Genomic DNA, 144,179 nt, shown 5'->3' with positions numbered 1-144,179 from the left:
CCGGTGAGAACAATCCTAGAATGGCCTAAGAGAAGAGGATGAAGCCAAAGGAAGTAAAAATTGGGGGAGGTGGGGAGAAAAAGGATACTTTTCTTAAAATGACTGTTTCTGGCGATGCACTTTAAGGATCTCTATTCTAAAATGGGTCTGGCATTGTCCCAGAGGCATTTTTCTGTCTCAATCTATCCGAGTGGCAATTAGCGTTCCTTATGCCAATGATTCGCTCTGCGGAGTCCGCGGCATGGGCAGTACGGGAGGCACAGCCTTGGGCGTAAACATCTCTGCACACATAATCCTCTGGTTTTGAACCAGCGAAAACAGTGAGATAAGAAAGTACAGCAAAATGGAAGAGCCAAGAAAGGAATCCCAGAACTCTAGGCGACCAGGCATGTATGTGGTTAACTAGAAGGGGAAGGAGTGAATGGGGGAGGGGGCAATATGACAGAATGACAGAAACAAACCTGCCATCTAGTCCAAGAGCCAGTGAAGGTCCATATGAGTGTGGATTTCAAATACAGGTGGTGAAGCTGATGAGCACCCAAGACAGAGAAGGGTGCTTGTGATGAGAGTTTTCACAGAGGTTGGGAGTGGCATTATTTGCCTTAGTTTGGATTTTGTGAATGATATTTCTTGAGCCATCTACCATACATGCCAAAGCGGAAAGTAGCCCGGTTCTTAGGTCAGCCACACAAATTTGCTATCAGTGAGACTGTTGGAAGAAAGCTTTAGGGAGGAATCTTTTGCCTGGCTTGCCATAAATACCAAATTTGCTTGGCCATTGAGTTGGAGGCAAAATTCCTTCTCCAAGAGGAGAGGAAGGGAGAAGTAGTTAAGTCTGGGCCAGACTTCAGGCAGTAAAAGACAAAAGAGTAAAGGTGTGACAAGCACTAAGACCATGTTCTTGGCCTGGAGTTCTCACGAGGTATGGAAAGGTAGGGTTCATATTGGGTTGATAATCAGGGACAGGCTTATAACCTCAACCAGGAAAACTCACAGGCCCCGCCCGTCCAGGTGAGCCGGTGAGAATTGGATGGTCATAGCCAATGGCTGGGGCTGCTACTGAGTCCACAAGCTAGGCAGCTGAGGCATGGACTAGCCTGGAACAAAGGGGAGGGGGAAACAGACCAAGAAGTACACTGCGTACAGGGCCCAGGAAATTAGGGGGAAAAGCTGGGAAAACCGTTCAAATCTTGGCACAAAAATTTGGGCAACAGGTTGAGTCCATGGCATCAGAAAGATGTTTGAAACAGAGCTATCTCTGCCTGGAGTCTGTCATGTTCCCTTAAAGAAGCAAAAGTCAATGTTGGCATGGCCAGGCTGAGTAGGCGGTGTGACCATATGGCTCCTGTGGGGTGTCGGAGGTGGCAGTGAGGGAGAAGCACAAGGCAGACGCTTTAGGAGTACAAAGCCAATGAGCTAACCACCTACATTCTCTGACTGCTGGAAATGGCATCCTTCTTTTGGGATTAGAATTGGGAGATTTTCAGATTCACGGAAATCACGATCAAAAGGAGGTCCTTATTTAGAGACTGCACAGTTTACGTGAACTGTTTGTGACTCTGGTACAAAGATGCCTGGGTGCTGAGCTATTAAGGCAACAATACCAGCCCCTGGGGAGCCTTCCTAAACTGGAAGAGTCCTCCTCTGGGAGAAAATGGGAGTAATACCAGATATGCTTTCTCAGTAGACCAGCAGCTTGCTGGGTAGTAGCATGGTGCATCCCCACCCCCTCCCGCCATGTTTTTTTTTTTCTTCCTAAAGTACACCATGTTGCCAGGAAGATTGATGAGCTGTGGGTTATTTTGGCTCCTTTATGAATACAAACAGTTCAGTCCTGACGTTTTTGCCTATGATGTCACTGAGGTCATGGGATTAAATGGGCAGAGAAGTGGACTAGCAATGGTAGAGTATATTAGTTTGGTCTGGAGTCAAAAACAATGTACCCCAGACTGGGCAGCATAAGCAACAGCAATTTATTCTTTGGCAATTCTAGAGGCTTGAGGCCCAAGATCAAGGTGTTGGCAGGGTCTCTTTCTTTGGCTTGTAGAGGGCTGACTTCTCCCTGTGTTTTCACGTGATCTTTCCTCTGTGCGTATCCATGTCCTTATTTCCTATTCTTATATGGACACCGGAAATACTGGGTTAGGGCCCATCTGAAGGACCTCGTTTGCCCTTAACTACTTCTTTAAAGACCTTATCTCCAGATATGTTCTGAGGAACTGGAGTTGGGACTTCAATACATGGATTTGAGGGGGGGTGGGATGGGACACAGTTTGGCCCATAACATGTCACTGGTGGCCTCCCTGAATACTCAGGAGATAAACATAAACCTGGGCTTTATAAGATTGTGGCAAGGTAGGTTTCACATGAAAACAGATGTTTATGGACCTAGAACCAGTGGATTTCCATTTAATCAATCACAGACCCATTTATTGTCATAACCCTATTATTATCACACACCGTAAAATGATCATATCAATATTAGTAAGTATTTATTGAATAAATGAATAACTCTTCTTTCTTGAAAAGACCCGCCTCTCCTCATTGGAGGATCTGACAGTCTAGAGGTAGGCCAAGGTCTCAGGTTACGCTGCCAATTGCCTCCTATTGAGTGGGCTGTGGGCAGTCTCCAGTGGGCTATAAAGCATCATAAATAATTCAAATGAAACAACCTTTGTCAACAAAATTAATAAAGTACTCTTTATGACATAGTCACTTCAGTTTTTTCAAATCTGTCAGCTTGTTCCCTAACTTTTAAATGCCAACACCAGGTGCTATGGCTGCCTACTATGGGGATGAGCTCCTCTCCTGGAGGAGCTCATGGAGGAGAAATGCTGGGCAAAACCTCCTTCAGAATGAGTTTCTGTGGAAAATGCCAGATTGGCCCAGACATGGATAGGGATCCTTCATGTCAGGCTCGGTCCAGACTAGAGCCAAACCAGCCCTTGGTTAGTTCCTGAGCCTGCGCCCATGCAGGTCTAATGGCTGATGAGCCTCTGAGTGGCATGTGAGTCTTGCCCTAGAAGATTCTAGAATCTGTCTGTCAGCTGTAGTCCCTGAAGACAAGCCCCTACTCTGGGAGCAGACTTTTCCCTTGGCTAGCATTTTGTCACAGGCACAGCAGCTGTGAGGCAGCCCTATGTCAGGAATGTCTCTAAGTCAACACAATACACCAGCGAGGGCAAAATTGTGGATCAGATCCAGGAAAAGGGGTGAAGAATTGAATTTTGTAATATGTAAGGGCCAAGGATAGACTTATTCTTTTTACTTACTGTGATAAAATATATGTATATATATTTAAAACATAAGTGTATATGTTTTATCATTTTAACCATTTTTACCATCTTTAAGTGTACAGTTCAGTCTCACTGAGTACACACCATTGTACAATCATCACCACCATCCATCTCCAGAGCTCTGTTGATCTTGCAAAACAAGTTCTGTATCCATTAAACACTAACTCCGGTTCCCTCCTTCCTCAATCACTTGGCAAGCACCATTCTACTTTCCATTTCAATGAATTTGACTACTCTAGATACCTCGTATAAGTGGAACTGTACATCTGTCTTTTTGTCGCTGGCTTATTTCAAGTAGCATGTCTGCCAGGTTCCCTCCTGCTGTAGCCTGTGTCAGAATTTCCTGTCTTTTTTTTTTTTTTTAAAGATTCTATTCATTTACTTGACAGGGAGAGAGAGAGGGAGAGATCACAAGTAGGCAGAGAGGCAGGCAGAGAGAGGAGGAAGCAGGCTTCACCGCCGAGCAGAGAGCCCGACGTGGGGCTCGATCCCAGGACCCTGAGATCGTGACCCGAGCCGAAGGCAGAGGCTTAACCCACTGAGCCACCCAGGTGCCCCAGAATTTCCTGTCTTTTTAAGGCTGAAAAACATTCCACTGTATGTATATACCACACTTGGTTTATCCATTCATCCAACCATGGACACAAGCTTTTACCTTTTAGCTATCGTGACAAGTCCTGCTGTGAACATGGGAATACATATATCTGTCTGAATTACTGCTTTCGATATTTCTGAGCACTTACCCAACCGCAGGATCCCTGGAAGGTTTGGTTCTTAAAGCCAGGCCTCTCAAACCCAAAGGGACACACATCAAGCATCAGGATGCAGGAGGGATTGGGAAGAGACAATTTGGCAAACAGGTTCCGAGTCCAGTCAAAGAACCTGGGCAGTCGGGCTCTATCCTCAGCCTTCTGAGATACTGCTCATGAGGAAGGATTTCTGCTTTTGAATGATGCATTTCCATCACATCCAAAGCCCTGTGTCTGTACTAGTCAAATAACCGCCGCTAGGTTGTTACTTATGTGTGTACTTTAAGTTCCCTAGTAAACGGGAAACTTCCTGAAGGTGTCTATGCTTTGCTCATCTTGGGAGACTCACTAGTACCTAGCACAGTCTCTGGAACATACCTTGTGGTTAATAAATATTTACTAGCTAGATGAACCTAATATTCAACATTACAGAAACAGACCTACTTACTCATTTCCTGGAATTCTTCAAGGAAAGCACCGCACTCATGTCAGCTTAGATGTTATTAATAGCAACTGAGTAACCAGAGGAAGTAATAATACCACTGTGGGAAAATTAGGCCACTTCTGAAATACCATGTGCAGGTTCAAGCTTGCTTTAAAGAGCCTCTCTCCTAGGTATTGGGGATAATCTAGAAAGAAGCTGTCAGGTGGGGAACAGTTGAATAACTAACTATATAGCTTAGAGACAAGAAGAGACGTAATAAATATCTGTAAATGTTGGAAAGGTGTGCTTGCAGAAGAAAAAGCTAAATTTTGCTCCAGAGAAAGATCCAGAACAAATGGATTTGAGAGCAAGGAAACCAGACTCCGTATGAGACAGAACTATTGAACTTTTTTTTTTTTTTATATTTTTATTTAAAGAGATCACAAGTAGGCAGAGAGGCAGGCAGAGAGAGAGGAGGAAGCAGGCTCCCCGCGGAACAGAAAGCCCGATGTGGGGCTCGATCCCAGGACCCCGGGATCATGACCCGAGCCGAAGGCAGAGGCTTTAACCCGCTGAGCCACCCAGGTGCCCCAGAACTGTTGAACTTTTAAATTTGAGCTCTGCAACAAGGGCATGGACTGGTTGATAAGATGGTGAGTTCCCTGTTAACATTGAGATAATCCAAAATGCAGTAGAAAGGGACATACAGACTAGATCTTGTAGATTCTTCTTTTGACCATCATAGTTTTTATTTCTAAGCCTCAAATAGTTTCTTTTTTTTCTTTTTTTTAAGGCCTGTTTGGTTTCAGAAATGCAATATCCCCTCTTATCTATCTGAGAGTATTATCCCTGTGTCCTCAGGAAAAAAAAAAAAAAGCTTCCATTTACTGAGTTTGGTACAACTCATGGGATATTGGTGTTTCTCAAATGATTGACCATTCTTAGCTGTGAGCTCACCGTTGAGGTGGAGTCTCCTTGCGGCGTGTCTGTGAATGTTTTCTCTGCTTCCTAGCATTCTCATGCGCAAGTGGGACATACTGGCAGCAAGGTGAGCCAGTGGTTAGTCTTCTGGGTATTGGGATTCCCCTTTATTTCTGGATGTTTCCAAAACATTCTTCCAAAGCTCATATTCATTGCCCCTGCCTGAGGGCAGAACCTCTGTTTGGCAATAAGGAGTCAGACCTTGTCCCATCTGACCGCTTCTACCAGTTATCCCTAGCTTTGCCTCTGGGATCCCCTCTTGCTGCTACTTCCAAGCATGGGGTTGGTGTCTTGGAGAATTCCAGAATGTTTCCTTCCTTCTAAAACAGGCTTTTATTTATTTATTTTTTTAAAAACACCTTCCTCTATAATCCCGATCCTCTCTGCCTTCTCTTATTTAGGACTTCTTTCTTATTTCTGGTCCACCAAGAATATTTCTGTTTTCCTGTTATATTGCGGGTTTATTATTTTAAACATGTAACCGCTTTCTGTCATTTTTAGGCATCTGTGTTCCGTTAACCATCTTAATTCAATCTCCTGTCTCTTCCAATTCTAAATGTTGTAATTTTATAAATTCAAAAGGAAAAGTAAACAGAAAACACTCAGTAATTATAAAAAGAACTCATTTTAAAATGTTTTTTTTCTAATTATAACAGTAACAGCAGAGATGAAATCCAAGATCATTCACAATACCAAATTCAACTATCATAATACATTTCTCTGTTCATATTTTGAAATATATATAGAATATACATAGATATGACTTACAATAACTATGTATAGAATATGCTACTTTCATTGCATGGATATATAAAATGAAAATAAGCTCTTCAAACTACCCTGTCTCTTGAATTCCCTCATAAACTCATATGTGATTATTTCCATAATTAAGCCGCATATAAATTTCTAGTCACCTTTTCTCATTGAACTCTTTTTGGTTTTTCCTTTTTTTTTGTGCCTTTCCTCTTGAAATTCAGTGTTTCTCTTTCACTGGCTAACCACAAAAGATTGGTTTCTTAGACATTTTTGTTTCCTTCTCTATGAATAGCAACCCCTGCAAGGTTTAACAAATACAAAAACATGGCATCTGCCATTCTAGATGTCCGGAATCATGCGTCCCTATTGCCTTTTAAGGTTAATTAATTTTAATTTTAATGACTGTAACACATGAACATAATTTTAGAAATCTAATAGTAATTCTCATTCTTCCTAATTTATACCATAATTTTTCAAGATTTATTTGTTTATTTGAGAGACAGAGGGAGAGAGAAAGAGAGCAGGGGGAGGAGCAGAGGGAGAGAAAGAATCCAAATGCAGACGCCCCTGCTGAGCCCAGAGTCCCACATGGGGCTCTACCCCAGGACCCTGACTGAGACCTTGACAGGAGCCAAAACCAAGAGTCAGTCATTTCGGACTGAGCCTTCCAGGCACCTCTATATCATAATTTCTGAGTGAATCGACATACAGAGTTTGCGTTATTATGACTGGTTTTTTGTTTGTTTGTTTTTGTCTGAGCTAAGTAGAACATCAGGATTTCATTCCTTTTCTTATGCAAATTAAAAAATGTTTCTGGAATTATAGTTATACTGAGTCCTGGCTTGGGAAGCAGGCAGGGCCGAGGGACAGACAGATGTGCCTATCCTTACCCTTTGGACCCAGTCTAGACCCCATACCGACCCCATACAAAGTACTGGCTGGTTACCCCCCCAGCTCTGGAGGCTCCAGCCTCTTTGGTGGTCTCCTGTTTCTGCCTCTGCCTTTGCTGTGGTGAAGGGAGGCTCCAGCCTAGGATATCCCTCCAGGTTCCGCCACCTGTCCATCTGAGGCCCTGGCTTTTTCAAGAGAGTCAGGTGTCTCTGTCCCCCTGGGTCTTTGCAGTTGCCCTGGACCTTGTTCCTTTTCCCCATTGTGGTGGCGGGGGATGGGGGAGTGGCGGGGGTTGGGGGGGTAGTTGGGGATGCTGGGAGGACGGAGAGAGGCCCCATGGAGACGAGCCACCCTCCAGCTTTCACCTGTCAGTTCAGTAACTGTCTAACCCTGGTGCCTTAACACGTGGGACAAGTGCTGTGGGGCTGTGGCTAACCTCTCACCGCGTGAGTCTGCGGGAGCTTGTGGTCTCCGGGTCCCTGCCCCATGGGCAACCATCCAGAGTCCAAACCCTGGAGGGGTGTGGATGTGCTGCTGCCTCTCTCCTGCCTGCCTGCCCGGTCCTGGCTGGCCCCTCCCTCCCCCAACCAGGGATGTGCTCCTGGCTCCAGGGCCTTGGGGAGAACCCAACTGCCAACACTGAAGTCGCCTCCACTTACATCTGGGTGGCAGAGTGTCCTCACGCCTCTGCCTTCTCAGTCCCGGTGGGCAGCTTCTCTGGAGTCCAGGGCCCCAGCAGACAAGGCCAGAGGCAGGGCCTTACCTGTCCCTCCCGGGCTGCAGGCTGTTGGTCTTTCTTGTGTCCTCTGGGCCTGCTGCTCTGCCATCTCTGTCCCAGGCTCTTGCCACCATCCCTGGCAGGATCCCTGGAGGAAGCAAGGATGCCGTCGGGGGCAGATTAGAGTGGGGCGGGGGCGGGGGGGGGGACCCAGTGTGCCTCCCCCACCTACAGAGCCGGCCTCTGCTTCTCTTTTTCTGACCTGGAAATAAACTTTCTTGAAGGGGAAAATACTATTATTAAAACTAAAATATTATTATTATTAATTGACTATTTTTTCTCAATTTGTATAATCATTTAATTCTAAATATTCCAGTAGCTTGATAATATGCCTCTTGATTCTATTTTCTTCTCAGTCCACTACATTAGTTTTGTTTTTTTATAATCCAGAAGATCTCCCTGGAGCTGTCCCTTCCCATAGTCCAGCCTGGACTGGTTGGTTTCTAGGCCTCCTGGACAGCGGTCATCCTGGGTTAGGTCTTCTGGTTCCTGTACTTTCTGTTTCATGGTTTCCTCCCATATTTTTCTGAAGAACATCATTCAGTATTTTTCTGACGAGGGAGCATATGAAAGGTAAAACATCTGAGGATTTAAATATCTAAAAAGATCTTTTAGTCCATCTTTATGTGTGGTTAATAATTTGGCAGGATATAGAACTCTCATGTCAGAAAAAAAAAATCCCTCTGATTTTTTGAAGGTAATGATCCTTTGACCTGTAGCTTCTGCTGTCCTGATACTTTTTCTGTGAAATGCTTTACTTTTCCTCTCTAGATATTTTTAGGGTCTCCTCTTTGTTTTTGATGTTCTAAAATTTCCCAGTGATATATATGGTTTGGGTCCTTTGTGGGAGGTGTTCATCAATGCCCTTTTAAATCAAGAAAATCAGATGGAAAATAATTTTTTGTTTCCCATGCATATGTCCATGTGTCTGTGTGTGTGTATCATGTGTACACGTGTGTTGGGGGGGAGGTGGGCAATTTGTCTGGCTGTCAGGGGAAGGGACAGACGCTGAACCATGTCTGCATCCTTTTATCTGTGTTTTCTTTGTAAGTCTCACACAACTTTCCACGCTGCTTGGTGACTCCAAGACCAGAGTCTTTTTAGGTCTCTGGGGGGGCAAACTGACTGTCTTCTCTTTGTTTTCCCTCTGGAAGCCATTTAGGGCAGCTGGGTTCTCCTTTCTGCATAAAAATCTCATCTATCAAATTTTTTGTCTCCTAAGGAGATATGAACATATCATTCATTTGGTCTCTTGGACTTTTTACTTTTTTATTCCTGACATTCTGTTATTGACATTTTATTAGGTTTATTAGGCTTGTGTTAAACCCACTGTATTTTACTAGAAGTCTAATGAGCTAAGGCAAAAATGGCCATCCTTTGCTATCAAAGGAGTTACTGGGGAAATGTTTCTCGGCAAGGCAGAGAACAGGGATGTAGCGTTTCTCTTTTCTTCAGTAAACTCAACCTCTTGCCTCCTGGCAGGAAATGATATAAATGACAGATGTCCATCAATTCTAGCCTTCCCTTCTTGCCTGAAGTCTTGCCCACAGCTGACTTCCCCAACACTTCTTTGGTTGCTAACAACTGAAGGATCTGTTGTTTTACACTTGGACTGGCCAATGAGTATGGGCAAGGAGTCATTTGGAGGGCTCTTCTGCAAACCTGACCTAAATACAGAGGTTGTTGGAGTAGTTAGTCCTAGCGACTAGATATTACTATACCTTAAGGGCACTCGACTCTGAATCCCCGCCCCCCAATTTTTTTTTTTTTTTCAAAAGCAAAGCAAGAAGAAAGTAAGATGCTGATGCTGTGATGTCCATCACAGCTGTGTTGGTATCTGATTTATTTCTGATGATACATTTTATATACCTTCTATAATATCCTTCTAATTCAGCATAGTATCTCTGTCCTAGAGTTGCCACAAGCCTGCACTGGAGCCAAATTGCAGAGGTTTGAATCCTGGCACCATCATGGTTTAGTCCTTGACCTTGGGCAAGAGACAAGTCTCTCATGCCTCAGTTCCCTCATCTGTGAAATGCAGGTGGAAAAAGAGCAGCCTCGCCAGGTCACTGAGAGCATAAAAGTAAAATAATGTCTCAGGCATTTTAAGTATTATATAAATGTTTGCTATGATCATTGCTGCTGTTATTTCGAATGACAGGATGTGGAGGTCGTGACTGTGGTTTTCAAGAAACTCACGACTGACCAGTCTGGAGTAGATGCTGTTGATCAGATACAAGATATGGAGCGAATTCCTTAGCAACCAAGGCTCAGATGACATTCCAGAGACTCTTTCTGGAAGACCCATTGAGTTTCTTTTCTGTATTAGTTGTTTTCCAAGGTGAGAAAGCTCAAGTTTGCCTAAGAAAGCGAGTACTCCAGATGTGAATAGAGTGGGTCCAGGGGACGCCTCGTGTGCTCACGTGACATCCCTAGATTTCCTCTTTCCTTCTCTTCAGGAAATCCCCTCTCTTATCTGATTCTTTCTCTATAAATAGATGCAATATGTTTGGAAGGCCATAACCAGCTTGGGGTTCGGAGAAGAAGGTCTGTGAGAAGGGAGATACTTTTGTTCTGCTTCTCTGCTGGCAGGGAGCCCTTAGTGCTGAGGGAGGCGAGGGTCAGGCAGGAGCGAGGGACCTGCCCACAGGGGCCAGAGGTGAGCCATTGGGAACCAACCCAGGGAAGCTTCTCTTGCTAAGGAGGACTAAGGTGTGCCGGAAAGAGCCCCAGGCCCAGAGTCTATCATATCCAACTTCCGGTTTTATCCCTGATTCCATTGTCGATGTCCTCATCTGTAAAAGGAATACCTCTCAGGGTTGTAATGTGGAGTAAATGAGATCGCATCTGTAAAACGGCTTGGCACATCTGCAGAGGTCAGGTTTTCAAGGCTCTCCTAAATTGTCTCTGCTAATGGCTTGTTTCCGCTCAGCAAATGAATCAGGTGTATCCAATCAATTGAACCGAGTACTTATTAAGCCCTGTCCTGGGCCCTAGGTACTACTGCTGATATAAAGGAGGAGAAAGGAGCTTGCAATTTCGTGGGCTGAAGCCAAAGAACTAGAGAAGTAATAGAGAACTTACCCAAGTGATGGACTGTGGACAAAGTCCGTGACTCACTGATGTTCAGAGTGGGACACACTTGGCTTTGAGGCCCTATTCGCCCCTCCTATACTATAGAGTCAAGTGTTGGGTAGGGATGTCCTCACCTCATGCAGGGTGAGGGGGGTTTAGGGAGTTACATGCCAGTATGGGTTGAGGTCTATGGGGGGTGGGGTGGGGAGGGGAGGCTTCTGGGAACGTGCATATCTGCTGATTCATCTTCAGGTGCCAAAATGCTTTCCCAGCCCAGAGCTGTTTCTGTTCGGTATTGTTTTCTCAGCTTCTTGGGGGAAAAGAACCAAAGGGAGAGTGCTGATGGATACAGAAAATTCTTTTCAGAACATGTTGTAGCCAGACTTGGCTGCCTACCGATTTTTCATTTTTGGCGATTTGTTAGAAGCAAGGCCTCTGTTTTATAGCATGGAGTCTTTTTCTAGACAATTGTCTTCCTGCCTGCCCCCCTCCATTCTGCTCAGAGGTGATGGAGAGACTCTTGTCTTCCACATCAGGGAAATACTTGGCTCATCTATGTGACTTCTCATTCACAGAACCTCAAACTCTCTGAAAACACAACTAACATCAGCTACTCTGCACAGGTCATGGTTTTTGACGGTCGGCAGGAGCTAGAGACTGATGATCAGCACAAGACTCTTTTCTTCCCTTATCTTGTATAAGGATCGGAAGTTAGGCCTTCCCAGGGTAACTTCCCCTTTCCTTCACTCTCTGTACCCTTTGCCCTGGTTTGACTGATGCTAATACTCTTTCCCCCTAATTTGATTGGGTGGTCTCCCGTGTCAGAGAATTCCCCTTTAAGCCTTATAAAATAAATAAAGGCAGACCCACTTTGCGTTAAATTCAGATGCCATCCTGGTAAGTTCAGTCTCAGAGTCTTCTGTTTTCCAGCTGTTGCTTCTCGTCCAGCGATGGACTGACCCACTGGAAGTTTCAGGGAGATTCTGTTCCGACCTCAACTTTGCCCAGGTCTCAAAGGTCTGAGGTAAAAACGACATTGTGTTGAGTGAAAAGCAATACTTTCTCGCTTCTGGCTTCCCTTTGCTAATATAGTAACTCTGGGAATCTTGAAAGTTCATCCCAGTTTTCTTGAGGGGTGACCGGTTGGTGGTTCACATGAGTTTGCAAAGAAGTCTTTCCTGTGTTGGCCAATTGTTGGCTTTCCCATTTTGGCTTCTTCCGGGGAGATCGCCCTGGAAGTCACAGCAAAGCCCCTCATCTGAGCAAACGTACTGACACCTGGTCAAAGTCACCCTTAGCTGCTGGTGAAGTCACCCCAACCACGGAAGGCACTGGCATTCTCGGGATGCTCTCCCTGTCACGATGAGACCACCAATACCATTATCACAGGGCTGCCAATGGGGCTGCTGCCCATAGATGTTGCCCTCAGGCTGGTTCTGGAGTGGGTTTTGCCCACCAGAGTGGGTGCTGGCCTGGGGGTACGAATGCTGATTCCTTGTGCTGCTTTCTGGGGCAGCAGGCACACTGTGGCCACGCATGGTGCCCTGTGCAGAGATGGCCTTCTATACAGAAGAGGGCTAAAACTTGCCTCCCACTTTCAGGGCTAACTTTCATGCCTCTGGCCCAACTAGGGCTGCTTTGTGCTGCCAGAGTCTTATAGAGAGTTTTGCATGATAACCCACTTCCAATTTTTACATGCCTCCCTCTTCTCATCCATGAAGACTCTGCTGCGTATTTACTAGGGATGAAGCTGTGGAAACATCTAGGTCCCAAGCACAGGCTCTTTGCTCCATTCCTACTGAGCACTCTGTTGACTCAGGCTGCTGAGTACTTTCTTAGGGTCCTTCAGTCCCTCAGACCATAAATCTGTCTCCAACCCTCCTTCCGCATTCCAGCCAGAAACACAGTTTGCAAATCTACCTTGTTGCAGAGAAGCATGATGGCACAGTGAATAAAAGATTCTCAAGGATAAGTGTCTATATCATGAAGGTGCAAATAACCGGAGGAGTGGAATGGATATAGGTTCAAGGACAAAAATAAAGCCTTTATCATTTCCAAATATTAAATGAGAATCTTCCTGTGTTTGTGCGTGAGTCATTACATTGTCCACACACTTCCCATCAGGCACATTTGAGAGTCGTGTGCACTTTTAGTTTAAAATATCAACATTTACAATCTGCTGGAAATGATCTCCTCGGCCATTAATTAAACTTCCGGTGAAAAAATTCTGGATGTTATCTTTAAAACAGCGCAGAGCTCTTAAAAATGACTTTTTTTGGAGGGGGTGCTGGGAGCAAACATGTCTGAGAACCTCCCTTGTAAAACGTTTTGCGAATACGTTCTGAACGAGCGACGGATTGCTATGGATTTTATTTCACAGATTGCTTTTTCATTTGCAATATTTTACATTTGCTTAGACATGTTTTTCACCAGAAAACTTTAAGAAGAAGAATGATGTTCGAAGGTTACTTCATTTGGCGCACCCTCCATCGTTCACACGCTTCCCAGTCTCCTACTAGTCAGACACGACCCAAAGCAAGAGACCTCAGATTGCTGATCACCAGACGAGGAACACACCTTGCGGGGAACCACGTTAACACTCCTATTTTAAAGCCTTATCTGTTCTCATTCTCTGTTGCCTCCTTCTGCTTTTTAATGTTCCAAAAAAAAAGAAAGAAAAAATGTGGCAAAACTCAAGATCGCTTGGCAAGGAAGATGAGTGGGAAGGGAACACAATTAGTGAGTAATCCTTAGTTTTCCATGTGAAGTTATTTTTGTTGCCACTCCAAGCCTCAAATATCAGTGGGGAGGGAAGAGTTGAAAATAAATCAGTAACTTGATTATCAAGAGAACTCTTTCTTGATTGGAAAAAGAGTAACCGTCCCAGGAAAAATTGGCTCACAGGGAAGGACTTTCCATGAATATCTTTCTACTCCGCTTTGTTGCTTACGAGAGAGATGGCATTCAGGGGCTGAAAGTGGGGCGACACCTCTGGCACCTGGGTTCCTTGTGGACAGAGAGACAGGGATTTCCTTTAGCAAAGGAACTGGAGGGCATTGGGGTCCTGGAGACTGGCGGTCAAAGACAACTTTCTTTTGCAAGGGCAGTGAGAGTCAGCGGGAGGTCAACGGATTCTAGCAGAAAGGAGAAGAGTATAAGCATTTTAGTGCCAAAGCCTTTGCACAGAAGCTGAGCATAAGCTCCAGAAGGTTCCAGAGTAGTAAGAGTCCAGAGCGAGTTCAGTCCCTCCTTCACCCTGGTAATGAATATCAGAATCATATTTAGCAGTGGGACCTGGAAATTTGGCCAATAAGGAACTTCAAGTACACCCATATATTTTATGTATTTAAGTCATGTTCTAAATTGCATCTACTTTAAAATTCATAGGCAAACGTTGATAAATGGTGTTTGTTAGGGATTTATACTGATAAGTGTATACACAGCTTTATATTTATATGAACACAGATATACCCATACACATATATGTTTTATGGAAATGTTTAACTTATGGCTCCTCTTGCTAAATGTTCCATCAGATCAGCACTACGATCCCAGGAAAAGCCCAGATGGTTGGTTCACTTTACACAATCAAACACCAGTGTTTCTCAACCAAAATGGCAGGAATCATGCCTAAGAGGAAAGGAACAGTTTCTAGAGCTGCCCTTGCCAACCCAAGCCTCAAGGTGAGGGCAAATAGGCCATCAAATCCAAACCCACAGGGGTCACAGAGTCCGACAGGAAATGTCTGTCTGGGAGCTTCCTGCCTCAGTCTCCCTTGAAGCCCATTTCTAGCCCGGGAGCCAAGATTTCATGTTCTGATGATTTATTTTGGGGAGGGGAGAGGGGCAGAAAAGGAGAGGGAGAGAGAATCTTAAGCAGACTCCACGCCTGGCTCGGAGCCTGATACGAGGCTCGATCTCACAACCCTGAGGTCATGACCTGAGCCAAAATCAAGAACTGGGCACTTTACCGACTGAGCAACCCAGGGGTCCCTCGTGCTCTGATGATTTAAATATGTGTTCTCTGGTGGGTGGTCGGTGGGCCAGAAGAAACCCGAGAGTGTTCACAGTCACATCTCAAGTTGGTCTCATGGCTATGGTGGCATCAAGGACCAGGCTGCACATCCCTCCACTTGGTGGACCGGGGAACAGAGTGCTTGGCAGTCATTAGACTTCGTTGCCTTTGGGGATAGCCATGGTCTGCACCTGGACATCACCTTTCCTGGCTCTGGGTCAGAAAGCTGTGAATGGACAGCCCATGTGGAGACTAGAAATTCTGGTCCAACCCCCGCTCCCCCACCGCCGTGAATAGCAGAGGTAAGTATGTTACATCAAAGGGGGCCTCTCTTTGCTTGATTTTCTTGGCTTGAGTGGGAGAAGGAAGCAGAGACTCCAGGATATTCCCAGAGAGAAGGAAGGCCCTGACTAGGGATGTTGTTCGCAACGCCTTTCTGAGGGAATTCTGCCACCGCCGAACTGGCTTGGGCACAAATGTTCACAGCTGCACGAAGGACGTTGCAGGGGACATAATGGCTGCTGTGTGTGCTGGAGGACAAACAGTCCCACACAGGCCCAGCCCTGGGAAACAATGGGCAACAAACAGCCTTCAACACAATGCATTCATTTCCTGTAATGACATCGGGCACACGGAGGCCCAGAAGGCGATGCCACCTGACGGAGATGCCCTCCACTTGATGTCATCATTGTTGAGGCCTGCTGTTCATTAAGAATGAAACATAAAATGAAGGAGAGATGACAACCCTTTGCGTTTTTTTTCCCCTGCAGAGCAGGATATAATTAAAACTATTTTTTTTTTAATGCCCAGATAAAACAGTGCGGTAAAAATACCGGAGAGGTGTTAGAAGCTATTTCAATTTTAAGTCTTTTTGACATTAAACGCGTGTGACTCACTATCACCGCTAAAAATACTGGCGTGAGGCACCCGGGGCTTCTCTGTTTCCCAGCAAGCCAGCTGGCTCTGCCATGAGCTCACCTCTCTGCCTGAGTTTCCATCCTCATGTGGATGAAAGCCCTGTTGAGAGCTGGTTTATGATAGACCCTTCGTAATGGTAATGATAATCATGATGGCTGACATCTACGGAGCTCTTCCTAGGCTGCAGGCACAGTTTTAAATGCTTAAATTCTCATGAGAATCCTATGAGCTGGGTACCTTTAGTAGCCCCATTTTGCAGATGAAGACATTGGGGCATAGGGTGGGTAAGCCACTTACCCGAGGTCACAGTCTGTCTTCTTCAATACATACCCAGGGCCTCCTGTGGACCCACTTTGCTGGGCGACATTCTACTTCGCCAGGTACTTGAAATAGTGTCCACGTGTTTTGCACAAGGCAGGCATGCCTGGAGGGGATGAGGAGAGGGCTTCTGGGGTCAGAAGTGTCTTGAGGAGATACAAGGGTTAGGGTTAAGGATGGGAAAGAAGCAACCTCCACGAGGCTGCTTCCTTCCTCAACTGACAATCGGACACCAGGAGCTTCTTCATGGATCTGCTCAGAAAGCCATGACTAGGGCGCGGACAGCTCCCGACTCTCAGGCTTGCCGGGCTGTCACTGAACGTCGAATGCGCCCCCAGATGGCTTAAGATGTTGGGAAAGTCTCAGAGGGGTCAAAGGGTGGTGGTGGGAAAGGATGGGGCGAGCTGGGGGAAACATCACCAAGATAGAAATAAATACATAGAACTTTGGAACTGAAAGAGCCCATAGAGATCATTCCTGTACTTTCTCATCTTATCATTGAGGAGCCCTGAGGCCGGCAGGTGAAGAGCCCCAGCGAATGCCATTCACGTGGCTCAGGACAGAGCTAGGAGGACAACTGAGGTCTGCTCTCTCCACCTGAAGTAATGAACAAACCCAGTTACAACCACTTGTCAAGTGTGTCCTGAACACTGAAGGCCATACTAACGACTGGTCTCAGCAGGGATGTGACAGGAAAGAAGTGGGAGATAGGTTCCTCCCTTCCTGAGGCGTACAACCTCTCTGGGGATCCACAGGATCCCTGAGAGGAAACACCAATGGATGCATCTCACCACTTCCCAAGTCAAGAAGACTCAGGACTTCAAGGATCAACAAGGTGGTAGTTAGGCAGGAAGGGTTTCTAGAAGCACACCTTGTTCTATAGGGAGGTCACTAAGAGGAGGGGGAATTGGTGGAGAGGAAAGCAGGGAGTGAGAGCCACGAGCACAGACAGCCAACCGGTCTCTCTGGCTGGCCCGGAGAGTCTGTATCTACAAGGAATGAGAAATGACCGTCATGAAGAGAAACCAACTTTAACAACATTCCTGTCATACCTCCAGGCAGCAAGCTGTCCGACATTTGAGATGCTGGAGAATCTGTCCTGGTTTGACAGCTAAGGAACAAGACCCGTCCTAGGCAAAACAATGAAGGGACACGCATTGTTTCCCTCGTGTACCGCATGAGCCTCAGTGATGATGACGCCATCCGCGAGCTCCATAAACGCGTCCAGAGCAGGGATGGGGCTCCTGACTCTATTCCAGGTACGATGCTGGGCTCCAGTGATACAAGGAGCAAGATAGGCTCAGTCCTGCTCTGGGCGTTCTTTATAAATGGTTTTTGTTATAACAGTTCCAGCAGAAAATCAGCTCTTTTTATATCTCCCAAACTTAAGGGAACCCAGGAATTCTCAGAGGCACTAAATAATCAGTATGTTTCATGGATGTTTAAATGAGGAAATGAAGTCACTGGTTTTTTTCTTTCTGCCCTGCCATCTACTCAAGAAGAGAAATCAAGCATCCATTTATACACTTCTGCTCTTCTGGCCACAAGCCAGGACAGCATTACCCCTTCTCTAGGCGTGCTCTCTCCCTGGAGAGATGCAAGGCTCTTCTCTGATCACTGGGCTGTTCTCACTGTGGGGGCTGCTGGGTAGTACTTTGTAAGACCACGAGGGAGTGAACTCCCGAGGGAACTCACCGGGAGAAGACCCGGCCAAGGGCTCCTGAAACAGAAGGGACTGTGAAGAAAGCCTTTCTCATTCTCCTTCATTTGCCCACCACTATTGTTTTGATCAGTCAGGGACTAGGCATTTCCCTCAAGCTCTCCACTAGAACTGATGGGAAGGAACTGAGGTAGCTGGAAGACAGGGCGGGTTGAACAAGGAGAGGGTTTGCAGTTTCATAAGGAAGCCATCTTGTCTTTGCTGAGAGACGGAATGGACAGGATTCCCTCCTGTTGAGAGAGGGCAGGGGAGGAAGGGGTGTGTCTAGATTAAAATAGGCCAGACTGTCGAATCAGTTGATTTCAAGTAAACCAACTTAATTAAATAAACATTTCTAGGGTGCTTGGTATGTGTCTAACCATTTATAGTAAGTCTGGAACACCTTAGTATTCTTCTCTAAAAATGCATTTCGCACCACCAGACACTTGCAGTCTAGATATATTTAGAAACAGATATATAGCTTTTAATTCTTTTTTTCTTTATTATCATCCTTTAGGTTTTCATTAACCCTGTTTTTTCCCAATGGTAGCTTGGCTATACTATGGGAAGTGAAGGAGTTTAGGTGGGTGTGGGGGGACAGGTGCTGTGGCCTTCTGTGGGGCCACCAGCAAGAATACAACTCAGGGAACATTCGGGATACTGTCAAACTGAGGGTGTTGAAGGCAGTGGAGCAACTGAGTCTTCCCATCTGCCTCTTTCCTCCTCTCTGCTCCTTCTGTCACAGTTTGTAGGTTCACAGCTTGGGGTTTGTGTTCATCTGGGAGCTCACAGTTCTGAAAAACCATTGCTTTCTAGGACCTGCATGGAAAATTTGCTACAGAGAGCTCTTGGTCCTGAAGAGATTACCACAAGAGGGGAGAGAAAAGAGAAGGTAGCTTCTTCTGAGTAGTGGCTTCTCCTCTGAGTAGTGGCTTCTCCTCTGAGGGAAGAAAGTGTTGCTAGGACAACTCAGTTAGCTCCCCCTTAAAGGGGGCTGATGACAGAAAGGAGGAGATGAACCATTCAGCCTGAGCTGTCCTACCCCCAGATCTCTGTGGGATCAACTGGTCAGTTGGGCATCAGGCTAGGAGGGATCTAGTCACTACATTACGTGAGGTTTTCTAAACCGATTTCAGACTAGAATCAGGAGGTTCTGAGCCAGTGGGGAAGGAAGCAGGGGGAGTCAGAAAGAAGACAGTGTTAGTGTACGATAAATCAGTTTGGACATTGCCGCTGATTAGCTGTGTGGTGTTGGTAAATTATTTAACTTTCCTCAGTTTACTCGTCTGGAAAATACAAGGCAGTCTCTAGAAACAGACCAATTTAAAGTTTTATCACCTTTCAGCAATCTGACCCAGAGAAACTACTTTCTTTCTTTCTTTTTTTTTTTTTTAAGATTTTGTTTATTTATTCGACCGACAGAGATCACAAGTAGGCAGAGAGGCAGGCAGAGAGAGAGGGGGAAGCAGACTCCCTGCTGACCAGAGAGCCCAATGTGGGGCTCCATCCCAGGACCCTGAGATCATGACCTGGACTGAAGGCAGAGGCTTAACCCACTGAGCCACCCAGGCACCCCAGAGAAACTACTTTCAACCTCCATGAGCCTCAGACTTCCTCTTGTGTCCAATGAGGGAGAATAATTATTATCTACATTAAAAGGGTTATAAGAATTAAATATGATGCACATTAAATATTTAGGCCTGTGGCTAGTACATGATGTCCAATAAATGTTAACCCTGTAGGATACTAACATAGGATGGATCTGAGGATCCGAGAAACACATGCGAAGCACCTAACATATTACCTGACACGTAGTCGATGCCCAAAAAACATTAGGTATCATGTGACTTTGAGCAACCAATAAATATTTGTTGGAGAAATACCCCAAGGAGGAATGTGCCTTTTCATCTTTGAGTCTCTATTACCTAAGCAGTGGTACATAGTAGATGTATTAGTTTCCTATTGCTGACCTGACAAATTGTAACATATCTAGAGACTTAAAACAATACAAATTAATTACCATATAGTTCTGGAGGCCGGAAGTCCAAAACAGCTTTCCCTAGGCTAAAATCAAAACCCTGACAGGGTTGTGTTCCTTTCAGAGGATCCAGGGAAAAACCCATCTCCTTGCCTTCTCACTTTCTAGAGACCTCCTGCATTTCTTGGCTCTTGCCCTCTTTCTTCACCTTCAGAGCCAGAAGTGGAGCACCTCCTGGCTCTCTGATTCTGACCCCCTACTCTGTCTTTGGGTCTTCTTCTCCTCTCTTATAAGGACCCTTGTGATACCATGGGCCTACTGAGACAATCCAGGATCATCTCCCCATCTCAAGATCCTTAATTTAATCAATCCATGAAGTTCCTTTTGCCATGAATGGCAACATATTCATATGCTCTGGAGATCAGGGCATGAGTATCTTTGGGGTGGGGGGGCGATCATTATTCTGTTGACTTCAGTAGGAATGAATGAACAGTGTGATGCATATTAGTAATTTCTTCTAGAGCCTCTGCTCACCATGTAAACTTGCTCACCTTGTTTTATATTGAAACAACTCTGGCCTGGAATTTATATCAATTCAAGGACATTTGACTTCACAGACTTTCCAAATGCTAGAGCGTGAGCTGCCTTGCCTCAGAGAAGGGCAGTTCGTGATGAAGGCAAGCATCTCAGCCTGTCTCTTTTCCCCAAATTAATCATAAGCCTCTTGCTGTTTGCTATTGCTGATAAGTTTACTTTTCTTTTATTAACTCATTATTCCTCATAGCTCATTGGTCTCGCCTGGGCATGTAGCTGAGTAATGCAAGGCCTAGAGAGGACCCCAGTGGGGCCCAGAATGATAATAGCTCAATGTTGTAAAAGTCAGAGTTACTTGGATTCTGAGTTTTGGCTTTAAGATTCACTTCTCTGCCTTTAACTGGGAGAGTACAACCTGTTTGGTCTTAACTGCTGAAGTTAACTGAGAGTTATGGTGAGATCAAAATTCTCTTTGTTTTGCACTCTGTTGGCACTCTTCCTGTTTTTGGTGCCTGATTTGAATGTTGCTATAAAGACTGTTTATGAACTTATGGCACTAAACTAGCAGGGACCCAGCACCTCGCCAGTGCGCGACCCAATCATTCTGGCATCCCGATTGAAAGTTGGAACTTCCTGGACGCTTGGGTGACTCAGTCTGTTAAGCAACTGCCTTCAGCTCAGGTCGTGATCCCTGGGTCCTGGGATTGAGCCCCGCGTCAAGCTCTCTGCTCAGTGGGGAGTTTGCTTCTCCCTCTGCCTCTCCCTGTGCTTGTGCTCTCTCAAATAAATAAATAAAATCTTTTTTTAAAAAAAATTAGAACTTTCTTAAAAAGTTTTTAACTAAGTTCAAAGATGGTCACCAAAATAATTTGTACTTTAAAAAAAAAAAAGCCATCTGTTCAAATTAAAACAGCACCACAATTATTTTAACCATAGTTCTGTTAGGATAAGTTCAAAAACCAAGATTTTTGTACCTTTGTAACAAAGTCAAGGTTCAGGCAAACACTACTTGACCATGGAAATAGTAATTGTTTAAAATACATTAATGAAGCTGAAGGGTAAGCTCAGAGGTGAACAATAAGAAAAATATCAACTTTAGGTATTTACATAAGACCATATATTTGTATGTTGTGTATAGCTGGGTTACTACAAAGTACTTGGAATTTTAGATATATTATCCTATTTAATTCTCACGACAACTCTAGGGGGTATGTATTGTCTCCGTTGTAAAGGGGAAATCTGGACTCAAACACAGGCCTGTCTCCAATGCCTGGGACTTTACCCTCATAATCTAGTATTACACTCAGAGGTGGAGGACAGGGTTCGTTCAGCTCCGCATTTTAAGCATATGTTCTAGAAAAGTAAAATGCCGTGTTGCTAACAGAGAGGCTAAGAGGCGGGTCAAACTGTGAAGTGATTTCTAGTAAATTTTTGCTACCATTTGTTTCTAAGGATTAGGAAGGAAATTTATTTCTCTTTAGCTTTTTCACCTTAGGAAGCAAATGCACAATCTAGTGTAGCTTTGAGGTTGCTGGGGCTGGGAAGAGAATGCCTTTGTTTGAGTAAAACCAGCTCAGATGAGGTAGATGGGGTGTCATCTTGGAGCTGAAAGGATGACCTGCCCCCTATTAGTCACAACTGTCAAGCTTTGAGCTTCAGCCGCGGTGGATAACGGAGGCAGGGCACGCAGCCAGGAGCAGGCTGGGAATGCCAAAAAGTGGTGGGGTCTGTGGCCGTGGGCTGAGCACAGGGCCAGTAGTCATGTGAGAAGACTGGGTCTCTGCAGGCCAAGGAATGGTGGACAGAAAGCCGCCGAGCACTCAGGTTCCGTGTTAGCTCCGAAGGCCCCAGCACCCTGCAGTCTTGGTCTGGGGACCCTGCGCATAGCTCCTGTCTCAGAGCGCATGCGTGAATGGGGGGCCCTGGACTAGAGCTGGGTTACGGTTGTCCGTGTTCAAGGCCAGTGTAGATGCTTGTGAGCAAGACTGTGACGCCCTCCGTATGCATTTCAGAAAATATATTTGTTTTATGTTGAAACATAACTGGTTTGTTTATTTCTGGAAATGAAGCAAGAGTCTGTGTAATATTTTTATTTTTATTTTTTTCCCACTGTTTCTTTTTTTTTTTTTAAGATTTTATTTATTTATTTCACACACACACACACACACACACATCACAAGTAAGCAGAGTGGCAGGCAGAAGGAGTTTCCCTGATGAGCAGGGAGACCATCAGAGAGGGGTTCCATTCCAGGACCCTGGGATCCTGACCTGAGCCAAAGTCAAACACTTAACAAACTGAGCCACCCACACACCCCTCTGTGTAATGTTGTTAAGCATGCCTCATAGATATCTAGCATTGTGTTGGTGGTCAAGATCATTGTTTAAACATAGAGAGTCATTCTCAAGATACTCCACTGATTTTTTTTTTTTCTCCACTGATTTTTAAAGGGCCCAAATCTAGGATATGAAAAGGCCACATTAAATAGATGGTAAATATTAGAATATTAAATAAATAATCATTAAATTATTAGTTAAATTAAAAACATTTAATTAATTAAAATATTAAATAAATAAAAATATTAAATTAAATGGTAAAGAACCAATGCCTACTATATATTAAATGATGAATATTTGTCACATGAATGAATGAGTCTGCACAGACAACAAAAAGAAGTCCACTCTCTTTTGGGATGCTAGTGGGGGTCTTCATAAAGCCAGAGAAAACCAGGAACTAATGCCCAGGGGAAATACTTAGTGTGTTTGGAAAGTGGAGAAACCATCCTCCTCCCCACAAGAGTGAAGCTTAGACTTAGGAAAGAGATCTTGGACCAGGGTAGATAATGGAGTGAGAGCAGAGAATCTTCATGAAGGTTATGTTCATCCTTCCCCAGACTTCAGGGCAGAAAGGACTTTTATTCAGCCGCCTGGAGCCTGTGTGCACCCACAGCCGCTCAGGCAATGATCTGAAGGCTGCATTATTACATGCTGCACGTGGGAACATCTGAAACGGAGATTTGAGTTCCTTGGATGCTGCCTTGCATGTCCACACAACAGAAATGCACCCCAGGGCCTTGGCTGAGCACAAGAGGGAAGCAGACAGACCAGCAGATACTCTGGTATTTGTACTACATGCCCGTTCCCTGCGTTCCGGGTCCTGTTCTCCTTATCAAAAAACCAATCTCCTGTGCCATTTGACATGAAGGAAGACTTCTCAGGGAGGGGAAGGTATGAACTGATTGCAAGCTTCAAGACCTCTTAAAATGACACAGTTGCTTTTGAATTTCAGTTCTAGCAATCCTCCTGCCTGAAATCTGGGAACTTCTCAAGCCCCATCAGATTTTGTCGGGATGAATTACTTAACACCTTTGGGAAAGAAGAAACGTGCATCTGCTGAGATAACAGCAGGTTTCCTTTCTTCTCTCCCTGCAATGGGCAATTTTAAAGCAAGATAAATTTTGGGAATTAAAAACCTTTCTGAAGGAAGAGTAATTCCATATTCATTCACTCATTCACTCATTCATCACCTCCCAACTCCAGAACATTTCTCATGTTTGAAAACTGAAACTCTATACCCATTACATAATGACTCCCTATCACCCACTCTCCCCAGCCGCTGGTTTGACTACTGCAGGTAACTCCTATAAATGGAATCACACAGTACAGTTAACCCTTGAACGACACAGAGGGTAAGAGGCACCCACTCCCCACACAGTCAAAACTCTGCATCTAACTTTGGGCTCCTCCAAAATGTCACTACTACCAGCCTACCGTCGACCGGAAGATTTACAGATTACGTAAACTGTGAATTAACACATGTTGTGTATGTTGTACGTATTCTATTCTGTATACTTACAATAAAGGAAGCTAGGGAAAAGAAAGCGTTACTGAGAAAATCATAAGGAAGAGACCATCCATTTGCAGTCCTGTCTTGTTTTATAGAGAAATGTCTTCATCTAAATGTATGGGCAGAGGTCAATCCCATGATGTTCAAGGGTCAACTGTATTTCTCTTTTTGTGACTGGTTTATTTTACTTAGCACAATAACCTCAAGATTCATCTATATAGCATGTGACAGGGTTTCCTTCCTTTTGAAGGCTGAACAATATTCCACTCTTAGGACAGACCTCATTTTTATCCACTCATCCACCAATGGACAAAGTGGGTTCCTTCTACCCCTGGGTTATTGTGAACAGTGCTGCCAGGAACATGAATGCACAAGGAAATAGTAATTTCTTCACCTGCCTACTCTGGTATGTTGTTCACAGAAGAATGAGTGGATTTAAAGTCTCATTAAGGGTGGAGACAGGGTGGGGACATGCTGGCGACCTTTTGAAACATCAGCCACACTTGAAACTATGCCAAGACCTCAAAGAATTCTGCTGTAAGTATATTCAATGTGTGTATTAATTTCTCTTCCAAACACATTATTTAAAACCAAGTTGTTTTCTCCTTGGGCTTGATGACACAATTCAGTCTAATTTAGTCTCTAATGAAAATAAGAACACAGCTTAAAAAAGAAATGAGAAATATCACATTTATTAAAACCATCCAAACTACCCAATACTCAAGATACCAAATATCAAGTGAATCTAATTATTAGGAAGCTAGAAGAGTTCCATGCAAAGATAAGCATAAAATAGCTTTTGTTTATTAATATCTATAGTCAATATTAACGCCAATATTGGGTGTCAACCAATATAGGTTAATTTCTTCCTAAAATTCATTTTGATACCCTTAAGTATCTGGAGTAAATAATTACCTCTTTGCTCAATTTGATTACCGTTTATTTTTTAACTCCTGGGGCATTTTTCCCCTGGCAAAAATGGAGATACAAACAGATGGAGAATAAGTGGCTTGAGCTAACATTTTTCTTTTCCTGAAGAAACAGTAGTAGAGAATTGTATAAGGATCTTATTCAAGTGAATGTAATTCCTGTTGTAGACAACAAGCCTAGTTCTGCACTCCCATTTCAAAGATTAATAAACAGACTAGACCAACACAGGAACATTAAAAAATCCAGGGATATGTTTCAAGATCACTGAGTAGCATGGATATCACACATAGTTTATCTCTGTCTCAAGCACTGTGAGTCAAAAAGGATGTTAAAAACATCTGGATAGAAAAAAATGATGTCTAGCTGGGGATACATTTTGCAATTTCTGATCCTTATTTTCTCTTTTAGTGGTTATCAAAGAGGCTAAAAGGATTTCTTAATATAAAATCCCAGAAAAGAAATACTGTTCGGCTTGGGAAGCGCCTAAGTCTGATGTTTTTGTTTTCTTCTAATTCGTTCACAATTATTCCTAGTTTTCTTTTTTCAGGGTTGGACCTACTCAGAACAAATGAACGGAAGGGATTTAGGCACCGATCATTACAAGAATTTATTGTGCAATATTAGATCAAACTCCTGCACCTTTTTTTTTTTTCCCAAAATTTTATTTATTTATTTGAGAGAAAGAGAGAGAGTGAGCATTGGAGCTGGGAGGGGAGGGGAAGAGGAAGAGGGACAAGCAGACTCCCTGCTAAGCAGGGAGCCTGAAGGGAGGGGCACGGTGTGGCTTGATCCCAGAACCCGCGGATCACAACTTGAGCCACCCAGGAGCCCCAAACCTCTGCATGTTTTAATCTTTAGGAAAAAAATTAAGATGCCAGTGTTAGACTACATGGAGAGAGCAACTCAGAGAAAAATGGAAGTCTGCCAATTGCAGAAACACATTGTCCAGAAAAATCACTGATTGTAAAGAACATCCTCTCTCCTTATATAAGCTACCAGATGTTGTTGAATTGAATTTTAAAAAGAAAAAAGGAAAAAGCTGATGAGTCATAGGGTGCAACCACAGCTAAGCAAAGTTTAGCAGCTCTTTTAATGAAAGCATGTTGCAGTATGTGTAATAAACAATGGTACAAAATGAGAAAATGTAGGTTCTGTACTGAAAGGAGATTTAAATTTAAATACTTTTTACACTTGCCCATTTAGAAAATCTTAATAGCGTCACCTAGTTGCAAGGACTCGGAGAGATCCTAGCTACGGCTTCCACGACCTTTCACTTCCCCCTCTACAACCCCCAAAAGCACATTTCAGAGAAATTTTTAAAAATTTTTTATTTTTATTTTTTTAAAAGCGTATTTATTTATTTATTTATCAGAGAGAGTGAGCACAAGCAGAGTGGCAGGCAGAGGCAGAGGGAGAAGCAGCCTCCTTGCTGAGCAAGGAGCCCGATGTGGGACTTGATCCCAGGATGCTGGGATCATGACCTGAGCTGAAGGCAGCTGCTTAACCAGCTGAGCCACCTAGGCGTCCTGCATTTTTTTTTTTTTTATGTCAAAGTTATTACAGTGTCTGCTAGAGAGAAAATTGAGAAAAATACTCTCCTTATATCAGAATTCATTCAGGTGTCACATTGGGCTGTGTCTTTTTTGAACCCAGTGGAGATGGGAATCCCTTGCATTTGATTTTCACAAGTGGGGATTAGCCCTTCACCTCCACAACATCTGAATTAAACCCTAACAGCTCCAAACCTCCACCCTTACCCAGGGATTTTTCTCTAAACTTCTTTATTCTGTTGTTAGAAACCTAATCTCCCTTTCTTCTTTGCAATTTTTGGCTTTCTCTTTATCACCTTTATTCCCAGAACTGGTGCTGGGAACGCCAGAAAAAGTCAGATTAGTTCTACAGTCAACAGGACAGCCCCACTTCATGCAATCAACAGATACTTATCAACTGCCTATTGTGTCGGCACTGGTGACAAAGGTGAGGCAGTCATTAAGTTCCTGTTCTTCCCACCATTTTTGTGGATGTCCCACGGACGTTCATGTTCATAGCTCCAGATGGACACACATGATTCATTAGGTGGGCAGGAAATACTAAAACTTCTATTTGTTTCTTATTTTAAATCTAAAAATAAGAAGCTAAACCCTGCTGGCATTTACCATATGGATTGTCATGGAAGCCCTCACATGGCCCGTGTGTCCAATGTAACATTGCAGGTAAAGTGTTGCAAATGGCCCAAGCCTATAATCTCAAAGGGTCTGCCACACAGTGTGTGTGTCACCCATAGTGTATTTCTGATTGGATTAATTTGAGGGATTATATTACCTGTATTATTTTCTCTATCAGCTTTATTGAAGTTTAATTGATAGGCAATAAATTGCCCGTATTTAAAGTATACGATTTGTTCATTGTTAACATGTGTATATACGTGTGAAATCATCACTGCAGTCAAGGTAATTCAACACTTATTAAAGTTTCCTGCTCTGCCTTCTGTCATCTTCTCCTCTCACATCCCCAGACAGCTACTGATCTACTCTCTGTCATTATACATTGCTTGGCATTTCCTAGAATTTGATGTAAAAGAATCACACAGCATTTTCTTTTCTTTCTTTTTTCAGGGGGCAGGGTCTGGCATTTTTCACTTGGCTTAAGTTATTTTGAGATTCATCCATGCTTTAGTGTCTATCAATAGTTCATCTGCTTTTGTTGTTGAGTTTCATCCTAAATGTACGGATAGACCACAATTCTTTTATTCACATACTGTTGGATATTTGAAATATTTCCAGTCTGGGCTATTATGAATAAAGCTGCTATCAACATTCATGTGCCTTTTCTAGATATACACTTTTATTTGTCTTGGGAAATACCTAGGAGTGAAATAGATGGATCTTATGGCAAGCATATATTTAGCTTTTTAAGAAACAACTGAGCTGGTTTACAAAGTAGTTTATTATTGGAAATTCCCCCCTGCAGTGTATGAGGACAATTCTCCAAATGCATGGCAATACTCGGTATGGTCAGTCTTTTTAATTTTAGGTGTACTGATAGATCTGTAGTATTGTCTCATTGTGGCTTTAATCTGCATTTCCCTAATGACTAATGATGTTGATATCTTTTCGTGTGCTTATTTGCCATGTGTATATCTTCTTTGGTGCAGTAATTATTCAAATGCTTGGCCCATTTTAAAAATTGGGTTTTTTCCTATTATTGAGTTTTGAGAGTTTTTATGTATTTTAGATACAAGTCTTTATCTGATAAGTGATTTGTAAATATTTGCTGCCTGTTTGTGACCTGTCTTTTCATTCCCCTAACACTTTCAAATATCAGAAATTCATAATTTTGATAAAGTGCAGTTTATTAATTTGTTCTTTTGTATATCCTATTTTTGGTGTTTTATCAAATATGTCTCTGCTTAAACCAAGGTCACAAAGGTTTTATCTAGATTCCATGGTTTTGGGTTTTATAAATGAGTCCATAATCAATTTTGAGTTGATTATTTATATAGTGTCCAGTACAGATCCAAGTTCATATTTTTTTGCATATGCAATATCCAATTATTTTAGTACCAAATGCTATACTTTCCCTGGACTGACTTGGCATCTCTGCTGAAACTTGCTTGTCCATGTAGAGGTAGTTTTATTTCTAAACTCTTTACTGTGTTCTACTGATCTATTTGTCTGTATTTATACCAATACTACACTATTTTAATTATTGTACATTTATAGTAAATGTACAATATTGATTTTAGATAGTGTTAATCTACATTATTCTTTCTCAAAGTTGTTTTGACTATTCTAGGTCCTTGAATTTCATATGAATTTTAGATTCAGTTTTTTAAATTATTGCCAAAAAAATAGTCTTGCTGGGATTTCTTTTGGAACTATTAGCAATATTATATCTTCTGAGCCTAGAACACAATAAATATTTTTCTCCATTAATTTAGAACTTCTTAAATTTCTCTCAGCACTTTTTATAGTTTTTAACATACAAGACTTTCATATCTTTTTTTCAGATTTATCATTAAGTATTTCATATTTACTGATACTGTAAAGGATATATTTTAAATTTCAATTTCTGATTGTTGTCACTAGTATTTACATTTGATTTTGTATATTGCTATTATAACCTACAACCTTATTAAACTTACTAGTTCTACTAGTTTATTTTATTTCTGGGCATAAGAAGTTTTTAATACTTTCTTATTATCTTTTGGATATCTGTGGAATCTGTAGTAATATCAGCTCCCTCATTCCTGATATTGGTAATTTGTGTTTTCTTTTTTTCTGGTCAGTGTAGCTAGAGTTTATCAGTTTTATTAATCTTCCCAAACAACCATTTATTAATCCATTGATCTCTTTCTATTGTTTTTTGATTTTCTGTTATAGATTTCTACTTTGACATTTATAATTTCCTTCCTTTTATATACTTTGTAATTAATTTGATCTCGTTTTCTAGTTCCTAACAGTGAAAGATGGAATTATTGACTTAAAACTGTTCTCCATTTTTAATATGTGTTTAGTGCTCTAAGATTTCCTTAAATATTGCGCTAGCTGTATCCCACAAACTTTGATATATTGTGCTTTCATGTTCATTCTGTTCAAAATACTTTATTATTTTTCTTTTGGCCTCTTATTTGACCCAGAGTTTATTTAAACCTCTGTTAGTTTCTAAATATTTGGGGATTTTCAAGAGATAGGTCATTTTGTTATTAAAGATTTCTACTTTTATTCCCTTGTAGTCAGAGAACACATTTTATATAACTTGAATCCTTTAAACATTTTTGTGACTTATTTTATGTAATAGAATATGGTATATTTTGGTAAATGGTCTACCTGCCCTGTCTATATTCTGTGTTGGACATTGTGTTCTACAAATATCAATCAGGTCAAGTTGATCAACAGTGCTGTTCAACTCTACTATATCCTCCTTACTGAGTTTAGTCCTACTTGTTCTATCAGTTGTTTAAAAAGGGGTGTTGAAACCATTGTTTATAATTGTGGATTTGTCTATTTTTCCTCACACTTTTCAGTTTTTGATTTATGTATTTTAAAGTTCTGTTATTATGTGCATAAACATTTAGGTTTGTCATGGCCACATGATAAATTGCTTTATTATCATAAAATGTATTTCTTTATCTCTGATAATATTCTTTGTTCTAAAGTTTACTTTGTTTGATATTGATATAGACATTCCAGCTTTCTTTTGATTAGTATCAGAGTGTTATGTCTTTGTTCATACTTTTACCTAGAACCTATCTGCGTCTTTATCTTTAAAGTTTGTTTCTGATAGATAGTTAGGCCTTGGATTTTTATCCAGTTTGGCAATCTATTCCTTTTAATTGGGGTGTTTAGGCCAAAGGATGGTGAACTACAGATCCTGGACTAAAGGCTATTTTTGCAAATGAAGTTTTTTTGGGAACAGAGCCACAATCATTCATTTACATGTTGTTTATGGTTGCTTTAGCATTCAAAGGCAGAGATGACTCATTACTACCAAGTCCATATAGCCAGCAAGCATAAAATATTTACTATCTGGCCCTTGACAGAAAAAAACTTTATCTACCCTTCATTTAGGCTCTTTCCATTTAATGTAATTATTGTTGTGGTTAGGTTTAAGGTTATCATGCTGTTGCTGTTCTTTAATCTCACTTTTGCCATGGGTGTTTCTGTGATCAGACTCCTACCCAGCCCCAATCCTGGGTTTGCTCTCCTGTTCCTTATACCTCACAAGGCAATAAAAATGAAATCTCAGGTGCAGCAAGTTTGGTAAATACTCTTGTGTTGGCTTGGGTCCTCTGAGAAGCAGATGCCATGATGAGATTAAATGGATAAGAAATTTACAATGGAACAATCCTATGAGAGAAAGTGGGGAAGGATCTGGAAAAAGAGGATAGAAGCATCTTAGACTGTTGTACAGGTCTAAGGAAATTTCAGCAAGACCATCATGGAGTCTTGGAGACAAAGATGCCCAACAAAGGCCCCCCATGTTCTCTAGGAACAGAACTGGCTTAGGTCTCACTGTGCCCAGACACTGATCAGGAGCAGCATGTGGGAAAAGTGACTTCAGGGCAAACGTGGTAAGGGTTTCAAAGAAGAGCTGATGCCCCCACCCTCCTCTCTGAAGCCCAGTCACCCTGTTGCTGGAGGTCTAAGGCTCATTCTCATGGCCTTCACAGTCTTAAGATAAAAACTGGTTTTAGCAAACTTACTTGTTTGGGTTTCTGCTTTTACTCATGTTTCAACCTTTGAGCAATTTGTATTTTTTTTTTTTTTGTAACAGTTCATGAGTGCATTTAAAATGACTCAAAAAATATATTTCAGGGGTGCCTGGGTGGCTCAGTGGGTTAAAGCCTCTGCCTTCAGCTCAGGTCAAGACCCCAGGGTGCAGGGATCGAGCCCCGCATTGGGCTCTCTGCTCAGCAGGGAGCCTGCTCCCACCCCCTGCCTGCCTCTCTGCCTACTTGTGATCTGTCAAGTAAATAAATAGAATTTTAAAAAAAAAATTCATCCAGCAATTTTTTATCATTTCCTGCAAGGAGGTCAGTCAGGGTATCTAAATTTTCACAAGTCTAGACACTGAATTTTTCTCATTCATTATTTCATAATGTCTATTTTTGTATATATTTTATAACGAACATAATGTAATTATAAATTTGTAAGTAAAGTATCGTTAAGGGGATAAAAAGTGATAAACATAAACAAGCGTGGACTACTGGATCCCTCCCTTCACATAAGCCCTAGAGAAACTACAGAAGTGAAAAGGGGAGTACAGGTTCAGTTTCAATCAATTAACAATTGATTCCCCCTCAACTGGGGGAACAGGAGTCTGCTTTCCACTGAGGTATAGGGCAGTGGGTAACTGAAGCCTAGGGGTGGAGTGGGGGCTGGGGAGTGGCTGGAGGCAGCAAAGTGAGTGTGGTTGTAAGATGGTTTTGGTTTTGCCTCCTTCCCTCCACCCCATTGTCCTGAGCCTTCATCACAGAACAATACCAGTAGCCAATTCCTTGTCCAGGAGGGTAAAATGCAGGAGCACAGAGAGCCTTAGTGTTGGGGAATTGATGAAAACAAGTACAGGTTGAGCTGCCAGCCTTGTGCATTCACTCTGGGAAGTGAGGGGAAACTTTCTCTGTAAACCCCTAGGACTGGTGGGTTGTAACCAAAGGAGCTTGCTTTCTCCCAATGCTGCCTCTAAGAGTTTAAATGGAAAACTCCTGTGAAACCAAGGGCATGGCTGCCGGAATGGCGGTGAATAGTGATCAACAACAGTTTTGTGGTATCTGGGATAATCTTTTCCCCTTACCTTCGGCATGCATGGTTGAGCACAGACTAGGGTTTGACCTTCTGCACTACAAAGCAGCTGATCCCTCCAGGGAGATGTGAAGTCACAAGTCAAAATAACTAGATACACAAGGAATACAATGATCGTACAGGAAAACCTATGCTGAACATAATCTGAAGGAGAACTACTGAGCTAAACACACCTGAATTTAAAATAAACATGAAAAATTTACTCTAGGAGGTGGGGGGAAGATAATGGGTGACACGTATCAATAAGAAGAAGCCATTAGTAGAGACCAAGTAAAAATATGAGATAGGAAAAATATAATAGTCACACTAAAGAACACCATAAATGAGAAGGACAGACAGAGGGTTATGACTGACACATGCATTAGTGCGTTGCAAGACCCTATTGAGCAACTTCCCCAGAAAGCAGCAGGAAAGAACAGAGTTAAGATAGACAAGCCAAGGAGTGGTTAAGATTGAGGTGAAAGTGCTTAGGTTGGAATCATAAAACCTCCGAGAGAGAGGAAAAAAAAAAAGGAGGAAATAGTGAAAAAAATAAAGACCAGGAATTTCTCAAAACTAAAAGAAGAGATGCAAGCCCTCAGATTATAATGTTCAGTGCCCAACAGGAGAGAAAGCAACACATTTCTTAGAGTACGCAGAGAGCAAAAGCAGATTCTCTTCAAAGAAACAATGATCAGAGGGACATCCTGCTCCCAAGAGCAATATAGGATATAAGAAGATCAACAGATAATGTAAATTAGTCTTGAAATAATTTGAAACCTAGAATTTTATATCCAGCCAATTTTTCATTCAAAATGAGAACACAATAAAAAAGTATTCACACACATGTGAAGGCTCAGAAGGTTTATCATAAACAAACACACAATGAGAAGTTGCTTTAAGGTAATATTTAAATAGGAAGAGAGACAAGGCCAGGATACATGAGAGACAGAGCCAATAAAGGTAGTCAAATACCTTGGCAAAATTTATATTGTCTTAAGAAGATAAGATGGCTGGGGGAGCCTGGTTGGCTCAGTCCCTTAAACATCTGCCTTTGGCTCAGGTCATGGATCCCAGGGTCCTGGGATCAAGCCCAGTGTCAGGCTCCCTGCTCAGCGGGGAGCCTGCTTCTCTCTCTCCCTCTACCCCTGCTCCTGCTCTCTCTCTCACTCTGTCTCAAGTAAATAAATAAAATCCTTAAAAAAAAAACAACAAAACAAAGAAGAAGATGAAATAGCTGGAGCTAAAGAATAAAAGAAAGGATACACACGGTACCTTAGAACTTAACTTCTGGACAAGTAATAGCACTTATCATATTGGGGGAGAATAGATACTAGGATTTTAAAAATCATGAACATGAGAGTGGGTCTTAGTAACCCAAAGCCAATGACCATGACAACAAAAACTGATGATGTAACTTTTTTTTAAAGATTTTATTGATTGATTGATTGATTGATTGATTTGACAGACAGAGATCACAAGTAGGCAGAGAGGCAGGCAGAGAGAGAGGAGGAGGCAGGCTCCCCGCCCAGCAGAAAGCGCGATGTGGGGCTTGATCCCAGGACCCTGGGATCACGACCTGAGCAGAAGGCAGAGGCTCTAACCCACTGAGCCACCCAGGCGCCCCGATGATGTAACTTTCAAACCAGGATAAGAAATAAATCTTTCTTGAAAAATCAAGAAATCTAAGAAAAAGAGAAAAAGGGAGAAAAAATACTATAAATAAGAAATATGATCTAAAACGGCAGAAATGAAGTCCTAACACACCAGTATTTACAATAAATCTAAGAAAGTGAGAAATCTAAAGATCTTTATCAGAAAACAAAAAGTTAAAAACCCCCAAAAACTAATAATTCAGCTCAAATGTTTTTCTTACAAGAGTCATTTAAGACCAGAAATAAATGAAGTAGAACACAAAAGAATAGAGAAATATCTTAAGCCAGATTTCCTAGAACAGTGGTCTGTAAACTTTTCTGTGAAAGGCTAGCTAGTAAATATTTTTGGTTTGGGAGGTCACATAGGATGTTTATTGATATATTTGTCTTTCTTTTTCTTCCTTCCCTTCTCTTCCTTTCCCTTTCTTTCCTTTCCCTTCCCTTCCCTTCATTTCTCTTTCCTCCCTCACTCCCTTTCTTCCTCTCTCTCTCTCTCTTTTTTAACAATCCCATACAAATGAAAAAGCACTGTTAGCTTGTAGACCATGTCAAAACAGGCTGCTGGCTGAATTTGACCTGTGGATTGCACTTTGTCCTCCTAGAAGCAGAGCTGGAGAAAACTGTTCGGGCACACTCATTCTTTGGTGTTGTCTTGAGGGAGTGCTCTGAGGAGGAACAGAGTGAAGAAAGCAAGAAAGCAGACCAGGACAGAGAAGCTAAGCAAGGATGTGCAGAACTTCAGCCTGATCCCCCAGGGAGTTCAGAGCATGAAGTTCAGAGTTCAGAGCATCCCCACTTGGGATTTCGTGGTGCTCACATGTCTGCAAGTCACTGGCTGTGATTACCTTGGGGAGGGTGTAGACCTCCAGGAAGCAGGGAAGGGGTGACGGGGGACTGTAGCAGCCAATACTCAAGGGGATCTGGAAGATGGGTACACCAGTCTGGAAAAGAAAATCCACTAGAAGAACATGAACAAAGTTAAACTGGTTTCTTTAGTTGGGGCGGGAGAAGGAGAAAAGTATTAGAAGCAAGTAAAATATGGAATAAAAAGAAGAAACGTCTACATACACATTGAGAATTTTTAAGTCCTAACAATGTCAATACACAGAGAACCCCTATCTTATGCAAGTTGTTTGAGAAAAACAGAAGAAAAGTAAAAGCTGATGTCACTTTTTAAAGCTAAAGTAATCCTGATTCCAAAACCATGTAAAAATAATAGAAGAAAATCATTGGACTCTTTCATATTTGAATGTAGATGCATAAAAATAGTAGCATATGAGATCCAGTTGCATAATTACCCAGAGGTCAGTGTGCGGGGCTCCGAGTTCCAACCCCCCAGTCACTGGTTTTTCTGGAGACCGGCCCCAACCTGAGGATCTCTAGAGAGGTCTCACTTTTAGTCACCTCTTTAGCATAAACTCAGGTAGATAAAAGGGGCTGTTAAGAGTAACAAATAAACCCATCTCCACTTTGGAAATTCCAAGGATTTTAGGAGCTCTGTGCCAGGAACCAGGGACAAAGACCGAACACGATTCTTATTATTCCACACCATTCTTTCTTCTCCTCATCTGATTATCACCTGCGAATCTATGGACACACTTCCATTCATGGTCCATGAACTCAGGTCAGTGTACTGAGTGCTGACCCAGCAGTCTAATAACACTGTTTCCACATCTTGTTTTGAACACAGCTCTGTGACCCCCGGGTAAGTGACTTAATCTCTTTGGTGCTCATTTCCTTATCTCTAAAATGGAGGTGCTGGTTCCTACCTGTGGGTTTCATGCTAGATACTAAATTGAATTATTGTCAAGATTGTGTATAGTGCACGACCCACAGTAGTTGCGGCCAGAACTTTGCAATATGTCAACACACTCAATGTCTGGGTTCCAGTCTTTCACAATGTTTTGTTATGCTCATGATAGTTCTCTACTAAATACAACCATAAAGATTAGCGCAGTCACCCAGCAGCTACATACATAGTGTACATAGTGTACATAGTGCAGCATAAATCATTTTCCCAGGCTATTGATGAATATTCTTCATGCGGCACAACCAAAAGCGTTGTTCAAATAAAGATAAGACAAATTACAGCACTTCCTTTTTCCAGTCCACCAGCTCCATCATTCAATATTAGGAGATTAGACAAATCGGACACAGCAGTTTTTATCAGAAGCCCTGTTGGTTAGAACTCAGTGATTTGTTGTTTTAAAAATGTTTTTTAATTGATTTGGTGAGTACTATTTCCAGCATGATGTTATATAAATATATATAGGGAGTCCCATTCTGGATTAGGTTCTTGACCAAATTATATGGCAATTCCTTCCTATAAAAATGGAGCTACTTCTAAAGTTTCCACTTGAATTTACATTTGCAGAATACTTGGCAAGCAAAAACTATTTTACTGTGGTTTTTATTTTTCAAATTTAAGCACCTTAATAATAAGAGAAATAAAACTGCTCTTTCAACGTCTTCTTAATCTGGTCCAGACACTATCAGTGGGAAAACATGTATTTCTTTATAATCAAGGTGGGCTACTCCGCTGCTCTTTTTATCATTTCATCTTTCCCCAGGTGGCTAAGTAGTAGTCGTCTTTTTTTCTTTTTTCTTTTTTTTTTTTTTGGGGGGGGGGGGAGGGGGGGGGGAGGAAGAGAGAATCTTAAGCAGGCTCCATGCCCAGTATGGACCCGGATGTGGGGCTCCACGCTGAGCTCCATCTCAAGACCCTGAGATCATGACCTGAGCCAAAATCAAGAGTCAGATGCTTAACTGACTGAACCACCCAGGTGCCCCAGTATTCTGTCATTCTTAAAAATCTAGGCAAACAAGTGTGAATTATAACCACTGCATAATCAGCTTCTTCTCTAATCTCATGAGTGGAAAATGGGCAAGGGAATAACCTATCTGTGGCAGATTTCATCTTCAGCTTTCTGACAATGGCCAGAGCCATATACATCCTACCCCACTGGATGATGGTCTTATAATGTTCTTCCATCAAGTGGTGGCAGTCTACGTTCCCTCCCCTTAAACTCAGACAAGTCTTTGTAACTGCTTTGAATAACAGAATTTGGTGGAGAGCCTGTCATTTAAGAGACTGTATGGCTTCCACCGGCTTCTGTCTCTGTCTTTCTGCACTTGCCTTTGGAACCCAGCTGCCATGTTGTGAGGACGTTTGAACCACACGGAGACATCACACAGAAGAATTGACTGACCACAGCCTCAGCTAAGGTTCCTGCCAACAGCCAGTATCAACCACCAGGCAAACCTTCAGATCAGAGCTACCTACAGAACTTTCTGGGATGGTGGAAATTTTCTTTGTGCTAATATGGTAACTTACTCCCTTATGAGGCTATGGAGCAGTGCGTATGTAGCTAATGCGAATGAAGAAGTGGATTTTAAATTTTACTTCATTTTAGTTCATTTAAATTTATTTACTTATTTTTATTATTATTATTTTTAAAGATTTTATTTATTTATTTGACAGACAGAGATCACAAGTAGGCAGAGAGACAGGTAGAGAGAGAGAGGGGGAAGCAGGCAGAGCAGAGAACCTGATGCGGAGCTCGATCCCAGGACCCTGAGATCATGACCTGAGCTGAAGGCAGAAGCTTTAACCCACTGAGCCACTCAGGCGCCCCTCATTTTAGTTCATTTAAATTTAAACACATACATGTGGTTAATGGCTGCCATATTGGACCATTTACCGTCACTTGGTTGTAGCCCTCAGCCTTTGAATCTTCCAGCTGAAGCAAAAGACTTCACGAAGCAGAAGCAAACCATCCCCACAGTGCCTGCTCCATCTTCCTAATTCTCATAAGCCCTGAGAAATAATAATTGCTCATTTAAACTACTCAGTTTGGGGAGTGATTTGTTACAGAGCCATTGATAATGAATACACTGTTTCTACTGTTCACTTGTTTTTTGTTTTCCACAGTAAATAAAAATGTACAAGCTTTTCCCATCTTTTAAAAGCCCTCTTGCTGTGGTTATGTGTCTCTGGTCTTCACAGCCAGGTTTCTTGAAAGAGTCGTCTACACTCACTATCCTCATTTGCAGCTTATTTACTAGCCAATACCCATTAGGCTCTGGATAAAAACAAATTTACAGTAACATTAGTTCAGGCTTATTTCTCCCCCTTAGAAAATGCAGGACTTCAGTATCCCACTCTGTCTTCATGGCCTCTCCTACTAATCTCTGAGCAAAGCCCACCCTGGCAGAAAAAGTCAGAAAAGGGGGTCCTTTGGGTCAAGAAATGGCAAAAACATTTTTTTTTCCCCTTTGGGAATGGACTATGCATGACCCTCAGTGAAATGTCAATGGCCTGTCTGTCCCAGTGTGTGGCCCAAAGGCTACGGTGAAAGTGGCTCTTTCAGTTGGGGTCTTTGTCTCCTTCTCTCCACAGGGTTCAGAACCAAACATCGCAGATGACTGGGCCAAGAAACAAAGCAGTCTTCTCCATGTACATTTTCTGTCCCTCTACATACATCCCAACATCAACGCACAAACCTCCCTTCCACAATCCCTTTGCTCCCCTCCTGAAACTAGCCTGCCCACCAGCCCTCAAGTGTCATCTGGTGATCCCAAAGGAACTTTATGATGGCACAGTAACAACAAATCCCAAACGCTATTTTTGCCCAAATTAGCCAGACATCTGGGTGGAGAGTGTGATTTAGGGTTTCGATTTCCAAGAACATACTACCTCTATTACACAAGTGAGGAAATATTTCCATGACACCAGTTCTCTAGAAGTGGGATGGGTCACCTTCTCTCTCCATTGGGGAAACCCAAGTTCATCCTATGGGAGGCTGAAAAAATACTCAGAAGGCCTGGAACATGGTAAACCATTTTATACCCAAAGACATCCAAAGTTTAAACAAGGTGCATCAAGATTCAACTATTTGCAGTTCACACTGGGAGTGCATGGTTCAATATTGGATACATTCCAACCCAGTAAGAAAGAACCAATTTATAATGAAGTGTTCTAATTTGTTTGGAATATCCCAAAGTATTACTGATTAGGTAACTGTATTATTGTAGTAAAAGTATTACTAATTACTGCAACTGAATCCAAATAAAACATCATACACTTGTCTGTCCCTGCCCCACCCCCACCAATCAGCTTTGGAATACCAAATTAATAAATGCATCGGTTGCTAAGCAGGTTATGAATTTTTACATTTTTGGTCTGGATTGAAAAAACCCTGAGGTATTAAACCGATTAGAATTTTGCAAGAGAAAAGGAAATACTATTTTTCCCAAGATGACATTCTTGGATATCACTGTCAAAATATTGTGTGATAGGAAAAAAATTGCAGGAATGATTAAATTTCTTGTGTGTTTAATGGATTTTTCTTTTTCAGCATTAACTAGCACAAGTCCTTCTCAAGATTTTGTGAAGCAGATCAATTTCCTTCCTAATTCAAATAAACATACAGTCCTCAGAAATTATACTGACATTTGCTAAAATTCAACATTCTATGGAAAATACTTTTGTAAAGATTATGGGTAATTTTATATTTATAATCAAATGTATCTGGGTTTTTCTAGGTCTTCTGATATAAAGGTGGCGTAGTGGAAACTGTATTTAGAACACAAATTTGATAATTTAAGAAACTGGCCAATTAGTATTTTCAATTTCTAATTTGGTAACTGATTCTTCTACGGAACAAAGCTAAAAGGAATTCCCTTTGCTGGTTTCTCACTTGGGATATCTGGGTGTGGTTTATTTTCTTCTCTGACTGGAACAAAGATATTCAGGAAAATCTTTTACAACTAAAATTCTTTGTCTTACAAACAAGCTTAAGGAGAAAAAAAAAAGCAGTAGATCAAGTCTGGCTTAATCGTTTGCTTATACTAGTGCATATACTGGATTTTTTCCAGGTTAACAAAAATAAAGCCCCAGGAAAGAGATATGCAGTAGTATATTTAAGCTACTGGCTCACACATTTTAATGGCTGAAAGTATATAAAAAATACAAAGGCGGAAGAAAAACAGTAAGCAGTTATGAAATGTAACAAGGTTTTTTATTCTTTATTAGTTTAAAGGAAGCTAGAACCTGATAACAATATGCCATATATGGTTCAGAACCAAACAAAGGCCGCTTAGTTATTTATTTTGCATTTTCTCCTTTTAGGAAGAGAAAAAAAAAACAAAACAGTTCTATTGGCACTCGAGTTTACTTTCAATTAAAATTCCCATAAATTAGAAAACATCTCATAAAACAGTGGAAATGGAAAAAAACGTTATTCAGAAAAAAACTTTCTTAAGTGTGCTGGTTTTCTGTGATGCCTTGGGCTGTCGGATAAGCCTTCTAAGATCACTCAAAAAAATTATTCAACCTCTGTGTTCATGTTGATGATAATATATAATAGTGTCTTGTCCTTTGATGTAAATAAGAGGAAAAACCTCAGACTTGCTTCGATTTGAATTGAACCCCCCGCCCCGCGAATTCTGCCATTTGCTCATGTCCCACACAAATAAAAAGATGCAGCTTAGAAACGAGGGCCTTGCTGCCATTGTATTTTTTCTAATTAAAATTCAGAGTATTAAACACAGTTGAGTACATCCATGCAGACATGACACACCGTTATCACATACCGGAAGCCAGTATCAACAGCACTGAGCAAAGGCTCATTTCATAACATCATTAAGATTCATTATATGCTACAGTTCAAAAAGGCTTTGTCAAAGCAAATAGTTATGGCCTGCCAAAAATGCACAAACAGAAATTTATATTAAATTGTCCTTTCTCTCCTTTTTTAGTATGGGAATCTAGTTGCATTCCCAGGATTTGGGTTCAGAGCTTAACTGGAAAGCCTTCCAGTTTCTTCAGATTGCAAAATGTTACCAAAACGGAATATTAAAAAAAAAAAAAGTTAAGTGAAAAATATTTGAGTAACTAGGTGGGGGTATGGTGATCAAGCTTAAAGGCTGTGTTGGAATCAAGAATGGTGAAGTTTCAGAGAGTGTGAAGGTAGGTAGAACTCATGAGTCACAAGGCGGAGTATTTAATTTGGAACAAGTCAAATAAAGCATTGCTTTCTTTTCCTTAACAACCTTTGGTACTCTTTATGTTATAACCTCAGAAAAGAAAGCTCTCTCATTAAAACATTTTTTTTTCTTCTTTTATATCCTGCTGAGTGAAGATGCCTGGGGAGACAAACTCTACATGCTGGCTTTCCAACTGTGGTCGTAAGTTACGATGTTATCTGGAGAGTCAATGGTGAGAATTGACTCCTTTAGACCCGGTACTTTTCTTTGCCATGCTCATTGATCACGCATATGTGCTGAAACAGTAAACGATTTAAATGACTCAGTTTCTCAACAAAATAGGAGGTGCAGAGAATGTAACGCAGTGATAACAGAATGTCATATTAAAATTGGTTATTGTTCATTCAAATTACATGTGAGCATTTATGTGTGCACGTATAGAAAATCTAAAGAGACCCAATCGAATGCTTGAAAAAGTTTCATTATTGTTCTGGTTTTGAGCTCTATTATGAATCTGGCTCCCTAGGTCACAAAGTGCACACAATTGGTCCACTTTAGGTAGGATGTTTACCTCTAGATCATTCAACATTGATCAAGGTCACACAGCTGAGGGGTTTACACTAGGGGTCCATGTATATATGTTGACACCATTTCTCCAAATGGGGAATAGGAACTGCATGCAACGGTAACTGGAATTATGAATGCAAAGTGCCCAGAATAGTCCCGACACAGAAGATACTCAGTAAGTGGCAGCCATCATGACTACTATTCTAATAATTTGTTAAGTTCGTATAACTGTTAAGTTCTTGTGAAAAGGGAGTTAGGGATTTGCATGCATGACTTACATTCAGATCTCTGAAGTATTCGTTGTAATCTAAGGCATAACCCACCACAAATAAGTTTGGAATCTCAAATCCAACATCTGAGGAGAGAGAGAGAGAGAACAAAATAAATAAAAAGGAATCAAATGAGTAGAAAGCCACTATATGCTAATGTTGGCACTTAAACTGGAGGATCTTTCATTTAAAGGGAAGCAAGCATGAGAAAAATGATAAGCAAAGCATAGGATGAGCTCAACAGGTCCTGGACCAGAGTGACTAGGCAGGTAGGCAGGTAGATAGGTAGACAAGCAAACATACAAGGAAGGATGGCTATACTCTTACCACACAGAGCTGAGAAAGGGCTCAGCCAGCTTAGGGGAGAGCATGAAGTATGCATGAGTTAGTCATGGAGCCCCGTGGTTCCGAAGCGAGCATCTTCCAATGATATAATGCCAAAGGAAATACTTTGGAAGCATAAAGTGCAGTTCCCACAGAAGTATTCCAATCCTGTACTACTTGACTAGGTGCACAGGCTGTTGCCACTGGAAGCCATTCTCCCACTGTGCTCAGTGTCCTCAGCTGGACAAAGGCCTGGGAAGCCAAACCTGGGAGACCAGATGACAGGAAGTGGGATTGTTCAGTTTGAGGAAGAGAACGCTAAGGGTTATTCTAACACTAGTCTTTGAATTCAAGAGACATGATACGAATTAGCTCTCTATCTCTATTGTGGGAAGAATGGGAGTAAATGAATTTAAATGCAGTATGAGGTACTTAGGTTAAACAAAGGAAAAGTGTCTTGAAAGGAAGGTGATTTTTATGGAAAAGGATCTTTAAGGAACAGGCAGTAGTGGTCCTTCTTCACAGGTCTTGGAACAGAATAAATATGCCTATTGTCCAATGGGTTTTTAAACTCTTTCCGATTTTTTTTTAAAATCTGTTTGTTTATTACAGTATTGCAGATGAGAGAGGAACTCAGTTTTATGAAACTGGACTTCGGTATAGCCAATGGACTTAGAGCATGGAGAAAGTTGTTCCTCTGGTGACTACTCACCACCACTGTGATTCCTATGACCAAAGATGTTTCACAAGGAGTAGGCAACTAGCTCCTGCTTGTAGAAAGTGCCGGAAGAGAGGGGCTTACTTTCTAAAGGATTGTATTCTATGTCACTGATAGAAACCCCCTTTGGTCCCTCCACACTGTACATTGCCTTAAGAAAAATAAAGAGGAGAAGCTAGAGCAGAAGAACAAATGTCAGAGCATATAGAAGATGTCATTGAGCATACGGGAAAGAGTCAATTACGAGAAAGGAATCAAAAGTATCAAGCCTGAGAAATCCAGGGAGAAGAAACAGAGATTCTGAACCAGCTAAAATGGTATTAGTAAATCCCAGAGCACCCGGGTTGTCACCATAGTAACGACATCACAGGTGCACAGGCTGTTGAACAAAGCCTACAGTAGGCATGGCACCTGGGACTGGGTAAAGCCAGTTCCGAAGGTCAAACCTCCAGAGCTGTTGGGGAGGGAAAGAAGGACATTGGATCACTAGATCAGGGGGATGGTTAGGAATCAGGGTGACCTACGTCCAGCTGGAAAATGGGTGCATTTCCTACACTTCTATTTGCCCTTGGCGGATGTTACTTATAGACGTAGTGCAAGAGTAAGGCAGTGATCAGAACCAGACTGACTCCGGTCAATACTGACTCTCCACTTCCAGCAGCGTGACCTTCCAAAACCATTGAACCTTGTTGTGTTCAATTTCCTCAGCTGTGAAATAGGCAACTACTTTGGACGAATGTTGTGAGGAGGAAATGTGTTGATCTCTGTGTTGCCCTTAGAAGAGTGGAGGGCCCATCATGACCTCTTACTAGTGTTATCTGCCATTATTTTATTCATGTTGTTGCTGTCAGTGATGCAAATAATCTGTAATTAGTTGGCTAGGTCTGAAGAGAATCTTTCAACTTCAGTTAAATTCTCTCTGTGAGATCTTCCATGATTTCCTTCGAAGATTTCTGTTTACTAACTTTGCCTAACCTTACTGCATCCAGATTATATTCTCCAGGCCAGGACCTGGACGGGGACATGCTGTTGGTTCTATCTGCCTAGCACGGATGAAACTTGTTTTTAGAATAAAGAGTCGCTTGTGAAATGTCATTACCCGTCCATAGCGTGCTTCTCTTGCTCTGATGTTTTTTCAGCTTGCTGATGAGAACCGTAGCCAAATGATCCCAGAGGCTTTAGAGCAAATGTAAGTTATAAAAATCAAACTGAAGTGAGTGAAAAAAAAGTCGCCTCTAGTGTTAGAATAATAAATAATCAAGCTGCTTGTTTATTCTTCCTGGCATTGGAACAATTCGTATTATGGGAAGGAGAGTAGCCAAGTGCCCTGTATGAGCCAAATCCTCCAGGACATATGAAGTCAAGTACGAAGATGGTATATGGAGATACTTCCTCGGCCAATTCTCTGCATTATTGAACTTTCCTTTGAGGGTGACGGGAGAGGTGTCTTGAATTTCCCCCTTTTGCATGCTAAAATTCAGGCTTGCTGAAAGTTGGCATCGAGCGTTGTCTGGTGACAGTTCCTGGAGATGGTACGAGGATCCCTCTACAGTGCCTTCTCGGTCTGACTGACAGGGCCAGTGGCCAAGGCAGGGATCCTGCGTGTCATCCAGTCTGGTGGGGTCAAGTCTCCCTCTACCCCCTTGAAGCCCATTAGCTGAGTTCTTTGGCTTTAAGGTGCTATGGAAAACCTAAACGCGAAACTATCCATTGCACACAACAGAGTTTCTGTGAAAAATGTGAACTGGGAGATTAAAAACTCTCATTGTAAAGGGTTCTGTCCTGTTGTAAAGGGTTCTATCAGCAAGGCTGGGGACACCTCGGGAGATCTGTGGGACTATCAAACCTTTCTAGCTTCTGTATCACATGGAATGCCGGCAAATAGGAAACCAGACATGCTTCAACACGAAACAACACCAGCCAACCAAGCAAGCAACCGACAGAAACCAAAACCACTCACAGTCGGGTCTAAAGCCGTCACTTCTAGGTGTTCTCTTCACCAACAAACTACCATTAAAAAAAAAAAAAAAAAAAAAAAAAAAAAGGCGTTTAGTGATCCAGATAAAACTTCTGGGAATTGCAAATAGAACCGAACATCATTAAAATAGGTATCCCCCCTTCCCCACCTCCTGGAGCACATGGGGCACCATCCCAGCCCCCTAATTCATGCTCCTGCTACCGGGGCACCACATCAGTGATTCTAGATAAAAGGAAGGGAGAGGGGCGCTGGCACCAGGCTCTGCCAGCTGCTCCCGGAAGCTGCTAATGGAGGCGCAGTAACGAGAGGCTCAGACACCCAGCAAAGCATGTCCTCTTCCCCTTCCTCTGTCTCTGGCTGGCAGTCAAATGTGCTGCTGTTTGTTCAATGTGGTCAAGCCATAACACCCCAGGGCAAAGGGTCACTGGTTTGGAAAAGACTGCTCTCTTTGGGGACAACCTCTTGTGTTAGCGCCCCTCTCGGGCTTCTTTGGACACAAAGAAGCATCAATGACATGAATGTCCTACCCACCTGGCGACCTTAACCATGTTGGGCTTGTACTTCTCTATGCTACTGAGCAGGGCCCTCATGGTCTTCCCGGTTCCAACGACATCCTTTGCAAAGAGGACAGACACGTTCAGCTGCGCGCATTTGGACGGCATAACAGATTTTGCATCAAGACAGATGACTGTATGCCTTATTAATAATGCATCATAATTAGAATTGCCATCAGATGGAGTCAAAGTAGGAAGCGGGGTTGGTTCCATTTTTTAGACAGTTTCCTCTCTTGGAAGCTGGGTTTAGGGGAGTATATCAGTGAATATTTCCTCTAGGAATCCTTGAGCCGTGTTGAAATCTAAGTTCGGCCTTTGGAGAGCCTGTGGGGCTGCTCGCTGAGCACACTGGGACTCGTGCACGCGCATGCAAGGACTAAATTTGGCCCCGAGGTTATGCGACACAATACAGAACGCATGAATTTTCATGGACATGGGATGTACATCTGAATACACTGAATGGATAAACACCTCCCCCTTGCCCTCCCCACTCAATAAGGCATTCTGTGGCCGGGAAGTGAGATGTGTCTGGACGGCAGCTGGTGACAGCCTGTGAATTCTGAGGGTGCGAGGCTGCAGTGAGCCTCTCGGCTCATCTCTGCTGACGAGCTGCTGCACAATTAGAGGAGAATGGGCAGCAGAAATGTATTGTCCTTGGGACAGAAATCAGCTGTCGGGGAGCTGATTATCAAAACAACAGGTCTGAATTTAGCCGGGGTTGGGCAATTCGCTTGGCTAGAGGGTTTACTTCCTGGCTTAGGTCTGAGCCGGGAGGACCGCAGATACAAATGGCACACACAGGCAATTGTGTAACGAAAGCTTGAAAACAGCTCTCTTGAATTCCTGCCAGTTGATAAGACAGGCGTGCTCTTGAAGGAAAAGTGGCCATGTGCTGTATTAAGTCCGCTGCTTCCATAGGACCCGTTCTCTCCCATTTTTCTTTTTTTAGCAGAAAATTAAATTAAATTATAGCTTTCTCTTAGATTGCCATTTGAAAATTGATTGTATTTATGACTTGGCTGCTGAAGGTAGAATTGTTTGAAGTCCTTAGGGGTCATTAGCAAGAACACTGACTCAAGGGTGAGAAGAATTCAAATCTTGGTTTTGCTATTACATACATTTGGTTCTGTTGGGTTAGTTTCCTCTTCTGTAAAAATGCCTGATTCGCACATTGGTAGAAGAACCAATGTGGACGGGCATGAAATTAGACATAAAAATGGATAAAGTACCACGAAACTATTATTCCAAAGCTTTTATTCTAAACTGTTTCAGGCCACTGATTCTAGTTAGCTCTTAGGAAATCTGGAGAGCCATGTGCACGGTGGAAATTCAATAGATCCTTGACCAATTGGATAATAAATTCTATATTTCAATACTCACCGTTAGATTCTTTCAACTTCCCCATATGGACAAAGAAAAGTCAGCTTACCTCAACAATGAGGACGTTCTGAAATTAAACAAACAAATAAACAAAACCAACACAACAGTTACTAAGAATACGATGCAAATCTGGCTCACAAGAAAGACCCTCAGTTTTGCTTACAGTTAGAAATTTCACAATTTGTTTAGCTGGTCCTCCCCCATCCATCTAACTCAAATGCTCGGTGGTCATGTAGGTATCCTAGGTTCATGTTAACAGTCTCTCTGCAAATATTCGGTGCTACCATATTGGTATCTATATTGAGGTTAGCAGGGTCATGTCAGATCCTAGACTTGTCTGACGACCTATCCACAAGGTCAGCCCACATCCCTAATTCCGGCAAGCGCCCCACCCAAGCATTCCTTGGCACACAAAGTTTATAAGAGTTTACCAGGAAAATGAGCCACATAAACTATGTTGTTAATGGAGACAGCGCTCTGCAGAAGGATCATATATTCAGCTCTGACAGTCCTGTATTCCTGCATAGCTACCAGTCATTGGGGATTCTGTGTTTACTCTTGGATTTTCAACCTCGAGGAAGGGTTGGGCTAGGGAGAGCTCTATGAAAGTCCTGGTTGATATTTTAAGAAGCCTGGTTGGGTTCCTTTCTATGTGCTCTCAAGGTCTACCTCTCCTTCTCCCCTAAAAACGCTATGTTTCATTTCAATTCCTGTTTGATACCTGTCTTCCCACTAGAATATAAGCTCCACGAGGATGGGGATCATGTCTGTCTTGCTTACTATTCTCAGTCCCTAGGGTATATAGAGCTGCATATAGATGCTTTGCAATTATTTACTGAATGGAGGATTAAAACTGATGACACTGATTAATGAGTTAAAACCAACCAATTAAATGGATTAGTAGTTATATGTCAATACTGTCGCCCAAATTAAAACATGACTGCGTTAATATGACATTGCAATGAACTTAAGGGTGTGGGTATGACGTAAAGTTGTTTTCCTTTGGATGACTCTTATTTCTCCCTGTGATTCATACGATACTTTAAAAATTCTATCAAGCCTTACACCTTAGAAAGCTCATTTACGTCTAGTGCAAAAGAGATTTAAGTAATGAAAGTGTTAGTCAACCAACCAAAACCATATTTACTTTATGTACTACGTGCTTCTTAGGAGGAAATATCTTTCTGGAACTCTTTTCCTCTCAGGTATAGTCATTAAATAGTCATTTAGTCATTAAATACATTTTTAAAAAATTTTATCTATTTTTTGAGAGAGAGAGAGTGTGTAAGGTAGGGGAGGGCAATAGGGAGAGGGCAAAGCAGACTCCCTTTTGAGCACAGAACCCAATGTGGGGCTTGATCCCAGGACCCTGACATCATGACCTGAGCAGAAGTCAGATGCTTAACCGATGGAGCAATCCAACTCCCCCCCCCCAATTAAATACATTTTAAAAATCCTAGTTTTATCATTGAAATGTAAGCTTATCTCATCCATTTTTAAAGTAGATCATGCCCACATCCCCTACCCTAAAAGTCACAGAGACAGAGGAGTCCCCTTGGTATTCTGAACACATTTGCTATGTTCTTAACCATTATCCCACAACAGTTAGTTAGGATGTGTATTTTTAGTCTGATTGAGGCTTACCAACCATGCCTGTTAACCAACCCAAATACTTGGAGAATACTTGGTTAATTTAATTCCCTAGCTAATAATCTTTTTTGTTTGTTTGTTTCAATCTTATAATGAAAAACTCTTTAAAACTCTGTTAGTCTGCCTTCTTGCCTAATTAGATAAACTGCACAGAACATAATTAAATTTGTTGTTTAAAAGCTTGGAACCTTGCAAAGCAAGAGTCATCTTTGAATGCATTAGCTTTAACTGTAAGATATAGTGGTGACTGGGAAGTGGGACTTGAATGTGCACTAATCTAGAAATACATTATCAAAATTACTTAAACAAATTTTAAAATCAAGGAATGCATATACAGATCCAAAATCAAATAGGAAAGTCTGAAGATTTTCTAAATGTTGCTGTGTATCTAACTGTAAAGTATTTAAAAATGCTTATGTACTTTATATTAAAGTTATCATGGCATTCTATATTATGCATAGCCAAAATATCATACCTAACAAAAATGACAATAATCCTTTTATTTTATGTTTTTAATTTTTTCTAGTTTTATCGAGGCATAATTGACATACACATACACAGAAACTTCTACACCATATAAGTTTAAGGTGTACAGCATAATGGTTTGATTTATGTATATTATAAAATGATTACCTCAAGAAATTTAGTTAGCACCCATCATCTCACATAGATACAGCAAGAGAAGAAAGCAAAAAAAGAAAACAATTTTTTCCTTATAATGAGAACTCTTAGGATTTACTCTCTTAACAGCCTTTGTATATAACATACAACAGTGTTAGCTATAGTCATTGTATTGTACATTTCATCCCTAATACTTACTTATCTTATCACTGAAAGTTGGAACCTTCTGGTCACCTTCCTCTGATTTCCCTACCCCCAACCCCACCCTCTGCCTCAGGTAACCACAAATCTGATCTCTTTTTCTGTGAGTCCAGTTTTTGTGTTGTTTTGTTTTATTTTAGATTCCACCTGCAAATAAGATCACACAGTATTTGTCTTTCTCTATCTGACTGACTTCACTTAGTATAATGCTCTCAAGGTCCATCCATGTTCTCACAAATGGCAGGATTTCCTAGTTTCTTATGGTTGAATAATATTCCATCGTGTGTGTGTGTGTGTGTGTGTGTGTGTGTGTATCACAACTTCTTTATATGGCAATAATTTCTTAATATCATATATAAAACTTAGGACATATTTAGATTGCCCTAGTTGTCTTTAAAATGGCCTTTGTAGCTGGTCTGGGTAATGAAAGCCCATGTATTGGGTCTTTAATTCTCTTTTAATTTAAAATAGTCTCCTTTACTTACTTCTATTTCCCAATTTAATAATTTTAGACATTATCTACTTACTATATTATATAATGATAAGAATTTTGTTGTTTTGGGATGCCTGGGTGGCTCAGTTGGTTAAGCAGCGGCCTTCAGCTCAGGTCATGATCCCAGCGTCCTGGGATCGAGTCCCACATCGGGCTCCTTGCTCATCAGGGAACCTGCTTCTCCCTCTGCCTCTGCCTGCCATTCTGTCTGCCTGTGCTCGCTCTCTCTCCCTCTCTCTCTCTGACAAATAAATAAATAAAATCTTTAAAAAAAAAAAAAAAAAAAAAAAGAATTTTGTTGTTTTGCACTATCTCACTTCTTTTTCCACCTCCCGGAGTAGATACTTTGTTATGACTGTATCTTCCTGTACTGTTCATGTTTTTTCCCACTACAGAGTCAAGTAGTATACTATAATTACGTTCCCTTTTAGTTTGTTTCTTTCCTTGGAATTCCTAATTGTTTTCCCTGTCATCATCCAGCGTCTAAGACTTCAACAACCCTCCTTTTCTTTATTTTTCTCTTTCTCTTTCTTTCTTTCTTTCTTTCTTTTTTACTTTCTTTCTTTCTTGGAAGGATTGTTATGAAGAAAACATTAGTTAATTATGGTTTAACTATATTTCTCAAAGGATTTTGAAGGATTAAAGAGGTTAAGTGGGTTGATAAAATCTGTAACAACATAAAGAACTTTCTGAGTTGTGTATAGTATTTAAAAAGTAAAATTATTGGGGCACCTGGGTGGCTCAGTGGGTTGGGCCTCTGCCTTTGGCTCAGGTCATGGTCTCAGGGTCCTGGGATCAAGCCCGGAATCAGGCTCTCGGCTCGGCAGGGAGCCTACTTCCCCTCTCTCTCTGTCTGCCTCTCTGCCTACTTGTGATCACTCTCTCAAATAAATAAATAAAATCTAAAAAAAAAAAAAGTAAAATTATTCAGTGGGTTCATAAATGATGGTCAAGGGAATACTGATATAAAAAACCCATCTGCTACTGAAAGGGGGCTATGCAGAAATCTAGAATTCTTCAGTGAGTTAAATAGAGCAGTCAATACAGATATTTCTTTTCCTTTACAGAACATCACACTATTTTCAAATTCTTTTCTAAGTAATACGTGGGTTTATTGTCCAGATTGTTAGAAACCTACCTATTGTATGAAAAGTTCACTTCCCAAAAAAGCAATACCTTTAGTACCTTTGGAAATTGTCATACAGAACAAATAGCTCAAGGGTACAGAGAAAGTGACTGCCCCAACTTTGGAAACATTTTCAATACTGTCTAAGAGTACTATTCTCTTCACATTTTAACATAACAGAATAAGCTCCACAAAGGGACAAAGACAAATTCATCTTTATACGATCAGCATATAACACGGAGACCGGTGGAAAACGGTCTTCTGTTTCCATTTCCACAGAAATGCCTGTGGAACAAATCAACAATTTTTACCCATTTCTTTCTCTAGTCTGTTATACTTTTGACACATTCCCTCCATTATTTTTCCTTAACGATGTACAATTCCCCCTTAACTGAGCTATAATTAATGTCTACTGCTTTTAATTTTGCACCAAGAAATCTTCCAAAATCCCCTCTCCTTTTTTTTTTTTTTTTTTTTTTTTGGAGTGGGCAACCTTAGAAATTTTTTCAGGACACGCTGTGCCTCTTAAATGCTTCCAATCTGATTACTCCCATCACTGAATCTGAGATGTCTGCCAGTTACTGTCTTAGTCATCTCATCACACCTAGCTCATTTCCTCCTGGAAAGTAAGTAAAATTTGCAACCTGGGAGGGCCACAGGCAAAAATTCTATGGGGGTCTCTCGAGTGTGTCCTTTCGTTGCTATGGTGCAATCCCGATGGAAGCTAATCACCTCAAGTTTCCTGAAGAGAAAGAAAGGAAAGAAGAAAAAGAAGAAAAGAAAGAAGGAAGGAGTTATATAAATCTAAGTGATTTTCTTAAATAGGTTATTCCCACTTTCAGTCTTTTAAGATACAGACTGATTAGCACACCACAGTCTAATGGCAGTGACACAGTTTTGCAGCTATGGTCACGCCCAGCAGAGGGATGGCAGTAATGATGATGGGCTCATTGTGGGTGCGGAGCATGGGTAGGAGTGTGAATATGAACCCCACGGAGAAAGGAATGCAGTACAGTATTTCACTTTATGTGATAATTCACAAAATTGCCAGAATCATCAGTCAGTGGGCATTTCCATTATTGTTCTCAGCCTAGTCAGATGCAATAAAAAAAGGAATGATTTAAATAGTTAAGGCAGCCAAGGAGGAAATTTGGCAGGTTCTGACGCTTCATTCTGGCATTCGATTAGAAACTTATTTGGTGGAGGAAGGTGGCACATCTCCTGAAATCTTACATTTAACCTGCACATCTGTGTTTTCCTGTTGCCAGATTTGGGTCTGCCTCCATGCATTTGGTTTTATTCCACCCCTTTCAAAGATTTCCCTTGAACATGAATAAAATCTTCTTGCTTTAATGGATACACACATTTTATGAAGTGCCAGGATTAAATCAACTTTGAAAAAAAATCACCCAGAAAGCACGTTGTGCAGACAGCTTGAACACACTGAGGAAAACGCTTTTAAACACTGTGAGCCGACGAGGCCATTTAACTTAATCATTGAGGGTTCCCTTTATTCAATAGCCATGACCTATTTAGAACCATGACTCAGCCAGCTTCCCTTATGGGCTTCCTTTTCTTTGCTTTAAAAAAAAAAAAAAAAGAAAGAAAGAAAGAAAAAAAAGAAAGCAGGAAGGAAAGAAAGAGAGAAAGAAAGAAGGAAAGAAAAGTAAAAAGAGGAGCCAAGAAAGAGAGAGGTCCATGGGGTTTGTAGTCTCTTTTCTGAATATTTTAACCCATACATCTTTAGAGAATTTAAGAAGTTATGGAGTACAGTTATGGGGCTTATAATGTATGGATAATTATATAGGTGAGCTATGTCCCCATGTTTTTAAAAGTTCTTTTATAAACAAATTTGATTAAAAAAAAATCTTTCCAGCGTTCCTGGGTGGCTCAGTTGGTTAAGCATCTGACTCCTGATTTCAGCTCAGGCCATGCATGATCTCAGGGTTGTGAGATCGAGCCCTGCATCAGGGTCCATGCCAGCCAGGAGTCTGCTTGAGTTTCTTTCCCTCTGCCTCTTCCCTCTGTCCCTCACCCCACTCACACACTCTCTCTCTCTCAAATAAAGAAATAAATCTTAAAAAAAAAACAAAACTTTTCTAACTCCCCCTCCTTCATTTCATCATTTAGCTCTGCTACTGCTCCTTTTGTAAGCGCTGCGCCTTCTCCAAGGCCCCTACTTAGCTCCTGTGGGTCTAGTGCTCGTGTGTGCCCTGCCCATAGGGCCTCCTGACTGGTTTCTCTGCCTGGAGTCTCTCTCCCTCCCTCAGTTACTCTATCCTCCTATTAAGTTCACTTTCCTGAAACACAACTTCTTGATGTCATTTCTCCTCAAAAACGTTTGCGACTCCTCTTTGCTTTTCTGAGTGGGTTAAACTCTGTATTGAGACATTTAATATATTCTACAAACCAAACCCAATTTACATTCTTGGTGTTTTAAAGCATTGTTTCTCTATTTTGAGCTGATTTCCTTGGGTCACATTGGTCTGCTCTTGTCCTCTGGCTCTCTCATTTCCCTCCTTTGTCCCTCATTTCATGATTCTCTTCCTCCCTTTCCTTAAGCGTTTTCTCTCCCTTTCCCCCAGGCTTTCTGGTCCCAAGCAAAACCACTTCCACTTGTGAAGACAGTCACAGTCCCAAGGAATCATTCCTTCTCTAGATTTCTTTATGGGCAAGGAAAGAATTTCGTGTGGGAAGACTCTTGAAGTACTTCTCGGGGTGCCAAGCGTTAAAAAAAGGTGTACAAGTTGATGGCAGTGTAATAAGATAATGATAAATGCAGCTTCAGTGTAAATGTATTGATTGAGAAATTGTGTAATCACTTTGTAAGGGAGAAGTTGGCCTCCAACAACCCTTCCATCCCATGCAGGTGTTTACTACGGTTCGACTTCCCTCTACAACCACTGAAAAGAGTACCCACCTGTTGTTGGGCACCTTTTCAAGTTTGTTTTTCTTCCCCCAAGCTGGTGTACATTCTGCATGATGGAAAGATTCTGGAAGGCCTCTGAAACATTTTTTTAAAGTTCTCTCTAAGTCTTAGTGCATAGCCTTTCTCTGAAAGGCTGAAGGATGGGTAAACAGATAAGGCCACATGATTGCCTTCATCTACTTAAGGGAAAGGAAATTCCGAACGTTGAGTGACATTGTTTTCACTCGTCCATCATCAGGTGTGCAGCATTCACCAACCCAGTCCCCAGGTTGAATCTCTTAGGACGCTAAAGCCCTTTTGCTTCTCAAAGACAACGTGCTCTCATCTGACACATTTCTCATTTGGCTTAAACCCAACCTGCTGGCTGATGTGTCCTTTGGTCTGGCTAAACAGACTTCTTTTTTTTTTTCTTTTTTAAGATTTTATTTATTTATTTGACAGAGAGATAGAGAGTAGGCAGAGAGGCAGGCAGAGGGAAAGGGAGAAGCAGGCTCTCCACTGAGCAGAGAGCCCAATGCAGGGCTTGATCCCAGGACCCTGGGATCACAACCCGAGCCTAAGGCAGCCACTTAACCAACTGAGTCACCCAGGTGCCCCGCTAGATGGACTTCTATTTACTGTTCCCTCTGAACATGACCTCCCTTTCCTATACTTCATTGAAAACATCTTTCTGGTTTCTTTCTAAGAGAAAGAGGAGCCTGCCCTCACTCAGTCACCAAATATTTATCCAACCTGTCAGCTAGGCACCGTGCATGATGCAGGACATAGGATGGTGAATAATATAGGCAGGGTCCCTGCCCACCTTACACAGACTGGTGGGGAAAACAGACATAAAAAAATTAGCCTCAAAGTAAACACTGCAAACTGTGGAAAGCGCTTGACTTAAAAGAAGGTACTGATACAGAGATGAATGGGGACGGTGGGGAGTGTGCAAGGGAAAGACAGTTTGCTCATTTTAGACAGAGAGACAGGGAAGGACTCCCTTACACAGGAGGCTGAGACCTGACGGATAGGAGGAAAATGGATTCCAGGTTGGAAGCCAAGCTTGTCCGAGGTCTTGGCTGGAAGGAGCTTAACCAGTGTGGTGACAGCACTATGAGGAGGGGTGAGAGGCATACGGTGATGGTGGGAGGGAAGCAGGGCCAGATCACATAGGTCTTACAGGCTGTGAGAAGGACGTTGGATTATAATCTCAGAACACTGGGAGTAGGGTTCCCAGATAAAATACAGAACACCCAGTTACATCTGAATTTCAGATAAACAATAAATGGCTTTTGAGCTTAAGTACATTCCAATTACTGCATGTGACATGCTTATCCTAAAAATGTATTCATTGTTTATTTGAAATTCAAATTCAGCTTGTTGGCATCCTGTTCTCTGTTTTGTGTGCGTGTATGGTGGGGTGTTTTTTTTTTTTGTTTTTTTTTTTGCTAAGTCTGACAACTCTAATTCAGAGGCCGCTGAAAGGCTTTCAGTGAGGGGATCCCATGTGTATTTTAAGAAGATCTCTTTAGCTGTTGTTTTTTGGAGAATGGTTTGGAGTGTAGCAAGAGTTAAATGAAGGCCGAAGTTCGAGGAGACTAGTTAGGCTACCATAGCATCCCGGAGAAGAGATAGTAGTGGTCTGGCCCTAGACCAGTGCTTCCCAAACTTGCACTTGCGTAGGAACCATCTAGACCTCTTGTTAAAAGGAAGACTTAATTCAGAAGATCTGCGGTGGGATCTGAGATACTGCATTTCTAATTAGTTTGCAGGTGGTGCTGACCTTGCTGGTTCCTAGACCAAAGGTCATCAAACTATGGCCCATCTGGCCCATTTTTATAAATAAAGTTTTATTGAAGCACAGCCATGTCCATTTGTTTCCATTTTATCTATGGCTGTTTGCTGGTTTCATGCTGTGATAGAATAAGTAGTTGCAACAAAGACTATACAGCCCTCAAACTCTAAAGACATTTACTGCTTGGCCCTTCCCTAAAAAAGCTCACAAAGCCCTGCCATAGACCACATTTCACTACTGCAAACGTCTCAATTCGGGTGATTACCATGAAGATGGAGAGAAGTGGGCAGGTTGAAAACACGTTTGAGAACACCGAGTGTGGTCTACACCGGTTCATCAAGTACTCGGCTCTGATGTGAGTCCGTCCAGGTTCACAGAAATGCATAATGATACGTGACCTTTACACCTAAGCTGTTGTGAACGTTGAGAACCTGCCTGACCAATGTTGATTCATCTCAGATATATTTACCCCATGCGTTGTAAGCTCAAGGGGTTCGACTCACCACCTATTTAAGCATATATAGAAATCCATCGATGCACACACATACAGGTGAATGTAAAGATACCACAGAGTAGCACCTGGTAACCTGGAAGAATCATTTGTCTTGGGAATAAAACACTAAAGCTGACTCCTGCTTATACTTCCTGCTGGCTGATTTTTCTCCCTCTCCCACCTGAACTTCCCTGGTCTCTATTTTCTCATGGTGGGAGGGTATCTTTGTAGTAATTCTGGGAGGGATACTGAGGCTTAGCACTATCACCCCTCCTATCACTCTGTGCTTTGTAGGAAACTACCCTTTCCCCACCCTGCTCTCTGTCTCTTAAGGGAAGGGAATATCCAATACTCATGTAAGAGGGAGAGCACTTTAAAATGAACTAGAAGATGATGTTAAAAAAGTAGGAAAGAAAAACCAATTTTATATGCATCTTTTTTCTTGGCCTTCCTTTAGAATTCTTAGAATTGACAGTTTGACAAACTCTCCTGGTAATAGCCCATGGTGATTGTGTAATACCGCACAGGGTACGGTATTTCTCTTGTGTCATACACCTGTAAGGCAATGTCCTCCAGCAAAGTCCCAAAGTGACTTATTTAAAGGCCACTTCAGGGTTGTGAAAAGTTGTGAATTTCTGGAAATTGAGTATTTTAATTTTCTAGCATGTCATTTTTATTTTTATTATTTGTTTAAAGTAGGCTCCACACCCAGTGTGGTGCCCAGCGTGGGGCTCAAACTCACAACCATGAGATTAAGACCTGAGCGGAGATCCAAAGTCAGACGCTCAAAGGACTGAACCACCCAGGCGCCCCAAGGATGTTATTTCATGCACTGACGAAGTAATATCACATGGTGGCCTCGTGATGCATTAACATCAGCCAGTTAATTCCAATTTCTGTGGAATATAATTTATGTCTAGATAGCAACGCCCCACTTGGATGGCTATGAGGCTTTCTAAAGAGTAGAGGGAAAGAAGCTGGTTTGTATAGGTAGAGCCCTTGGGGCTCTGTCATGTTCCTAATGTTATTATACATGTTTCTGTTCAATGTCTGCTATTCCTTTACCCGATTCAGATGTTGCATCACAATAACAACCACAAATATGAGAGATTAAACTTGTGCTAGAGACTGATTCCTGTCACTCAGAAAGCTAAAGTTGTTCAAGGATAATGCGTACTAGAGATGTCGATAGAGCTGTCGCTTGGATTCACAGCAGAACTTGAATCTCAGGGTCCACAAAGGCCAGGTGCTTTAGGAAACAACGCTTCCTTCCATGGATGTACTTATGTCAGAATCCAAACAGATTTTCACTTAATTATTAAGCATTGGAAGGTCTGGAACGCCAAGTTGAAAGTGGAGGTGTTCGCCCCATGATTTAATGGATTGCATTTTTTGCATGGGAGTGAAAAAGGCATAAGGTTGGAACATATGCTCTCCAGAAGTCCTTTTTAATCTCCTCCTTAAATATTAGATATTTCAACAAACCTGTTTAAATGTCTTAGTGCAAGGCCTAGGTGCTGAGGCATGGAGGAGAGACACAAAAGCATACAAATAAAGGTTCCTTTTCTGGAGGAATAGCAAGAGGAGAATGGAAGAAAGCAGGACCGCCAAGGGATTTTGTAATACGGGGTTGTCTGAAATGAGATTGGAAGGAAGGTTGGAGACCAAAGATCTGGTCGGCCTCGGGTCCTGGAAGCCTTATAAAAGGAGTGTTTTAGAAGGAAGAAATCATTAAAAGGATTCACACATCCATTTGCATGAATTAGCCAACCCCGGAGAGTGTCTGAAATGCATTGCGAGAGCTGACCTGAAATGAAGGTCACTGATTTCCCCATGACATCAGTGCAGCCCCAGCAGAGTCATATTAACAAACCTTTCCAGCCAGTGTTGAAAGATCCTCGCCTCCAATTATCTGCATCTCGCCCATGGACTGGTCGTTCTAAAAAAAGCGAAGATAATATTTCACTGTGCAAGAAAACCTTTGCGGCACATTTTCCCTGTCTGCCGAGCTCGCGGCTAGATTGTGCCTGACAAATGCGGCACAAATAGCTGGTACAGATTCCTGGTTGCCCCTGGTTACCAAGAGCCACCCGCCTGCCACGGTGCTGGAGACAAAGCATTGGGATGGCTCCCAGAGGGGAGAGACTGTGGAGAGGGCTGATAAAAGGAGTGGAGAGAAAACCAACAGACCTAATTTGAGAACACAGAAATGATGGAAGGTGCCTGAGTCTATCCTGAGGCAGATGGAATTGGGGAAGGCTGTCAAGTTCCGGGACCTCTCTGGGTGGAGGGGGCTACAGTTTGTGGGGGGATGGGTGGTGTATGTGGGGGTGGGCAGAAATGGGCCACGCATTTGTCTGCTGGGCCACCAAGCCCCATCCTCTGCCCCAGGAGGTAGCAATCAGGTAGTGGTTCCCAAAGAAATTAGGGGCTTCCTCTTTCCTCCTACCAATAGAGGTCCAGTCCCCCATCTGAGGTCCAGGGCAATTTTTTTAAAAATTCATTCATTTAATAGAGACAGTGCAATAGAGCACAAGCAGGGGGAGGGGCAGATGGAGAGGGAGAAGCTGGCTCGCCACTGGTCAGGGAGGTCCACAAGGAGCTTGATCCCAGGACGTTGGGATTCTGACCTGAGTGTCTGAGTTAAGGCAGACGCTTAACTGACTGAGCCACCCCGTCAAGGGCAATTCTAACAGTTCACACAGATCAAGAACTATTGCACGCAGACCTTCAGGCATGAATGAAGAAGCCTCAGGAACGTTGCATAGGCCCAGGAATATGTATAAGAGATTTTCACGCCAGTTCTATTAGAGGTCATGAGTATCCACTTTCATGATGGTTATATATTGTAGATCATCCTGTTCTAATTAAACCACACACACACACACACACACACACACACAAAACCAAATATGGATTGTTACCTAGTTCCTATCACAACAAAATAACATGGAAGCAGAACAGGAAAGAGAGACGGGCAACTCGTGTTCTGGCCTCACTGGGGAGACACAGCAGAAGGGCTGACACAGACACCCTACAGACCGTGGATTCACAACCAAGCCAGACCTTCCAGCAATAACCTACGGGAGAAGGTCATGGTGCTGCCCTTCACGCAGGACTCGATGAACCAGGAAACATCTCAGGTCACTGCTGCGCCTTTTTGAGCTCTGGGCTCTCCTCTCTTGACAAAAAGGCTCTGCCTCTTTCCTGGTGGTGGGGTGGGGAGCAGGTGTGGTTCATTTCCTAAGGATCAGGTGGGGCCAGGCCTTACCTGGGTAGGTAAACCAGCTACGCCCGAAGCTACAACAGGCCTTGGACTTTGCAGGGACTGAAGCAGATTTGTCCCCTTAGGAAAGTTCTTGGGTCGGTTTGAATTGGATTCTATCACTTGGAATTGAGTCTCTATCTAGGCAAAGAGCTACTTTGTCGTATAATGGGTTATCTGGGAAGATGAAAAGCAGCCAAATAACCCACAGAACAGTTTCACCAAGGAAGCAGCCTTTATCTTTTTACCTTACCGCTCCAGAGCGGCGGGGGGGGGGGGGGGGGGGGGGGGGGGGGGGGGGGGAATGACCTTAAAATGTTTTCACTTCCCTTGGTAAAGCATTCATTCTTTACGGCAGCGGAGTGGACAGGACGCCCACCAAGTAGGTGAGACCAAAAATTTTCTTCTTATGGGAACTGATCTCAAAAGGAGAAAGTCAAAGAACATCCAGAATTCACAGATCTCTTGCTGTTTCTGAACGGGCTTTCATAACCGTCCATTCACAACCAGTCATGCAGTAGGCTAGGGACTTGCCCAAAACATCAAAGGAGAGATTTTCTTATCACTTGTGGAGGTGCAGAGACACAGGAGTTAACATAGGGGGAATGTCTGCATATTAGACTCAAATGTGTTGCTCATAGCAGCAGGAAAAATAAAATTTCAATACCTCCAGAGGAGGGAGGTATACAGAATTGGATGCAACTATTAAACCACAAAGTTCGACGTAACAAACGAGATTTACCCGCTGCCAATCAGTGTAAACTTCATATTAATTCTATTACCATCTTCATTCTACTGATTAAAAACAAAAAGCACAATATATCAGAAAGCTAAATAATGTGTTTGCTCTAAGTGTTGCCTTCAGCATGTTGCCAAGCGAGTCTTAGTTCAGAAGACCTTCCTTAGAGTCCAAGTTTATAACATGTTTTTATTATTACATTTGTCCTTAACTCATCTGGAACTTGTATCTTCCAAATGTCTATAAAGTCTATTGTCCCAATACCACTTACTGAATTGTTTTTTTTTTTCCCCTACTGATTGGAAACATCATTTTTATCCTTATCTTTCATTCTCATTTGTGAGGGTCAGTTTCTATATTCTTCTGTTTCCTTACCTAAATGTCCATTTTAGCATCCAAACCATACTGTTACATTATTATAGCTTTTTAGTATGTTTCAGTATCTGGGAGTGTAAGTCCCGTTTTTGTGTTCTTTTTAAAAAATTGTCTCGGCTATCTTTGTACAATTATTGGCCTATTTGCTGAGCTGTTATGAAGATCAAACAAATTAATATATACTGATCATTTAGAACAGAGCCTGGCACGTGGTAAGTACTCAGTAAATGCTGGATATGATTAATTTCCCTCCCTCCCCCTCTTCCTCCCTCTCTCCCTTCCCTACTTCCATCCTTCCTTTCTTCTTCCCTTCCTCCCTGCTTGCTTCCTCCCTCCCTCCCTGCCTTCTTCCCTGCTTGCTTCCTTCTTTCCTACCTTCTTAGGAAATGGTCATTCCTCAGACCTCTTTGGTACACTGAGGTCTGGAGCTCCCCTGGTTTAATGACTCCAGCAAAGGAGGCTTTCATGTCTTGCTGGGTTGGAGAAGGGAACTCAAAGGACCCTCTTCTCCATTCATATGTTCCCCAACCCCTTGCTCCTTTAGCCCATTCCCCCATCACTTCATCTTCTAAGAACCTAGTGACTAACTTCTGAGCGTTTCAGAAGTTTTGTGGCACAAATCCTATAATTCTCATCGACAATTCCCTCCATAGGCATTTAGATTTTCACTTTCTCTATTAGGTTGAGTCAGAGCCCTTCCTTAATCACTTTTGCCTCCAAAAACCATTGACATCTCTTCCCTTCTCCTTGTCCTTGCACATTTATACTCCCATTTCTTTCTCTACTGGCATTTTGGTGGGGTTTCAGGAGGGAATAGAGCTAATTGTATGCAGTCAATCCACTGTGTTTAACCATATTTTTCTAATGGCTCAAAAGCATCCTTGCAGTCCTAGGATTGATGTGTTTTTTAAAACATCCTTGGTTTTTCCTTGATAATATTTTATTTGGGATTTTTCGTCTTATCTTCGTAAGTCAGATGGGTTTATAGTTTTAAAGCAAAGTTATACTAGCCCCATACAATGCATCGAGTGGTTACTTATCTTTTTTTCCTATGCTCTAGAAGAGTTTGTTTCAGAATGGATTGATTGGTTTTGCTAAGGTTCAGTAAAGCCCAGTATAGGTCTTATTTAACTCCCAGCTTACAAACCAGAAACCTGAGCAATGAGCATTTACATAACTTGCCCAAAGAGGGGTTGCTAATAGGTGAAGGGGTCTAGTTCAATCCTAAAATGGCTGGCTCCTTGTTATTCTGGTGTAACCTACCCCTGCCCTTGGCACCCAGTATTCCTAGAAGAGAAAAGCGCATAGTGTGTCTTTGAGCAGAATCTAGAGACGGAGTGGGTCCTGCTCACACAATGAAGGGAAATACACGAGTTCAAGTGGCCAGGAGAAGCCAACATCTTGTAGAAATGGTGGCTTCGGTTATTTAGATTTAAAGAGCCAAGGAAGGGGACCTGGGTGGCTCAGCGGGTTAAAGCCTCTGCCTTCAGCTCGGGTCATGGTCCCAGAGTCCTGGGGTTGAGCCCCGCATCGGGCTCTCTGCTCAGCATGGAGCCTGCTTCCTCCTCTCTCTGCCTACTGTCAAATAAATAAGTAAAATCTTAAAAAAAAAAAAAAAAAAAAAAGCCAAGGAAATCTCTGGTATTAAGCCATGGTGTCCTTAGAAGAAATATTTTGGAAATTACTAATGTAGGTGACCTGATCTCCAGGTACCAAAGGGGGCACGCCCAAGCAGCCCCGCAGATGTGACAATTCCTCCTATGGAGACTTTAGACTGCTTAGATCATGTTTAGAAAAAAAAACAGCACTGAGCAAGAATAAATACCCTGAGTTCCTGTCCTTTTGGGGAACAGGAAGGGGAAAAGTAAGGAAAATAAATAAACAAAGGAACCACTCTCTAAGCCATTCGTTTTCAAAGACAGAAACACTTGCTTCAAAATCTGTACACACAAAAGTTTTCTCCATATTCTCAGCCACCACAGATCCCTTAACTTTGTTTTTTCTCCCTAATTATCTTTCCTCTTCACTATTCTGTGCTAAGTAAGGTCATTGATCCTATATTAAGTGGATAGAGATGCAAAACAAAACCCAGAAAGTCTTCATTATAAGGAGGTTTAATGACCAACCTGGAGAGTTTCTGATTAAAATGGTGCAAACCACTAATTATTATTATTTTTAACTCTAACATCTGATGCCAAGTCAGAGAACAAGGACAGGTGAATGGGTTCCAGTATCCCCAGTCTTTTCTTCAACCAGTGGTTGATGTAGGACAGGACTCTTAACAGGATCCCTTAGTCCTTCATACTGCCTGAAGCCAGAGCAGAGGGCACAGTGTGGTCAGAGCCTGCATGGCTTCTGAGCCCGTTGCTTCAAGCAGAACAATTCCACTTGTCTCTCTTACATTGATTGGGTTCACAGTGAGGTGGTGCAGGCAAAAAAAGTTTGAAAAACCTCGTGTTCGTGTTTTCTCCTTTGGAATTGACTGACTTTTTGGTTTCCTGTTCATTTAATTACCCATCTGCTTCTGAGAGTGTTTGTTTAGGAACTCCTTCTTACGATCTATGCAGAGGGAGTGGGGGGCAAAGGGTATGCTGTGGAAAGAAGAATGTGGAGATTAAGTGACCAGGTGGCTGGGCTCCCCGGGTCCCCTCAAGGACCAGACTGCCTGGGTTCTGCTCACAACCCCACCTTCCATGAGTTGTATGACTTTGAGGAAGTTACTTACCGTCTCAATGCCTCAGTTTCCCTATTTATAAAAAGGACATATTAATCATTCCTACCTCTTAAGATTATTGGAGGACTAAAGGAATTCATGTACATTAAGCACTTAGAAAAGTGCCTGGCATGTAACACTTACCAGTACATAAAGCAGGCCCCATATTCTCCTAAAAAACTTGCAAATCTACCTGGTGTCCTAACATTTGACCTTGTGATGTATTCTTCGTTCAGTTCACTGGGTGTCTTACTACTCCGCGGGTGCGCTCTGTGGTTAGGGTTTACCAAGGCTAACCGTTACCCATGAGGCATTTGGGTAAGGAGGACTCATGTCATTGCACTGACACTTTGTATCCCAGCTGGAGCTTTGGTTAAAAATGACCTCTTACATGTTTTCTTTTTGGGTTTCTTAATGACCTCCCAGCTTCCACACTGTGCTGTCTGATGCTTTCCAGCAGATTGTTTGGTGGGCATAATTCCTGTCATTCCACTTTGCTGTTTTCATCCTTCTCCTCAACAGGTAGAAGCCACTTGGAGATGGTGCTCTGGCCCACTTTTATACTTAACTCTCTTTAGATCCTTGTAAGAACCATTTACAGTTAGTAGAGCAAGGAGTTAACCTTGAAACTGCCTTGCAAGATGGCGGCAGAAGGTCTGTGGTAGAACATGAGAATGGAAGGCTGGGTTTCTCATCTCTTTCTAGGCCCAGCTGCATTTTTACCTTGGGGATCATGAGCTGCCCTAATTCCTTTCTACGAATCCACCATTTTAGCTGAAAGTAATCTAAAATTGATTTATGTACTACTCGTAAACAAAAGAACCTCAACTAAGATACCATGCTAACTTATAGGACAAGTCGGTATTTGCAAATTTTGATAAATATTACTAGTGACAAATTACTTGTGACACATCTCATCACTATTGATGTCCTACCCTGTCCTGCACTGAGACCCCAGGAGTTCCCGGCACAGAACCTACTGCATTACCTCCATGTCTTAACTCATGGTTGTACACATCACATGTCTCCATCTTTCTTCACATGGGTAATTCATGTTCTTTCATCAAGACTCAGTTCAGGCATCATCTCTTCTGGGAAGCTTTCCTAGAGTCCCCTGGACTTTATATGTGTCACAATAACACTCTATACAGATTTGCATGTTGATAGACCATATCCAACTGGAGTGTATTTTTGTGAATGTAGCAGTTGCCAATAGAATGGAAACTCCTTCAGCATAACAGCCTTACTGTCATCCTAATTGTTCCCTCTGTTGCTGGCACATGGTGGCATCCGGTGTTTATGGAATCATACTAAAGCATCCAAGCACATGCGTTAGCTATGTTTTTAATACTTTTTCTCCTGCCCACTTAGACAACGTGTTCTTGGACAGCACTTGGTTTCTATTCCTTTAAGTTCTTCTCCAGCTGTCCAGAAGCCTGAAGGACCTTATTCCTCTATGGGACTCAGAGAAAAATGACAACTATAAACAAACACATGAGAAAATATCTGTAAAGCTCAACTGAGAAGGACTTAAATAAAGCTGCCTTAAGTAACTTGGAAGATGGGATGACTGAAATAATGTAGACCTTCCTCTGTTACGTCTGATTTCCATCCAAATGATATTTCTTTATTCTCACATTCTTATTATCTCAGTTCCCTGTCTCCTCAATATTTTTAAAAACCTACATGCCCATATCCATGTGAATTCTGAACACAAGAAATATGAAAAGATGATTTATTAAGATATCTTAATAATAGGAATTCATTTAATGATTAGTAAAAAATATATTTTAAAGCCAAACTAGTGTTTTAGCCAGGAAAAAAACATACAGGTTAGCATGTACAGTTTCACTCATTTGAAAGTACATGTGTACTTTGCATCTCCTGAATTTGGTGTGTCTAATTTTGCAAACATGATATGACTTTATTTGAAGACAAAATGGCTTTCTGCTTAATGACAATGATTTATTACTCCATTGTGATTGGTATTCTACTCCACCCGGTCTCCAAGAGGGGTATGGGTTAGCTAAGAGGAATCTCCACCCAACAGAGAAAGGTTATTTTTCTGTATAAGAAATAAAGGGGAGCTGGGTGAGAAGAAGCCACAATGATGTGAAGAATCTATAGGCTGAAGAAAACGAAGAAGAAGAAAAAGAAAGAGTGAGAGAGTGAAAGAAAAGAAAAAGAGAACAGGAAGAAGAAAATAAGCGTTTATTTTAATTTAGTTATAGAGGACCCCAGGAAGGAGGAAACACAGTTTGAAAACAGATTGAGTGACTTCTCTTTACATGAACTCTGAAAACTTGGAAGCAGGATATCCTTCTGTTTTGAATCTTGGTATGGGCTGTTGTTTTGGCTGAAGTTGTGTTTTTAAATTATGGATCAGAAGGACAAACAAGTGGAGCCTCTGGAAACATCTGAGTGACCCCAAAAGACTTCAGTAAAATCTGTGTTTTAAAATGTGTATGGCCATATCCCAGTGGTTGACTCTTTCTTGGAAGACCATTTTCTCCATACAATTTTTCCCTCCTAAATACCCAGGGAAGATTTATAATTATAACTTGAAAAACAACAACAACTGAAAATAGTTGTTCAACAGTAATGAAATCTTAAACCAGCTCTCATGAACTGCTTTTAGGATTACCAGGGGAAGGGGTGGTGAACAGGAAGGACCAAGGGAGAGAACTGGCAACAGATAGCATACCAGAGAAACCTCTAGAACCCACACCACTTTTTAGTATTAAACTTGGATCTATCTTCTTTCCCACCCAATTGTACTCTGGGTCCAAAAACTTCTGCTATCTTGTATCACTTCTCAGCTCAAAACATTTCTGAAGATGCCCATGCTTGCAAAATAGTGTCTGATTCCCCCACCCCCCCCCCCCCCCCGCCCCAGAGCCCGGCAAGAGGCCTCTGCATATCACAAACACCAAAACACAAAGACATTTGCTTTTTTTCTTTTTGGTCTTATAAGGGAGTTTCTGGAAAGTTCTGTAACTGTTAAACTAATAAGAATTATACAACAGGAACATGTGTGCTGAACTGGGCCTTGCCCTCTACCCCCTTATAGGGTCGTTTGTGGAGGGTGGGGAGAGGATGGTGGTGGAGAAAAGCACAGCCTTATCTTGAGAAACCAGAAAAAGAGGGGCTGACATGTTCTCAGGTTGGTGACTCTAAACCACCCAAATCAGGTGTCTCCCCAGATCACCATGTTCCCTCCTGCCTCTCTACTCAGAAGGTACCATCTTGGAGGCACCTGAATCAGGAAAAAGAGGCACAAGGGAGAAAAGCCTAGCCTCCCCAAGTCCCTGAAGAGCTTAAGTGGGTCAGTCTCATGCCGGTTTTAGGCAGGCTCAGTCACCACCCAGAAGCTGGTCCTGGGCCCAGCTTATGCCCTGCCCTGCCCAGCAGATACACCACTCTGCTCAGGCTTGCAGGCTGCAGGGATGAGTACAGCTCCTTTAGTCTCTAGCTCAGGGTATCTGAGTAGATACATGAGCCTGGGCATGGACAAAGCTATAAAGCTTCAAAACCTTAAACATTTAGAAATAATGGCATGTGCCTCTGCATTCATATTAGAGGCAAGGCCGACTTTGAGAACATTTACTGAACATTTACTAAGCACCAGGCACTACTCAAAACATATCACGTACATGAATCCTAGCAAAATCCCATGAGGTACCATCCAGCAGCCATTCTCCTTGGTATTTACCCAAGGAGTTGAATATTTATGTCCACACAAAAACTTGCACTTGAATGTTTATAGCAGTTTTATTCATAATTCCCAAGACCTGGAAGCAGCAGAGATGTCCTTCAGTAAGCTGACAGGATAAATAAACTGTGGTACATTCAGACAATGGAATATCATTCTGTACTAAAAAGAATGAGCTATCAAGCCATGAAAAGACATGGAAGATGGTTAAATGCATCTGGCTAAGTGAAGATGCCAATCTGATGAGGGTATATACTCTAGGATTCCAACCATAAGACATTGTGGGAAAGGCAAAACTATAGAGATAGTAAAAGAGGCTGGTAAGGGTGGAGGGAATGAGTAAGTGGACCACAGGTGATTTTTAGAATAGTATAAATACTCTAGGATACCATAATGATAGATGTATGTCATTACACATTTTTCCAAACACAGAGTTATGGGGTGTCATTGTAGGTTCATCAGTTGTAACCTATGTAACTCTCTGGTGTAGGATGTTGATGGGGGGAGGTTGTAGGTGTGTGGGGCCAGGAGGTGCATGGGAACGCTCTGTACTTTCCCCTCAACCTTGATGTGAACCTAAAACTGCTCTTAAAAATAAAGTCCATTTACTATGGTGAGTGCTGTGAAGTGTGTAAACCTGGCAATTCACAGACCTGTAGCCCTGGGGCTAATAATACATTATATGTTTATAAAAAAATAAAATAATAAAATAATAAAATAAAAATAAAGTCCATTTAAAAAAAAAATCCTATGGGGTAACAGGCACTGTTATCATCCCAATGCAAGTAACTTTGCTAAGTTACAGTGCCCAAGCCCACACAGCTGGAAAGTAAGGGGGCTGAAAAAAGGATAACCCCCTGTCTTGCTCCAAAACCTCCACCTAACCAATACGTTCTACAGCTTTTCTCTTGGGTCTGATCAGAATCTACCTTTCTGTCTGACTATGCACTAGACTTCCTCTCCCCGCCAAGGTGCTTGTAATGTGCACAGGAGTCCCCTGCACAGACTGTGATCCTGCCTGGGGTGGGACCTGAGAGTCTGCCTTTCTCGTGAGCTCCCAGGTGACAGGGAGGGGGCAGGTCCATAGGCCATGCTCTGAGTGGTTGGGGTCTATGTTCCATCTGCTGGCTAACTCCAGCACACACCCTCATTTTATCATCGTATGTCTTATGGATGCACCCTCCACCCAGAAGGTCTTCCTGCCACATCCCTGCTTGTCAAAATCATAACTTCCCTAGACGTACAAACTAAAAATCGACTCTCACTGTAAGTCATCACCTGATCCTCATCCCACAACCACCATCAGCCAGAATTGATTTCTCCTGCCAAGGTGTTTCCTTTGCATTAAGCATGTATTCTTACCACCCTTGTTACACTATTCTTCTTCACTCATTTTCTATGCATCTGTTCACATCTGCTCTTCTAAAAGCAACTTGAAAATAGAGACTTTAGATCTTTCATCTTTGTAGGTTCCTTAGCCCTGAGCAGGTGCCTTGCATGCAGAAAGGAACCACGATGTGTTCCCCTTTTCTGTAAAGTGGGGACAATAACACCTACTTGTTTGGATTGTTGTGAGCTTTAAGTTCAATGTCATATGTAGAGTACTTTGCTCAGAGTAGGCCCCTGATAAATATTTACTGAATTGGATTTTCCTTTTCTGTTACCCATAAAACGGAAAGGGGAGGGTGTGGGAGTGAATTAATGACAAAGCCAGGCTTACCCCCAAGATATCTTAACATTTACTTATGTGGTTTTTCCACTCTATCAAGCTCTACTTCACTTTATTTTGCTTATGTAACCCCCAGTCACTCATGTAACTAAAATTTATCAGTATTTACAGAAGAAACCTGGAGTAGTATTTCCTGGTTCACATTTTCTATGCAAATCATTGACTCATGTTCAGTTAGGGCTTACTGGATGAAAGGAATACATGTGTCCTTACAGTGTGGTAAAGTATAAGTTAATGTACATAATATATTTAATGTGCATGTAATTTACATATGTAACAGTTACATAGACATACCAGTATGTCTATGTGATTCAAGATAACCAAATTTAAAATTAGGTAATGGTTTCCAGGTAACATGACTGTACAAGAAGAAATGATTATGACCAGACAATGATTGCCTTAAGCAATTACTCACTGGGACACCTTGGCAAACTCACTCAATTTCTCATTTACTTCATCTGAAAAATGGGAATAATACTGCCTGCCTTACATGTCGAGAGCAAGCAGATTGCCTATACATGCAAATGTTATGAAAAAATGGAGCAAACTTTTTACATACAAAATTGCATTAACGATATCCTCAGCCATAATACAAAGCTAGAGGGAAAAGGCAATTTATATGGAATACAAAGAAAGTAGAATACCAAATGTCAAGCATTTCATCTACTATTACTACATTTTAGGTTTACAGTTTTGCTCCAACTTCTCCAGGTATCTGATGAGATATAAGTATCATGTGAGAAGGTCCGAGAGCAGAATGCTTGTAGAGCCACCTTTTATTTTTCAGAACAAGAGAAGATGGTTTATGTGATGTAGGCATGTTGATTGGCAGTGCAGGCTTGCAAATTCCTTCAGTATTAAGTCATGTCTTCAAAACTGGGTGGGGCGCTGAGTTATTAAATTTTTTCTTTGCCTCTGGAGGCCAGGCTTGGAAGTGGCTGGAGACTACATGTGAACTGAGCTGGGTGGTCTCAGGAAAATTCTGTGTAAACAGCGTTGCTCATCTAAAAGTAGCACAATACACTGCACATCTGTCTGTCCATGTTATACAAACAGAATCTGGACTCCATTAATGTGCCTGAGGAATAAATTATTCTCTAATAAATGTTTTTATAATCACAGTGGAAAGGAAGGTCCAAGACAGCAAAGGAAATGAGACTCCTGTACCAATTTGTTGGCGGAAGCCTGGGAGGGGAGTGGGAGAAGGAAGTAGACCACAGCTGTGTCTGACTTAGAGCGGGTGTGTCTTCTTTAACATGGGAAAGGTGGGGTTCCATACAGACTAAGGTACGGGAGAGTACCTTATTCTGTACTTGCCAATGAAGACTGCCAGATTGCCCAGGGAAGGTGGATTTGCTCTCAGTTCCTGTTGGATGATCAAAGAATAACTTCTTAATGACACATCCAGCTAAGGATGTAGACCCAACAACCTCAGTGGCCCAAAAGTCAGAATGTCTACATGAGGTGGCCTGACAGGGCCAGCAGCTATAGAACAGGGCACGTGGGCTGTCTGACTGTTCACACATGAATAGCTACTCTTCTCTCTTTACCCCCATCGAGTATTTGTTGTCATTGGCTGATGACACAAAGGTCTTTGTTTTGTAAGGGGGCAGGAGAACTTGTATGAGTCAGAGGGGACAGGGAAGAGAGAAGAGAAGGCTGGAGGCTGATATGATGACCACTGTTCTCCATCTGGTTCCTTTGACTGCATTTGAGCCCTGATATTGGAGGACTGAACTGCTTTCATTAGAGACGAAGATTCTGGAAGGAGTCAAAGGTCGAAAGTGGAGCCCATTCACAACTGTTTGGGGGCCCTGCCTCTGTGGGAAACCTGGCCCTGTCCTGGTGCCCTCAAGGCCTGCAGTTTGCGGGGCTCCCCTGGCATGGACATAGGCACTCACAATAGGCATGGTTAGCCGTGGCCTTGATAATGATTCCAGAAGGCACTTCTTGGGCAGAAACACCAAAAGCAGGAACTAGAGCAGGGGCTGGCCAAGGAGGTAGCAGATGCTGTGGAGTAAGTGCAGCTGAGGGATTGACTCAGACACACATGGGAGGACCCCCTTGGGAAGTCTCAGAAATAACCGAAGAGTAAATTCTTGATCTGGCCAATGGGAAAAGTATAGCCCCAATGCAGTGTACTTTGGCATGCTCACACCTGCATCTACTTTTGTAGTTACCAACGGGTAATGCCAAAGATGAAAGCTGCATAGGAAACGACATTTGGGATGCAGAAATGTCGAATATTTATTTGGTGTTTATATAACCTTGCCCTGATTACAACAAATTCATTTGTTGTGAAGTTCACTATGACCTTAACATCATGGAGTTCATGACACTATCCCTGTTGTAGCACCTCAGTTTTTAATTTAAAAATTTTAAGGGGATAATTTTTACTGTTGTTGTAGTTTTAAAATTTCATTATATTTTGATAGGTCCCCGTGACTTCTGCTTCTTGCCAAGATGGAGTAACAAAGACCAGATTTAAAAAAAAAAAAAAAAAAAGCAAAAAGTAGGAAACAACAGTTTCAAGATATTGGATGTCAGGCAACAAAGAAGAGCAATCCCCAAGATGGGAATCAACAAAGTGGACCCTATGACAGACTGGCTGACTGTCTTGGGAGAGTTTTCAGACCACAGCATAGGGAAGGAGAATCCTGGTGGAGTATGGGAGGTGGAGTGTAGGAGATGGAGAGGAGTGACCCGGGAGAACCTGACAGTTGGTTCTCAGGATATGATATTGGAGAGAAGGGCTGCAGAAGGAGAAGCAGCAGAGCATGCAGCAGATCTGCAGACGCAGATGAAGAAACTGCCTGTGCCAAAGAAAGAACCATCTAAACGGATTGGAGGGAGCAGTGCCCAACATAAGCAGAGCCAAGAATAGTGCCTGTCCCTACTAGAAGGTGAAATCCCACCATCGATGGGGAGTTGCGTAGAGTACTTTGGAGAGTCTTGCCTCCGTGGTGAAGACTCTCTAGCCCTACCACGTCGTTTGTTCTGGACCCACCTAACAAATCATAAAAGCAGGATCTGAAAGGATCTAACTACTTCCAAGTCACAACTGCATCTCAAAACAAGGCTCAAGAATATATAAGGGAATAAAAAAAAAGTACCCATCCACAAGCAAATGAAAAGTTGCTCACCATCACTAATCGTCAGAGAAATGCAAATCCCAACTACAATGAGCTATCACCTCACACCCATTAGGATGGCTATTATCAAAAAGCCAGAAAACAACAAGCATTGATGAGGATGTAGAGGAACTGGAACACTTGTACGCTGTTAGTGCAAATCTAAAATGGCGCACCCTCCTTAGAAAACAGTGTGGTGGTTCCTCAAAAAGTAAAAAATAGAATTATCATGTGATCCAGCAATTCTACTTCTGGGTATATATATCCACAGGAACTAAAAGCAGAATGTTGAAGAGGTATTTGCACATCAAGGTTCATAGCAGCATTATTCACAACAGCCAAGAGGTAAAAGTAACGTAAAAGTTCAATAGGTGGAGAGATTAACAGAATGTGGTATATGCATATGATGGAATACTATTCAACCTTAAAAAGAAGGAAACTTTGTCACGTGCTACAACATGGATGAACCTCGAGGACATTATGCTAAGTGAAATACAGTAGTCACAAGAAGACAAATACCAGTATGCTTCCACTCATTTGAGGTGTCAAAAGTAGTTTCAGTCATAGAAATAGGAAGGAAGTAGAATGACAGTTGCCAAGGGACTGGGGAGAGGGAGAAATGGAGGAATTGTTCAGTTTCATAGAGTTTCAGTTCCGCAGAATAAAAAGTTCTAGAGGGGACACCTGGGTGGCTCAGTTGTTTAAGCGACTGCCTTCGGCTTGGGTCATGACCCTGGAGTCCTGGGACCATGTCCCGTATTGGGCTCCCAGCTCTGTGGGGAGTCTGCTTCTCCCTCTGACCTTCTCCCCTCTCATGTCGTCTCTCACTCTCTCTCTCTCAAATAAATAAATAAAATCTTAAAAAAAAAAGTTTCAGTGTTCTCTTGCACAACAATGTGGAATACTTAACCTACTGAACCACACAGTTAAAAATGATTAATATGGCAAATCTCTTGCATTTTTATTTATTTAAATAATTTTATTTATGTAGTCCATCACACAGTAAGGTACAATTCACAATGTTTGACATCTAAGTAAAGATTCTCAGGCACAGAAAGAGGCAGAAAATTGAAGAAAATAAAAATCAGTAGAAATTGATCAAGAACTGACACATGTTAGATGTTAGATGTTAGAAGATGAGGACATTAGAACAGTTCTTACAGTTGTATTGTATATGCTCATTGGTTAAGTAGACTGGGAAGATATACAATTTTTAAAAGACATAAATGGAGCTTCCAAGGATGAAACATAAAATGTCTGAGATGAAAAATGCATGGGTGTGGTGCGCAGAACTCTAAGATGGTCCCAAGACTGTCCTCTGGCATACACATCCTTGAGTGTGAAAGGGACCACGAATATGATAGAATATAACTCCAACACTTATGTTACCATATATGGCAAAAGGAATTTTTCAGGTATAATTAAAATCCCAAATCAGCTCACTCTAGCTAACCAAAAGGGAGATGATGCAGATAGGCCTGAGAACTCAGAGGAGTCTGTCAAAGAAACAGGAAGCCTGCTGGCTTTGGGAAGCAGACACATGTGGTGTGAACTGCTATGCTGTGGAGAGAGCCAAGTGGCAGGGAATGGGGGGCAGCCTCCAGGAGGTGAGAACTGCCCACAGCTGTCAGCCAAAAAGAAAATGGGGACCTCTGCTCACAACCTGGAGGAAATGAATTCCGCCAACAACTTGGAGGAGGTTGCAAGGGTATATTTCCTGAGCTGGCTTTATAAGGATGTTTCCAGCTGACAACCTTGGGAGACCCTGAGCAGAGGACCCAGCATCCTGGCACCAGACTGCTGACCCATGACGATGTAAGATCACAAATGTATGCTGTTTTAATCTGTTAAGATTGTGGTGATTTTTCATGCAGCAGTACAGAAGTCATATATATAAGTGACAAAGCCAAATGGCAGATGAGATAATGCAGGAGAAATGGTTAGTGAGCTTGATGACAGCAATAGAGAGTGCCCTAAATGGAACACAGAGAAAAAAGACAATTTTTAAAAGGTAAAAAGATCATTAGTGAGCTGTGGAGCAACTTTAAAATATGGCCTAATCGACATGTCAGCAGAGTTCCAGAAAATGGGAAGTGGGGAAGAGAATTATTCGAAGAAATAATGTCTGAAAATTTCCAGGTTTGATGAAACATATACATCCGCACATCCAAGAAGCTTAATGAAAGCCATGTACAATTAACATGAAGAAAACGACACTAAAGCATGAAAATAATAATGACAAAGTAGCTCTGGTTAGAAAAAATTCCAGTGAGAAAATAATGGTGCAACGCATTTAAGTACTAAAAAAAGACTGCCAACCTAGACTTCTGTACCCAGCAAAATTATCATTCGAAAATCGGGTGAGAGGTGCCTGGGTGGCTCAGTCAGTTAAGTGTCTGACTCTTGATTTCAGCTCAGATCATGACCTCCGGGTCATGACATTGAGCCCCACGAAGGGCTGGGTGCTGGGTGTGGAGCCTGCTTAAGATTTTCTCTCTCCCTTTCCCTCTGCCCCTCCCCTCCATGTGTCCTCTCTCCCTCTCTCCAAAAAAGGGGATGAATAAGATAGTGTCAGACACACAGAAGCTGAAATAATTCATCATCAGCAGAAGTACACTACAAAAAAAGTTAGAAGAAAAACTGCAGGCAGGAGAAAGATGATCTGAAAAGGAAATAGGGATTTGCACAAAGGAATGAATGTGACCAGATACGGTAACTACACAAATAAATAGAAAAGATTTTTTACATTTGGTATCAAAATCTTTTTAAAAAGTAAACTGTCAATTTTGGAATAACTGCAGATTTACAGAAAAGTTACAAAATTAGTAGAAAGATTCCCTGCATACCCTCTACCGAGTTTCTTTTATTGTTAACATATTAATTAAATGGCTGTTGTCAATCTGTCATAACTAAGGAACCATTATTACTACATTACATTAACTAAACTCTGAAGTTTATTTGGCTATTAGTTATGTCCTTTATCTATCTCAGGATCTCATCCAGGATACCGCATTGTATATAGTCATCATGTCTCTTGCCTACTCTGGTCTGAAACTATTTCTCAGACTTTCCTTTCTTGATGATTTTGACAGTTTTGAGGAGTGTAGTTGGGTGTTTTGCAGAATGTTCCCCAACTGAAGTTTGTGTAATATTTTTCTCATAGTTAGATTGGGCTACGGGTTCTTGACAAGATGATCATGGAGGTAAAGTGCTATTTTCATTACATCACACCAAGGGTACATGCTATCAACATGACTTAGCACTCATGATATTAACCTTGGCCACCTGGTCAGGATAGAGTTTGCCAGGCTTCTCCACTGTACAGTGACTTGTTTTTCCTCTGCTTTCCATACTCTCCTAAGTCATAAAGCCCAGACTACCCTCAAGGGATGGGGAATTAATCTCTTTCTCCTTGAGAAAGAAGTATCTACATAAATTACTTAGAATCCTTGGAACCCATCTTATTTGTTCAAATATGGCCATGTATAGGAATGAACTACATCAGAAAAAGTAATTATAATTACATGAGTGTACATAGAGATTTAGTTTCTTCATATTTACATCCCTTAAAAGATAATTACCTTTAAACAAAAATAACAAAAATAGTAATAATATATTGTGGCATTTAAACTATATGTATTAGTAAAATGCATGGCAATAGTATAAAGTCTAGAATGGTAAAAATGGAAAGGTACTATTATAAGCTTCTTATACTATAGGTGAAATGGTATATTACAACTTGATGGTAGACTGTGGTAAGTTAAAAATGTTTCTATAAATGCTGGAACAATCACTAAATTTAAAAAAAAATAGAATTTTGGCTAATTAGCAAACAGAGGAGATATAATGGAATCACACACATACCAAAAAAAAGAAAGAAAAAGAAAACAGGGGCACCTGGGTGGCTCAGTGGGTTAAGTCCTCTGTTTTCGGCTCGGGTCATGATCCCAGGGTCCTGGGATCGAGCCCCGCATCGGACTCTCTGCTCGGCTGGGAGCCTGCCTCCCCTCTGTCTCTGCCTGCCTCTCTGCCTACTTGTGATCTCTGTCTGTCAAATAAATAAATAAAATCTTAAAAAAAAAAAAAAAGGAAAGCAGAAAATAGGAAATGATGGAAGAGAACAAATGGACAAATAGAAAACAAATCACAAGATGACAGAATTGATAATATAATATATTATAATAATATTAATAATAATTAATAATAATAATAAATATATATATAATTAAAAATAATAATATAAATGATAATCCCATTAAATAAATATGGTCTCCACGTCACAGGTAAAATGCAAAAGTATCACATTGGCTATATGCTGCCTTCAAGACACCAGCTCTGCATATTAAGAAACAAATAGGTTAAAAGTAAAAAAAAAAAAAAAAAAAATGTAGAGAAACCAAAACCATCAGTATTCATTAAGGAAATACAAATTAAAACACCATGAGATACCTCAATTCCCTTGAATGGCAAAAATTAAAAACCACACCAAGTGTTGGTGAGGATGTAGGGGAACTGAAACTATCTTGCTTTCCTGGTTGGGTGGGGGGGCGGGGAGTGTAAAATGGTACAGCCACTTTGGAAAACATTCGAGTAGTTTTTTTAGAAAATTAAACATGTGCCTACTATAAAGTTCAGCCATTTACCCTTTGGTATTTATTTACCCAAGAGAAAAGAAAGCCTATGCCCATACAAAGACCTGTTACAAATATTCATAGCAGCTATATTTGTAATATAGCCCCAAACTGGAAACTACCCACTTGTCCATCAACAGGGGCCAAGTAAGTGGGCTCAGGGGAGGGTGCTGAGGTTAGAACACTGGCACCTGAATGAATGAACAACTAGGAAAGAACCCTGGGCTAAGAATGCTATGCCTACATGTGCCTGTAAGGATGCTTATTGATTGGCTGTTTACAAAGACTGACTTTCACATCAGGTTTAAGTATTCGAAAATGTTAAAAAAAAAAAAAACCTCAGTTAAAAAAAAAAATCAATACACATATTCAATGAATGTTAAATAACTTCTGTAGCCAAAAGTTCTAGGAATTTGCTCCAAGTCTTCTCAATCCCATTGCCACCATAGAGACCAAGTCAGACTTCCTTCAAATATGCCCTTCAAATCGGCTTCAAGTCCTTGGCGTTCTGATTAAATCACTTCTTACGTAAAACTTCTAGCCTCCTTCTCTTTACTTACTGCCATCTGTCTCTTCTGCACATTCACCTCTGACTCTCACCTGCTCAGATGGGCTCAGATGGGCTGTACATTATTTTTTTTTACTCCTACAGTCAAAATAAATCCTCTTCTCTTCCCATTTATCTGCTGCTGGAGCCAATTAGTGATGGAGCCTTGGTTTTGTGTTCATAGGCCTTCCAAGCACACCTAATTCAACAATCAAAATTGAATGACAAATTGTGGGTACTATAAATATACCAGTCCACAAGTGGGAAGGGACTGAGGTATTTCAGGAGGCAATGGCATTGAAAGCAGTTTCTTCACGAGAACACTGACATTTCAGGTTTTATTAAAGCGTTAGTTATTTCTGGAGCACTAAAGACCTAAAAGCAAGTTTTGCTACCACTGGAAGACATGGCTACATTTTAAGCATGCATTAATGATTCCCAAACCTGCCACACAGAAGTTTGGTTTCTATAACTCCAGTTTTCATTTGGCTGAGAGGAATAGGAAAAGGAGTTTCCAAATTCTCTTTAAACCTTGGGGTTTATGGGCACCTGGGTGGCTCAATCAGTTAAGCCTCTGCCTTCGGCTCAGGTCATGATCCCTGGGTTCTGGGATCAAGCTCTCTGCTCAGCAAAGAGTCTGCTTCTCCTTCTGCCCCTACCCCTTTCTCACTCTCTCTCAAATAAATAAATAAAATCTTTAAAAAAATCCCTTGGGTTTAGCTATCAATAGATAATAAAATTCACCTAAACTCTGATCATTAAAGGATCTGTCTTTGTAATGGCACAACTGACTCCCAGGAACATGGAATTATGTCACACCCCACATGACATAATATTACATATCTGAGAAAGAGACCTCATGTAAAATTCAACCACAACTTTCAAATATAAAATATAGTATTATTATTAACTATGTTCACCGTGTTGCATTGCATCATGTTAAGAGAGTAGATCTTGGGATGCCTGGGTGGCTCAGTGGGTTAAAGCCTCTGCCTTCAGCTCAGGTCATGATCTCAGGGTCCTGGGATCGAGCCCCACATCGGGCTCTCTGCTCAGCAGGGAGTCTACTTCTCCTTCTCTCTCTGCCTGCCTCTCTACTTGTGATCTCTCTCTCTCTCTATATCAAATAAATAAATAATAAAATCTTAAAAAAAATAAAATTCCTTCTACTATTAAAAAAAAAGGTATAGTAGATCTTAACAGTTCTCATCATAAGGAAAAAAGTTGTAACCATGTGTGCTGATGATGTTAACTAGACTTATTGTGGCAGTCATAAAAACAAAAAATTTAGATGCAATTCAGGGGAGTATCCAAACAAAAAAAAAATAGTTTTTAAAGATTTATTTATTTATTTGAGGAAGGGGAGGGGCAAAGGGAGAGAATCTTTGAGCAGACTCCCCACTGAATGTGGAACCTCACACCGGGCTCCATTATCTCACAACCCGTTAGATCAGACCTAAGCCAAAACCAAGAGTCAGATGCTTAAGTGACTGAGTCATCAGGAGCCCCTAAAAAAAAAGTTTTTAAAGAGAGGAGTCCATCTTTGAATAATTAGATTACCAGATATATTAATAAACTTTTTGGAAATACTGATTCTTCTCATTTTCTTATAACTAGAAGAAGATGTTTCAGTAACTTACAATATTAATATTAATAGCTAACCTTTATTGTGATAGATATTGTGCTGGGTTTTACTTACTTTATCTCATTTTTGAGATGAGAAAATGGGATCTTAATTAGATCGCTTGTCCAAACCCACTCAGCCGTTGGTGGGGTCAGAATGGAAACCTAGGGTTGTTCATAGCAAAGTCCTCACACTTGACCATTATGTTAAACTTCAGGAAAATGATACACTAATCAGCTTGGCAATGCTAATGGCAGTGGTGCTCCAGGAACGAGGGCCTGAAGGTTCCTACTTATTATGTCTATTAAAAATGTGATGGAGTCAAGACAAAGGAAATGCAGAAACTGCTTGCTTCCTGATAACGTTATCGTGGCCCCCAAAGGAAATATTAAAATAGGACTGCTCTACTGGCTCTTTGGCTGTTGGAATTGCTACTTACACTGTGAGTCATGCTCTTGGGCCTCTGCCTCTGTGGACACTGATTGCTTGAGCTTCACCCAGAAACTCTGGAGAGGAGACAAGGTGCATGTTGCCCTATCACAACTGTGTGTAGTCATGGGAGTGTCGTGTTTCTTAGCCACGTCATGCAGTTCAGAGTCCTGTGAAAGCACAGTGAGGCCAACCTAGGCTTGTAGATGAGGCAAAGGGGTCCATACTCACATTCCCACTCTACTTAACCCAAAGCCGCTCTACTTTTGAGGTTTTATGGAAGATACCACTTAAAACATTTCAGTGCTGAAAACACATTTGAAAATCACAGGCCTACTGGGAGATGACACGGCATGGTGGTAAAGATCATGGCTTTGGAGCTTGACAATGTGGGTTCAAGTCCAGGTTCTACCATTCCTGGACTGGGTGCTCACAGAGCAACTTAATCCACCCTTCTGAACCTCAGATACATGCTGGCTCAGAACAGTCATCAGGAAATGGTGGTTGTTAACACTACCATCTGGTCCCATTAGAGGGTGATGAGCTAGAGGGGAATTAGGTTAAAATCCAGAAAGGGAAGGGGAAGTGCCTAGAGCTTTATAAAAGAGGAACTTGGGACCTGGCTCCCCAGACATGTCTGCCTGTGTTATAACTTCTAACTGTAAAACTGAATACCACTATAGAGAATACTAGATCCTTTTCCTGTTATAAATGTGAAAACTGAGATCCAGGGAAGCTGTGACTTGTACCAGGGTTAAATTTAAAAACCTATAGCTTATAAGCCATTCTGTTTCTAGCTCCAGATAGGTTTTTTGTTTTGTTTTTTTTGTTTGTTTGTTTGTTTGTTTGTTTTGCTTTCTTCCGGAAATCTCTAAATTTTCTTATTCAAATAAAGTAGTTTTCTATACATGGGGGATGGTGGTGCTGATGTGAGTTTAGGGTAAAGGTATAGCAGTGGACAAAAAGGGAGAGAAGAAACCTTAAAACTTAGGAGGGATAGAGTTGGGGCTACACACCTACCATATATGTATTCAAATATCAGTATTATTGATGTAATAGGTTAAAATAAGATTGCATCAAGGCATGGGATTTTCACTTTTGAATCAGTCTGTGCTTTTCATACGTATGTATAAAAATATATACATACAGGGGTGCCTGGGTGGCTCAGTGGATTAAAGCCTCTGCTTTCAGCTCAGGTCATGATCCTAGGGTCCTGGGATCAAGCCCCGCATTGATCCCAGGGCTCTCTGCTCAGCAGGGAGCCTGCTTCCTCCTCTCTCTCTGCCTGCCTCTCTGCCTACTTGTGATCTCTCTCTCTCTCTGTCAAATAAATAAATAAAATCTTAAAATATATATATATATATATACATACATACATATATTTTTTCATATATACAAAAATATAGACTAATTAAAAATGCAAACCAATATGCCTTAATTAAATCTCTTGATATATTAGGACAGACCTAACTATATTAAAAATCTTTTTCACGTGATAATTCTCCCAACCACCGAAAGCTAGGTCAACACACACTTAGTCAAAAAATAAAATGAAAATAGTTCCCTCCTTTCTTTCTTATACTGCACAGACACGGTGAAAATCTTAAGCCTCAGCGAACTCTTAGGCCACATCACGTTCACACCACATAGGCACAAAAGGGGCTTTTGGTCCCGGACAACAGCAGCACAGAAGTCAACAGTGGTTACTCTAAAGGACGCTTCCCCAAGTTTTTAGTTGTGAAACATGGCCTGTCTTCACTTGGAGACTCTTCTCGAGAATCCCAGAGTTCACCAAGTTCAACTTTTGACAATGTCATGCTAGTTTTAGCCTGCTGCTAATGGAAGGGAGTGCAAATGCACCCTATTTGGAATCACTGCAAAGGAAAGAGAAAGTGTGTCATTCAGTCCGTTGTGGGAGCACTGGGCGGTCAAACATTGCAAATGCTTTGGAAAAGGATGACGTGGAAGAGTCCTGAAAAGTGCCTCTGTGAAATCCAAGGTCATCCCAGCTCCATAGCAAAAGAACAAACTATTGTGAGAGCATTGAAAAAAAAAAATTGAGAGCAACATGAGTCAAAAGAAAGTCTCCTCCTTAGGAAGAGAAACTTGGGGTCAGTTTCTCCGCCAGTAAAAGAGCTTGCTCATCCCCCTCAATCCCTAAGTCTAAATGGAACAAAACCCAACAAAATAAAGCAAAGGTGCTCCTGTTACCTGCTATCATCTCTTAGGATGTTTACTCGATGACTTCTCTTCTTCTGCTCTCAGCATGAAAAGGATTGGTATTTTGGATTAAAATTAGGCAACGTGATATTTTGACAAAACCCTCCGATGGCAGGAAACTCTGTTAGCATTTTGATAGGGTGAGTCAGGCAGCAGCAAGGCTCAGTGCAGCGATAAGTGCGCCACTAGCGTGGGGTTCTAAAACGTGATGGAAACCCAGGCCTTCTTTAGAAGAATGACCTGCTTTCCCCAAGAAGTGCAAAGTGAAAAAACAATGAGTTAGCACTTTTTGCTTAGAAAATTGAGAAACATATTACAGAAACAGAACGATCATATCCCGAGGTGGTGACAGCATGAAAAAAAACAGACAGTTGCATAGACTGCTGTTGGAAAGGCACATTAAATGTTTGTCAGGGAAATCTGGTGCTAATGTATCAAAGGCTTTCAGAGAAATGTATAGAGAACAGACTGGTGGTTGCCAGAGGGGAGGTGGCTGGGGGGATGGGTAAGATAGATGAAGGAGATTAAGAGTACATTTATGGTGATGAGCACCGAGTAATGTAAAGAATTGTTGAATCATTACATTGTACACCTGAAATATAATACTGTATGCTAACTATACTTAAATTAAAAAAAAAAAAAAAAGCTTTCAGGAAGATCTGGTGGCAACATACCAAAAGCTTTCAAAGTACAGCCAGTTTTAGGAGAAAGCCTAATGAAACAATCAGAGATGTGTACAATATTTTATGAATAAGGAGGTTTATCACAGCATTGTTTATGATGCAGGAAGACTTTAAGTTATCTAAATGTCCAATAATAGAGGATTACCTGAAAAATCTGTGAATATATGCAAATAGTGGGATGCTTCCCTACCATGAAAAGTGATATTGTAAAGTCCTCTTTTCGAAATGTGTCTTACTGAAGATACGTGTCTTACTCAAGTGCGAGTGATGAGTAATTTAAACAGAAAGGTGATTAACTGGAAGGAAGAGCTGAACCACCAAGTTCAGGAAGGTAGGGCACAGGGCAGTTTGAGGAATGGTGAGACTCTAGAACCGGCAACTCAGATGGCTTCAGGACCCTCCCTTTCTCTTGTCTCTGCTTCTGCTCCATCTCTAGCCTCACATCCTAACAACCTCATCATCCAAGAGAAAAGGATTTTTCTTAAACTTGGATGTGAAAAATTCCATAGAAGAATGAACTCAGATCACATGTCTTCCCCTTGGACCAATCATTATGGCCAAGTATACCTGAGCTGCGGTGATTAGCCTGCTTTGTATCAGATATCTACTGTTAGGTCAATAGCTGTGGCCAAGGGGGCACTATGGACCCTCCATGAGAGTAGCAGAGTGGATGAAATAGCACAGTCTGGGCCATTGGGGAAATTGGTGGAAGCGGGGCACCCACTCGAATTTGTCTCCCACAACTTCAGTTGATAATAGGATTTATCAGTGCTTTCCACAGTAGTTGGTCCTAGCTGTGGTGTTAAAGAGTACCTTTGTCTTACTTTATTTCAAGAACTAAGGGATTCCTTTGCGACTGTGTGATTGGGAAGTGCTCTGGGATAAAGGGCATTGGGTAGGGGTTGTACTATTGGAGCTGTGCAGAACTATCCCAGCCATACTGTCTGAGGGATTGGACAGAAGAGCTGCCATCACTGACAAAATACTTCATATCCTCCACCAAACTTAGCAGGTAAGAAATAGTCATGGGAAACGGCCATTTCTTACATAGGAATCCAGTAGAACATTCCTTAAAACATACTGATTTCTAACTAACCAGCAATGAACTCTATCATGCTATCATAGAGATGCCATATTTGAACCATATATTTGAGAGAGAGAGAGAGAGAGAAATAGACATGAGCCTTTAAAAATCTAATATCTCAAGACAATAGAGACAGATGACTATGACACATGATGGTTATTTTAAACATGTTCCCACAGCAATGAAATTCTCTAATTTTGTTTGAGAATAGCCAACAATGTCATGGGAAGTATTCTAAATTAAACAATAATGCTGCTTTTACAGATTTTCTTTATTATACAGACGTAGATGTCTGTGGACTCTCGTCTATTGGAACTGGGGGACTTTGGAAGGGAGCAAAAGATGGATTGGAAATGAACTCCCAGATTTGTTGTTGTTTTTTAAATGGAGAGAGTAGTAAATGTGTAGGAACTCCTAGCTGGTGAAGGTTTGAAAATTAATCGAAAGAAATTTAGTTGTTGCTTATTGTCCATCACTAGGCAGAATTCCACAGCACACTTAATTGACCGACAGCAGCCTAGTTCTCCCTTATGAAAACCACACCATTTACTTTATATCGTTTCTCATCTTGTTAAACTGAGAGACCTTCAGTATTGGCCTCTATAGAGTTTCTTTCTAAATATAAATTCCTGTGAACACCTAAGCCAGTATTGAGAAGTGAGAAACAACACAGCAGGGGTATTGATCCAAAGACCCTTCAAACGCTGATAGTTCACGCACACCAACACTCAAAGAGGGGCAGACAGCAAAAAGCCAGAAACTTTGAGGCCTTGTTTTCGTAGCTGACTTTTTATATAACCTTATGTAACTTGGTATTTTTGCAATGTAATTTTTCCCATTGACTTCTGTGGCTCTAAAAAAGTTACCTTGTTATTCTGGCCAATTAACAGAAAGGCAATATCTCAGACCCCTCCAGAATCTTGCATGGAGTTAGAGGAATGTGCTAACCAATTTGTGAAAGAGAAATTGGGTGAAAAAAACATGCTCTTTGGGATACACAACTCCTTAGTCTTTTAAATATTCTTATCAAGTTCATTCATTGGGTTAAAAAAAATCAACTGTTTCTCCCACAAACACAATCAACATATCTAGATAATATTACTTGCAAACCCAGTGAGTTTGGATTCTAGTTGCTAAGTTTTGTGCATGTTTATTTCCAGAATTAAAAAACAAATAACTTGGGTAAATACTGTTTATAAAAACTCGGGATAATCATTTTATATAAATAAAATCTATGCATAAAGACTGTATTTGAAACACAAAAACCCTGCTTCCTGTGTCTGGCCTTAAGGAAGGAGATTATTTCACAGTCACCAGTCACTGATTTGGTGTTTGAAGTCAGAATTTGAAATCTTTGGTCTCAGAGTCAAACCTCAGCCTGGAAATCATATTTTAGCATCAGACATGTGTCTAGGCTTGGAACCTGCTTCGGAATCATACACCTTAGACCCCAAAACATAACTTAATAGACCACTGTATCTCGGTTCCTTTATTTATGCGTGGTTGATCACAAGGCCACAATTAAAACCCCTCAGTTGTCAAGCTCTCCTTTCTTGAATGTCCTAGCAGGGTAACGTCAGTCCAGTAAGAAAAAGGGAACCTGCCACTGTGTGAGAAACTGAGGGCTTCTTTACCGGCATCGCGTCAGCAGTTAGAAGGTAAGGGAAACTGGCAGGGCTGTGCGCATGCGCACGCTATAATCATGCACCAAAAACAGAAGCCATAGACAGAAATTCGCTTTTATTTATTTATTTATTTACTTATTTTCTTATTTACTTATTTATTTTAGAGAGAGAGAAAGAAAGCACTAGCAGGGGTAGAGGCAGAAGGAGAAGCAGGCGCCCCACCAGAGCAGGGAGCCCCACGCGGGGCTGGATCCCATGACCCTGGATTCATGACCTGAGCCAAACGCAGAGGCTCAATCAACTGAGCCACCCAGGTGCCCCAAAATTTGCTTTTAAAGAGAACTGACTACCATGGCCTAATCTCACTAATACATGCTAAAACGTGTTTTTAAAAGGGGCGCCTGGGTGGCTCAGTGGGTTAAAGCCTCTGCCTTCGACACAGGTCATGATCCCAGCATCCTGGGATGGAGCCCCCGCATCGTGCTCTCTGCTCCACGGGGAGCCTGCTTCCTCCTCTCTCTCTCTGCCTGTCTCTCTGCCTACTTGTGATCTCTGTCAGTCAAATAAATAAATAAAATCTTTAAAAAAAATAAAATAAAAGGCTGAAATAGAGCATTTCCAATTTTCCCATGTTGTTGATGTCTTACTGTCGTCCTGAATCACTCTGTAGCTGCAGTCAACTTCTCTTCCTGAACATCTAGGAATAACACCTACCACAGCTGAGATGGTATAAAGGTGTGATGACTTGTCACAGGTATCCGTGACAGGTATCAGTCTACAAGGGTCAAAGCCCCAGAGTCTTCCCAATGACTGTCTCTGCAATCCTTGCCCCATCTATCCACAGAGGAGTGTTAGGTAGGTGAGATCTGCACAGAAACCTGCATCAGCAAAGTGGGCAAAAGAACAAAGCTGGCCACTTGGAGCAGTGGAGGGATTGCTCATCAAAGCTGCCTGTTTAGCTGGATGGCAGAGGGATGGTCTACCGGGAATTTTTTTCTCCCTAATCTTTAAATTGCTCTTTTGCAAAGCAACAATTCACATTTGAGTTAAGCATTCATCTCTGCCTGGTTGGTTGGATCAGCAAGCTCATAGAGGTATGGCCCTATGTCAATGGCTCACTACCGTGGGGTTCCAGTTCATTTGCATCTGCTCTGTGGGCAACAGCCAGTCATTGCAAAGAAGTGGGTGTCCTTGGAATCTTAGAGTAGGAATGAATTTTAGCAATTATCCAGATGAGACCTGGTCCACTTCTGTCCAAGATCTTGTGATTCAGAAGGTCGCATCAGAACCGGGACTAGACTGTCGTCTCCATAAATTCTGATCCAGCGCAAACTGCCTTTCTTAGGAAAGGAGACTCTTCTAGAAGCCCCAGGGGAAACTGATGTTCACATTTTCCTTCATACTTTGGACCAAAGAGAGTGACAGTGAAGCTTAAAGGCCTTTAGGCTCTTACCACACAGTGACACGGTGACAGGAAACAGGAAAGCAAGCATGATGTAGTCTAACAAGATTACAGTTAGATTTCTTCCTTCTTTGTTGTCTAAGTGCTTTGCCATAATTGTTTGCTTCAATACTCATTCATTTATTCTTTCAACAAATATCTGCTATTCTCCTAAGACTCTAAAAGACTGGGTGGATTATTCAGAACAAAATTACTGCTATGAATAGAGTAACAAGGTACAGAGACTGTTGTGACAAAAGATGATTAGGTCATCTCCATAGACTAATTTGTTATTCTCTGAGCATTGCCTGTGAGCAGAAAACTAATAAAGCAAACAGTTGGTCACGTTCTATTTGTTGTTAGCTGGTAATGATTACAGGAGTGCATTCATATTCATTTGATGAAAAATTCATTTAGCTGACCTCTTACGATTTGAACACTTTTCAGTATGCAGTTATACTTCAACTGAACATTTTTTTGTAAAGATTTACTTATTTAATTTAGAGAGAGACAGAGAGAGCACAAGCAGGAGAGGCAGAGGGAGAGGAAGAGAGAATCTCAAGCAGACTCTGTGCTGAGTGCAGAGCCTGATGCAGAGATAAATACTGCAACACTAAGTATAGGACCTGAGCCAAAACCAAGAGTCCAGTACTCAACTGACTGTACCACCCAGGCGCCCCACAATAAAACATTGTTAAAAGATGCATACCTCAGGAAGCAATTAATAGACACAATCCCAATTCTCAAGGAGCTCATATTTTAATACAGTCACTCTATGATACAGTAGTCCCCCCAAATCCATAGTTTTGTTTTTGGCAGTTCCGATTATCCACAGTCAACCATAGTCTGGAAGTAGATGATCCTACGTCTGATCTGCCAGAAGCCTAGTGTTAGACTATGTCACCCTATGTCACTCACCTCACCTCATCTCCTAATGCAGGCATTTTATCATCTCATATCATCACAAGAAGAAGGGTGAATATAGCACAATGAGATTTTTTGAATGAGACCACTTTCTCATAAATTTCATTACCACATATAATTCTTTTATTTTATTACTGTTGTTAGTCTCTTGCGGTGCCAAATTTATATTAGACTTTATCACAGGTATATCCATATAGGAAAAAATAGGGTATATATAGGGTTCGGTACTCTCTGTGGTTTTAGACATCCACAGGGAGCTTGGAATGTAATCCCCCATGGTAATGGGGATTACTGTTTTTATAGAAAAAAAAATAAGTCATCCTCTTTCATTTTACAAAGGAAAAGCCTAGAAAATCTAGGAAGTAAAAGTAAAGGGTAGAAAGGTCACATGGCTGGTTTTGGTAGAGCCAGGGGTAGGACCTGGTTTTCCTGGTTGATACTCTTTCCACATTCTGTCCTCAACAGTCTGGCCTTCTGTTTTAAAGGCCATCTCTGAAGAGGGTCACTCAGAAAAATGTACCATTTCATTTTTTCTTGGCCTTGTTTCAGCCTTTTTAAACCGTAAGCTGGAAGTTTTCATCTTTATTCTGATACACTGTACTGTGAATGCCTGAAATTTGATAGAGTTACCTCCTTTCAGTGAAGTTCATTTAATAGAAACAAAGGAGGTTGCCTCTGTAACCCAGTAGCCTGCACAGTTAAACCACTCAGATTCTCTTTCATCTGAAAGGTTTAATTTTTTTTCCATTTGCAAGTCTGTGATTCTCCTTATCATTTCTGAAGTTGATAAGAACGAGTATGTGACAATTCTCCACTTTTGTGGAACCGGTCACACTATTCTATATCTTTGTTGAGATATCTCTTCCCAAAAATGTTTGCACAACCAACTGTTCCTCCATATGAAGAGTCAGAGGTACGGAAGGGCTCCTGCAAGGCTGGGAGGTAGGTATGTCAGTGATTGTGAGAGCATGTCAGAGGGCATGCCAGTCAGCTGTATGGAGGGCTTGGAACATGTTGGCATATGGCGCTGGTCATCTACTATGCCATCTCTTATATCCTGTCTCCCTGACTTAACATTCCAGAGCCATGTCTTCTGGAAACCCTAATAATTCAGGCCCTCTAGGGACCTGTAATTATCCCAGAAGTAGCCACAGAAGACTAAACAATGGTTTACAGAGCCCATTCTTACTTGGTCCTTTCCCTACACTACTGACCCTTCCTAGGGTGGGCTCCTTTTCCTCACTCCACCAAAGTCTTATCCACCACTTTCAATCCCTGTTCACATTCTGTAGGCAATCTCTTCCATAGTCTCAACTTCCCCCATATACTATTTTATTTTTGCCTTGTTTTATTTTTGCCTCTTGCTAAGGTATCTTCAAAGTAACAAAGTTCATATTCCTAACATTCTACTGGAAACCTCCACAGGGGTGTTCCATGGGCCCTTCAAAGTCAGTCTGTACAAAAGTGCCTATTATCTTTCCGCTGAATGGTTTCTTCCTCCTGTGTCTCCATGAGGATATATTATCCATCAGAGCCATAGAATTATTTTCTCTTCCTTTTAGCAACCATATCAATGTTATCTATTAATTTAATCACCTAGAGGAATTGATCACTATTGATTACCCATTTCATTTGTTTCATTTTGCTTTTGTTGGGGATGGGAGGAACAAGGGGAGAGGGAGAAACATGATCCCAAGTGAGGCTCGATCTCATGACCCTGAGTTCATGACCTGAGCCAAAACCAAAAGTCTGATGCCTGAATGAGCCATCCAGGTGCCCCTCATTTATTTTTTTGAGAATTAAATGAGAAAGTCCATGTAGATCACTTACATAGTGTCTGAGCAGTAAATATGCAATGAATTATGATTATTAGTCCTAGTAGTATCATCACCCCTACTACAATTGCTTTGATCAGAGAGATGGGTGGGTGGATGGGTAGAAAGATAGATGGATAGATACAAAAAGTGACAGGATTCAGGTATCTGACACTTTACATTCATTGTTCGTTCATTCAAAATATATGTAGGACACTGACACCAATCCCAAGGTGTGGGTGGTCTCCCCACACCAAGCAATTCTCTGATACCTGCTGGGTGTCTTACAATTCAGCTTAATTCTGATGCCGTCTACCTGGACATCCATCAGATTCCACAGGTTGAGGGCTCAGTCCTACAAGACTACCGTCTATTTCATATACCAGTTGCAAGTTCAGGTTGGTGCTCTAACCATCTGTTTATAGATCAGAGAGGCTCTACAACCCCCACCTTGGGTTCAATTTTCCAGAATGGCTCATAGCACTAAGAAAACCAGTTTACTCACTTGATTACTGGTTTATTACAAAGGATATGAATCAACAGCCAGATGAAGAGATACACAGGGCGAGTCCCTGAACACAGGAACTTATGTCCCTGTGGAGTCTAGGCCTTAGCACGGCAACACAGGGATGCGTTCTGGTTCACCAACTTGGAAGTTCTCAGAAGCCTAGCCTTTTGGATGTTTTGGGAGGCTTCATTACATAGGCACGATTGATTAAACCATTGGCCATTGGTGATTGAACTCAATATCTTGTCCCTCTCCCCTTCCAGAAAGTCAGGGTATGGTGGTTAGAGGTTGGATGGGTCTGAAATATCCGACCCTTTCATCACAAGGTGAGCTCCACTGGCAACCAACCCCCATGCTTAAGGGCTTTCCAAAAGTCACTTATTAACAATAAAAGACACCTTTATCACTCTCATCACAGGAAATTCCAAGGGTTTTAGGAACTCTGTGCCAGGAAGTGGATGAAAACCAAATGTGTATTTCTTATTACAAATCACAATATCCCAACTACTATTATGCTAGAAACTCTTCTAGGTTCTGGGGACACTAGTGAACAAACAAGTATCTACTCTTATGGGCCTTAGATTTTAGTGAACAAAGACAGGGATTATGTACACACATAAATACATAAATAAGATATCTGCATTGATAAGTTCCATCAAAAAATAAAGCAGGATCAGAGGGGAGAAGGGTGTGGGGGACACTACTTTAGACAGGGCAGTCAGAATAATATCTCGGATGAGACATTTAAGAAGCATCCTAGCGGGGAAAGCCATGGGTGGGGTGGCTCTGCGTGTGAGTATTCAGGGTATATTTCAGGAAACCAGGAGGCCAGTATGACTGGCATGGGAAGTAGAAAGAGGAAGGGCTCATTGGTGGTGGGGTGGTGATCTCATCTTACCTGATAAAGTTTTTCAAAGTAAGTGTTATTACAGTAACCTCACAGATTAGAAACAGAGACACAAAAAGATTCAGTTATTTGCCCAACTGCCTTCAAAATACTTCCACAAAGCCTCAGACTAAGCCTGTTCTTTCTGCCGCTTCCTTTCTGTCTTTGCCCTGGTTCAGAGCCTCTTCCTGTCTTGACTGGACTATGGCAATAGACTCCTAACTAGCTTCCCTGTTCCTAGTCTCTTCCACCTCTGATGTTCCACATCATCCTCAGAACGACTCTCTATGTCACAGCTGAGTGTATTACTTCCCTGTTTAAAATCCTCTTATAGTTTCCCAACCCCCAGGCCAGAGGGTTAGGGTCAAGTCCAGAGGTAGACCAGGCTCTGCTGCTCAGCTTCCAATCATGACGCATGCACGTGGCCCTCCATCCATGCCGGCTTGGGCTTCCCCCTATCCCTGTGCAGTTGTGGATGCTGCTTTCTCAGCTTCCAACTCCTCCTCTCCTGTTGTCTGTAGGGAGAGTCCCAGTCCACATGATGCTCCAGCTGAGGGAGCCTCCCCTCCCCCACCTCTGCTCCCATGCTTTGTATATACGCCTCATTATAGCTTTAATTACACTGTGACTGCCCAGTCCTCTCTGAAGTGAAGCAAGGCCTGGACCACCCATCTTATGAGATCTAAAGATACTGAATATGAAGATTAGGAATTATAAAAATGTGCAAATTTGAATACTTCCATAACACACACACACACACCCATTGCTAGATGAAGATGGGCTACACTGACACTTGGAACAAATGACTCGTATGAATGAATGAATGAATGTGTCTTCCCATGTGGAACAAAGAAAATAATATCTTCCTTGGTAAATGGTCAGGATATAGACCACACAGAAGGCACATAAAAGTCTGTCTTTAATTTTTTTTTAATAATATCCTTGTCATTTCTGCTAAGAGGCCAGTGAACTGGAACATTTTTATTTATCAGGGAAATAAAAGGGTTGCTACAAGACCTCATTTCATGGGAGCAACTGTGGCCACAAGGCTCACACGTAAGACGTTCTCCTCAGCTGCTCTTAAAGCTGGCTTGAGGGCTGCTAGCTGCCTGCTCCCATTTGAGCACCACAGGCTCTGGTTTTGAAAGGCATGGGGTCAGAGGGATGGGGAAATGGACATGTCAGGAGATCTTGGTACTCTTCCAGGTTTTGCTGCTGGTTTATCTTTCCTTAAAGGGAATTCTATGGAATATAGGCATATGGATAGGCTATAATTATATCCATTGAGGATATAAAGCAGCTATGTCTTACTTTCCTAAATATAAAAGTCACATGAAAACACTTCATAAAAATGGGATAGTGTAGGATGTCTGGGGGGCTCAGTTAGGCGTCTGATTCTTGATTTTGGCTCAGGTCTTGATCTCAGGGTCCTGAAATGGAGCCCCAAGTCGGGCTCTGCGCTGGGTGTGGAACCTGCTTAACGATTCTCGTTCTTTCTCCCTCTGCCCATACCCCACTCCAAAAAGAAAGAAAAAAAAGAAAGAAAGAAAAATGGGATAGTGTAGATAAGTATAAAAATGGAAAATTACCCAGGAAATGGAGACTGATAGGGAGTTGTAGGAGTTAGAATTTCCACAAGATAAAAGTTATCTGACTTTAATCACTTCCAGGCAAATTCTTTGGGGGAAAAAAAATGTCTTTGAAAATAGCAACATAATCATTTTTGGAGTTATCTCACTTCACTTAGGTTCTGAACATCCCGTGAAGATCCATCAATGCCACAGAATTATATTTTTTTCAAATATAATGGCTAACAATCAAAAAAATATTTGGAGCAATTGTCTTCTTTCTTTGTCTCGCCATCCTCTTTCATTTTAAAACTACATGCACATGCATTTCAAAGTGAAGTATTCTAACCCCGTATAAATAGGCGACAGGGAATAAAAGCCCATTTCATTCTGGAGTCAGGCAACAAAATGTCATAACCTTTGCCCTAAGAGTTTGATTTTCAGTAAAATTTCTTTACAGAGTTTTCTAGCAACCAAGTGTTTTGAACCTTAAATGTGGGAAAATTTTACTTGAGGGCAGCACTGCTTTCTAGGATTTGGTCCAAGATCTTTAAAGGGAATGTTGAATAGGGCCTTTTAGAATAGTTTCACTGACTGCTGCTTGATCTGCTGCAAAGGCCCCCGAGGGCCAGGCCTACCTCACATGCTTCGATCACCACCACTGAGGTACAGAAGACCCTCAGTACATTTTTGTTGAATTGCATTTAATTGAGCATGCCTTCTAGCTTTCATCAAATAAAGAACTAGAAGACCACCCCATTGTGTTTCAAGGCAGTGTTTCTAAAGCCCAAACAATGTTTCTTTACACATTTTGAGGTTTTTTCACAATCTGAGGCAGGACGAAATATAGTACCAAGTGACAAATTGTCCCCTTCCCCCCCCTAGAGCACTGCTGACAAGCCAGGGCTTGAAGGGGCTGGAAAGGGTTGAATGCTGGAGATTTCCACGCGCTATCGGGTACCTCCCTGGATCTAGACCTAGTTCCACTCTGGCCTTCGTACCTACGTGGGGTGCGGAGGCTGGGGATGAACATTTTGAGTTAACCCCTCTTCTGAACAGTTCCTTGGAGTCCAGATCCTTCGAGAAACCCAGAACATCTCTGGCTGGGGTGGTTACGCAGGAAAAGGATCAGGCATTTTAAACATAAACTCTCCTCCTGGGATGATCAGCCTTAAGCAGGGCATCTAACCTCCCCCATACGTTAAGATCTATGGCAAAGATTGGAGAAAGAGATTGTCGGACTTCCAGTAAGTAGCTAGGGTGCAAGTTCCCTTTGTATTATATAAAAGTATCCATTACCCATTATCTCACTGTTCAGCACTCATTTGTGGGAACATCTGTTTCCCTTACTAAGCTGTGGGTCTGTTTAAGGACAGGGATTGTGTACAATTGTGTAACGTTTTCCCAAATTTGCAGGATCTAGCAGAATCATCAATGCACCAGCTTTCAGCAAATCACTTAAGTGGATGAATTTTAAAACATGGCATGTACGTCTTTATAATTTGTCAACTTTGTATAGGGGGAAAAGTGTCCCTTTCTTCTAATTGTGGAAGGCTAAAATGCTGCACCTGACATTAATTTTAGATTTCAAAATGTTCTCACTCCATATTTCACCCTCTATACTGAAAAAGACTACTTTGTTTCATCTCGCCTCCTAGTGAAAGTCTATGAAGCCATTAGCACTGCAATGAAATTAGGGGAAGGGCTAAATTAGTAGCACGGGGCTCTTTCTCAGTGCCCATGGCCAGACCTTACTGACATGGCTGGCTTCCTAGGCAGATATATTCTAATAATATATGCTTAATAATGGTGGAGGCTGGGGATTCCATAAGTTAAGGTCAATTATTATCCTGACAATTTCATGTATTTGAAGGACTAGAGCAAGAAGGCAGCTTTGGTTGAGGGAAAAGCATAAAATCAGAAAACCTTAGATTTAATTCTCGTTTGACCAATTACAAGCTGGGTGACCGCGAGCATGTCATCTAACAGCTCAAAGATATTTATCTCATTGTAAGCATATTGGGGATAATGACACCTATTTCAAGGGGCTGTGGGAGATGAGATAGTGTGTCTGAAGGCGCAGTGTATAATCGCAGTGAATACAGTAATCCAATGTTACTTGAGTGCGAACCACCTAAGAACCTAGAATTTCTGCTTGTGCATATGAGAGCAAGCATCCCTCCCCCACCCGCCCCGCCTCAGGATTATATAATTATAGATCCATCCAGCTCTACTAAAATCTAGTTTTCAAAAACACCAGTCCACAAAATAATTCTCGCCCACTTACTTTACCCCAAAAGGATACGTTACAAAACGAATCACCACGAGCTTCCAATGAATAAAAACTGAACTTGACGCAATGAAAATTCAACACAATTTACAGAAACAGTTCTTATACCTGACTTTTCAGATTTAAAAAGTCACTACATCAGGAACTATGGTCTCCAATTTGCACCTGAGGTGACAGATGGCTAGAGAGGGAAGTCGATTTTTCAAGAGTGCTTATGCTGTGTACACCTGTGCATTCATTTCTCGAGTCCCAAGCAATTAATATGTGCTAACCTCAAAAATAAAAGCAGTGATATTTAGTGTTACTTAAAAAAAAACAGCTCTTCTGAGGTTTAATTTACATATACCAATTTTGAGCATATAATTCAATGAGTTTTGCAAATGTCTAGAGTCAAGTCTCCATCACTATGATCATGATAGAAAATATGTCTGTCAGCCCAAAAACCTCCCTTGTGGGCCTTTGAGTTGTTTCCCTCGCCTCTGTCCACAGGCTCTAGCAAACATTGTTCTGCTTTGTGTTCTGATAGTTTGGGTTTTTTTTCTAGAATTTCACTTACATGGAATCATACTGTATGTAGCTTTTTGAGTCTGGATCTTTTACTTAGCATAATGCCTTGGAAAGCTGCCCGTGTTGTTGCGTGTATGATTCTTTGCTTGGTGTCTACCCTTTGCGTTGCTGGACCCCAGTTTGATGATCCCTTCTCCCACTCCAAAGCTATATGTGAGTTTTTGACTTTGAGGGAGGTCAGCGTCCCTAACACCTGCATTGTTCAACCGTAAACCGTATTTAAGTTTATGAGAAACTGCTAAAGAGTTTTTCAAAGTGGTGATACGATTTTACCTTCCCCACAGCCGTGGAAGAGAGTTGCAATTCTCAACAACTTCTCTAACACTCGTTACTGTCTGGCTTTTTGATGATAGGCATCCTCGTGGGTGTGAAATAGGAACTCATTGTGGTTTTGATTTGCATTTCCCTGATGGCCCATGATGCTAGGAATCTTCCTATATTCTCATTTGCCATTCAATTTATCTTTTTGGTGCACTGCCTACTGAAACATTTTGCCTACTTGTAAAAAAAATGGGTTCCGTGACCTCTTATTATAATGAGTTAGAAGAATTCTTTATATGGCTAGATATAAGACCTTTCTCAGATATGTCTTGCAAGTATTTTCTTCTAATTGGTTCCTAAGCCCCACATCTTAGAATCAGTCTTGACATCCCTCATTCCCATTTGCTTCACAATCCAGTCCTTCTGGTTCTACATGAAAATGTATCCAGAATCTGCCCCTTCTCATCACCTCCACTGCTACCACATGGCTCTGTCACCTCTCACCCGGGATACCGTGGTGACCTCTTAACAGGTCTCTCTTGCCCCTTCATTATATTCTAAACAGCATCCTGAGTGATCCTTTCAAACCATACATCACAACATGTCACCTTTTCATTCAAAACCTCCCTTTTGACCAAGTAAAAAACTACAGGTGGTTATTCACACAGAGAAAATGCCACCACTTTCACTTTTTGGAATTAGCTACAACCATACAGTATAACACAATCTTTTCAGTAAATCAAATATAAAGAATTTCAAGTACAGCATCTAGAAGTCCTAATACCATTTGCCATTGAAATTTCAGCCACTTTAGGGAGAAAACACCAACTTTTCCAGGGCTGCCCGGTTTCCAAGGCAGAGTCATCTAGTAGAATAACTTTGTTGAGAGATAACCTTGTAATTGACTTCCTCCTGTTGGTTCAAAATTAGGTTAGCTAAGAGAGGGGTGGGTGTAATGGTCTCAGGGAATGTCGAGCACTCTCACTGATCTTTTACTTGACACTTTAAGTAACTTCATGTGTATATGTTAGGTTTATGAGATGATTAATTATGTAGTAGTTATTATAGTAAAGTTCTCTGTTGAATGTTATCATTCACATGCCTGTTCTGTGACTCCAAATATCTTAACCTATGGCAGGCCCAAACTGACAATTCCTTATGCCCAGAAACTTCTTAAGTAAAATTCTACTGTGATCTCCACAACAGAGAGAGAGATCAGAATCTAATTAGGTTTACTGTACCTGATCTGGGTATTGAGGAATTGGCATTTCTGCCAGAAATGTCCCTTTCAAGTTAGCCTACATGGTTTTCAATGCCCGTATTAGAATGTATTTTCATTCGGTTATAGTCAGAGATTAAGAAGGGTAAGGACAACACACGCAATGGTTCTAAGTCAATTTTTAGAATCAATTTACCTCTAATATAGGGACTAGAACTCATATAAGGGAAAGTCAAGAAATACACAAAGCCGCTGTACATTCAAGATGCACAAACAAATCTTTCTTTGAGTCACATGTGAAGGAATAGGATTTCCACAGTTATTTTTAAATAGGGCCAGGATTTTTTAATTTGGGAACTAATGCAATTTTTCTTTTCCCTCTGGGGAAATTGTCTTTTCCCTCTGGGAAGAGAGTCAGTCCCTCATGCACAGATGAACCCATCGAAAAATTAAAAATATGGTTAGGTCAAAAATGCATTGAATACTCCTATTCTACTGAACACCATAGCTTAGCCTGGCCCACCTTAAATGAACTCAGATCAATTACATTAGCCGACGGTTGGGCAAAATTTTCTAACACAGAGACTATTTTATAAGAAAGTGTTGAACATCCCATGTAATTTACGGGATACTGTATTGAAAGTGAACAGCAGAGCGGTTGTATGCGAGCAAGATGGTTATAAATGTATTGCTTGTTTACCCTCATGATGGAGGACCTGACCATGGGCTGCGCCTCGGTCACACCCAGCATCACGAGAGAGATTCTGACTGTATGTCACTAGCCCTGGGAAAAGATCCAAATTTAAAGTTCAAAGTACAGCTTCTACTGAATACATATTGCCTTCACATCATCTGTAAAGTCAAAAAGTCCTAAGCTGGGCATTCTCTGGACTTGACTTCTGGAATGTCCATTTTGTTTGATTTTTTTTTTTTTTTTAATGTTGAATGCCCATGAACTGTAAGGCAAAACCGAAATCCAAAACTAACACTGCCCTGTGAATCTCTTGGCTACAGTGCTTCCATGCCATAAAGTTTCATAGTCAAGTCAGCTAGAAAAAATAAATCATAGGACCGGGACTCAAAATTACATATTTAAGTAAGAAAATGAAGTTAATAATAGCTGCAAGTAAACATTGTTTTAGGACATAGAACCCATTTGCTAAATTTCCAAATATTTTATTCAAGTGTGAGGAATGTGACTATTTCTACTAGAAATATTCCAGTTTGGTTTGGATTACTGCAAAAATAAAATGGAAGTCATCGTGTACTTTCACAAAATTATTTCTTAGGTATTTGCTATCTGCTTTCTATTTGGTGAACCAGTGAGAATAAAACCAACACCCATGTGTACATAGTGTTCTGAAGTAAAAATACATGCGTGAGAAGAAAAACAAAGGATGAAGGTGAGTTTAGGGCCCCTTAGAGCCTGACAAAGATGTACTTCTTGGCCTGGCAACATTCTTAGACAGCAAGGTGTTCTCTTTTCTGCCCTCAACATCCCAGAGGTGTGGTATTATCTTAACCTTGCACATGCTATGATCTAGTTTAAAGAGTAGAGTTTAAGAGAAGTCAGTGAAATTTATTTTGGAATACATCAAGAAAATATGGCCTTAAGCCCTGTTCTCCTTCTTAAAAGGTCTAGGTCATAATAAATGCCTTTCAAAGAATTTTGTTAAAACTGCAGGCACAGCCAACCCCTTTTCCAACTAGGTTCATATCAACAAATGCTTCATCTTTTCCACATCAAAGCAGGTGGCCTCTTGTCTCAGGCCTAACTAGAATGTAATACAAATCAGCATTACCATAGTTGTTACTTATTAATTATCTGTTTGCATGACTTTATACCAAGTCATCCATATGTTATCTGATTCGGTGCTCGTAAAATCTTCTCATGACGTAGGCATGACTAGCTTTATTTTAGAGATGAGAAAGATTCAGAAAGGTTCAGTAACTTGGTTTCAAAAATTAGTCTATGTCGGGCGCCTGGGTGGCTCAGTGGGTTAAGCCTCTGCCTTCCGCTCAGGTCATGATCTCAGGGTCCTGGGATCGAGTCCCGCATCGGGCTCTCTCCTAAGCAGGGAGCCTGCTTCCTCCTCCTCTCTCTTTCTCTGCCTGCCTCTCTGCGTACTTGTGATCTCTCTCTGTCAAACAAATAAATAAAATCTTTAAAAAAATTAGTCTATGATACTGGAATTTGTGCCAGATACATCTTTATTTGGAAGTTGATGCTTATAACTTCCATATTCCTTTTTATTATGGCTGCCTTTTCAAAGACCTCTGACATTTAGACAGGGAAATGGGTCATCTAGCTTCCTTTACAATGAGTCCAAATAAATAAGAGTAGCAAAGAGCATAACTTAGATGGTAAAATCAGAGCCTCTTGTTATCCTTTTAAATATCTTTTCCCTCATTTGGCTACCACACCCTTACAAGCAATGTTGGAATTCCACACACCTCCTAGACAAGGAGCCATTTTCAGTGTCCCCACACTCTTCCTATGGTGTTTCTAGATTAGCTACTATTGCAACAGATCATGGCTTGCCAAACCTGTCCCTCTCTCTTGGTTCCTAAAGACACCTGGTCAAGCCACTAATGAGCGCCATTTTGCTAAATTTGGTGGTCAGTTTTCGGTCTTCTTCTTATGTGATCTATCAACTGCCTTTAGTGATTGATCAGCTTCCCCTTCACTTGGATTCCAGGAGAACTTGATTCCCTGGCGGCTCTTCCTCAGACTTCTTTTCTAGTTTCTTCTTGTCCTCCTCATTTCTAAATATTGGGGTGTCCCAGGGTTCGGTCCTTGGATCTCTTCCCCATCTATCCTGACTCCCTGGGTGACCTCATCCTTTATAACAGCTTTAAATCCCTTCTACACATTGACTATTCTCAAATTCATCTCTTTATCCTCAGCCTCTTCCCTAAACTCCAGACTGGTATATACCTTGGCGTGCTCCTCTTGGATGTTCAAGAGGAAAAAAGTTCAAAACCAAAGTCCTTGTTCTGCCTTCCAAATCTCCTCTCTTCACACTCTTTCTGATTTTAGTAAATGACTCAGTTCATACTGCGGCTCAGGCCCCAAACCTTGGAGGCCTTCTTGAAAAGCAATGTCAAATCCATCAACAAATCCAGTTGATGGTTTTGGCTTACCTCTAGAATGTATATAGAATCTAGATCCCTGCCACCTCCTCTGTAACCATTCTGGATCAAGCTATTATTACTTCTCACTCTGATTACTGCAGAGGTCTTCCAGACATCTCTCTGCCTGAATCCTTACCTCCTTCATTCTGTTCTCAACACAACAGACTTCTTTAAAACGTAAGGAAGATCATGTCACTCTACTCAAAACCCAACAAAGTCTTCTCATTTATAAAGAGCCAAAGGAGAAGTCCCTACAACAGCCCACCAGATTTTACGTGATTTTACCTCTCATTATTTCTGAATTCATCTCTTATTAATCTCCCTCCACTGATCTTCTTCATATTCTCCTTTGTTTTTCTTCAAACGAGCCAAAAATAAACATAATTTCACCTAAGGGTTGTTTCACTTGCTGCTTCCGCTACTGGATTTTACTTCCCCTGCCCACACGATTTACTCCCTTGTTTCCTCCAAGTCTCTGCTTCAAATTACCTCCTTGTTACAGATCACCTTCTCGGACCACTCTTCCCACAACCCCTTTCGACCTACCCTATTTCTCCCACCCAGCTTTATTTTTCTCTGGGGTATTTTTCACTATTTGACACATTTCATATTTTCTTGGTGTTTTTTTTTTCTCTCATTTTTTAATTTCCTGCCTGTTTTACCCAGAATGTAAGCTCCAGAATGGCAAGGAATTTGTTTTGTTCACTCCTGGGTCCCTAGCATGTAGAACAGGGTCTGACCCATAGCATAACTATTTCTCGAGTGACCACACTATGGCAATTTTGTGCTCATAGTACCCCCAGTAACATCATCTCCTATTTCCTGACAAGACTGTCTCCTCCACCTAAATTTAGAGACTTTCCCTTATGGCTCAGTTGCTATATATTCATGTCTTCTTATTGCCGTATAGCTCAGAATTAGTTCCTGGTCTCCACAGGGCCATTATAGACCCACGCACTGGCTCTCCTTCCTCTCTGCCATCCTTGGTAATTAGCTGAGTCCTCACATTTGTTTTCTGGTGGGCCCAAGAAGACTGCCACAATCTTTATGACAAAATAAATCTTACTTTAAAAACAGAGGGATTTCCTCATTAGGGAAACAAATCATTCCCTCTGGGAAGACTTGCAGTGGGCTTCCCTTTACTGTGTCAAATGCCCATTTCTTAAGTGAAAGAGAGGCTGAGAAAGTGAGTTGGCATAAGCAGCTTTTGTCACGGAAGACAGAAGAGTTGCAGTCGGGAGGAAGGATATCTTTTGGATAAGCAAGCAAGAGAGTCTGGTGCCCTGCAAATATTTTTAACTTCTAAAAAATTTTTCTTCTTTCTTATTCATCTTCTCTTATTCTGTTACAGGGTCTTGTTCTTGCTTTAGAGATATCAAACCTTATTTTGTCTCCAAGGGAATGCTAAACATAATATTTTGAAGTTTTCTTCTGTTCCCTGTTTTATCTCCATTTCTTGACGATCCCCTTTATTTTGTTGTATTTTTGTGTGGTCTTTCTCATCCAAGTTAGAGGCAGTTCCTCCTGCTTGTCTTTTCCTATTTAAAAGAGTGACAGCAAACAAACTGATTGGAAAGAGTTATGTGTCCATCAAGGGGCAGAGAATAATGACAGTTGAATTGACTAGAGGATTCCTTAGGGGAGAGATGTCCTTTTCTGTGGGAGACTTGCAAATGCAATATGTGGAAGTCTTTTCTTCAGGGCCACTCAATTTCTTCAAAGAAGAGCATTTACTTTCAAACCTCAGTGCCTCATTGGTGGGATATGGAGTGGTAATGTGTCTGGCTGCTAAGGAAGGGGGCTGATAGTCCCAGAATCTCATACAGAAATCTTAGCTTAATCCCCCCAGGCCTCTGTTTTCCTTGGTGTCCACAATTTTGGCACCTCTTTGGTTCATTTTTTTCTTGCAAAATTAAACTTTGCTTTCCTGCAACAGTGGAAAAGGGAAATAAGAGTGGGGTGGGAGGGGAGGAGAGCAGTCACCTGACTTCAAACAAGGAAGGTGAGGTCAGAGGACCAGGAAGTGCAAATGGTCTGTGCAGATATCAGCTCACTAACTGTTGTACAGGACTCAGTCCCTCAAGGCCCCGCTTGACCTGCTCTTTTTTTTTTGGTGTCCTCCTGCAGGAACTTGGGTCCCGTGCACCTCCATGACATTATGTGCATTATATCTGGCACTGTGAAATGCCTCTCCTGTTTAATTTGTCAACTGAGATTTCATATATACACATACATGAATGTATATATATTATACATATATAATCAGTATCACATATAATTAATATATTAATGTCACTTTAGTGGAAAATGCAAATCAAATGTATGCAGTCAATCTGTCATTTTCATACAGATATTCAAAGATTGAAAAGATGATAGCAATTCAAATATGCCGGCACCCTACCAATCTTAAACGATGACCTTGTCATTTCACAAAAAAGAAAGGAAAGCCCTGAGAAATAAGTTCTTGGCTAAAGTGAACTGCAGTCATGAGGTTCTTCTGGAAAGCTGCATGAAGATGTTGTCAGGCCTTATGCTACTGAGGCAGGCTGCCTGGTTTTGTGATTCAGCCCCATCTTCAACCAGCTCTGTGACAGTTTGAGACAGTTTCTCAAACTCTCTGTCACTCACTTTCCTTATATGTAAAATGGGGATAATATCAGTTACCTAACTCATCAAGTCATGGTTGGCATTAATGCATTAATATTTGTGAAGCACTTAAAATGGCACTTCCACATAGCAGTCATAGCACTCCATTAATCAACATTGCTATTATTAGTTTGAATAAATCTAACTCAACTTTTAAAAAACCCACACAATACTACTATAGTAGAAAGAGAGCTTAATCTAAGAATTTGTACTGAATATTAGGGATAATTTATTCTAGTATATGTGTTCTATATCTAGACATAACCCTAACAAGGCTGCTGACAGAGAAACCAACCTTGGAAAAGTCTGCATGAACCCATCCATTTGAAATATGCTTAAAATTTATCCAGTAGAAGAAATGAGCTAGATTACATGATGGCTTTTCAAGTTAAAATATAGTCATTAATCATCTAAAATTACCAACAATTCTAATTCTTACAAAAACACTACCTGGGTGGCTGGGTGGCTCAGTGGGTAAAGCCTCTGCCTTTGGCTCAGGTCATAATCTCAGGGTCCTGGGATTGAGCCCTGCATCGAGCTCTCTGCTCAGCAGGGAGCCTGCTTCCCTCCCGCCCCCAGCCGCCTGCCTCACTGTCTACTTGTGATCTCTGTCTGTCAAATAAATAAATAAAATCTTAAAAAAAAAAAAAAAGGAACACTACCTGAAAACATTGAGAGTTACCCTTTTTTTGCTGGTCCCAACTCATCTGCATTAAAAGGAAGTGGATTTTCTTTTAAATAATGAAATAAAACCAGGATATGTTTCTTTCATAGTTAAGTATTTCCCTGCCTATGATGCAACAACAGTGAAAAGTGATTTAAAGAACTGAGTATGGGCATAATTAATATCTTCCTGTGGCCTGGGCTCAGAAATCAGTGGAATAAGGGAAAACCCTATTTTCATCTTCAGACATTTTCTTAACAGGCGAAGGAAGGATAACACTGTACATTTTCCCTTCTTAGATCTCTTAAACACAGGCCAAGAGGAACTTCAAAAGTGTATCAGAATTACTAGAATTACTAGAATTCTAATTGGGGCAGCTTCTGAGTGTCCTTTCCATCTGCCTTTGCTGATTAGAAGAGCCTCTACAACAAAATAGACAAGAGGTTACTAGGGCACCAAAGCCCCTGCCAGTACTTCAGCCAAGAGCTCATGAGAGAGGAAGGAGTAATTCCGGGATTTGACGGGTCACATGACTACCAATGCTTCCCGCTACTGTATTCGATTAGCATTCTTCCTAAAGGCGGTGCTGACTCATCACCCACTACTGGTCTACCATGAGTGCCGAGTCTCTTCCTGAGGCATTTCTGCCTAGTCATTTCTATCCATGGCGTGAGCTTCAGGGTCCTTGACGTATTGTTGTGCCCTTTTACTCACTGAGGGTCATCCTGTTTTTGCGCGTTATTCCCTAATTTGTCAATGTCTGTTTGAATTCCATTTCTGTTCTCGAAGAGAAAAAAAATGTTAGTCACACACAAAAGAAATATTTTCACAACTATCCTCCAAATGAATGCCAAATTAATTTTTTTTAAAGTTAAATAATTTCTGTCCTTGAAAGCTGCAAATTTCAAACATTTCAGGTATGTTGAAATTACCTAAATTGTTAACAATAATATTGCATTTAGTAAGGGCAAACTCATGCCATGAATTAATCCATACTATAATCCAAAATGAGAATAAAAACATTAAATTTGAACTGTATTATAGCACAATGACCATCATAAAAGATATTTAAAGAGATTATTTTCTCATAAATATTTCCCCAGTTCATTTTTTTACAACTATTTTTTCCCCTCCAAATCCAAATTATTTCTTGGTATCTTACCTAGCATATAAACTCCATGTGTTTTATGAGATACACATGGCATATATGAGTTCATAAACACTTTTATGGCCTTGATGTTAGGTTTTATATTCTATGTCAGTTACAAAACATTGATAAAAGTAGTCCAACTTAATAAAATCAGGGCAAGGATTTTTGCTGCCTGTGATTATTTTCCTGTGCTGAAAATTAGACATTCCCTGGACATAATTTTTTTTTTAAAGATTTTATTTATTTGTCAGAGAAAGACAGAGAACAAGCAGGGGGAGGGGCAGGCAGAGGGAGAAGCAGGCTCCCCATTGAGCAGGGAGCCTGATGCAGGATTCCATCCCAGGACCCAGGTTCAGGACCTGGGTTGAAGGCCGATGCCTAACCGACTGAGCCACACAGGAGTCCCTCTCTGGATATGCTTAATAAAATACCACATTGCAACTTTTTTGGAAACGGTCAGATACAAATAAATCAAAATGATTAACAGCATGCTTATATAGCATGCTTAAGTTCTGTGGGTCTAGAATGTATGGGAAAGATAAATGAGACAAAAGCAGGGACATATGATACAATGGGAATCCTGAGGCATCTGATGCAGTCAGGACTCCCAGATCACACACCTGCTGGGCCAGGCCTTGCCTAGTTCCCGCGTTAATGCGGCCTTCACTCTTAAGAGCTAAGTCACATGACCCCCACGCCCACTTCACCTATTGGCTCAACCTCAGTGAATCTCTAGGAACAAACCCAACCTTAGATGGGATCGGAACTCTGGAACTGCTGGGCCGGCAACGGAGCCTAATTGCCTCATGATTCAGTCCTCTCCTGCTGGCTTTGGCCTTCTGCCTTGTTCTCAAGATCCAGTACCCAATGTGTGTTCTGGATTTATGCCTTGTCCTGTTTGCTGTGCCCAAGCCCCTTCCTGGGACCTCATGCAGCGCTCCTAAAGAACTGGGAAGCTCCCTTTTGCCCACCTGCTTCATAGGCATTAGGGTCCTTTTCCTCACCCACAACTCCAAGAGCAGTCATGGTGTTGTGGTTAATAGTCCTAATTTAGGAGCTGGACAGACCTTGGGGGTCCAACTAACCTCTCTGGCCTCCATGTCCTAACCTGTGCAAAGGGAATATTAGTACAGCCAACTTCATAGGGGTCTTGTGAGCACTTAATAGTTAATACATATCCAGAACTTGGAACAATGGTTGGTCATAGTATATAAGGGCTCTCTGAATATTAGGTTTCATTAATTGTAGAAGCAATAATAGAATACAAGCCAGCTGACACTACCAGCCTAGTGTGCGAAGCTCTAAAGGCTGTGGTGCTTACATCCCATTTTTCAACTATCTGTTACACTTGCTGCACTTGACTTTAACTCGCACGGGCCTCAGAGTCCATTCCTCAGTGCACCCCACGGTGCGCTGGGTCTTGTTTCTCATCCTGAATTCAAGCCAAGCCTGTGGCAGTGACCGACTTAAGCACAGCTCTATCCCAGAGTCACCTGATAACTTGGTTGCCTCTATAATTTAGTAATTACTTCTGCATTATCCTTTTATTTGCCCTCTCAGTGTTTGCTTTTCATAAGGAAAGACAAATCCTAATAAGCATCTCTACAGAAAACGAAATGTGAACACCAAGCATGTATACCAATAAAATGTGGAGTTATTTACAAAATAAAGACCATAAGGAATGATAACTAAAAATATCACTGGAAACCTACCATTAACCTTATTACACAGTGGGCTTTGGTTTCTTTCTTTCTTTCTTTCTTTTTTTTTAATATCTTTTACTTGCTAGAATTGGAAATCTCAAAGTAAACTTGCCCAGAGCAAGGCTCAACTATCTCTCTTAAGGTCAGACTAGATATTTGCTTCATGCTGAGTTTCTTCATCCATGCATGTTGAAAGCGAGTAGTAAATAAATCTTAAGAACCAAAGGTCAAAGACAAAACAGGTAATGTCAACACTCTGTTTCAGTAAACGTATGAACATGACAGATGTTCCAGCGTCTCTATCCAGAGGTCACATAGAAATTATACTCTGGTTTTCTTAAATGCTTTTGATTAATTTTAAGGATTTCAGTGGATGGATTCAAACCACCCAGGCCTCTTCCTGGATTATTCTTTAGTGAATAAATCACCCTTTGAAGTCTGCAAAAACGATCTGAGGATATTAAAAATACTTCAGATACTAGGTGGAAAAAATCTGCAGTTTCAGAGAAGTATCTCGCCATTTGCAAAACGGTATTGGAATAATATCACAGGACCCAAGATACAAGAATAACCAAAGGGTAAAGACAATGTTTTCTGCTACATTTCAGCTTTTCAAACATTTGCAAATGGCATTGCAAAAAAAGGGACGACCACCAATTCATCCATTCCAAGTGGTATGTTTTTTTCACATTTTAATATATCCCAGATCAGGATGCAGCACACAATCCATGTCATGTCATGGCTTAATTTATAGCATTTTTCCTTTCTTAAGTCGTACATGAAGTAGTGGTGTACTTTACAGTCTATGATGTCTTAGGTTTAATGAAATATGGTAAATAATGGAATTTCTTTTTTTTTTTATCATTTTTTAAATTTATTTTCAGCATAACAGTATTCATTGGTTTTGTACCACACCCAGCGCTCCATGCAATCCATGCCCTCTCTAATACCCACCGCCTGGTAATAATGGAATTTCTTTTGTCTCTCACCTCTCTTTCTCTATTTCTTTCTTTTCTTTGACTTCCCTATTCCTTTAGTTTTCCTCCTTTCCTTGCTTAAGAGATATATAGATATTCATATATACAAAGTATGTACAATTTGTACATATACAGCTTTTATATATACAAATTTGTATATATACAAATAATGTATATTCATATATGCTCTACACACACATATACACCAGGCTTGGATCCATCCAGCAGCCTCAGAGAACTAGGGACCTGTCTTCTCCACTTGTTCCTTACCAAAGAGTTGAACTGAAATCCTCTTCCTCAACCCAAACCCAAGATGGGACTCTGCTAAAGGTAGAGTCCCTCTCTCAACTCAAAGCCTCCTTACGATATATGGAAAGTTTGTATGGAAAGTTCGATGAACAGCCGGCTTTAGGGCAAAGTGAGAACTTCTCATTAGCACTAAGGATGCTAAACGTGGTTTATCTCCTCATCCTCATTCCTCACCAGCATGGCTAATGAAGGACTGACCTAAACCTTTTGTTCCGAACCCTGGGAATGAAAGAGAAGAGCCTTATTTTAGTTTTTCTCTTCTTTCATGGGAATAGGTTTGTGGCCAACCCTTAGCTTTAACGAGCCTCTTTAATAAAGATGCCAGCTTCCCCAGGGGCCCACATTTGCCTGCATGGCGAATCTCGGGACTGTATTTTATCTCCAAAAAGCTTTCTGTTGGTGCTGCCAACACACAGGAATTATTAATTAATACAGAGCAGTGTGCATTGAAACAGCATGGGGCAAGGATCTTGGGAAACTCCAGACTGCCCAATACAAAGTCCTTGTCAGTTTTTAAACCTCAGTCTGTTGACGACTTTGCTTACAGGTTAGCTATCCAAATTGATGGAAAACAAAGAAGTGTAGAGTATTACATTTTAGCCTCTGGTGGGGTTGTATGTAAATTAACAGGCCTTTAAATCAGGGCAACATTTTGGAGACAATGAAGAAAAACTGCTTGGCAAATAGTACATCCACACACAAAAAAGCTGGCTGAAAAGTCATTTGCTGGCACCCACCAGTACTCCCCTCCAACTTTCCTTAGATCTTCCTATGTTTCTCTACTTCTAAGCCCCTTCGAACAGACATTCCAAAAGTTCTCCCATTCCAACCCTGACAGAGTTTTCCCCATACACTAAATTGGGTAGCTCAAGGGCAGCTAAAGTATGCCTGTTTCTCCTTGATTCTAGTCTTTACACCCTCAAGAGTTGGTAGGGAGCTTGGTGCTCAAGGCTCTTTTGCCATTCTGCTGGATTTGCTTCCCAAGAGCATCAGCTTTTAAGGAATCCAGACAGCAAGCGGTATAGTGAGTGTTCAAATCTTTTGGAAAGTCTCCATGGAGTAAAGGGGAAAGATGAAGAGAAAAGCATAGTTTCCCATAATTTACAGGAAAACCAAGAGTTAACATTTATTATTCATTTTCCTGGAGGATACTCCTTCATAGTTTATTAATATCAGGTATAAAACGTGTCAAAAACTATGCCGTGAATTGTCTATTTATAGACATTGCCATTTTTTCCAGAAATTACAGGAGCTGGCTTAACCTAGTCAGGTATGTATTAAAATAAACCTCAGAAAAAAATAAAGTTGATCCCTTTATCCCTTTTTTTAAAAAAAAAATATTTTATTTATTTATTTTAGAGAAAGAGAGAAAGAGAGCACGAGCCAGGGAGGAGTGGAGGGAGAGGGATAAGTGGACTCCACGTTGAGCACAGAGCCCGACACGGGGCTCTATCCCAGGACCCTGAGATCACAACCTGAGCTGAAATCAAGAGTTGGACACTTAACAGACTGAGCCACCTAGGTGCCCCTAAAGTTGATTGATTCCTTTTGGTGAAATTCTTAGCCTACTACCTTTCAACACATTAACACATCTCTAGAGAAACAGTATGTCTCAGTGGTCACAATTGTGCACTTTGGAGTTAAACTCGATTGCAAGCTGTTTGACCTTGGACAGGTTAATTAACATTTCAGGTCTCAGTTTCCTCATCTGAGAAATGGGTATAATGTTACCTAGTTGTTTCTCATTTTCTCTCTGCTATTGCATCAGTCAAGTTTTGAGTTTTCTTTATCCCTTCTCATGCTCTCCACTTCCTGGGAAGTTATCCATGATCTACATAATATTCCTATTCTTTCAATGGTTCTCCCTAAATTTTAAATAGGCATAGCTAATTTAAAGTTTGCAAGTCATAGACATCTCTAGGCTTCCCCTAAATGATGCACAAAATTAGGATGCTTTCCCTCTGGTCATTTATAAGTGAAGGTGGACTGGCATTTTATTTCCATCCTGTTTATTTTACCACCAAAAGATGTCATCATCAGTATTTTTATTTTGTCAATTATTTTGTTAACCAATCAAAACCTTCTTTTTAGAACCAATGTTCTTTCTTTCTTTTTCTTTCTTTTTTTTTTTTTAGATTATTATTTGAGAGAGAGGGCACGTGAGAGAGAGAAAGAGAGAGGGATATTACAGGTAGGGGGTAAGGGGAGAGACGGAGAAGCAGACTCCCCGCTGGACAGGAAGTCAGATGCAGGACTCAATCCCAAGACCTTGGGATCATGACCTGAGCCTAAGGCAGGCACTTAACCGACTGAGCCACCCAGGCATCCCAATCAAAACTCTTTTTTGTCAGTTCCTGTCAGTTTTTTCACATCACATTTATTCGTTTGGGTTCAATTTCCTTCTTATTAAGATACATGCTTAAAGAAGTGGTTTCAGCCAGGGTTTGTTACCAGGAAACTTTCAGCATGTGATTGCTCACGTCTCCAGCTGGCACTGACACTTGAGTTAAAGATTAACAGGGAATGAAAATCATGGTGGACAATTATCTTTTCTCAGAGTGTTGATGATAGTACTCCATGTCTTCTGATTTTTGTTGTGGCTTTGAGAAGTCTGTTCATCCTGTAGTGGTGATTCCTTTAGAGACAGTTTCTCTTTGTTCCTCAGCTGCTTTCACAATCTATTCTTTGAATCTGGTGTTTTGTTTTTCAGCTTCACGATGACGTGCTAGGTGTGGTCTCACTGTGCTTCCTATGTCTGAATAGTCATGTCCCTTCCCCAGCTCTAGAATATGATTAGGCACTCGCTTATCAAAAATTCCCTCTACTTGGGGCCCCTGGGTGGCTCAGTAGGTTAGGCGTCTGCTTTCAGCTCAGGTCATGATCCCAGGGTCCTGGGATCGAGCCCCGCATTGGTCTCCCTGCTCAGCGGGGAGTCTGCTTCTCCCTCTGCCCCTCCTGCTCTCTCTCTCTCATTCTCTCTCTCTGTGTGTCAAATTAAAAAAAAAAAAAAATCTAAAAAAAATTCCCTCTACTCAATTGTCTCTAAGGGATAGTCTTTCCTTCTGGAATTCCTAGGTGACATATTTTGGGCCTTTTCATTCACTCTTTGATGTCCCCTAACTTCTCCCTCCTATATTTCATCTCTATCTGAGCTGCCTTCTGGCAACAGTTTTCAGCTCTATCTTCCAGTCCAGAATTCCCATCCATATCGACATTATCCTATCAGCCGACTTAACATCCTACCCATCCAGTTACGTTATTTTTCAATGCTAGACGTTCTGTTACTTCAGTTCTAAAGGTTTTCATTTATTTTTTTTTCTTCTCATGCTGTCTCACCTTTTCTTTAAATCCTTTCATTTATGTCTTTAGTCATACTATGTATAATTATATTCTGTTTCAGATTGTTTGTGTCCCTATTTCTAATTATTTTTGTAGCTGATCTCGCCCATGGTGGATTGTTTCCATGTATCCTTTGTGCTTTGGGTTTGTGCACTCAGCTGAAGTATACAGCTTATCTGAAAGAATCTGGCCTACGTGGAAGGACTCCCTCCAGAGAGTTTTCAGCAGCCTTCTACCAGGCACCTTGGGGATATTGTGGTCTGAGCCCAATTTTAATACTAAATTCTCAGGTTGGACTTTCCCAGATGATGCAGGTAAATTAAAACCTTTAACTCACATGTTGTACAGACTTAAATTAAAAAATTCCCACAGGATATTTTACTTTCCCTTTCCAGCCCAGGCTAGAAAAGACAAGCTAGTTGCTTAGGGTCTCCTATTATTAAGGGTGGATTTTTTCACCAAGGGCATGCATCTTTGAGGGCACTAGATTTGCTGGAGGGTCTCATTCAACTTCCCAACTTATATCGGTCCAAGGCTTTATTCTCTGTCTCTGCATGGGTGTGAAAATCCAGTGCTAAGCCAACAACTCCTCCTCTTCCACAAGCCAGCCCCCAGTTCATTTCTGGTCTAATTCTCAGACTTTTCATTTCTGTTTTGTGGCTACCGTGTACCTTCTTGTGAGCTCCAGGAAGCACTGAAAAGGTTTTTAAACATTTATTATTATTATGTTCGCTGAGCATTTTTAGGTGTTGGTAGCAAGAGGATTTTCAAGTTGTCTGTTCCATTAAACTGCCACAACCAAATTCTCTGTTTGGTCTGTTAACCTACTTGAATGTATTACTTTTTGAAAGAGAAAAGGTTTTTAAAATGTGTCGCATACTGGTATAATACAAAGAGATGAAGTGTAGTGTTTCCTTGGATTAGATCTCCTGAAAAATTAGGCCTCACAGGTGACTAAATTCTTATGAGAAATAACTGATAATTTGATTCTTTTATTAAACTGAATATTTCCACAAATTTTGTTGATCTTATAAGAAAAGCTACAAACTATAGCCACTTATGTGCATATGGGATATCATACACATAATAAATTCTCTCTCTGAAGCCACTTCCAGATTTTCTCAAGTAAAGCCACCATTTCTCTCTCTTTTTCTTTTTCTTTTTTAGAGAGACAGATGTGAGAGCAGTGGAATGGAGGGACAGAGAGAGAGGGAGAGAGAGAATCTTAAGCAGGTTCCATGCTCAACGCTGAGCCCAACATGACCAAAAATCATGACCTGAGCCGAAATCAAGAGTTGGACACATAACTGACTGAAACACCCAGGTATCCAGGCACCCAAGACCACAATTTCTTAAAGGCACATTATTACATTATGATAATAATTGTATAGATGTACTTAATATGTATCTAATATATATTTTAGGAGGGAAATATAACTAACTCCTTCATAAATGTTGGCAAACAAATTCATAGCTCATGAAACAATAGAGTTTTGTGGAAAAGCTTAAAAGAATTTGTGGGAAATGTGGGTATGTTGCAAAGAGCACAGACTTGAGAGACAGAGGAGCCTGGGCTTTGATGCTATCTCTTCTATTTATTGGCTGTGTGACATTAGGTGAGTTAATGAACCTCTTTGAGCCTCCTTTTCTTCATCATTAAAAGAAGAGATAAGAGCTACCCAGCAGGGTTGTAGTCAGAATTAAATGAGACAATGAATTCATACAGCAAGTACTGAATGAACATTGGTGGAAAGACAAGGAAGGACAGAAGGGAAAAAAGGAGGGAGGAAGGAAAGAAAACTTGAACTTGAATTAAGGTTACCGGTGTTCCTCTTTTCATTAAAGAACAGGAGTATATTGGCCCTGCTTTCCAAGGAATTAGCCTAATGCTAATTTTTAAATAATCTTTGGCTAGATTGCTATCGTTCATGCAAATTCATTCCAGGTTTTATGGGAGGTTTCATATAACAGCAAAGACAAGTCAAACTGCCTGGAATCTGGGATGTTTGGCGCCATTCACACCTCGGGAAGGTCCCTTAGTAAAGAGTGGAGGGCATCCAGCAATGAGAGCCCTCCTGAGAAAAGAGCCCCTCAAGTGATGTATGAACGCAGATGGCTGTCACAGGGAGAAACATGGTGTCTGAGCAAACTGGACTTTCAACTTTTCTGCCCCAAATAAGAAATCTATAAAGAGTCACAGAGCAAGAAGCTAGGAGGAATTAAAACTGCACAACGCTTTTGATCAGCACCCACAATGGTAGAGTCCTGTTCTCCTTCCAGAAATTTCTAAAGGAATAAAAAGAACACTTTCATGGTCACTGTTCCTGCCGAGATGTTTTCGAGATGTCTTCTCTCTGTGAACAGGTTTAGAGGTATGTGGGAACACCAAACACCACAGAGGAAAATGAGCTGGTCCTGTTCCCCTTATTTGGTGGTGTTTATTAGTTTTTTGGTTTTGAAAAAATACGTCTCTGCCCTCAGGAATGTTGAAAGAACCCAAGTATGTAAAGGGATGGTCAGCTCAGGCCTAACCTGACAGAGCAATTAATTCACCTCTGGATGAAGACTGCTTGCACGCTCCCAGCAGAAACCTGTTCACATCACACCTCAGTCTATGAATACGGTTTTTCCATTCATTTCTGAGGATATTTAGTTAGGGGAAAGGCTTGTTCTGACTGAGCAGGTAGGTTTTTACATTGTGTGTGAGGTAGTTTCTCAGGAGATGATCTGTGTCACCTTGTTGACAGACATTGGGAAGAACAGTTAGTAAGAAAAGAAGGGACATGACAGTTGTCCTCAGGTCTTCCAGGACTTACTCTAGGACCTTTCTGGGCAGGAAAGCAAACATACGCAGTGTGTGAGAATGGATGAAGGTGGTGAAGATGTAAAGTCTACCACCGTCGTCCTTCTTCACCGGAACACTGGTCAGGAACCACCCCATCCTTATCCTCAGGAAAAATATGTTGTTTTGGAAATAACTGTCTAGAGACAGCAGTCATGCCCACAATGCTATTGCAGTTTTAGAAATGCAAATGTTCACTTTGAATTAGTATTACATAAATATAAGTTAGCATAATATGAGTATTAGAATGTGTGCCTCTAGGTTAAAACATTGATCAAATAAACAGAAGTTGTCCAGAGAAATGGACAAGAGACAGACAGCAGTATTGCTAAATCTGACTTGGATTACAATATTGTTAGTCTCAGCAAGATTGCCCATATTCTGCAACATAAAATAAACCTCAACAAATTTAAAAGAATTGATATCATACAAAGTATAGTTACTGCAGAAGAATTAAACTAGAAATCCTAAAGAACTATCTCTGGAAAATCCCCAAATATTTGGAAATTAAACAAGAAATAATTCATGAGTGAAAGAGGAAGTCACAAAGGAAATTAGAAAATAGTTTGAATTGAACGAAAATGAAAACAAAGTACCAAAAATTGGGGGATGCAATAGTCAATATCATACCCATTGAGGACAAAGCAAGGGTGTTTTCCTGCACCACTCCTATTCAGAATTGTACAGGTAGTCCTAACCAGTGAGTTAAGGCAATAAAAAGAAATAAAAAGTCTACAAATTAGAAAAGAAGAAGTAAAATCGTTTCTGTTTACAGAAGAAATTATGAGAAATCCTACAAGAAAGTTGTTAGAACACTCAGAGAGTTTTGGAAAGTCATAATATTCAATAAACAAAGTCAATAATATTTCTTTATATGGCAGTAAACAAGTGGAAACTGAATTTCAAAGAAAAACTTACCAAAAACAATATGACCAAAAACATTTTAAATATTTAGGTGTAAATCTAACCAAAGATGTCTTAGATCTGACTCTTGAAAATTAGACAAACACAGATATTAAATAAAATCTAGAAAAATTGAGAACTACATCTTGTTTATGGATTGGAAGACTAAAGAGTGTTAAGATGTTAATTCTCTCCAAATGGATCTATAGATTCAAAACAATCCCAATAAAATTTCCAACAGGTTGGTTTTTGTTGTTGTTGTTTTGTTTTTTGTTTTTTAAAGATTTTATTTATTCATTTGACAGAAATACATAGACAAAGCATAAGCAGGGGCAGGAGAGGCAGAGGGAGAAGGAGAAGCAGGCTCCCCACTGAGCTGGGAGCCGGACAGAAGGCTTGATCCCAGGACTTGTAGATCATGGCCTAAGCCAAAGGAGACGCTTAACCAACTGAGCTACCCAGGCGCCCCTTTCCATGTAGATTTTAAAATCATATTGTTGATTTGTACAAAACAACCTGTTAGGGGCACCTGGGTGGCTCAGATGGTTAAGTGTCTGCCTTTGGCTCAGGTCATGATCTCCAGGTCCTGGGATCAAGCCTCTCCTCAGCGGGGAGACTGCTTCCTCTCCCTCTGACCCTCTTCTCGGCTTTGGCTTTCTCTCTCTATCTCAAATAAATAAATAAAATCTTGGAACAAAGTTAGAAGACATATGCTACCTGATTTCCAGACTGATTATAGAGCCACAGTAATCAGAACAGTGTGGTATTGACAAAAGGATAAGCATACAGGTGGACTGAACTAGACAGAGTGTACAATCAAGTGATTTTCAGTGAAATAGCAAAGACAATACAATGGGAAAGGACAGTTTTTTCATCAGATGATCCTGGAACAAACAGACATTCACTTGCTAAAAAAAATTTTAAAAGTACCATATTAACAAATTCACATGACATAGATCATACACCTAGATTTAAATTAAAACTGTCCTGCATCATCCTCCTTCTCCCTCTCTTACCCCTACCTTATGCTCTTCCCCTCTCTTCAAATAAATAAATAAAATCTTTAAAAAATAAATCAAAACTATGAAACTTATTTTTTAAAGATTTTTTTCTATTATTTATTCATTTGAGAGGGAGAGAGAAAGTGAGAGCACAAGCAGAAGAAGAGGCAGAGGGAGAGGAAGAAGCAGACTCCCCTCAGAGCTGGGAACCTGACATGGGGCTCAGTCCCAGGACCTGGAGATCATGACCTGAGCCAAAGACAGACACTTAACCTCCTGAGCCACCCATGCACCCAAAACTATGAACTTCATAAGGAAAACAGAAAAGAAAATCTTTGTGACCTTGGATGAGGCAAAGATTACTTAGATACACAAAAAGCATGATCCACAAAAGAAAAAACTGATAAATTGAGAATTCATAAAAAATGTTTCAATTATTCACTTTGAAAAAAAAACAGAATACTATCATGAAAATGAAAGAACAACCCACTAGCTTGAAAATATATACAAAACGTATATCTAATAAAGGATTTGTGGCTAAAATATATAAAGAACTCTCAAAACTCAATAATAAGAAAACATCTGACCCAAATTATTGAAATAAGCAAGACACTGAACAAACACTTCAACAAAGAACCTATATGAATAGCAAATAAACAAATGAAAGTATGCTTGATATCATTATTCCTTAGGGAAATGCAAATTAAAACCATAATGAGCCATTATCACCTATTCAAATGGGTAAAATATAGGAAAAAAGGAAACTAGCAATACCAAATGCTATGGAAAATATGGAGGAACTGGAACTCTCATCTACTGCTAGTGGGGATGCAAATTTATTCAATCCCTCTAAAAATCAGTTTGGTAATTTCTTACATATACTCAGCATATGACTAAGCAATCTCAAGAGAAATTAACTCAAGATGAATGCAGATATAAGTATACACAAAAATTTGCATGTGAATATTTATAATAGCTTTGTTCATAATCATCTCCATCTTCAGCTGATAAATTATTTTAAATTATTTTTTAAAAAATTTATTTATTTATTTATTTTAGAGAAAGAGAGAGAGAGAGAGAGTGCACAGGGGGAGGGGTAGAGGGAGAGAGGGGTGAGAGAATCAATAACAAGCAGACTCCATGCTGAGCGTGGAGTCCATCACAGGGCTCAATCTCACAACCCTGAGATCACTACCTGAGCCGAAACCAAGAGCTGGACACTTAAGTGACTGCTCCACCCAAGTGCCTCTGATAAATGATTTTAAAACTGTGATATATCCATATAATAAAGTTGTATTTGACAATCAGAAGAAATAAATTTCTGGTATACATAACAACATGGATGAATATCAAATGACTATGCTAAGATTTACAGAGGTACTAAGGCTACGTGGTATGTGATTACATATACGACATTCTGGAAAGAGCAAACTCTAGGGACAGAAAATGTATCAGTGGTTTCCAGGAGCTGAGGAAAGAGTTGACTGCAAAGTACAAAGGGACACAAGGCCATTTTTTATGGAGAGGAATGTTCTGTATCTTGATTGTGGTGACTTCCATGACTGTACGCAATTGTCAAAACTTATAAAACTGTAAACTAAAACAGGTAATTTCTCCTGCACATAAATTTGACTTTAATTTTTAAAAGCTGTTTTCTGGGGGAAAAATCCAGTAAATCTCAGAGCCAAGTAAATGAGAAAAAAAATCTTACACGGAAGCACGGCGACTTAATCTGGGATGAAAGGAACCTAAAGAACAGGTTTCCAGAAGAAGATGAAACCAATTGAAGGCTAAGTTGTCTATGAAAAACAGCTTAGGAGTCGTCGGGAGAATACAGAGTGTCTCAAGAACTGGTAATAATCCACCAGCTGCTCAAGAGCTGAAGAACTGCATCGCTGAGAGCGGAAGGCAGAACCCTAAGGCACACGCCCATCTGTTCCCTGGCGAACACACCCGGTTTAATCTCCTCTACGTGAGTGTGGGTGGAACTAGTAAACTTCGGGAAGCAGACGCTGTGCTGAGTGGAGCCCATCTCGGGGCTGGATCTCATGACCCGGAGATCATGACCTGAGCCGAAATCAAGACTCAAACCAACTGAGTCACCCATGCACCCCAGGTCAGCGTTAGCCCTCACTAAATGGAAAGTGCTGGGAACTGCCCAGTGTTGGGTGGCGAGGGCATGGAGCAAAGACCCCAAGGGCAGCCTGTAGGAGCTGAAAGTGTCTCCAGCAGGGAAGCCGAGACGGGATTCTGTCAACAACCAGTGATCTTTTGCCAATGAAGGATCTTGGAAAGGGCGATCATCTGCAAACCTCGAGTGAGATCTGAGATCCCACCCCGGCTAATGTCTTGATTTCAGTCTTGGAAGACTCTTAAGCAGAGAACACGTGCCTGGATGGCTGACCTAGAGAAACTGAGATGATAAATGTGTGTTGGCCTAAACCACTGAGTTTGGGGTGATTCTACCACCTAGCAATAGAAAACCAATTTGAAGAGTGAATTAAAATGTGTCAAGCTAGTTTAATCAGAAAATGCTTTTGCGATTTTGACTCCAACAGTTCCTCACCGAGTAGTGGGCTAGTTTTAATGATACATTGAACCCAAAAGCATCACAGAAGGTCATATCATAGAAGAGGGAAGACCAAGGGGATGACATTTTTAGAGGATACTCTCCCATGGTTCTGTCCAGTGCAGGCCAAGAAAGCCCCAGTACAGACTGGTGGAGGGGCCTTCTGTTGGAGGCTCTTTGATTTTGGCTCATTGCACTTGGTAACTCATTGTCCCACAGACTTCCCTTCTCCATTTCCAGGCCGTGACTGCAGCCACCCCTGCACCAATACTGTCCTCTCTGGACCGGACACTCTCCCACAGGTCTCTAGGGCCAACGGTGACATCCAAACCGGAAACATGTCAGCACTCACTGGACTTTCTTAACAGTCACTGTTAACACACTCATCTGTGAGGCTAGTCATCAGGAAATAACCACTCAGCTTTATAACCATAAAAGAAAGCATGAATCATTCCTGAAGCCTCTTTCCGTATATGTGATAACAGAAAGAGGGTTTTTTTCTCCGCTCAAACAATATTATTTTAATTTTAGCTTGCAGTATCTTGCAAATTTAAAAAATGACATTCTTTGTTTTTACCAGATTATCAATTCTTTAATTCTAGAAAGTTCTTTATTCTAAACGTTATAAAATGAAAACGGAATTAAGAACTTACCCTGTAACTTTTTAGTCTGATGAAATCAACCTTCATAGAGACAAATCTGTCTGAATTTCGACTGATGTTCTTAAGGTGTTCTACAAGATCGGCACAGAACTTGTAACCTCCTTTAAGCACACACAGAATCATAATGTCACAGTATCCTATGTCTTTCATAATATCCTTAGCCAGCCGTTCAGTTCTGAAAGAGGGATTAAAAGATATATTAAGGCATAAGTACTTCTGAGTATTTTTTTTCCCTTTCAAAAAAAGGCATGATGCATTACCCATATTAGATTACACAGGGGATCGTGGAGGAGAGCTTGGGCGACAGAAGCCTACAGATAAAGCAGCTTTGTTAAAACTGGACAAAGAGAGAGTGTTCGAAACATTATTTCTGATAACCATATCATCCCTCGTATATTTTTGCTCCTCGGTGTCACAAACACGGGTAAGGTGTAAAATACGTGTCAAAGATCACGAATGCTATTATTTTATCACTGCAGAGCCTGGTTGTTAACAATGCTATGAAAGTACCTGGTGATGTTATGCCCACGTCATAGCAAAGACATGGAGAATGACTCACCTTACAGCGTTAGAAGAGACTAGAAGAAAAGTCAAGCCCACAGAAACTATCAAAAGAATCACCTCTGTCTTCTATTTGACAAAGATAGCACATTACCTATGTGAAAGGAGCTCAGGGTACAATTCCGGTGGGCACCATTTCCAGGGCGCATCATGCGAATGATGACTTCCTGGAGCTAGACAACACTGCAGCCTCGGGCTGGCACCCAAAGCCTGATTTGGAACTGTCACTGTATTTTTTCTAATTGTTTCATGTCCAGAAGTCCATTGCCAACGCATCCATGAAACATTAAAACCTTGAATGGAGGCAGGAGCTAAGGTGCATATTTAAAAAAATTCCTACTGGCACTTCAGATAGAATTAGATTTAAAATGTGATAAATGAATGATCTGAATATATATATATATATATATATATACACACACACACACACACACACACACACACACACATACACACACACACACACACATATATATACACACACATATATATGTATATGTATCTACATCTGTATCTATAAAGCATTATATTACATATGTTCCACATATCTCATATATTGCCTAATATATTTTATATGTAAGTTATATATGTGTGTATACGCATACATATGTATAAACTTATACATATTAAATGGCAACCATGGTTTCAGACAATGTTTCTCAAAACATGCTCATTGAGAAAAGGGACATCAGCCTGCCAGATAGATAGTCTACAAAAAGGGACATTTGTTTTCAGCATAACAGAGTGAGATAGTCAACACATTTCGCTCCACAAAAAAGTAACTATAAAGCTAGATAAAACTGTCGAAAACAACCATTTCAGCACTCTGGAAGTTAACCAGAGACATATAACAAACTGAGAATCATTTACTCCTGAAAATACTGAACTATGGGTAGAAACAGGACAAGTCTGTGACATCCTTGCCAGAGAGTGCTCCTGTCTCCCTGCACCCCACATCAGCTCCGTTGTTCAACTAAGTTGTTAAACCAGGGCGGGCACTGCCAGAAGGAGCTCCCCTCATAGGAAGCATTGCCAGTTAGCATGGCTATCTTGGTAGCCGGTAAACAGGGAGAGCCAATGGCCCTATTATTGTGAAGTTGCAGTCCTGTTTGAGCAACTAGCAGACTAGTCTAGTTGGGGATTTGATAGGGAGTTCTGGGAGGTTAGCGTCAGGGGAGAGGGACAGACAATACACTCTTCATATATACCAAGTTGACCAGAAGCTATGCATATGCTCAGCAGAGACCAGCTACCCATACATTCCTGAATGATGGAGCCTGTAAGCTTTCTTGGACACAAGGAAGCACAAGAAACAATAGAAGAAACAATAAAAGTCAGGGAAGACTTGGAAAGGCTAGGAATTTGAAAGTGCTTGCCAGCCCCCCACACACATTTGTCAGCAGAAAGTGGAAGCTCAGTGGGTTTGAGGGTACAATCTCTAATCAATCTTAGACTGAAGACTAAACTATTCAGACACAGGGGTGAGTCCTACTAAGTGAGGCTTACAAGTAACAACAAGAAAAATAAACTGCATATTATCGGAGGCCACATACCATGGGGGTGGGGAGATGGGACAGATTCCACAGAGTGGAAGACAAAAAAAACCACACCCCAACAACCCAAAAACCAAAGAACAAGGGCAATGAACAGAAAATAATTACAAATATGGTAGATATTAAACAAACTACATCAATAATCACTTTAAATGTGAATGATCTAAATATACCAATCAAAAGACAGAGACTGTCTTTTTTTTTTTTTTTTTTTCAAAAAAAGACCCTAACATATGTTGTCTATAAATATAAAGATACTGATAGATTGAAAGTGAAAGAATGGAGAAGGACATACCATATCAACACTAATCCAAAGAAAGGAGGAGTAGCTTACTGCTTTCAGACAAAGTAGATTTCAGAGCAAGGAAATTAACAGGAATAAAGAGGGCATTATATACTAATAAACAGGTTAATTTGCCAAGAAGACCTAGCAATCCTTAATCTGCATGCACCTAACAACAGAGTGTCAAAAAACTGACAAAACTATAAGAAATAAATAAATCCATTACTGCAGTTGGAGATCTCAATACCCCTCTCTCAGTCATTGACAGATCCTGCAGTCAGAAAACCACTAAGGATATAGTTGAACCACACAGCACCATCACTCAACTGGACCTAATTAGCATTTATAGAATACTTTATCTAACATTCTTCTTGAAAGATACAGATAAGAAAATAAAAAGACAAGCCACAGATGGTGGGTGGTGTATTCAAAAATCATATATCTGGTAAAGGACTTATATCCAGAATATATAAAGAACACTTACAACTCAGTAGGAAGACAAACAACCCACCCAGTGTAAAAATGGCAGAAGACGTCAATGGTCATCTCTTCAAAGAAAACATAAATAACTAAGAAGCACACTAAACAATAGGAAAACACAAATTAAAAACACAACGAGATACTTTCATACATCCATGAGCATGGCTATAGTCAAAAGTACAGATGATACTAAATGTTGGTAACCATGTGGAGAAACTGGGATCCTCATCCTTGCTGGAGAAATGTAAAATGGTACAGCCACTCTGGAAATAATTGGCAGTTTCTTAAACTTAACCATGAAACCCAGAATACCACTCCAAGGAAACCACCCAAGAGAAATGAACAGGTATATCCACACAAAGACTTACATGCGAATTTTTATAGATGCATTGTTCACAGTAGCCCCAAATTCAACATCCAAATAACCACTGATTGGTAAATCAGTATCTAGATATGGTATGATTTAATTTATATGAAGTGTTCAGAAAAGACAAATTTATAGAGAAATGAATCAGACTAGTGACTGCCTGATGCTGGAAGTAGGAATAGGGACTGACAGCAAACAAACTTTTGGGGATGATAGAAATACTGTAAAATGATGGTTGTGCTTGCCCTACCATAAACATTTACTAGACGTCATTGAATCATTGACCTACAGTGGGTGAATTTTGTAGCATGTAAATTACACTTAATAAATTCATTCCTGGGCCCCACCCCAGACCACTGAATCAGAATTTCCAGATATAAAAAGCATAAGAATACACATTTTATGGGTTGCCTGGGTGTCTCAATGGATTCTGCATCTGACTCTTGGTTTTGACTCAGGTCATGATCTTGGGGTCATGGGATCGAGCCCCACACGGGGCTCCGCACTCAGCACAGACTTGCTGTCCCTCTCCCTTTGCTTCTCCTCTCTCTCCCTCTCATGAATAAATAAAAGCTTACAAAAAAAAAACCACATTTTAACAAGTTCACTGGTTAAGTCTCCTGTACTGGGAACTGGCTTCGTGTAGTCTTAGCAGGACCCAATCATGTACTAGATCAGGACACAATTAACTAAAGTCATAAAATGCAGGTGAGAAAAGCAGGAATTTTTTTTAAACCAGGGGGTTCCCAAATTGGTGTTAAGGGGAAAATGCCTCTGAGTTATTAAGAGGTACGCTGAATGCAGACTCCACTGCACAAGAAAAGTTGGTTTAATTGTTAAAGTCAAGCCGGTTTCTTCTTTTTTTTTTTTGCAGGAATTTCTGTATCTTCAATATAAATCACTAACAGGGGGATCCGGCCATCTGAGAGGTGCAAAATTTCCCAAGTTTCTTTGATCACAGAACATTTTGTTCCCTCTGAGGATTGCAACTTGTATTCCATGGAAAGCCATCTTAGGCCATGAGAAACTCCAAACTAGACCTTATTTTAATAATATACTATCATTTGAGAGGACGTGCAATATCCCAGTCTTATCCAATGGAAAAATCTTGGAGTGAAAGAACATTTCCTTTTGCTATGGACAGGAATTGATAAAAAGATAATATCCTGGGAATAGTGACTATCTAGTGTTTTCCAAACTTCACTTTGGCTAAGGACTTGTTTCATAAAGTTAAATATTAACTCAGAAGGATATAACAGATTTTCAAAAAATAGGGGCAGAAATATGATGGTTTAAGAACAAAAGGTAGCATGGAGTTTCCAAAGTTTCGATCTGCTCCTACTCCCCAGTGCCTCTCCTGCCCCCATTTCTGGGTGTCTAAAGAGTCTCTGTGTTCCTGGGAGTGCACTGTGAGGCTTGCTTTCCATGTAAATGTGAAGGCTTAAGTATTTGATCTTTGTACAAGAAAACAGAGAAGTACATGGAATGATTATAGTCTGGGCATTAGGCAGTTTTGTGAAAGGGGTAAGACCTTTAAATCCTGATGCTTAGGGTGGGCTCAAGTGAAGGATGCTCTCTGAAAACCAAGAAACAAATGGTGACTTAAGGGCTTACAACAGGCGAGAAAATGTTGGCTTTTAGAAAGCCAGTTGGCTAAGAAGAGCTAAAGCATCTCTATATAGACGGGTCAGAGAGACCTAGAAATAGTGTTCTAGAAATAGTTCTATGCAGATATTTTTAAGTTGAAAATAGGCCTATTCCCAAAACATTACCACTGCCTGGAAACCATAATCGGGCACAGACTGGCCGATCTGTGATACACTGGTTGATCCGAGATATGTGCCAAGTTGCAGGAAAAGCCAGGGCTGCAGGGGTGTGTCCCGTGAAGGCAAAGTTCACCTGTTAATTATCCCTTGTTAACTCAAGCGTCTGTGAAAAATGCAAGACAAGGTCCTCAGGTAAACAGCAATGCTTTCCCAAACGCTGTTTTTATCAGTTTGTGCAGAATATTGTTATTTTGAGGCTGTTATGTATAATAACATATATATATATATATATATATATATACACACGTGTGTGTGTGTTTGTGTGTGTGTGTGTGTATGCACAGAACTTAAAAATATCGGCACAAGGGGTGGCTGGATGGCTCAGTTGGTTAAGCAACTGCCTTCAGCTCAGATCATGATCCAGGATTCCCAGGATCGAGTCCCGCATTGGGCTCCCAGCTCCATGGGCAGTCTGCTTCTCCCTCTGACCTTCTCCCCTCTCATGCTCTCTCTCTCTCTCTCAAATAGATAAATAAAAATCTTAAAAAAAAAAAAAAAGAATTCCCATATACCCTTAAAAAAATATATCGGGGTTGGGGCGCCTGAGTGGCTCAGTGGGTTAAAGCCTCTGCCTTCAGCTCAGGTCATGATCCCAGAGTCCTGGGATCGAGCCCCGCATCGGGCTCTCTGCTCAGCAGGGAGCCTGCTTCCCTTCTTCTCTCTGCCTGCCTCTCTGCCTACCTGTGATCTCTGTCTGTCAAATAAATAAATAAAATCTTTTAAAAAAAATATATCGGGGCTCCTGGGTGGCTCAGTGGGTTAAAGCCTCTGCCTTTGGCTCAGGTCATGATCCCAGAGTCCTGGGATTGAGCCCCACATCGGGCTTTCCGTTCAGCGGGGAGCCTGCTTCCTCCTCTTTCTCTGGCTGCCTTTCCGCCTACTTGTGATATCCGTCTGACAAATTAAAAAATATATATATCGACACAGAACTATTTCTAGAAAGACTCAGGAATAGCGTTGTAAAGTGTATTATATGATTCCCACAAGAGGGGGCCAGCCAGGGCAGGACCAAGACTAACACAAGAAATAACACTCACCTGTCCACAATGATGCCGTGAGGTATGAGGACATATTCCAAATCCCCATAATAGTGCTGTGGGTATGTGAATAAATTCAAGTCATATCCTGGCCAATCGTCCATAATCTGTAAGTCAAATTACCTTGGTTACAATATTTTCCTTGTTAACATAAATAAGTAAAAAATGGGCATCATTTGAAAAAAAAAGAATAACATTAAAAACAGAGATGAGATCTGATGATCAATATGACATTAGATTACATTCTGTCAACCTGTGAAGAGCCCAGTGGGGGAAAGTAATTTGTTTCACAAAACCTGGTAAAGGATCTAGGAGTGAAAGGAACAGAGAATTCCACTCCTAACTTTTGGCATCGTACAAAGAAATATCCACTTGATGTCTTACAGCCAGTCTAATAGTATTGTTTTAATGGTTGTAATATCTAAATTATATAGCATATCTAATATAATATCTAAATTATATAGCATAGTGAATATAAGTAACACTATGTTCATAAGAATATTGGACTTATGGACTTATAAATGTGGATAGTCTGATCATACATTATTATAAATGTTATTACATATGCTATTAAATTTCTATGCATTGTAAAAACCTCACCTGCCTGGGAAAGATTACCTATTAAAGTACATGTATCCTGGGATTAGTGTGTAGACACAACCTCTGGGTGGTCTAGTCATTACAGTAAACACTTCAGAATGATATACGATGGTGGGAACTTCTGTCAGTCCTATCGGGAAAAACTGTTCCAAAAAATTGGCCTATTCATGTAGGGAATAGAGTACTACCCAGTCTTCCTCTTGCTTAGCATTGGATGTGAAAGTTTTATGGTTAGAACAGCAAAGATGTGGGAGAGAAAATGAAGGTGAAGAGTGAGTTACTTTTACTTTCAGATCACTGAGAAAGGATACACTAGGGAAGTGTTAGCACTCAACTCATTCCACGGCCGTCTTGCGGGTTCCTGTTCTTTGATGACTCCTGCACACTTCCATCAGACTCCTTTATTCAACCTGAAGCTTTCATCATGCAGAGCTACCCTAATTTTCCAGCCCAGTTCCCTACATCATCACCTTCCCATCCTCAGACGGGTCTTCAGTCCAGTCATGACCTTTCCCAGCTGTGTGTCCTGTTCGTTTGTCTTTCTTGCACCTATATCCTTTCCTTCTCTCTCTCTCTCTCTCTCTCTCTCTCTCTCTCTCTGTATCCCAAGTTCAACCCCCTCCCGCAGAAGCTCAGGTCAGTCCTCACTTATTTCTGGAGGTCTTGCTACCTGCTCCTACCCTCTGATCTTCTCTCCCAAACTCCTCACAGACAGGACCGTCGTAGCTCTCTGTCTTTCCAAAGACTCCCATTCAGGCTCCTTGAGAAGACTCCTGCCTCCTCCAGCCTCTGGCTCACTGGTTCTTATCTGTAATAGAACCCATTTGCCCTTCATTTAATTCTGGCATGTCCCCCAGCTCTCCGCCCTTTTCCTCACCCAGGACTCAAAACCTTAGCTCAGGTTTTGGAAGGGCAATTTATGGTCCAATCCCCACCCAGACCCACCCCAGTTCTGGGTTCTGGAATGCCAGCCAAACCAAACCTAAGGGCATTTTCTTCCAAATGTATCCCTTCCCTATCTCAGCAAAGGGCAACATATTTTTTTACTAACTCAGATCAAAATGTTGGAGTTGTTGTCGACTTCTTCCTTTCATTCCCTCATGTAACGCATTGGCAAATCCTATCATCAATTCCTTCAAAATTTAACCAGGATCACCTGTCAGCATCCCAACTGCTACCTCCCAGTCTGCACCACCATCATTTCTGCAGGGATCACTGCCATAGCTGTCAGACTTGCCTCCCTGCCTTCCACCCTGGCACCCCCACCCCATTCCAACATGGCTGCCATCTTCTACTCGTCTTCTTTCAGGGGCTTCCCACTTCTCTCCGAGAACTACCCAGAGTCCTCACCATGGCCCACGGGGGCCACCTCTCTGACTCATCTACAAGCATTCTCTTCCTCCTTTGCCGTGCGTCAGCCACGTTCTTCTTGCTGAGCCTTGAACATGCCAGGCATGCTCCTATCTCAACAGCTTTGCACCTGCTCTATCTCTTGCCTACGATATTCTTCCCCCAGATTTCTACATGGCTTACACTTCACTTCTTCAAGCCCTGACTTCAATGTCACCTCCACAGAGAGGACTTAGCTGATCCCCTATAGAAAATAGCACCCCCTTTCTTTCCTACTCATCTCTATATCCCTCTTCCCCAGCTTTACTTTCCTTCCCAGCATGTGTTCCCACTGGATGCGACACATGTATGTCTCTCTGTGTGCTCTTGTCTTGTCTCCTCCCACTAGAACGTCAGGGCCTTCTGACAGGGACCATGTCTGAGTCACTCTTGAAACCCTGGCACTCAGAACACTGATCTGGAATACAATAAGTGCTCAAAAATGCTCAGTGGGTTAATGACTGACACATTCTCCAACCACAGACTACCCAATACTACCTGAGCTCCAGCCCAAACTGATTTGTCTCGATTTGCCTCCTTACATCAAGAGCACCACGGCTCAAGGCTCTAGAAATCTACCAGGGGCAGACTGTTGGCCAAATGGCGTGTGCCATCTGCATATTTGAAAAGTATCACATAAGCTCTGCCTCTATCTGCAAATTGGCTCGGTGCAACTATTGAATTTGCACAGAGCAACTCTCTTTTCCGGCCCTGAGACCTCCCTGGGCCTGCTGTAACCATTGACACCACCATCCCCTGTCAGAGTCTGAACGCTGGCTGGACGTGAGGCGCCTGCTGAAGATCCCTAGGCAAGCCCCGGTAGAGGCCAGACAAGAACCCCAACCAGCATGAGGCCCCCGGGAGATCATTCAAGTACATGGCATTTTCTGGCTCCCCTTCCAGACCACACACACACACACTCCCCACTCCCCTTCCTGGAGCCCTTCCAGGTGGTGGCATCATTAACTAGTGGTCTTCTGAGCCCATTCTTCCTACATGCAAATCCTTTACTGCCCTGCCCCCAACCCCCCACTGCCGGCCCCCACGGCTCTGGCTACACCTCAGAGCCTACATTCCTCTCTGTGTTCTAGAGCTTAGCGCTGACCCTTACTGGCTGTGATTCTAGGGAAAGTACTCACCCTGCTGGATACTCAGTTTCCTCCTCCTTTAAATAAGACACAATAAAACCTATGGTCAGGCTTGGTGTGAGGATTCAGAGAGAACAGCGAGTCTCCAAAGCAGGCAGGAATAACCCCATTTTGAGGAGCTGCTGCAAGGAAGCTGCATCTATGGTGCTCCCCCACCCCCCCGGATTCAGGTATTGACGCCCTAACCCCCCATGGTGATGACATGAGGGGGTGGGGCCTTTGGGAAATAATTAAGTCATGAGAGTGGAGCCCTCATGATGGAATTAGTGCTATTACAAGAAAAAAACAGGGAGTTCTCCAGCACAGATGCGCACTCGCTCGCTCTCTTTTTTCTCTCTCCCCTGTCCCTCTCCCCACTTCCTCTCTCTCTCTTCCCCCACCATGTGAGGACACAATAAGAAGAACAAGGCAGTTATCTATAAGCCAGCAAAAGAGTCCTAACCACGAATGAAATCAACCAGCACATTGATCTTGGACTTGCAAGTTCCAGAAGTATCAGAAATACATGTCTATTGTTTAAAAACAAACAAAACGGAAGAGAGAGAGAGAGAGAGAGAGATAATTTACTTAGAGCTCCTAGGACATTTCCTGATGTATAATAAGTGCCTAGTAACTGATGTCAAAAAGAAGAAAAGAATGATAAGCAAATGGCAAAAATCAACCTATTGATAAGAGCCATCATGGTAACCTGTCATCAGAGGTGGCCTGGCACAGTGGTCAAGCACCCAGACTTAGAAATCCAGTGCATGTTGGGAGGGGGGCTTATAGTGTTGGACTTCACTTGGGGCTTTAGCTCTCTGTGCCTCAGTGTGTTCATCTATAAAATGGAGTCACTGCCAGTCATTCACGGCTATTGTGAGGATTCAGTGAGATATATCACGGAAATAAAACTCTCACATCGTCCTCTAGTCTATAGGGTTAACCATCTAGGTGTGCTGAAACATCACGAGTTAACCTGCAAATTAAAGGTCTTAATTAATTTACATTACAGAATTAATTTCAGAATCAATTAATACAGAATTAATTTACAAATAGGCCTCCAACCTATTTGCCAATGTCTTGTTACCCTAGTTAAAGTTACACATTTAAAACTAGAAGAAATACATTTCTCTAAAACTATTCTGTAATCCAAACTTGCCTTTTCCAATGAGTTTGAAATAGTGAGTTTTCCTTGTTGAGATAAAAAGACGATTAGAGATAAACTACTGGTTTTTAAAAAACAGGTCTTAGCAGGGATGTGGGGAAAAAGGAACCCTCGTGCACTGCTTGTGGGAATGCAAACTGGGGCAGCCACTGTGCAAAGCAGGATGGAGGTTCTGCAAAATATTAAAAATAGAACCACCCTACGATCCAGAAATCACACTACTGCGTACTTACGCCCCCAAATACAAAAACACTAATTCAAAGGAATACAGACACCCCAATATTTATTGCAGTATTATCTACAAAAGCCAAACTAGGGGGGCAGACCAAGTATCTATCGACAGATGAACATATAAAGGTGTGGTGTATATATAGAGAGGAATATTACTCAGCCATTAAAAAGAGTGAAATCTCGCCATTTGCAACAACACGGATGGAACTAGAGAGTATTATGTTAGGTGAAGTAAGTCAGAGGAAGACAAATACCACATGATCTCACTCATACATGGAATTTAAGAAATAAAACAAAGATGCAAAGGAAAAATACAGAAAGAGACAAGTCAAGACACAGACTTTAATTCTGGAGAACAAATGCTGGTTACCAGGCAGGAAGTAGGGGGGGTGAAACAGGCGATGGGGATTAAAGAGTACATTTATCATGGAGAAGAAAAAGTAATTTTTTTTTTTTTAGAGGGAAGCTACTGGTTTACTCCTTGTAATTCTTAATGGTGCATGCAAATTGCATTGCAAATAAGTCCTAAAGCTAAAGGAACAGAGGCTGCTATGAACTGTAGATAATTATGTTATTCATCTGCTTTTTAAAAAATCAAAACAAGAAATCTTTAAATAGTTTCAGTATCACAGATAATATGCTCTAAGTTTAGTCAGAACAATGCTTTCTCTGTCCAAAGACACAAAGCATGGCTAGGCTGGGGAAGTGACAAACACATTAACTGAGCCATTTTATACAAAATTCAAACCCGAGAACTCATTCAGTATCTCTTTTTTCCCATTTGAAGGTGTATTGAAAACCTGCATTCTAAGCCATTACAAATAATTTTTTTGCTTAGTATATTTCTTGCACCATTTTTCAGGTCCTCCAAACCCCCAGAGAGAAAAGTAGTTTGGAAACACATACAAAAAGCAAATCCCTGCTCCTCTCTGCCTCTGAGCCCCACAGGCTGGGCCCCACTCTCTCCTTCAGGCAGTGACCATGGGTGCTGACAATTTTCAGGCTTACATCTACCCCTCGACCGTCAGGGAGGAAAAGAGCCTCCTCCCTCAGCTCTGCTCCAGGAATCCCTACACTGGAACATCAAACATCGACTGGCCCAGGCAAAGAGGCATGCTGTGATGGGCGCCTCAAACCACACACTGAGACCATGTGTAGAAGCGGATCCCGAAAAGAGGGGCTCCAGATTCTGCTCCCAGAGAAATAAAGACCTATAAAGACCAAATGACACCTTGTTATCACACAAGCCTTCCTCTTCTGTGGCACCCAACCTGGTAAAGTTGGGTTTTAAAAGGATTATCTGATTACTTATCTCCAATACTGCCCCAATACTTTGGCAGGGGGAGACCCAAAAGAGAAACACAACAATTATTTTAGATTTTATTTTCTTCTTCTTCCTTCCAAACTCACTACATAGGTATTAGCTATGATTCTCTTGACAGTGGTTTGGCAGAAACAAAACATATCTAAGAACCTGGTCCCAAAAGGCCAGGTGAGTAGAGATCTTTATCTCTCCCTAAATGGGAACAAAGATGTGCTAATCACGGGCTGGTGATTTCACTGCCTCCAGATCAAGGGACCACTCAATCCTGAGCAAAGTTTCTGAATTCTGGGTCTACAACTCTTTTTTGGCAATGAGCATTTCCTACCGCTTACTGTTAAGAATCTACTAATGTCCTACCTCCCCGATTCAACAGAGAGCCATTTGTAGGCAACAGCCATCTTAAATCTCTTAATAGTCCCTTCTTTAGCACCAACCGTACTTCTTGTTTTATGCTTATGTCCTCTGGCTCTATGCAACCCACCCCCCCCCCGCCCATCTTCTTCACAAAGTTCCTACCAACTCGGAATTTTCTTCTGCACCTCATTCCTGGACAGCCCCGAACCTGCCTCCATCATCCTACTAGACACTATAACCAGTGGCTCCTTCACCTGCCTTAACCCAAACTACTTCATCGTCCTGCCACATCCCATCTTCTAAAGCAGTCCCACCTTCAAAGGACTTCCTGCAATTACAGCTTTCTACATGGCACCGTAAGTAAACCCTGACTTCAATTCTGCTTCTGTCATTTGCTAGTTATGTGACCTTGAGGATTTTCTTAATGTCTCAGGGCCTCCGTTTCCCCCTCTGTAAAGCGGAGATCATTATAGTCCTCCCTCACGGATTTGCAAGGAGTTAATGAATAATACAGGGAAACCACATAGTAAGTGCTCAGTAAACGCTCGCTATCATTACCTGCTCCCTTTCTCCACTGGTACTAAACCTACCCTTTGGTTTTTTTGCAGCCATCCTTGAGGGCTCTCTCTTTTCCCTGTATAGGTATCTTCTTAAGCTTTGCTTTTCATTTCTACCCTGGAAGCCATGGGCTTCCCCAGAACGCTGAACTCGCTCTGAATTTGCCTTCCCTACCTGTATCCAGCTTGAGTTCCTCTGACGATGCCAAGCTCTACCGGAGAAAATAGCATAAATGCGGGGGTCATCCCCATGACACATTATTTCCAACCTCTCATGAGGTCCTCTCACTGCCTCACACCGTCTTTCTCACAAAATTACCTTGCTTCTCAGAGCGTTTCTTTTGATACTAATAGATTGGGCTATTTATACTCTCCCATAATTCGCTTTTTAGATTTCAACAATCCGCCCATCTTATTAGTCATATCAATTTACCTAATTCCTTTCTAAGAGCATATATTATTAAAGAGTAGTGCTATACTGTAGCCATTCTACTGATGGGATGGTTGTTTCAATGATTCTCAAGGCTAATGGCTTTGCAATTGTTAAATACAATGGCCTCTTTTCCATCTTTGTCCTATTTGCTCTTCCTGGAGCATCTGCAGCTCTTAAGGGGCCCTCTCGCCCCTCCACAAAACTCCCTTCCCTAGACGCCTACCACCCTGTCTGTCCTCTTGGGCTTTGCTATTCATTCTCGGTCTCTTTATCCGACTTCTGCTGGGCACTCTTACATATGGGGATTTTCAAGTTTCTACCCATAACAGCAGTTTATAATTTTTTTACCCCATTTTCCTGGTGCCTTCCTCTCCAAGCCAAGCATCAGATATTTTTCTATTTTCTGAAGACTTCCAAGTCTATCCAATCACTCTCCTCAATTGCAAATATGAATTTGCACCTGTAGTACATCTTGACCTGGAGGCCTTAGAGACTCAAGAACTGAACTTATTTCCCTTGTTATATTTTCATTTGTCCCCATCCCCCACCCCTAGGTCTGACTATTCTCTCCATGGCAACTGGAGTGATTTTTTTTGTTTTTTTTAAGCATAAATTGGGTGTGAGGATTTCTTCTCAGGATACAATGATTTCTTTGCAATCAGTGTGCCCTGTACCTCTTCTTCCAAGTGTTCATATGGCTACTGCCTACTCACCCCTCAGGTCATGTTTCAAATATCACTGCCAAGAGGGCTTCCTGACCACTTGAGTAAAAACAGCATGGCTCTGTGCCACAGCTCTCCTCCAATCACTCTGTACCTCATCACTCTTTTCTTTTCACTGCACACATCACTATGCAAAATTATCTTCTTTATTTGCTTGTCTATGTCCCTTCTCTAGAATGGAAGCCCAGTGGAGGCAGAGCTTTGTCTGGTTCCCTGCTCTATCTGCAGAGCCTAGAACACCAGTCGGAAACCCAGCAGGACAGTCAACAGGTGTAGAATGAATAAATGAATGAATTCCTTATTCTTGAAGACAGAAATTTTTGGCTGATAAATTGAGAACTGAGCAACACATTTCAACCGATGAGTTCTGAGTGTGTGGTGTTTCCTTCCTCAAATCGCAGACTTCAAATCCCATACTCAAGCAATCCATGCATAATCACAGACAGGTTCTCTGAGAATACCACAGATCTCTGAAGAAAGAAGTGTTAATGCAGCAAGTCAGCCCCACTCTCCACCCTCACCCCTGCTCACACACCTGACACAGTAATAACCACCGCCTTCTATATAGAAACCATTCATAGACAGGAGCCAGGAGCAGAGGCCAGTGGCCACAGGGCAAGAACGGATTTGATTCCAGGACACTGACAAATAGGTACCCTCTGATTGACTCTTTGAGGGATTCCCAGGAATAAAGAGGCTCTGGTCTGGGAACCCATCATCCCACATCTTCCCATCCGGACACACTACTAGATAGATATTTTATAAAATCTTTCCAATTCGCTCAAAGGGTCAAGGCCGCAGCGTCTCCCTTTTGCTGACAAGGAGACTGACTCCCCAGAGGCTTTAGCCTGTGTCGATCTTCTGCAAAGACCCCAGGATCCCAGCCCACGTTACAAAGCTCAAAGTCCGTCCATTTGAGCAACTTTAATTCCTAGCTGCCCTCGAGAAGCTTCAGGATCCTTCTGGAAAACAAAACTGGAAGCCTGCGCTGGAGGGGTGAGAGGAAGCACAAAGGGAGGGAGGCCCCCACCAGTAGCGCGCGAGGGTCTTCACCGCCCCGCCCCGCTCCCAAAGGTGACCCGTCCTCGCTAGCCGGAGTGGGGACCCGGCCCCACACAGGCTGAGCGCCGGAGCATCCGACTCCTGGCCCGGGCGGGTAGGGAGGGGCGCGGAGTGGGCGGGGGGGACACTGAGAACACGGGGTGAAGGGCTGTTGAGTGTCGGGGCAGGTCGCGCGCGGGGAGGGGCGGCTGGGAAGAGAGCAGGGAGGCCATCCGCTCCGGGACGGGAGAACAAAGCAGGGGCCCGCCCGCATTTCACGCGAATGCATTTCAGGCATTTAATCGAAAAGGAGGGTGCCAAGGAGGGAGGGGAGGGGAGAGAGCGGGGAGCGCACGACTCAGCCCAGAAATCGGGAGTTTGCATTTACCACGACGCCTCGCCCGTAGTCTGGCGCCTCCTCGCTGCTCCCGGCCATGTTTCTCCCGGGGAAAGCGGGAAGGAAAGGAGGGCTCGGGAAGGAGCTGGGAGGGGGGTGGGGCTGCGGGGGGACGGGGCTGGGGACGGGGACGGGGACAGGGACGCGGACAGGGACGGGGCCGCCCCGCCCCGGGCCAGCCGGCGGGGAAGGCCCGCGCGCCGCGGACCCCTCGCCTGGCGCGGCTCCAGCGGCTCGGCCGCGGCGTCCCCCCCCGGCCGGCCCTCCCCTCCCCGGCGGGTCCCGGGGCGCGGGCGGCCATGCGGGCCCGGAGCGCGGGGCGGACGGCGCGGGGCGCAGCTGCCGAGCCGCGCGCGCTCCACCTGAGCGCAGGCCCGGGGCGCGTCCCTCGCGGCCGCCGCCCGCCCGTCTGCGAGCCCCGGAGCCCCGGAGCCCCGGAGCCCCGCCGCCTGGCTGCTTCCCGCTGGGACTCGGGAGGACAAGGCTGCCCCGCGGCTGGAATTTTACAGCAACAGAAAGTGTTCCCATGGCCCCCGCCTCCCTAAGGCTGTGTGGTCCGCGGCTTTCAGGCGAACAATGTCTTTGAATTCTTCTTGCTAATTTTTATGCGCTCTTTATCCCGACTAAAATCCGTGGAAGAGTCTGCGATATGGGATGTTCTCGAAGGACGGCTGTGGACGAAACTCTCCTGAGTGTGTGTGTGTGTGTGTGTGTGTGTGTGTGTGTGTTTAAACCGTCGAAACGCCCATCCCGGGTTTGGAAAGAGCCCCGTGATGGCTTTTCCCAGCCGAAGCCCGCAGTTTAGGATCTGGAATCTGAAATAGGGCCTTTCTTTACCCGTATTCGGGGGCCGGGGGGGGGGGGGCAGCGAGCGAGGGGAGAGAAATTTTTACAAATTATCTACTTTACCACTTTTTTGAGACCCTATGGCCAGACTTTAATGGTTTCGGGTTGCAGTTTAAAGCGATCGCTCTCAGACTCGAAAGCCTCTTTTATGAAGCTTTTGTTCATTGAACCCCTCGTCCCAGGCTTCTCCCCACAGAGTGTGCGGGTTCTTTGTCCGTTCCTCTAGGGACCCGCTTTCCTTGCCTCTATCCTCGTTCTGCTCGCTGCTGTCCCGTCGCATTCTTTGCAGCCCCGTTCTGGGCTTGAATGCCCGGAGCTGAACACGGTTCTCGGGGTCAGGCCTCTCTCTCCAAAAGGCTATTTTGTTCATGTCTGGGTTTTGGCGCACGGCAGGGAGAGGAATGCAGATTTTGCTTGGCTTAAGGGGAAAATAGTCATCGATCGGTTAATGTCGCTCTAGGTTGGAAAATTATTCGTCGTTCGGACGTGGCGGCGCTCAGCACTGTTGTTGACGCCCCCAGATGCCAGCGCACTGCAAGGAAGACGGCTCCGTGGCTCGCAGACACGAGGCACCGCGCTGGGCACTGGGCGATACTGTTTCCTGGCGTGTAGGTAAACGTGTCGCTCGTCCTTGTCAGAGGTCCGTGTTCAGGGCCGTTTTTATCGTCTGCCTCTCACCTCTTTTCCCAAAGGTGAGAAAGCCCGTCCTGCACTGACGTATCATAGACCAAACCCAGGAAATATCTTCACAACCACCGTCACTAAAACTTCCAGAAACTGAGAAGTACTTTCCCTGTGCTGTGGTCAGACTGTAGAGTTCCCAACACTCGCTGGGGAGCTGCTTTAACCCTACCCGCAGGTTATGGGGAGAAGTCATGGGGCGGGACGTGGAAATCCGTGCTACCAAGACACAAAGATGAGCCAAAGGCAGGTGGTTCTCGAAGCACGCTGTAAAGTATCCCACTTTATCTCTTACTGCTGCAAAATCAAACTTACCCCTAGGAGGCTCACTGTGGGTCATGGGTCAGTCAGATCAGGGGCAAGAGGCCTCAAAATAAATGAGAGGTGTAGCTTTTAAACAGAAATCAAAAAGGGCCCAGCTCAGGCACTGTGGAAGATGAAAGAGAAACTCTGGGTGAATCCTTCCTTAGAAAGCCATTAATTTAAATGCAGAACCAAGTGGGGTCACAATGAAAAAATATAACTTGCTTGGATGGCAACAGGAATCTTATGAATGTATGCTCAAGAACATTCTGTATAGACCTGTATAGGACATCCTAAGAAGACCACACAATGATGAACAATTTTTAAAAATTTTAATAATTCATTTTATTTAAACCAATATGGGAAAAATATCACTTCAACATTTATCGATGTCTATTCATTTTTTTCCATAATAGATCTTTTAAATCTAGTGTGTTTTATGCTTATAGCATATCTCAGTTTAAAGTAGCCACATTTAAAGGTTTTCAGTGGCCACCTATGGTTAGTTAGTGTTTCCCATACTTGGGTGTTGCAAATCTAGAGTACTTTAGAATTTACTGCATTGACTTAAAGACCTTGGGAGTGAAAGGAACTAAAGACGAAAAGGATGAGATTTCAAAGAACTTGGTAGAAATTATACTAGCAATACAAAAGTTGACACCAACTATTTGGAGTTTTGTTCTAGTTTTGTTTTTTTTTTTTTTAAGATTTTATTTATTTATTTGCCAGACAGAAATCACAAGTAGACAGTGGTGGGGCGGGGGTAGGGGTGGATGCAGGCTCCCTGCTGAGCAGAGAGCCCAATGCGAGGCTCCATCCCAGGACCCCGAGATCATGACCTGAGCTGAAGGCAGAGGCTTTAACCCACTGAGCCACCCAGGCACCCCTGTTCTAGTTTTTTAATATACTTGTTTTTTTTTTTTTTTAACAAATCATTTTTAAAAGTAAATTTATTATCTTGTCATATTTGGATAACGTTTTGTGTGATCTAATTATACTTCAGTACTTTGGGCAGCATTAAGGTAACACTAAGTAATACTTGATATCACAAATAGTAATTGCAAGGACAAATATCCAAGAATAACAACTCATCTGGCCAGGCTTAATTCTTAATCTTGAATTATGAGAATTTAGGGGCAAAAATTCTTTTAAAATCTCAACTTTCTGTTATGTGTCTAGTGGGATAGCTTTGCACTAGAATTCTGATTTTTTTTTTTCTTTTTAGTGATAATCCTTATCATCTTAGCCAGTGAGGCTAAGCCAAATACCCCAATCTAATATGCCACAATTTTCTCATCTATAAAAAGGGACAATACCTTGCTGCTCTGTTGCATATAATGATGAGAATAACATAACAGGCAACAGAATCCTTAGAAAAATCCCATGAAACTGTAAGGTGCTATTAATCTGAGATATCATGAAAATGTATGAGCAAATGCTTGTAAAGTTAGTTGATCAGAAAATGACAGGGTAATTGCCTTTTTAAAATGAGTGTGGAGGGGCGCCTGGGTGGCTCAGTGGGTTAAAGCCTCTGCCTTCAGCTCGGGTCATGATCTCAGGGTCCTGGGATCGAGCCCCGCATCGGTATCTCCGCTCAACAGGGAGCCTGCTTCCTCCTCTCTCTCTCTCTCTGCCTGCCTCTCTGCCTACTTGTGATCTGTCTGTCAAATAAAAAAAATAAATAAATAAAATGGGTGTGGGGTGCCTGGGTAGCTCAGTGGGTGAAAGCGTCTGCCTTCAGCTTAAGTCATGATCCCAGGGTCCTAGGATCGAGCCCCACATCAGGCTCTCTGCTCAGCAGGGAGCCTGCTTCCTCCTCTCTCTCTGCCTGCCTGTCTGCCTACTTGTGATCTCTGTCTGTCAGATAAATAAATAAATAAATCTTTAAAAGTAAAATAAAATAAAATGGGTGTGATGGACCAATCAGGAGCAGTTACAGTCTAGAGACAAGTTGGGGTTGGTATGAGAATTTATAAGGAAAATGAGAAAATTAGTAAAATAATGTAATTTTCCACACAAAAAAAGGGGTATTTTAGCTCAGACTGTCCATTTTCTGATATTTCTTTAAAGGAGATGTAAGAATAAAAATGTACCTCTTTGCTAAGTTAATAACCAAAAATATACTTTAGTTTTTCAGTCATTCCCCATATCACATTTTAGTTGTAGATTCCCTGCATTTTATTTCATTTGGGGGGGGGGGTATTTGTTTTAGAGAGAGAGAGGGATAGTGTACACAACAAGTGGGAGGAGCAGAAAGAGAGGAGAATCCTCGAGCTGACTACCCTCTGAGTGAGGACCGCAATGCAAGGCTCAGTCCTAGGACCCCAAGATCTTGACCTGAGCAGAAACCACGAGTCAACCCCTTAACTGACCGAGCCACCCAGGAGCCCCAAGATTCCCTGCATTTTAAATTCTGAGATTATCACGTGTCACTACTATGGTGTAATCACAAATATTTATACTTACCTGAATTCTCCACCACACCAAAACACTTTTGTCCTAAAAATGCGTACTGATTTTTTTTGACACTCTAGTAGCTTTTAAACTTTTGACCATACTAATCTGTTACTGAAGGAGCATTTCAATCTGTGTGTTGAGTTGCTTGGAGTCTGTCACTCAGTAACACTGGATTCAAAAATAACAGAAAGGCATTTATTTTTTCTCAGCCCTGAAACATGAAAAAAAAAATAAAAAAACCTCTCAGCCTGGGAATTGTGTTGAAATACATAAACATATGAAACTTAGTGACTCAGATTGTTAGTCACAGAGTCACTGGTTAGAGTCTGGATGAAATCCACTGTGGACAAAGGCCAGTAATAATGATGATGATATTTTGCTTTTCCCTAGTACTGAACAAAACCCTTTACAAATGTAACAAGTACAGAAGAAAGAGTGGCAAGATACTTTCTTCCAAATATTCAGGCTAAGTGAGAATCTTGCTACCGTTGAGGTAGTTTGGCCCCTGCTGGTACATACGTACAGAAGAAATATAGTTGCAAATAATTGTAACACAAAACAACTTACACCAAAGCCTCATTAGTATTCAATTAGCATAGTAAGCCCTCTTTTACCGCCTCTTGTTTGAAGCAGGATCCAATGTGTAGTCTTAGAATAAAGGAAATAATGGCTCCATAGTAGTTCTTACAAATAAAGCCAGGAGCTACATTAAGAATTATGTTTTGTATTATTACACTTTCATTAGTAATTAACCTTCCACTGAAGAACACACGATGGGTAGACTTCAGCCTGCTTTTTTTGCAATAATGTCAGGCCTGAGTAATATCACCAACGCTAAGTGCTGGGCTGTTTCAGAGATATCCTTCCACTATCTCCCCATCTGACCGGATCAGGAATTGGATAGCTTCAGAGTAAAAGAATAATGCGTCCATGTGTTCCTCCAGATCTCAGAGTCCTGGCAGCCAACCTCAACTCTCTTGGCCACCATAAAGCAGTCATTGAAAGGACACAGCTGCAGGAACTAGAGGCGAAGCACTAAATAAATCCACAGGGCTGGAGGCACAAGTCATGTACATGACCCTAACACAATACCTTGTGGTTATGAATGAACAGATTAGCATCTAATGCTGCTGTGGCAGCTTATGCAAAATTAATTGGCTGCCTCAGCCAGTGCTGAGCTTCTAATGGAAAGATGTCCCGTTCAAAAAACAAAAACAGGGGCGCCTGGGTGGCTCAGTGGGTTAAGCCTCTGCCTTCGGCCCAGGTCATGATCCCAGGGTCCTGGGATCTATCCCCACATTGGGCTCTCTGCTCAGCGGGGAGCCTGCTTCCTCCTCTCTCTCTGCCTGCCTCTCTGCCTACTTGTGATCTCTCTCTCTCTCTCTCTCTGTGAAATAAATAAAAAATTAAACAAAAACAAAAACAAAAACAAAACCCAAGGAGATCTCCTTAAACTTTGGCTGGGGTGGGGAGAGGGAAGACCAATGGGAGTGGGAATTGAACCACTTACTCTCTTAACTGTACATACGTTCTGTTCAGATCAGCATAGATGTACGGTCCTCACTGGCAGCATCCCAGGAACTCGTCAGTATCGCCAGTGTCTGGGTTGTATTCTAGATAGGAAGTAGCGGGAGCTTGGGAAAGAGGTTGGGGAGTGGTGGCTTGAGGTCTGGCATTATCTCCCATGAGGGAAGAGGCTAAGACAGAAAAAGAGGGGGGACTTAGAGCAACATTTCCTAAGGTGTGTTTTGTGTTGCTTTTCTTTATATTTGAAAAAGATGAAGCTGTGATTCATTAGGTTGGACAAACAATGAGATAAGCAAAGTTAAACACACCTCTATCTTCTGGGACTTCTAGGAGCTTGCAACATGCCAACATACACTGTCAATATTCAAGGAGACTGTAGCAAAATGCCATGTTTCCCTAAGTTTGTTGACCATGGATACCTTTCCCAGGGTGGGTGTTTTATAAAAGTTTTTTAAATTACACTATCGTGAAATATTTTAATTTATACTTTTAACATTATCTCCCAGTAAGACGTTTTACGTGGTCCTAAAAATACACTGAAAGAACTAAACCTTTAAATAGAACATTATTTTCATACTAAGTATTGTTATGTTTTTCTTTTTAAAAATATGCACTAATGGAGCACCCGGGTGGTTCAGTTGGTTGGGGTGTGCCTTTGGCTCAAGTCACTATCTCACGGTCCTGGGATTGAGCCCTCCACCTGACTCTGCTCAGTGTGAGTCTGCTTTTCCTTCTCACTCTGCCCCTCCCCTGCTCATGATCTCTCTCTCTCTCTCTCTAATAAGTAAAATCTTTAAAAAATATGTGACTAAGAACTTAATTGGACATGGCTGAGACCTTTTTCCATCTCCGTATAGTCCTTCAAGTTGACATGAAACTTTGCATGTCCTAGAAGACAAGGAATTTATTCCCACCCCCATTCATTCTTTCTCCTTCCCCCTAGCTTATGAACAAGAACAGCCTTCTGAGTAGCAAGAGAGATGAAAGCCATCTCATTGCTTCCATTCCCTTTGGTCTCTCTCTATGATAGTATGGTGGCTTTCAAAGACAATGGTTTGTAGACATTGCCAGCATAGAAAACATCCAGGTGAACCAGTAAACATACTGGGTGTGGGCATGCTGGGCTCCTGGAATTTCCAAGGAGGTCTCTATCATATCCAGGACAATGGACATCTATTGTAGCACCCACATTAATAGTTCTGTGGTTTGTACTTGAAAGAACTGAGTTCTTTGTCTTTTCCAACTAAGAATCTCTTTACTATAGTCACCACCTCAGCTGTACCTGTAGGACTCCTGGCAAGTCCAACCTGATTCCCAGAGGATGGGTGTGGCTCCTCCCATAGGACCAACACCGAATGGGGCTGTAGCGAGTCAACAGGTGCACAGGGCTGCTTCTGGGTCTGGAGTCTACCACATGGGGATCAGGGCTTGCTTTCTCCAAAGGGCCCTCCAAATGGGCTCCACCAGGGTTTCACAACTTCCAACCTTGATCCAGAGCTTCCACAAAGGCCTTTTTATCCCAGAATATCTGCCATATTATTGTTGCTGTGGGGGGATAGGAGCAAGGGACTTCCTAGTCTGCCATCTTGCTGACCTATGACTTTTTGAAAAAGAAAATTCAAATGTATTTTTCCATTTTAAATGTAGTATGCACCAATAATTTTAAATCAGGACACTTAGAAAAATAGAAGTAAAATAGAAAGGCATTTTAAACATGTTCTGGGGTCTTCCACTTTTGTGACTCTGGAAAGTTGTGACTAAATACTTGCTCTGTATTGCTATACTTCTCTGTCTCACACTCTAAGCAAAATAAACATCACACAAGTCTTTTTCCATGGTCTAATAAACTCTGTACAAATGTCACTTGAAATGGCAATACCATCATTTATTTATCCGTTCTCCAAGTATTTTCATTACTTCCAAATTTTTATTTCATAACTACATATAAATAAATATGTTTTTAATAAAATGTTTATATGTGTTTTAACCATTTCTGGAGGATGAATTCTTAAGAAATGGAGTTTCTAAATTAGGGGGTATAAATATTTTAAGGTTCTTGACATATATTGATAAATTTAGCTTATAATATTAATGTCTCTCTTCAATGGAAAGTTATAGGAAATTTTATACAATTTTTAACTGAAATTGAATAAAATTTTACAGCAAAAACACTTTGAGGTTTGAGGAAAAGGGTATTAGTTAACATATGCTAAAAGCTTAGTAATTAGAACTAAAAGAAAAGTCAATTTGAATTTGTGATTAATTCTTAACTAAAGATTACTTTAAAACAATGTGCTTTTATTGTAGTAGTCCATAAAGTAATATCTAGACTAATGAAAAGTTTATGGTGCTCTGTTTCAGGGTTTTGGCTCTACGTCAGACAAACTCAGTTTTAAAATCAGACTTCACCACCTACTGCCTGAACTTGGGTAAGTTTCTAACTTTTTTTTAACCTTAATTTCTACATCTGTTCAATGAAAATAATTTTAGTTCCTAGTTCTTAAGGTTGTTGTGAGGTTTAAGTAAAGTAATGTACTCAGGGGACTGAGTAGCTCAGGAGTTCCCAGCACATTTCCTCTTTTATCAAAAAAGAACAATTTTATCGTTTATAAAATATTGTGTTTATTTATTTTAGAGAGAGAGAGAGAGAACCTGCGCCCAGGGCGGGGGAGTGGAAGGGAGAGGGGCAGGGCAGACTTGGACATGGGGCTTGATCTCACGACACTGAGATTATGACCTGTGCAGAAATCAAGAGTCAGATGCCCAACTGACTGAGCCACCCAGGCACCCCTAAAATAGAATAATTTTAGATGGAATTTCTGGTCAGTTGGAATTTCTGCATGAATAAATAGATCTGTTGAAGAGTTTTGAATTAGTAAACTTATAATCTATAAAAGTTTCTTGGGGCGCCTGGGTGGCTCAGTGGGTTAAGCCTCTGCCTTCGGCTCAGGTCACGGTCTCAGGGTCCTGGGATCGAGCCCGCACCCGGCTCTCTGCTCGGCGGGGAGCCAGCTTCCCCCTCTCCCTCTGCCTGCCTCTCTGCTTACTTGTAATCTCTCTCTCTCTGTCAAAAAAAAAAAAGTCTTATTAAAAGTTTCTTCATGTAAGTGAGCTAACAATTTCCTTGAAATTATATTGTGTTACCAACTTATTTTATATATATATATATGTAAAATATATATAAATACATATATAAATAATGTGTGTGTATATATATATAGTGTGTGTGTGTGTGTGTACGTGTGTGTAAAGCAAAAATAACCTACAGGAAAAGAATCTGTTTGATTAGTACAAATAATGATGGATTCTGAATTAAGAAGTCTATATTTTCTATATTTCTAAATTTTATATTAGAAAGAAAAAAAAGTAACTTGATTTAATGCTTTTAATGTTTGGAATATGAAGGATAACAATAAAAGTTAACTTCCAGAAGTATTAACATACTTCAGATAAGCTTATATCAATCATAAATACATCAGTCATCTCAGTGTGTATGGTTTACATGTAAGTAATAAGTGCAAATGGACCAAATTTAAAAATCATGTACGGACACCTGTAGGTGTCAGTGGTACTGGCTCAGTCAGTAGAGCATGGCACTCTTGATCTCAGGGTCATGAGTTTAATTAAGCCCCATGTTGGGTGTGGCATCTACTTAATTAAGGAAAATAATAATTTAACATTTTTCTCAGTGTCTCTGTAAGGAGTGACCTGGAAAATCCTATGGCAAAGAGCTGTCCCTTGAAACAGAAATGGTGCTTTGGTACAACAGGCCATTTTAGATGCTGATTGGTTACTGCAGTCAGTGGCTTTCCTGCTGAGGTGAAGCTCTCACTTTACCTCAAATTCTCCACTATTTCTCCACTCCAAATTCTCCACTTTTTCAGCAAAATGATCACAAACCTCTTGAACTCGAAGCTCAGGCCAACATTGACGTTATCTGACTTTGTTCTTGGCTTGAGAAATAACCTTCAGATTCTCTTTGGTTCCTACCAGACGCACAAATGACAACCTGAAAAGTCACAACAGTGAAAATTTTTAACGCATCTTTAAATTAAAGCATTCGGAGGAATTAGAGACAGGAAAAATCTAGTTTTTATAGTAAAGGCCAAATGCTTACCTGAGAAATAATTTCTTTCTCTTCCTGCGATTGACGTCAATGGCCTTTTACACTCAGTTTTCTCAGCGTGTTCATTCAGCCACAGAACAGACACCCGCGTCACCTTATACAGAGAATAAAGGAATGAGAGATGAGTGACTCAGACTTCTCCTGTGGGTCTGGGGATTTTGCCAAAGCTTAGGTGATACAGACAGTCTTCAAAATTATGAACGTCATACCTGGACTTTATACTCCTTACTTTTTTACCTTGATAGTGAAGTCATATACCTTTTATGTGATGACTTTTTTGCTACCTGGGACCTTTTGCCTTCTTTCTCAACATGTTTTCTAGGTCTTAAAACTACTTTGTGTTTCTAAGTTCTTGCTTTGGGTGCATTTCCTGGGTTCTGTTGTCTAATCAACTACGTTTTGTGTTTTTTTTTTTAAAGTAGCAGACTTTTAAAAATGATAAATATTGAGAAGGTTACTGAGATTGCCCCTTGGGTGGTTAATCAGAAACCTCTTTGTGTTGGAAAAGTTTTTCTGAATCTTCTTCCACATTTTCTGCTCTTTATTACAAAAAAAAAAAAAGGAGGAAACTCTGGCTTGAAGATCAGGCTATGAAAAGTGATGTCCAACAGACTAGCAACAATTCTCAAAAGCCAGTTTACTTTTGTGTAATGAGAAACACAGAGAAAAGAGATGGTGGAAGTAGTTACATAAGCTCATCCGATGAACTTTGAAAAT

At 41.6% G+C, this 144,179-nt stretch overlaps 1 protein-coding gene across 2 annotated transcripts; it reads right to left on the bottom strand.

The window, feature by feature from the left end:
- Window positions 1–37,793: 37,793 nt before the first annotated feature.
- On the bottom strand, window positions 37,794–133,594 carry PRTFDC1 (phosphoribosyl transferase domain containing 1). Of its 2 annotated transcripts, XM_032880805.1 has the most exons (9): window positions 133,514–133,594; window positions 124,183–124,289; window positions 118,067–118,250; window positions 58,064–58,129; window positions 46,950–46,967; window positions 45,498–45,580; window positions 44,949–44,995; window positions 41,956–42,032; window positions 40,641–41,406 (listed from the first exon to the last, which is right to left on the bottom strand). In XM_032880805.1, exons 1-9 carry the CDS (start codon window positions 133,559–133,561, stop codon window positions 41,359–41,361), a joined length of 678 nt encoding a protein of 225 aa, XP_032736696.1. In that variant the 5' UTR covers window positions 133,562–133,594; the 3' UTR covers window positions 40,641–41,358. The 2 variants fall into 2 exon arrangements, with proteins under 2 accessions (XP_032736697.1, XP_032736696.1); XM_032880806.1 differs by lacking the exons at window positions 40,641–41,406; window positions 41,956–42,032 and adding an exon at window positions 37,794–37,940.
- Between the last annotated feature and the right edge of the window lie 10,585 nt (window positions 133,595–144,179).

Source organism: Lontra canadensis, unplaced genomic scaffold (assembly GCF_010015895.1).
Source record: "Lontra canadensis isolate GAN:19392208 unplaced genomic scaffold, GSC_riverotter_1.0 scaffold72, whole genome shotgun sequence".
Lineage (NCBI taxonomy): Eukaryota > Metazoa > Chordata > Mammalia > Carnivora > Mustelidae > Lontra > Lontra canadensis.
This window is presented reverse-complemented; position numbering and strand designations above follow the sequence as displayed.

Bases quoted from the DNA above. Each gene is read 5' to 3' on its own strand.
- PRTFDC1 (XM_032880805.1), bottom strand. From the start codon at position 133,561: ATGGCCGGGAGCAGCGAGGAGGCGCCAGACTACGGGCGAGGCGTCGTG. The intron at 124,290-133,513 runs GTAAATGCAAAC...TTTGACTTACAG, and splicing joins ACTACGGGCGAGGCGTCGTG to ATTATGGACGATTGGCCAGG. The intron at 118,251-124,182 runs GTGAGTGTTATT...TCCCTCTTTCAG, and splicing joins CACGGCATCATTGTGGACAG to AACTGAACGGCTGGCTAAGG.